Genomic DNA, 144,179 nt, shown 5'->3' with positions numbered 1-144,179 from the left:
TTATACCTGTGTTCTCTGTTTGTCTGTTGCCAGTTCATTTTGTTTCATAAAGCCTACCAGCGTTTCCCCCCTTGCTCCTGTATCTCTCAAGTTCCTGTTTTCTAGTTTTCCCGGTTTGACCATTCTGCCTGCCCTGACCCTGAGACTGCCTGCCGTTCTGTACCTTTTGGACTCTGATCTGGATTACTGACCTCTGCCTGTCCTTGAGCTGTTGTTTGCCTGCCCCATGTTTTTGTAATAAACTTTTGTTACTTCTACACTGTTTGCATATGGGTCTTCTCCTGAAACGTGATGGTACGAACTGGCCATGACTGACCCAGCAGACTCGGACCAGCTCCGCAACGCCATCTCCTCCCAAGGAGCCCCCATTGGAAAGCACGAGGAGTTGCTTCGTGGTCTCATGGAAGGTTTCCAGAACTTGGCCAAACGCCATGACCGAGCATTTAACACATTGCTGGAGCAATACCGCAGGTTGTCTGTTAGGCAGCCTACCACAATGGTAACCTCCCAGCCCCTCAGTAACCCGGCTGTTAGCAGCGCGGCCTCCCCGGCCACCCCGGTTTCCCGAGAACCCCGCTTACCTCCCCCGGAACTCTTCGCTGGAGAGTCGGGAACCTGTCGGGCATTTCTCGCTCAGTGTTCACTCATCATCGAGCTGCAGCCCTCCTCCTTCCCCTCGGACCACTCTAAGATAGCATACCTCATCACGCTGATGTCTGGGAGGGCTCTCACCTGGGCTACGGCAGTGTTGGAACAACAGTCGGCCGTATGCTTCAGTCTGGAGGAGTTCATGCAGGAGTTAAAAAAGGTTTTCGATGCTCCATTGTCCAGGAGAGAGGCTGCCCAGAAGTTACTCCAGCTTCGGCAAGAATCCCCCAGTGTGGCAGACTATACAGTGGATTTACGCACGTTGGCAGCTGAGTGTGTTTGGAACCCAAAAGCGCTGATCGACACATTCCTGCACGGAGTATCGGAGGAGGTAAAGGACGAGCTTGCAGCCCAGGAACTACCGAAAGATCTCAACTCGCTCATCGCCTTGACCATTCAGATCGATGTGTGACTACAGGAATGTAGGAAGGAGAGGAAGTCCGATTTCACCTCGCCTCCGAGGCATCCCCGACGGCTCTGTTGCCGAGAGAACCTGAGGCTACTCGAGTTCCCCCGAGAGTCTCCGAAGTCTGCCGATCCACCTTTTCCCGAGCCGATGCAACTAGACAGAGCTAGGCTGTCTCCAGCCGAATGGCAATACAGGCTTTACACAAAGAGTTGCCTGTATTGCGGGAATACTGGTTATTTTTTGTCCTCCTGTCCACTTAAAGACCAGGCTCACCGGTAGGAGCGAGTACTCTGGTGGGCCATACGGATAACTTTTCCTCTCCCCTTACTCGCACCCCTTTTCATGCCATCTTGCTGTGGTGGAACCAGTCAATCTCTCCAGGTACTCATCAACTCTGGGGCCAATGAGAGCTTTATGGCCGATACCCTGGCATCCGAGCTGGGCATCCCCACTCAGCTGCTCTCCATTCCCATGGACGTTAGAGCGCTGGACGGGCGCTCTATAGGCCGGGTCACCCACAATACCACCCCCATCAACCTACGAGTATCAGGGAACCACAACGAGACGATCCAATTCCTGCTAATTAAGTCTCCTCAGGTTCCCGTGGTATTGGGTTTCTCTTGGCTTCAGCGACACAACACCTTTATTGACTGATCTACTGGTTCCATCATAGGGCTGGAGCCCGTTCTGCCACGCTCATTGCCTGAAGTCAGCGCAGCCTGCACCGGGATGTCTTCCTGGGGGCTCGGAAGTTGCCTCGGACCTCTCCACCATTCCCGCGGAGTACCAGGACCTCCGGGAGGTGTTCAAAATCAACTTTCTTCCAGGCACCACTCCGCCCCGGGGACGACTGCACTATCTGTAGGGTCCGGAGACCAATGCTATGGAGACCTACATTGAGGACTCCCTAGCTGGCGGGTTCATCCGTCCTTCTGCATCCCCGCCTGCGCAGGGTTCTTCTTTGTGGAGAAGAATGCCAAAACCCTGCGCCCGTGCACTGACTACCGGGGCCTCAACGACATCACGGTGAAGAACCGCTACCCGCTACCACTCATCTCCTCGGCCTTCGAGACGCTCCAGGGGGCCAACGTGTTCTCCAAGCTGGACCTACGGAATGCCTACCACCTGGTGTGGATACGGGAGGGGGACGAGTGGAAGACTGCCTTCAACACGGCCAGCGGTCACTACGAGTATCTGGTCATGCCATTTGGCCTTACCAATGCTCCAGCTGTGTTCCAGGCCCTGGTTAATGATGTTCTCTGCGACTTGTTGAACCGGTTCGTCTTCGTCTACCTCAACGACATCCTCGTCTTCTCCCTTTGCTCCACATCCGATTGGTCCTCCAACGCCTCCTGGAGAACCAGCTTTTTGTGAAAGCGGAGAAATGTGAATTCCATCGCTCCACCATCACCTTCTTGGGCTACATCATTGCAGCAGGGAGTGTACAGATGGATCCACCAGGTGGTAGGCATTCCGTAGGCCCAGATATTTGTCCGCCGCTGCTGTCGTCGTACCTGGAGGAGAGCCCGATCGGCTCTTCTCAAGACCACTTCCAGGTATCGACAAGCGGACCATCACCGGACTCCAGCTCCCTAGTATCATCTCGGACAGAAGGTATGGCTGTCCACCCAAGATCTGCCCCTCCGGGTGGAGTCCCGCAAACTTTCCCCTCCGGTTTATCGGCCCTTTCCCCATCTTCAAGATCATTAGCCCCTCTGCTGTTCGTCTTCTGTTGCCCCATACCCTCCGTATACATCCCACTTTTCATGTGTCTAGGATCAAACCCATGTCTCACATCCCTTTTCCCCTTGCTCCTGTATCTCTCAAGTTCCTGTTTTCTAGTTTTCCCAGTTTTGACCATTCTGCCTTACCTGACCCTGAGCCTGCCTGCCGTTCCGTACCTTGTCACACCACCCTGGATTATTGACCATTCTGCCTGCCCTGACCCTGAGACTGCCTGCCGTTCTGTACCTTTTGGACTCTGATCTGGATTACTGACCTCTGCCTGCCCTTGACCTGTTGTTTGCCTGCCCCTGTTTTTGTAATAAACTTTTGTTACTTCGACACTGTCTGCATCTGGGTCTTCTCCTGAAATGTGATAGCTACAAGCTTGGCACACCTGTATTTGGGGAGTTTCTCCCATTCTTCTCTGCAGGTCCTCTCAAGCTCTGTCAGGTTGGATGAAGAGTGTTGCTGCACAGCTATTTTTAGGTCTCTCCAGAGATGTTCGATCGGGTTCAAGTCCGGAACAATCAAGGATATTCAGAGACTTGTCCCGAAGCCACTCCTGCATTGTCTTAGCTGAGTGCTTAGGGTTGTTGTCCTGTTAGAAGGTGAACCTTCGCCCCAGTCTGAGGTCCTGAGTGCTCTGGAGCAGGTTTTCATCAAGGGTCTCTCTGTACTTTGCTCTGTTCATCTTTCCCTTGATCCTGACTAGTCTCCCAGTCCCTGCCACTGAAAAACACCCCCATAGCATGATGCTGCCACCACCATGCTTCAGCGTAGGGATGGTGCCACGTTTCCTCCAGACGTGACGCTTGGCATTCAGGTCAAATAGTTTAATCTTGATTTAATCAGACCAGAGAATCTTGTTTCTCATGGTCTGAGAGTCTTTAGGTGCCTTTTGGCAAACTCCAAGCGGGCTGTCATGTGCCTTTTACTGAGGAGTGGCTTCCATCTGGCCACTCTACCATAAAGGCCTGATTGTTGGAGTGCTGCAGAGATCGTTGTCCTTCTGGAAGGTTATCCCACCTCCACAGAGGAACTCTAGAGCTCTGTCAAAGTGACCATCGGGTTCTTGGTCACCTCCCTGACTAAGGCCGTTCTCCCCCGATTGCACAGTTTGGCCAGGCGGCCAGCTCTAGGAAGAGTCTTTGTGATTCCAAACGTCTGCCATTTAAGAATGATGGAGTCCACTGTGTTCTTGGGGACCTTCAATGCTGCAGATTCTTTTGCTACCCTTCCCCAGATCTGTGCCTCGACACAATCCTGTCTCAGAGCTCTACGAACAATTCCTTCGACCTCATGGCTTTGCTTTTCCTCTGACATGCACTGTAAACTGTGGGACCTTATATACTGTAGATACAGTTGAAGTCGGAAGTTTACATGCACTTAGGTTGGAGTCAACAAAACTCGTTTTCCAACCACTCCACAAATGTCTTGTTAACAAACTATAGTTTTGGCAAGTCGGTTAGGACATCTACATTGTGCATGACACAAGTAATTTTTCCAACAATTATTTACAGACAGATTATTTCACTTATAATTCATTGTATCACAATTCCAGTGGGTCAGACATTTACATACACTAAGTTGACTGTGCCTTTAAACAGCTTGGAAAATTCCAGAAAATGATGTCATGGCTTTAGAAGCTTCTGATAGGCTAATTGACATAATTTGAGTCAATTGGAGGTGTACCTGTTGATGTATTTCAAGGCCTACCTTCAAACTCAGTGCCTCTTTGCTTGACATCATGGGAAAATCAAAAGAAATCAGCCAAGACCTCAGATAAAAAATTGTAGACCTCCACAAGTCTGGTTCATCCTTTGGAGCAATTTCCAAATGCCTGAAGGTACCACGTTCATCTGTACAAACAATAGTACGCAAGTATAAACACCATGGGACCACGCAGCTGTCATACCGCTCAGGAAGGAGACGCGTTCTGTCTCCTAGAGATTAACGTACTTTGTTGCGAAAAGTGCAAATCAATCCCAGATCAACAGAAAAGGACCTTGTGAAGATGCTGGAGGAAACAGGTACAAAAGTATCTATATCCACAGTAAAACGAGTCCTATATCGACATAACCTGAAAGGTCGCTCAGCAAGGAAGAAGCCACTGCTCCAAAACCGCCATAAAAAAGCCAGACTACGGTTTGCAACTGCACATGGGGACAAAGATCGTACTTTTTGGAGAAATGTCCTCTGGTCTGATGAAACAAAAATATAACTGTTTGGCCATAATGACCATCGTAATGTTTGGAGGAGAAAGGGGGTAGCTTGCAAGCCAAAGAACACCATCCCAACCGTGAAGCACGGGGGTGGCAGCATCATGCTGTGGGGGATGCTTTGCTGGAGGGATTGGTGCACTTCACAAAATAGATGGCATCATGAGGAAGGAAAATGATGTGGATATATTGAAGCAACATCTCAAGACATCAGTCAGGAAGTTAAAGCTTGGTCGCAAATGGGTCTTCCAAATGGACATGACCCCAAGCACAATTCCAAAGTTGTGGCAAAATGGCTTAAGGACAACAAAGTCAAGGTATTGGAGTGGCCATCACAAAGCCCTGACCTCAATCCTATAGAAAGTTTGTGGGCAGAACTGAAGAAACGTGTGAGAGCAAGGAGGCCTACAAACCTGACTCAGTTACACCAGCTCTGTCAGGAGGAATGGGCCAAAATCCACCCAACTTATTGTGGTAAGCTTGTGGAAGGCTACCCAAAACGTTTGACCCAAGTTAAACAATTTAAAGGCAATGTTACCAAATACTAATTGAGTGTATGTAAACTTCTGACCCACTGGGAATGTGATGTAAGAAATAAAAGCTGAAATAAATCATTCTCTCTACTATTATTCTGACATTTCACATTCTTAAAATATCACTGGTTGCTGGTTGCTGCGGAAAAAGGAGGTCAAAAGGGGGGTGAGTGTAACCGGTGTGAAATGGCTAGCTAGTTAGCGGTGCGCATTAGTAGCGTTTCAATCGGTGACGTCACTCGCTCTGAGACCTTGAAGTAGTTGTTTCCCTTGCTCTAAAAGGGCCACGGATTTTGTGGCGCGACGGGTAACGGTGCTTCGAGGGTGACTGTTGTCGATGTGTGCAGAGGGTCCCTGGTTCAAGCCCAGGTAGGGGCGAGGAGATGGACGGAAGCAACACTGTTACATATGTAAACTTCCGACTTCAACTGTAGGTGTGTGCCTTTCCAAATCATGTCCAATCAATTGAATATTCCACAGGTGGACTCCAATCAAGTTGTAGAAACATCTCAAGGATGATCAATGGAAACAGGGCGCACATGAGCTCAATTTCGAGTCTCATAGCAAATGGTCTGAATACTTATGTAAACAAGGTCTTTCTGTTTTTAGTTTTGAATACATTTACAAACATTTATAAAAACCTGTTTTCGCTTTGTCATTATGGGGTATTGTGTGTAGATTGCTGAGGATTTTTATTTATGTAATCCATTTTAGAATAAGACTGTAACGTAACAAAATGTGGAAAACATCAAGGGGTCTGAATACTTTCCGAAGGCACTGTATATTTTGGCAGAAGCACTTCCTTGATTAATAGCTAAGTTGTGATGTATCATGTGTGTTTTGTTTCACACTATATTGCTACATTATGGAACCTCTATGCATTAGGAATGAGTTATGATTCCTGAACGGGAAATGCGTTCATTGATTTTTACAATTGTCATGGTTTACTGGCCAAAGAAAATAGCATGTTCTCCAGCATTTCTCTTTATGAGACATAATTGTGGTAATAGCATTGTTATATAAGGCATTTTATCACAGGATATTTCATGCTTATTGTATTTTCCTTTCATGTGAATGGGAGAACCAGTAATAGAGGACTGGAAAAAGTGGAGCCTATCCTTTAACATTCAACCATCCTTATAGTGCACTGTGGTTACACTATAGATCACCACTGATAGCACATGTATTGATACTTGATTTCACAGTCCATGATATATCTATCACGGTACCATATGAATAGTAGGTTGTCCATTTGGATATTAGATTACATCCGGTTGACTCAATGTTGTCAGCTCAGGGTTTGTTCTTTATGGCTCATTGAAAAGATAAACAACCAAGAGCAGTAATTGCATCAGCATCACAGTATGGGGAACTGCAGCTCATCCTCTTCTAAATAACTAGGTCATTGAGTAATACTGTCTGCGTGAGATGGTGCATTTATTTTGGTGGGGAAATGATATACCCCTAAAGCAATACATTCTGAAGAGATAGACAGAGTGGGGTTTTCAGAAGAAGGTAGTGTGTTGCATCACTTGTTTTTTCTGAAGCATTTCAAAAGTGATATATTTTCATCACATCCTTAACAAGTCCATTTGGTGAAAACACACCACTGGTGGGAAAATTTTTATATTTTCTTCATGCGGATTCTAGAATATTCACATGAAAATCTGTCACTAATTGAATGGAAACCAAGCTACTGTTCTGTAAATGAGTCATAAAACTCATCACTATTGGCTAAGAATGATGAGGAAGTTAATTTCATTGTTCAGGAGAGTAGGGAACATTGGATACATGATATATCATGATGATTAAGGAGGTATATAGTGGCATGCACTACTGAAACTAGGTTCATAGTTCAGCACCAGTAAGGAATGAAGTGAGAGAAACAACAACTGGATGATTTTACTTTTTTTGAATAAACTGTAAGTTACAGTGTTGTTAGGTTGACTGTTGTAATTCAATTTACTGTTCAATTTAGTTTTGGTAGCAAAACAAGACTTGTTTTTAACTCACCATATAGAGGTCCAAGGCTGCTTCATGAAACGTATGATGTTTTTCTAATTGCGTATATTTGAGCAAATACTAGAACCGATATGTCCATGAGGATCACTGTCTCAGGCTAAGTATCTCTGAGTCTAATTGCTGTATTCTATAGTGTCATTCTAACTGACATCTATACCTTTATGATCTTCTTACTACAGAAGATATCCCCAAACAACACTAAGATGGCCTGTACAACAGAATAATGATTATATTATCATGATGTTAATGATTTATCAGGAAGCTGTAGAATATTGTTCTTTGTGTATTGACCTTCATCTTTATCCTTCATAGGGTATTGCGAATGTTTGGTGATCAGTCCATGCCTCAGTCTGTGGGAACTCTGGACATTGCCATAAGTCTGTGCTGGAGCCAGTGTCCACCACTGTGCCAGCTGTTTTGTCTATCCTCTCTGAAGCACCCGAGACCCTGGATCAGAGCCCCTGTGCCAGAGCAACTCTCCCAGAGCAGCCTAAGCCCTACACCTCTTACCCCAGACAGACCTGTGCCTCTGAAGGAGACTGGTGAGGATGAAGTCAAGGCTAAGAGGAAGCATGTGGTTTTCGTGGACTCAAAAGGGTTGTCCCTAACATCAGTCAACATCTTCTCTGAGATGGAGGATGTACCCACAGCCATCACGCCCAGAGAGTCACGGGGACATGACAGAGGGGGGTTCTAACTGCACCGTCAGCAATTTTGGTGAAGAGAGCAGGCTGCAAATGGGCTTCCCACAGCCTTTTGCAGGCTTCCTGTGTTTCCGTTCCAGACTAAAGGAGGGCATGGTTCTCCTGGAGAACTGCAGTGTGACTGCACTGGCCCTACACGGAACAGTCCATGTAAAGAACCTGAGCTTCTAGAAGGCTGTGTGCATCCGAATCACCTTTGACTCTTGGCACAGCCACCAAGACGTGCCCTGTGCTTTCCTGAAGGAGCGCTATGGTGTACCTGACACAGATATCTTTGACATCACCCTGCCCAAGCTCCGAGATGAAAATATAGAATTCTGTGTGTCTTATCTACCTGATAGGTACAGCACCCCATTCTGGGACAATAACAATGGACAGAATTACAGCATATTTGTCTCTGACAAGCCTGAGGCACCCTGGGGCATAATCTGGACAATAGAAAGACTGCACTAGGCTACTCTGAACCTCACCGTAATATTTCTGTTTAGACCCTGAGGTGAACTTTAATATGTTAAAATGTGAAAAAGACCTGGCTACTGCACTACATCTTATCAGCTTATTAAATAAACTATTTCTGTTTGAATTATGGGGATTTTCAAATTTTTCACAGCGTGCGCTGTTTGCTCTGTAAATTGTTTTCTGGAATAAAAGTAATTTGAATAGAATAGTCATTAGAACTTGTAGATAGCTCTGTGGTTATTCCGTTTTAAACATAATCACTGCAAACTTTTATATTTGCAATATTTCCAAAATGGCTGGAGGGAAAGCCTGAGATTTTCTAGTCTTCTATACTTCTGTGTCAGTGTGCAGTGCAATTCCTGTCATGCGTGCTGTAGGTGGGTGTAGGTGGAATCAAACGCAGGACACCGAAGTATAGTCCAACAGACTTTAGTAATCTCCAAGAAGGAAAATAAGCCAACTCTTGCCCGAAGGCGAAAATACGCACGAAGGCGAAACAAAACGAAAGCGCACAAAACAGGTGCGTAATACTCCAACGCAGTGGAGGGAAGCTCAACCGAGCGAAATACAAAATGAAGCCCTACACACGACAGACCAAAATCAATAACACACAACACTATACAAACACAACGAGAAACTTATAGGACACTAATTACGCTAAACGAGAACAGGTGTGACAACAAACAGACAAAAGCAAACGAACATGAAACATACAACGGTGGCAGCTAGTATTCCGGAGACAACGAACGCCGAAGCCTGCCCGAACAAGGGAGAGAGGCAGCCTCGGCCGAAACCGTGACAGTACCCCCCCCTTGACGCGCGGCTCCAGACGTGCGCCGACTCCGGCCTCGGGGACGACCCGGAGGACGCGGAGCAGGGTACGTCGGGTGCCCACGATGGAACTCCGTCAGGAGAGACGGGTCCAAAATGTCTCTCCTCGGCACCCAGCACCGCTCCTCCGGACCGTACCCCTCCCACTCCACTAGATACTGGAGACCCCCCATCCGACGTCTCGAATCCAAGATGGACCTCACGGAGTACGCCGGTGCCCCCTCGATGTCCAATGGGGGCGGAGGAGTCTCCCTGATCTCACTTTCTTGGAGTGGGCCAGCTACCACCGGCCTGAGAAGGGACACATGGAACGAGGGGTTAATACTTTTATATTCAACAGGTAGTTGTAATTTATAACACACCTCGTTCAACCTTCCCAGGACTTTAAATGGCCCTACAAACCGCCGACCCAGTTTCCGACAGGGCAGGCGGAGGGGCAGGTTTCTGGTAGAGCGCCAGACTCGATCACCAGGTGCGTACACCGGTCCCTCACTGCGGTGGAGATCGGCGCTCGCCTTATGTCGTCGGAGGGCCCGCTGCAGGTGGACGTGTGCAGCGTTCCAGGTCTCCTCCGAGCGCCGCGCCCACTCATCCACCGCAGGAGCCTCGATCTGGCTCTGCTGCCAAGGTGCCAGAACCGGCTGGTAACCTAACACACATTGGAAAGGGGTTAGGTTAGTGGAGGAATGGCGTAGGGAATTCTGGGCCATTTCGGCCCAGGGAACGTACCTTGCCCACTCCTCCGGCCGGTCCTGGCAGTATGTTCTAAGAAACCTACCCACATCCTGGTTCACACGTTCCACCTGCCCATTACTCTCCGGGTGGTAACCCGAGGTGAGGCTCACCGAGACCCCCAACCGCTCCATAAAGGCCCTCCAGACTCTGGAGGTAAATTGGGGACCTCGATCAGACACAATATCCTCGGGTACCCCGTAGTGCCGGAACACATGGGTGAATAGGGCTTCGGCAGTTTGCAGGGCGGTAGGAAGGCCCGGCATGGGGAGCAAACGACAGGCCTTAGAAAACCGGTCCACAACGACCAGTATAGTGGTATTCCCCTGTGAAGGAGGAAGGTCAGTAAGGAAATCCACCGAGAGGTGGGACCATGGTCGTTGTGGAACGGGCAGGGGCAGTAACTTACCCCTAGGCAGATGTCTAGGCGCCTTACACTGGGCGCACACCGAGCAGGAGGAAACATAAACCCTCACATCCCTTGCCAACGTGGGCCACCAGTACTTGGCACTAAGACAGTGCACTGTCCGGCCGATACCCGGGTGTCCAGAGGAGGGTGACGTGTGAGCCCAATAGATCAATCGATCCCGAACCTCGAGCGGAACGTACTTCCGACCCTCCGGGCACTGTGGTGGACTAGGGTCGGTGCGCAACGCCCGCTCGAGCTCAGCATCGACCTCCCACACTACCGGTGCCACCAGACACGACTCCGGCAGTATGGGAGTGGGCTCCACGGACCTCTCCTCCGTGTCATACCGCCGAGACAGCGCATCTGCCTTACCGTTCTGTGACCCAGGGATGTACGTGATCTTAAATGTAAACCGGGTCAAAAACATATTCCATCTAGCCTGCCGAGGGTTTAGCCTCCTCGCTGCCCGGATGTACTCCAGGTTACGGTGGTCCGTCAAAATGAGGAAAGGGTGTTGAGCCCCCTCAAGCCAGTGCCTCCACACCTTTAGGGCCTGTACCACGGCTAACAGCTCCCTGTCCCCTACGTCATAGTTTCGCTCCGCCGGACTGAGCTTCTTGGAATAGAAGGCACAGGGGCGGAGTTTAGGTGGCGCGCCTGACCGTTGTGAAAGCACGGCTCCAATACCGGCCTCAGACGCGTCCACCTCTACCTGAAATGGTAAAGAGGGATCCGGATGCGCCAGCACTGGAGCCGAGGTAAACAGGTCCTTCAGCCTCCCAAATGCCCTGTCCGCCTCGGCAGACCACTGCAGACGCACCGGGCCCCCCTTCAAGAGAGACGTGATGGGAGCTGCCACCTGTCCAAAACCCCGGATAAACCTCCGGTAGTAATTCGCAAACCCCAAAAACTGCTGCACCTCCTTCACAGTGGTTGGTGTTTGCCAATTACGCACGGCTGACACCCGGTCTACCTCCATCCTCACCCCTGACGCAGACAACTGATACCCCAAAAAGGAGACCGACTCCTGGAAAAACAGACACTTCTCTGCCTTAACATACAGGTCGTGCTCCACCAGCCTCCGCAACACTCTGCGCACCAGGGCCACATGCTCGACACGGGTAGGCGAGTACACGAGAATGTCATCTATGTACACCACGACCCCCTGCCCCTGCATGTCCCTGAAGATCTCATCCACGAATGATTGGAAAACTGACGGAGCGTTCATCAACCCGTATGGCATGACAAGATACTCGTAATGGCCCGAGGTGGTACTAAAGGCTGTCTTCCATTCATCGCCCTCCCTGATGCGCACCAAGTTGTACGCGCTCCTGAGATCTAATTTAGTGAAGAAACGCGCCCCATGCAAGGACTCAGTCATGGTCGCAATCAGCGGGAGTGGATAACTGTACTTCACCGTGATCTGATTGAGACCACGGTAATCGATGCACGGGCGTAAACCCCCATCCTTCCTCTTCACAAAAAAGAAACTCGAGGACGCAGGGGAAGTGGAAGGCCGTATGTATCCTTGTCTCAGAGATTCGTCTATGTAAGTTTCCATAGCTTTCTTCTCCTCCTGAGACAGAGGATACACATGGCTCCGTGGGAGCGCAGCTCCTGCCTGGTGGTCTATCGCACAATCTCCCTGCCTATGGGGCGGCAACCGCGTCGCCCTCGACTTGCTAAACGCGATGGCCAAATCCCCATACTCAGGGGGAACGTGCAATGCGGGCACCTGGTTTGGACTCTCCACCGAGGTAGCCCCTACGGAAACGCCCAAACATCGACCCACACACTGGGCAGACCACTCCATCAGAGCCCTCTCCTGCCACGAAATAAATGGGTTATGGGTACTCAACCAGGGCATGCCCAGCACCACCGGATACGCAGGAGAGTCAATCAGAAATAGCTGAATCATCTCCTGATGACCCCCCTGCGCACACATCCTAAGTGGCGCAGTGACCTCCCTGATCAAGCCCGCACCCAACGGACGGCTATCTAGGGCATGAACGGGGAAAGGGACATCAACAGGAAGAAGGGGAATCCCTAAGGCTAAACAAAACTTCTTAAAAACAAAATTCCCAGCCGCGCCTGAATCTACCAGCGCCTTATGCTGGGAATGAGGTGCTACCTGTGGAAAACTCACAGGTATACAAAAATGTGCAACAGAGAGCTCTGGGTGAGTGGGACGCCTACTCACCTGGAAGGAATCCCCAGTGCGGGACCTGTCGTCCTCTCCCCTAGGAGGCCATCCCCAGCACCTAGCCGCGGTGTGTCCTCCCCGACCACAGTTGGTGCAGGGGATGGACCCCCTAGTAAGCCGACCCCTCCTCTCTCTAGCGCCAGCACCCCCGAGCTCCATGGGACACGGCTCGGAGGCGCTGGAGGGTGAAATGGACGGACCCCCCTCGGGACGTCCGCGGGTAGCTAGTAGGTTATCCAGCCTGATGGACATGTCGACCAACTGGTCGAACGAGAGGCTGGTGTCCCTACAAGCCAGCTCCCGACGGACGTCCTCTCGTAGACTACATCTGTAGTGATCGACGAGAGCCCGATCATTCCACCCTGCATCTGCCGCTAGAGTACGGAATTCGAGGGCGAACTCTTGGGCACTCCTCCTCCCCTGCCGGAGGAAGACCAGACGCTCCCCCGCCGCTTTCCCCTCCGGGGGATGGTCAAACACCGCCCTGAAGCGGCGGGAGAACTCGTCGTACGTGATGGTGTCCGCGTCGATCCTCCTCCACTCCGCGTTGGCCCATTCCAATGCCTTCCCGGAAAGGCAGGAGATCAGGGCGGACACGCTCTCATGTCCCGAGGGCGCCGGGTGCACGGTGGCCAGGTACAGTTCCACCTGGAGAAGGAATCCCTGACACCCGGCCGCGGTTCCATCGTAGGCCCTCGGGAGCGAGAGTCGGACTCCTCGGGATTCCGGTGCGGGAATGGGCGGACTGGCCGATGGTGCTGGCAGGGAGGGTGGTGGTGGAGGCGTTCCCCAGCCTCGGATGGTGGTGATCACCTCCTGCAGTGCGGTCCCCATCTGCAGGATCTGGTCCCGTTGTTCCCGAACCTGGTCCTCCAGCGTCGTCTGGGCTGCTGCGGCTCCTGCTGATTCCATTTCGGGTGTGTTATTCTGTCACGCGTGCTGTAGGTGGGTGTAGGTGGAATCAAACGCAGGACACCGAAGTATAGTCCAACAGACTTTAGTAATCTCCAAGAAGGAAAATAAGCCAACTCTTGCCCGAAGGCGAAAATACGCACGAAGGCGAAACAAAACGAAAGCGCACAAAACAGGTGCGTAATACTCCAACGCAGTGGAGGGAAGCTCAACCGAGCGAAATACAAAATGAAGCCCTACACACGACAGACCAAAATCAATAACACACAACACTATACAAACACAACGAGAAACTTATAGGACACTAATTACGCTAAACGAGAACAGGTGTGACAACAAACAGACAAAAGCAAACGAACATGAAACATACAACGGTGGCAGCTAGTATTCCGGAGACAACGAACGCCGAAGCCTGCCCGAACAAGGGAGAGAGGCAGCCTCGGCCGAAACCGTGACAATTCCTCTCTGACCAAAACAGTGAGTGTTGAGTAACTGCCAGGTTTTCACCAAGAACTAGCGGGGAGATCTTAGGAAGGTGTTTTTAATGTTTTTTGTACACTCATGCTACACACAGCACAACTGCTGCTAAGACTTATGATTGCTAAATACTTCACAATTTAAACACTTTCCCCCCTTCCCCAAAACACTTGTAAATATTGGACTATAAATTGTGCGTTCCTGTATTATATTTAAGCTCAAATGTTTATTCTATTCTACTGAGCCATTTACTTTATGTTCTTATTCTTATATTTTATTCTTTCTTATTGTTGTTGCATTGTCGAGAAGGAACCAGCAAGTAAGCATTTTGTTGGATGGTGTATGCTGTGTGTACCTACGACTAATAAAACTTGAAACTTGCGTCATGGAATACTTAAGTGGACCAATTTGATCCCTCAAAGGAGATAGTGAGCTAATCTTATCCCAGTATTGTACTCTCTAGTGCCTACATGACTAAATGCCTGGTATCAGACGCTATATGGATCAGGTATTGTTCCTGTGGTATTATCCTTCCATGGATCTCAACAGCCAGAGAGATCATATCATTACTTATCGACTAAAAGACAAAAGGAATGATGGCAGAGGCAAGCTGTGACTGGACATCCTGCCCACTCAGAATGGGTCCATGTGTACATGATTCACAGTTATTGTGTCACTCTGAAAATGGTTTAGCAATGTCTGATCACAGTAATCATGACACATCTGTTGTGGGCATTGGTTTGGGGCATTCTCTTTTTGACCAAATGACATCCTACAATCAATTCAAATCTTTATTATTCACTTATCATATGCATTGACTAAATAACAATGTTTGAACGTTTTCAAATAGAAATTCAATTGACAGTGTGTTTCGAAGTACAAGAAATCTTGGAATCATCTAAGACCAACAGGTACTGTAAGGAGAAAACGGAACTATATATCATACGTAATGTTATTTGACAAATACAGTGTTACACAATGTGTACATCACCGCTTCCTCCAGCAATGGAGGAGCTCAAACATATGGTCCTCTGCATCACACTGTAAGCCCATCATCTATAGTGCCTTTCTTTCAGTCCACGTGTCCTAAAGACACGTGATGATTGATGATACATGGAGATTTGGAATACTAGTAGCGAAGGAGAGGGGTGGGGCAGCCAGCATGCACATACCCCAAGAGATGGTCTATCCCAGTTGTGTTACTTTACCTTACACTACTAGATAGATTAAATCGCTCTGCCCATTCTCTACATCTGCAGCTATGACGACACACATCCTCACTGTTCTCTAAACCCTATGTCAGTCCAGTCCGTTCTCTCAGCGGCCCACACTGATGTTGCACACTTTGCAGCTTGGGTCCTTCTTGGCGTTGGCCGTGGTCTGACTCATCTGGTGGTGGCCACTGATCTTCACCACACTGCCCTGCTCCAGATGCATTGGCTCTGTGTACAGCACCTCCAGGATGACATCACTGGCATGGCAGAACAAGGGCTCTTCCCCTTGACTCTGGGGGGGAATGTATGTCAGGAAGGGGTTGGCAGTCAGGTCCAGCAGGGGGAGACTGCTACGGCAGAAGTTATCCCCCTCTGAGCCAGCAGGGGCCAGCACCAACACCACATAATGATAGGCTGTGTACATACAGTAGAAGTCAGCAAAGTAAAGATTAGTGTTGGGATTCAGCAGGTTCCCGGCCGGGATCTGGAAACGCAGGGGGCCGTAGGGGGAGTCGTTTGGAGGAAGACCTGTGTCAAACTCAGTGTTGCAGCTGAGGAAGACTCCCTGCAGTTTGCTGTTGATAGGAGAGCCATGGCTTCCACTATTGTCTTTCATGGCTGGGCGCATCAGACCCCCACACTCAGTTCTAAGAGAAGAGGAGAAACATTTGTTAGTTTTGTTATTGAACTTCACAGCACATCCCTATATACCTGTGTGTATTTACAGAGAATCGTGTGGCACTGACCTGACATATTGAAAGTACTCAGGGTGCTGGTTGCGATAGAATACAAAGAACTTTAGCAATCTTCCAGCAGAACCCTTCGCTTTGCCAAGGAGCTGTTTGAGGTGGTCCATGGCATAATCTGTGTCATACAACAACTGTCAGTTACGATGTTTCTTTTTTAAGGCATATTCAATTGAATCCATTCTCTAGAGCGGGTCATACTGTGTGTGTGTATATATACAGTACCAGTCAAAAGTTTGGACACACCTACTCATTCAAGGGTTTTTCTTTATTCTTACTATTTTCTACATTGTAGAATAATAGTGAAGACATCAAAACTATGAAATAACACATATGGAATCATGTAGTAACCAAAAAAGTGTTAAACAAATCAAAATATATTTTATATTTGAGATTCTTCAAAGTAGCCACCCTTTGCCTTGATGACAGCTTTGCACACTCTTGGCATTCTCTCAACCAGCTTCATGAGGTAGTCACCTGGAATAATTTCAATTAACAGGTGTGCCTTGATAAAAGTTAATTTGTGGAATTTCTTTCCTTCTTAATGCGTTTGAGCCAATCAGTTGTGTTGTGACAAGGTAGGGGTGATATACAAAAGATAGCCTGATTTGGTAAAATACCAAGTCCATATTATGGCCAGAACAGCTCAAATCAGCAAAGAGAAATGACACTCCATCATTACTTTAAGACATTAAGGTCAGTCAATACGGGAAATTTGCAGTCACAAAAACCACACGCTATGATGAAACTGGCTCTCATGAGGACCGCCACAGGAAAGGAAGACCCAGAGTTATCTCTGCTGCAGAGGATAAGTTCATTAGAGTTACCAGCCTCAGAAATTGCAGCCCAAGTAAATGCTTCACAGAGTTCAAGTAACAGACACATCTCAAGATCAACTGTTCAGAGGTGACTACGTGAATCAGGCCTTCATGGTCGAATTGCTTCAAAGAAACCACTGCTAAAGGACACCAATAAGAAGAAGAGACTTGCTTGGGCCAAGAAACACGAGCAACGGACATTAGATCAGTGGAAATCTGTCCTTTGGTCTGATGAGTCCAAATTTTAGATTTTTGGTTCCAACCGCCGTGTCTTTGTGAGACGCAGAGTAGGTAAACGGATGATCTCCACATGTGTTGTTCCCACCATGAAGCATGGAGGAGGAGGTGTGATGGTGTGGGGGTGCTTTGCTGGTGACACTGTCATTGATTTATTTAGAATTCAAGGCACACTTAACCAGCATGGCTACCACAGCATTCTGCAGCGATACGCCATCCCATCTGGTTTGCGCTTAGTGGGACTATCATTTGTTTTTCAACAGGACAATGACCCAACACACCTCCAGGCTGTGTAAGGGCTATTTTATCAAGAAGGAGAGTGATGGAGTGCTGCATCAGATGACCTGGCCTCCACAATCACCTGACCTCAACCCAATTGAGATGGTTTGGGGTGAGTTGGACCGCAGAGTGAAGGAAAAGCAGCCAACAAGTGCTCAGTATATGTGGGAACTACTTCACGACTGTTGGAAAAGCATTCCAGGTGAAGCTGGTTGAGAGAATGCCAAGAGTGTGCAAAGCTGTCATGAAGACAAAGGGTGGCTACTTTGAAGAATCTCAAATATAAAATATATTTTGATTTGTTTTAACACTTTTTTGGTTACTACATGATTTCATAGGTGTTATTTCATAGTTTTGATGTCTTCACTATTATTCTACAATGTAGAAAATAGTAAAAATTAAGAAAAACCCTTGAATGAGTAGGTTTGTCCAAACTTTTGACTGGTACTGTATATACACTGCTCAAAAATATAAAGGGAACACTAAAATAACACATCCTAGATCTGAATGAATGAAATAATCTTATTAAATACTTTTTTCTTTACATAGTTGAATGTGCTGACAACAAAATCACACAAAAATTATCAATGGAAATCTAATTTATCAACCCATGGAGGTCTGGATTTGGAGTCACCCTCAAAATTAAAGTGGAAAACCACACTACAGGCTGATCCAACTTTGATATAATGTCCTTAAAACAAGTCAAAATGAGGCTCAGTAGTGTGTGTGGCCTCCACGTGCCTGTATGACCTCCCTACAACGCCTGGGCATGCTCCTGATGAGGTGGCGGATGGTCTCCTGAGGGATCTCCTCCCAGACCTGGACTAAAGCATCCGCCAACTCCTGGACAGTCTGTGGTGCAACGTGGCGTTGGTGGATGGAGCGAGACATGATGTCCCAGATGTGCTCAATTGGATTCAGGTCTGGGGAAGGGGTGGGCCAGTCCATAGCATCAATGCCTTCCTCTTGCAGGAACTGCTGACACACTCCAGCCACATGAGGTCTAGCATTGTCTTGCATTAGGAGGAACCCAGGGCCAACCACACCAGCATATGGTCTCACAAGGGGTCTGAGGATCTCATCTCGGTACCTAATGGCAGTCAGGCTACCTCTGGCGAGCACATGGAGCGCTGTGCGGCCCCCCAAAGAAATGCCACCCCACACCATGACTGACCCACCGCCAAACCGGTCATGCTGGAGGATGTTGCAGGCAGCAGAAGGTTCTCCACGGCATCTTCAGACTATGTCACGTCTGTCACATGTGCTCAGTGTGAACCTGTTTTCATCTGTGAAGAGCACAGGGCGCCAGTGGCGGATTTTCCAATCTTGGTGTTCTCTGGCAAATGCCAAACGTCCTGCACGGTGCTGGTCTGTAAGCACAACCCCCACCTGTGGACGTCGGGCCCTCATACCACCCTCATGGAGTCTGTTTCTGACCGTTTGAGCAGACACATGCACATTTGTGGCCTGCTGGAGGTCATTTTGCAGGGCTCTGGCAGTGCTCCTCCTGCTCCTCCTTGCACAAAGGCGGAGGTAGCAGTCCTGCTGCTGGGTTGTTCCTCCTACGGCCTCCTCCACGTCTCCTGATGTACTGGCCTGTCTCCTGGTAGCGCCTCCATGCTCTGGACACTACGCTGACAGACACTACGCTGACAGACACAGCAAACCTTCTTGCCACAGCTCACATTGATGTGCCATCCTGGATGAGCTGCACTACCTGAGCCACTTGTGTGGGTTGTAGACTCCCTCATGCTACCACTAGAGTGAAAGCACCGCCAGCATTCAAAAGTGACCAAAACATCAGCCAGGAAGCATAGGAACTGAGAAGTGGTCTGTTGTCACCACCTGCAAAACCAGTCCTTTATTGGGGGGTGTCTTGCTAATTGCCTATAATTTCCACCTGTTGTCTATTCCATTTGCACAACAGCATGTGAAATTTATTGTCAATCAGTGTTGCTTCCTAAGTGGACAGTTTGATTTCACAGAAGTGTGATTGACTTGGAGTTACATTGTGTTGTTTAAGTGTTCCCTTTATTTTTTTGAGCAGTGTATATGGAACTCAGTCGGGGTCTCAACTTACTATTGAGAGTAAGACTAGTAGAATACACCATATGCAATTTCTAAATTTGGTTGTGCATCAGCAGTTTTTCTCTTGTTATGTCAGGCACTGATAGTCACTCAATTAGCCATGTCAGCTAACAATTTTTAGATTGGTAGTTAGTCTAGCCAGCTATCTAAACTTGTAGTAATAATGGCCAAATACCGACCAGTCACTCAGGGCCTGTGCCCATGGGCCCTGACCTCCAGGGGGCCCCCATTGATTTTGTTAGTCATTCTCACTCGGATCATATTTTTCTTTGTTTCACCCTTATTTTACCAGGTAAGTTGACTGAGAACACTTTCCCATTTACAGCAACGACTTGGGGAATAGTTACAGGGCAGAGGAGGGGAGATGAATGAGCCAATTGGAAGCTGGGGATGATTAGGTGGCCATGATTGTATGAGGGCCATATTGGGAATTTAGCCAGGACACCGAGGTTAACACCCCTAGTCTTACGATAAGTACCATGGGATCATTATTGACCACAGAGAGTCAGGACACCCATTTAAAGTCCCATCCAAAGATGGCACCCTACACAGGGCATTGCCGTGGGGCATTGGAATATTATTTTTTTGACCAGAGAAAAGAGTGCCTCCTACTGGCCCTCGAACACCACTTCCAGCAGCATCTGGTCTCCGATCCAGGACCAACCCTGCTTAGCTTCAGAAGCAATCCATCAGTGGGATGTAGGGTGGTATGCTGCTGGATAAACATGGCAAAAGTCATTACAAAATGTGTAGAATTGCAGGAAATTTGCTTTAAAAGAGCAAAAGGTTATCTCCACCCCATGGTAAAAATGGGTAGAATTGCAGGAAATTAGCTGTAAAACTGCAAAAGTTCCCTCCCGTCCCATGGCAAAATGTTTTTTTCTCTTCATCGTCAAGGTGGGGGGCCCCCCAACCAATGCTCGCTTAGGGCCCCTTAAAGGCTAGAGCCGGCCCTGTGTACTTCTATAGAAATAATAATAGATGTATTTTATATAATGCTTTTCATGCCAAGTACAATCTCAAAGCCACTTTAAAAACTAAAAAACTCAACTTAAACATACCCCCTGTGCAGAACTCGACCACCCTGCTCCATTCAGACACCAGGTACTCTCCGTCTACCTGTCTTACTGCTGTCTGCACAGCAACACAGTACTCTGTCCGCGGGCTCAGGAACCAATGGCCTCTCACTGCCATAGGTAAAGGCACCGCCTTCGCCACCAGTTTGGTGGGCACATCCTGATGGTTGAAACATGGATACATGTTAATTCAAGAGACTCATTAGATGAATTACTAGAATACAGCAATTAATTGCTAAAAAGGCAATTTTCGGTAAGATCAAAATGTTTATTATGTAATCAGACTCATGAATTGTACATTTCTGCAACATATTCTGGTACAAACTGGTCTAGCTAAGCTGCTGTATATCCAACCAAATGACTGGCTTTGTTTTGGCCAGGGCCTCTAAGACGCAACAAGCTCAGAACTAATTGCAACAAGCTCAGAGGGGCCACATATCCATGGCAACCACCCTGGTGCAAATTTGTTTGTGTCACTTTGATTCCCGAGCGATAGAAACACGCTTTCAATCAAGTACAACTCTGCACAGCTCTGTACAACAGAAGTCAGGAGCTTTTGTAAAGGCTGAGGGGAGAATAAGAAGAAAGTGTATTCAGCACAGAACAATTCCAGGACACTAACTGATCAGAAATGAAGAAAAATGAATACCTTGCATTGCTGACTCAAATGTGTTAAATAGGGAAAGGACTTTTGAGATATAAATTACATTAATAGAGAACCGTACCAAATTAGGTAATCCAGTATCTAAAATGTGGATAGATTAGATGTAGAGGTAAGTAAGCTTCAGAAGCACCCATTGGGGATGACTGAGCATGACATCTTTCATTTCAATCATTAAAATTCTCCCTCTGTCACAAGATAAGAGATAACCTCAAATAATAGTCCTAGGTCCTTCCAACAGTGAGGCGTGAATCTGCTGTAGTGTATAATTTCTGTCTGTTAGGAAGGATCCCATTGTAAATAACGGTCACTTCATTTTCTATTTCAATCATTCTTGTATTTCAAATAATGATTGCAATTAGCTAAGCCTATATTTTTTGACCCCCAACATGATGTTGAGAAAATAAAATGAAGAAATGATGGGTAGTATACAATAAATCAGTTCAGTGATTGGTGTGGAATAAAATCACAGTTCATAGTGAAGAAAACAAAGCTGCAGTTTTCAGGCTTTGTCAGTTTTTAGCCATTGAAGAGGAAAGAAATGTGCCAATGAGTTGCTTGCCCGAAGCTGTTTTGCAGCACACAATTCTCACGCTCTTGCACTGGAAGTGACTGAAACGGCACTACCACTGGTCTCTGGGTTGTAACTGCTGCAGTGCAGTGTCAGATACACTTACCACCAGGTTTTGATCTACTAAACAACACAGTATCTATAGAACTATAGCTCTGCATAGACACTGTCTCATGCAAGGCCATCTCGGGTTATATCAAAACATATCACATCACATGTTGCAGTGAAATGTCTATTATTGGAAAACAGGATGGAATGAAGTGCAAAACATGGATCTAGACAGTGGGAGTCATAGTCATTGAGTCAAGGGGGAAGGATGGGGGGGGCCTGGGGAGGTTTTATGAGGGAGAAAAGTCAGACAGACCCTGTGCTTGAAGCGGTTGGGATCCCCGCCCTCCTTGCGGCTCAGGTCTATGAAGAAGTGTGTGGTCTTGGCAGTATCCTCAGGGGTCATGTCCCAGGCGATGCGGAAGGAGTCGCAGGTCACCTCACAGATCTGGATATTATGGGGAGTGGAAAGGGCCGTCTCCATGGTTGTTAGCTGCTGAACGAGAAGAAAAAGGAGATCAGATGGGATCAGATTGTAACATTGTAATAAAGACTTCTAGGTACAGGACTGAGAACATTTTATAGAATAAAATAACCTCCAGTGAAATAGTTACGTTGCAATATTTTCCCATGTCCAATCTCAATTCCTTCCTTGCAAGCTATTTTTGATAATTCTAAATCCATTGTGACTTTAAGTACTAATCAATTAAACAAGATTGGATGTATTGACTGTTGGATTAGTTACACTTTCTCAACTCCCTGCTCATGCATGGGAGAGTGTAGAGGGCTGGGACAAATACTCTGCTATAACACCAAGATGGGAAAAGATTAGACAACAATGACACTGCCATCTACGGTTAATGCCTCAGACCAAATTCAATTAACCTTTAGTCAGGGGACCTGTCTGTGGGCACAACTCTTCTCCACTTCCTTATTTGCTGCCCTTCTCTCTCCTCCCACCCTCACTCTCTCTCACCCTCCACTGGCTTTTCCTTCATCATAACAAACAACCCTATACCGTATTTTACGCCCACAGCCACTTGACTGGTCTCTGCAGGTTCCCCTTATTTCATAATCCACCAACAGCAGTCGCCTGGCAACCCGGCAGCATTGGCTACCATGTTCAAGCCTCTAGCTTCACATCACCTAATTTACCTCATCTGCAAATCTAAGGAAAGGGTCCTACAGTCAGAGCTTAAAGGTCCAATGCAGCCGTTTTTTAATATCAATATCAAATTCTTTCTGGGTAACAATTAAGTGGTCAAAATGGTCAAAAAGAAGAAGAAAAATTGCTTCTTAGCTAAGATCAATTTCTTAAGCAAGAATTTGGCAAGGACTGTCTGGGAGTGGTCTGGGGAGGGGGGAACGGAAAACTAGCTGTTATTGGCAGAGAGGTTTGGAACTCTCTTTCTTATAGGTCTATTAACTAATTTACCTCCTGGTGATGTCGCCAGGCAGGCCAAAACTCCATCCCACCAAAGCAGGCCAAAACTCCATCCCACAAAAACAGGCTGAAATTTCAGCCAGTCTTTTTAAACAGCTCTTACACTAATAGGGTATTATCATCATTTGGCATTCAGGCCAAAGAGTTCCATCAGACCAGAGAATCTTGTTTCTCATGGTCTGAGAGTCCTTTAGGTGCCTTTTGGCAAACTCCAAGCGGGTTGTCGTGCCTTTTACTGAGGAGTGGCTTCCGTCTGGCCACTCTACCATAAAGGCCTGATTGGTGGAGTGCTGCAGAGATGGTTGTCTTTCTCGAAGGTTCTCCCATCTCCACAGAGGAACTCTGGAGCTCTGTCAGAGTGACCATCGGGTTCTTGGTGACCTCCCTGACCAAGGCCCTTCTCCCCCGATTGCTCAGTTTGGCCGGGCAGCCAACTCTAGGAAGAGTCTTGGTAGTTCCAAACTTCTTCCATTTAAGAATGTTTCAGACAGATGTTTCACCTAGTCGGCTCAGGGATTAGAACCAGCGACCTTTCGGTTACTGGCACAACGCTCTTAACCACTAAGCTACCTGCCGCCCCCTTGGTGACCTTCAATGCTGCAGACATTTTTTGGTACCCTTCCCCAGATCTGTGCCTCGACACAATCCTGTCTCGGAGCTCTACGGACAATTCCTTCGACCTCATGGCTTGTTTTTTGCTCGGACATGCACTGTCAACTGTGGGACCTTATATAGACAGGTGTGTGCCTTTCCAAATCATGTCCAATCAATTGAATTTACCACAGGTGGACTCCAATCAAGTTGTAGAAACATATCAAGGATGATCAATGGAAACAGGATGCACCTGAGCTCAATTTGGAGTCTCATACCAAAGGGTCTGAATACTTATGTAAATAAGGTATTTTTGTTTTTAATTTTTAATAAAGGTGAAAACATTTCTAAAAACCAATTTTCGCTCTGTCATTATGGGGTATTGTGTGTAGGTATGGCCTCCCGAGTGGCGCAGTGGTCTAAGGCACTGCATCGCAGTGCTAGCTGTGCCACTAGCTGTGCTCCCATGGGGCGGCGCACAATTGGCCCAGCGTCGTCCAGGGTAGGGGAGGGAATGGCCGGCAGGGATGTAGCTCAGTTGGTAGAGCATGGTGTTTGCAACGCCAGGGTTGTGGGTTCGATTCCCACGGGGGGCCAGTATGAAACAATAAAATTATGTATGCCCTCACTAACTATAAGTCGCTCTGGATAAGAGAGTCTGCTAAATGACACAAAAAAACAAAAATATATATAACTTGAATTTTTTTTTTTAAGGTTGATAATGACATTTTTTTATTTAATCCATTTAAGAATAAGGCTGTAACGTAACAAAATGTGGAAAAAGGCAAGGGGTCTGAATACTTTCCTAATGTACTGTATAAAACACGAAAATCACGTTTTTGACTGCGCTGGGCCTTTAACAGAACTTCTAAGTAAAATTGAATTTAACTTTCCTTAAATTGGACGTCATCTTTGATTTAATTTATTTCCAATGGTGCTCAGAGCACTATGAAAGCTGAGTAAGCAGAACGAGTGCAGCTCAGGGGATATGGCATCTGAAGTGTTGGAAGAAATAGAAAAACAGAGAATTGACAGCATAAGGTTATCTATGGTCATATTTATTTATTGGGCCATTACAGCCAGAGGATCCAGGCTGGTGCACATATCCTTGAAGACTGGAGTGTGTGTAATCTGTGGGTCAGCCTATTGTGTTTGATTAGCTGTCACATTCCCTCTCCTGAATTGATGATGCCATTGATGTGCCTTCCAGGGTAAAAACAATTATCTTCCTCTCCGGTCCTGGCTGTTGTGTGTATGAAAGACAGGCAGGGAAGGTATCAACTTGTCTACTCCACTCTACTGGCTTCTCTTCAGTTGCATGTTTTCACCCTCTCAGTAATTCCTGAGAGGAATGATCATTATATAATTATAGAAATGTTAATGTCTCCTCGCCAGGAGAGGTAGTAATCACTGTATGGAATCCTTGACCTGGGGAAAGGTTATTGGGTTTCATGTATGTTCCCGAGTGGTCTTTGATCTAGCCTTTGATGTTATTACGTTCTATGCGGACCTAGCAGTTGGATTAAATATGAATCATCGAAATGAGAAGTTGTTCGGCTCATCTTTATATCCATGCCTTACACTTAGAATATAATGTATCTTTTTTTTTTTATATCTCTGTCATCCTTCTTTACCTTCCATGCCCTATTTTTCTCCCATCTCATAATGCCAATAGCTTTGTACAACACAACATATGGCCCATTTCCTTGATTATAAGAACAAACACACATAACATGTGCTGTAACAGTAAGATGCCCAGCATTATGCTGCTAGCAATAAACAGTAATAGTACAGACAGTATCTATGTTATATTGTGTGCTATTTGTTTATTAGTGAGAGTGGATGTTACAGTGAGTGGATGGTGGAGAGACTGAGTGTGTGGTTTACAGTATGTGAGGTTGGCTGTGTCACACATGGGTGAACATACTGCCTGGTACTGTAGTGCATCTGCTTACCTAGGGCTGTGGCAGTCATTACATTTTGTCAGCCGGTTATTGTCATGCAAATGGCTGCTGGTGTCATGGTAATTACCTGTTAATTAACATAAACACCTATAGCATCTCCAGGCCTCCATGCATACAAGCCACATACAAGCCTCTGATGTGCGCTTTTGGAACATGTACATTTTAAAAAGTAGAATAAATCAATTGAATACACACCATCACATTAAATGTATTTCAGAAGAACAGAATATGAGTTGGCCTACTGTAGCCTATGTTATCTGGCAATGCGCCATGCCATAGGCTGTAGGCTTGTTCATTTAGCAGACAAGATATGATTATAAGTCCTGTACCATTATTTTACTGTATATTATATGATTTTATAGTAAGAAGAATATAGTTGAACTTAGCTGAATAAAATAGAAAGGATATTTTCCCCATTATGGAGCGAGTGCTTATATGAAGCCGCTAGGTTGAGCATAAACCTGTTAATTTGAAACAGGTCCTATAAACTAGATTTAGAGTTATTTGGCAACTTTAGTTGTGAATGATACAAACCATAGAATGCTTTAGAAATCAAAAGATATATTGGCTGCATGATGCGACTAGGCTATTGCTGATTTGAGAAAGTCGCAAAAAAAGCTTGTGCTCTGTTACTTGCCTCAGGGTGCACATGCTGTTCTCTGATCAAGTGATGATATTTTCACCCATCAGACTATTGTCAATTTAATCTTGTCTTTACTAATATGTAAAATTAGTTTAGATTTAGAATGGCCCATTATCAAATGGGCCAGAACAGGGGCAAGAGGAAAAAGACATGTCATCCATATGCACTTGAATAGCGAATGGAGGCCTCTTTCCCGCTGGTTCATTTCACTCATGTCAGGTAAGCTACTCCAGTTATTTCGCTGCGCGACGGGTGATATTCCTTCTAAACTCTGTATGCCATCGGCTCTCCAACCATGTTCCTGCAGCTACCCAGTGCTTAATTTGGGATACCAAGTGAAATCATATTGGGAACATCAATAGTAACATGTTTTCACAATGAAACATATTTCATTAAACTGTTGACAGCCCCTCGCACTGCGTGCTGGAGAAAGGAATGAAGGAGAGAGGGGAGGAGATGGAAACGCACAGTGGTGAGATATTCTGTAGCTAAAGGTCAGCCTATTAATTATGAAAATATAAAAAATGCCCTATTACTAGGCTATTCAAAATCAAATACAAATTCACTATAATTGTAGGCTCTCTCTGAATTTGTTTAATTTAAGCTAGACCAATTGTGTACCAAATATATCTTAAATAAGTATTTTTTTCTGCCATGTATAATATGCTGTAGGCTATGTATTGTATAAAGGCAGAATCATTAATTTTAAATCTGGGGGGGTTTTGGGCTTGGGCTCATATTTATGGCCTACACATTTGCATAAGCTCTAATATGCACATGGTTGTTTTGAATTAATCATCACGTTAGAAAGCACTGTCCATTTAGTTGTGTTAGGCTTTGAAACAACATCCACAACTACTATGTTTTCCACTCAGTTTCAACCTGTTTTAAAATTGATCAATCACAGTGAGGATGAGTTTTAAAAGCACATACTGTTTTGATAATAATTGGTGTGATTTTCGATTGCATTTGCATTGATGTCAGAGTTGTTAATGGGACAATAGGGCCCTGAGTACCAGGCCATTAGTGACCTGACTATCATAGCCTATGTATTATATAATTAATGGTTGGGTACTACTAACACATGTACAGAGTTAATAAGAGATTACCATGACTCATGACTGCCGGTGTGGCGGTAATATGGTCACCGCAACAGCCCTATGTGTACCAGAGGAAGCTGGTTGGAGGAGCTATAGGAGGACGGACTCATTGTAATGGCTGGAATGGAATACATGTAACGGAGTCAAACGTGATTTCCATATGTTTGATGTGTTTGATACCGTACCTTTTATTCCATTCCCGTATTTACAATGTGCCTGTCCTCCTATAGCTCCTCTGACCTGCCCCCTCTACTGCGTACTGTATGTGGTCTGGAGAGGAGTTGTGTACTGGTCCACCTCATGATGGACATGCTGCAGCGCGGCAGCTCATTAAAGCCACAGAGCTGTGAAATGTGTGAGCTAGCTCGTTCACAGCAGGGATGGGGGAGCTGACTGTGGCTCCACACACATTCCCTCCCTGGGTCTCCTGTGTTACCCAGCTGCTGCCTGCCTGTCTACTCCGCTCCCTCTCTTCACACACACAGAATTTAGGGCAAGAGGAGATTCTCATAGGGAAACCATCAAAGCCTCCTCATTTCCAGTCGTGCTTGCTCCACTTTCTGACTGAATATGTCTGAACACAGTTCAAATGCAAGTCCCCCACATCATTTAAATAGTCCTCCCTATGCTCTTAATTATATATCAGTGTGCTAAATAGAGAGAGAGAATTCATGCCACTGTCTACTCCCTATCTAATTGCCCATAATCAGCTAATTAGATCTGTAAGAAAACACACTATTGAGCTATGGGCTAAAGCAATTGAATATAAATATTTCTAATCTTGCCTCTGATCTTTGATAGTAACACATTTTACAGTTTGACTCATATATTTGTTTGTTATGTAAATCTGTGATGTGTTCACAGTGGGAACCGTGAAGGGCATATTACTAATTCTTATTCTCCAGTGATCTAGAACTCTGATACATACATTATCACGGTGCTGTGACAGTGTGGTGATGAATGCTGCTGCATACACCAATAACGAATAGTGTACACACAGAAAGCAGCTCCTGTAGCTCAGTTGGTAGAGCATGGCACTTGCAATGCCAGTGTTGTGGGTTCGATTCCCACGGGGGGCCAGTATGAAAAATGTATGCACTCACTAACTGTAAGTCGCTCTGGATAAGAGCGTCTGCTAAATGACTAAAATCTAGTCTAATCAAAGGCTGCATTTACACAGGCAGCCCAATTCTGATCTTTTTTTCACTAATTGGTCTTTTGACCAATCAGATCAGCGCTGAAAAAGAGCTGCTGTGAAAAGATCTGATGTGATTGGTGAAAAGACCAATTAGTGGAAAAAATATCAGAATTGGCCTGCCTTTGATATCTTTCTACTAGAGTAGTGGGTATCAGGTGCATATATAAGACAAGTTAAAAGTCATGGGATGCGTCCTATAAGGGGGAGGGTCATACATATGTGACAGTCAGTTGACTGAGGTTGAGGAAGTGAAGCGATAGAGAGGCAAGTTTAGCATGCCTTCAAAACAATAAAATTGTATTGGTCACATACACGTGTTTACCAGATGTTATTGCGGGTGTAGCGAAATGCTTGTGTTTCTAGCTCCGACAGTGCAGTAATATCTAACAAGTAATATCTAACAATTTCACAACATATACCCAATACACACAAATCTAAGTAAAGCAATGGAATTAAGAATATATAAATACATGGACAAGCAATGTCAGAGTGGCATAGACTAAGATACAGTAGAATAGTATATAATACAGTATATACATATGAGATGAGTAATGCAAGACATGTAAACATTATTAAAGTGACTAGTGTTCCATTTATTAAAGTGGCCAGTGATTTCTAATCTATGTATATAGGCAGCAGCCTCTAATGTGCTGGTGAAGGCTATTTAACAGTCTGATGGCATTGAGATAGAAGCTGTTTTTCAGTCTCTCGGTCCAAGCTTTGATGCACCTGTACTGACCTCGCCTTCTGGATGATTGTCACGATCGTCAGGGAGAGACCAATGCGCAGCGTTGCAGGTGAACATATCTATATTTATTTAATGATCACACGATCAAAACAACAAACGAAAACGTGACGTCTACGGTTTAAACACAAACCAACACGAACAAGAAACCACAAACACAAAGTGAAAGACAGACAGTTAAATATGGCTCCCAATCAGAGACAACCAGCTGACACTCGTTGCCTCTGATTGGGAGTCACTCAGGCCAACATAGATAGACAACGACTAGAACCTAAACAAAATAAACACCCTGGCTCAACATACGAGAGTCCCCAGAGCCAGGGCGTGACAGTACCCCCCCCCAAAGGCGCGGACTCCGACCGCGCCAACCAACCACAACAGGGGAGGGACCGGGTGGGCACTCCGCCTCGGCGGCGGATCCGGCTCCGGACATGACCCAGGCACGGGTTGTGCTGGACTGACGACGCGCACCCCTGGCTTGGTGCGTGGAGGAGGAACGGGCCTTACCAGGCTGACGACGCACACCGTAGGCTTGGTGCGTGGAGCAGGGACAGGCCGGACTGGGCTGACGAAGCACACCACTGACTTGGTGCGGGGAGCAGGAACGGGCCGAGCCGGGCTGACGAAGCGCACCCCTGACTTGGTGCGGGAAGCAGGAATGGGCCTTACCAGGCTGACGACGCACACCGTAGGCTTAGTACGTTGAGCAGGGACAGGCCGGACCGGGCTGACGAAGCGCACCCCTGACTTGGTGCGGGGAGCAGGAATGGGCCGGACCGGGCTGACGAAGCGCACCCCTGACTTGGTGCGGGGAGCAGGAATGGGCCGGACCGGGCTGACGACGCGCACCACTGACTTGGTGCGGGGAGCAGGAATGGGCCGGACCGGGCTGACGACGCGCACCACTGACTTGGTGCGGGGAGCAGGAACGGGCCGCGCCGGGCTGACGAAACGCACCACTGACTTGGTGGGAGTGGCAGGAACAGGCCGGACCGTACTGGGAACACACACCACTGGCCCTACGTGGGGATCAGGAACAGGCCGGACCGGACTGGCAACACACGCCAGTACCTCTCGCCGTGCCTCTACAACCTCCTTCCCCCTGGTGACCAGTGACTCCCGTAACCTGGCGGCCTCCTCTGCCAACCCGCTGGACCGCTCTATCGCGGCCTCCTGCTGCCCCGACGTCGTGAGCCCCCCCCTAAAAATTTTCTGGGGGTCTCTCCTCCCCGTGGGCCAGGCCTCCATCGTTCTCGCCCAACTCTCGCTCCTCTGTCTCCAACTCCCGCCATTCAGCTCCTCAATGGGCTTGACCCAGTCGAAGCTCTTCCTCAACTGGTCCCAAGTCCACCCTCTCTGCTCCTCACTAGGCTTGACCCAGTCGAGGTTGCCACGGAGATCTGCTAGCGATGGCTCCTGGACACGCTGCTTGGTCTGGTTTTGGTGGTTTCTTCTGTCACGATCGTCAGGGAGAGACCAATGCGCAGCGTTGAAGGTGAACATATCTATATTTATTTAATGATCACACGATCAAAACAACAAACGAAAACGTGACGTCTACGGTTTAAACACAAACCAACACGAACAAGAAACCACAAACACAAAGTGAAAGACAGACAGTTAAATATGGCTCCCAATCAGAGACAACCAGCTGACACTCGTTGCCTCTGATTGGGAGTCACTCAGGCCAACATAGATAGACAACGACTAGAACCTAAACAAAATAAACACCCTGGCTCAACATACGAGAGTCCCCAGAGCCAGGGCGTGACAATGATAGTGGGGTGAACAGGCAGTGGCTCGGGTGGTTGTTGTCCTTGATTATCTTTTTGGCCTTCCTGTGACATCGGGTGCTGTAGGTGTACTGGAGGGCTGGTAGTTTGCTCCCGGTGATGTGTTGGGCAGACCGCACCACCCTCTGGAGAGCCCTGCGGTTGTGGGCGGTGTGGTTGCCGTACCAGGCGGTGATACAGCCCGACAGGATGCTCTCAATTGTGCATCTGTAAAAGTTTGTGAGGGTTTTAGATGCCAAGCCAAATTTCTTCAGCCTCCTGATGTTGAAGAGGCGCTGTTGCGCCTTCTTCACCACACTGTCTGTGTGGGTGGACCATTTCAGTTTGTCAGTGATGTGTACGCCGAGGAACTTGAAGCTTTCCACCTTCTCCACTGCGGTCCCGTCGATATGGATAAGGGGGTGCTCCCTCTGCTGTTTCCTGAAGTCCACGATCATCTCCTTTGTTTTGTTGATGTTGAGTGAGAGGTTATTTTCCTGGCACCACACTCCCAGAGCCCTCACCTCCTCCTTGTAGGCTGTCTCGTCATTGTTGGTAATCAAGCCTACTACTGTTGTGTCATCTGCAAACTTGATGATTGAGTTGGAGGCGTGCTTGGCCACGCAGTCATGGGTGAACAGGGAGTACAGGAGGGGGCTGAGCACGCACCCTTGTGGGGCCCCAGTGTTGAGGATCAGCGAAGTGGAGGTGTTGTTTCCTACCTTCACCACCTGGGGGCGGCCTTTCAGGAAGTCCAGGACCCAGTTGCACAGGGCGGGGCTCAGACCCAGGGCCTCGAGCTTAATGATGAGCTTGGAGGGTACTATGCAGTGTGCAGTGTGATGGCGATTGCATCGTCTGTGGATCTATTGGGGCGGTAAGCAAATTGAAGTGGGTCTAGGAGCCTTCTGCTCCGGATCAGGTCATGGTAGAGGGGCTGTATGATCTCAAATTAATTGTATCCTCTGTCTACACCATGTGGTCTACTCTACACTGAATCACTGTGTGGCAATCATTGTGTGGTAATTGTGGTAATCATTATGCTATCAACAAAAAGGATCCTATTTACACAATGGTGCTTGTAATCTCTCAAAGCTTGTTTGTGATTGTGACATATTTCAGCCAGGTTATTAATAACACTGTCAGTCATAGACAGATCTCTACTCATGGGCTGATGATAATCACTGCATTGGGGCAAATTCTAAATGCCTGTACCACAGCTGAGACTCTAAATAGTTTATTACAAGATCATTGACGTGACATTATAATGCACTAACAGCAAAAACACTGACTATATCCAAGATCTGCCTGATAGCATAATATGAGCATTCTTTCTACCTCAATAATAAGACATTTAAACAAGCATTCTAACACTAAGCACACTAACATTATCAGTGGATCAATGTATCTACAGTACATAGTGTCAAACAGTAACTGGAGAATCCCCTGGTAATAAGCATGGAAAAAAGAGCGTGCAATTTCCAGCATTTAAACAAACAAACTGTAATCCTGTTTACTGTGGCTCAACAATAGGTGTTGTTTACCTTCTGAACACTTGATGCATTAAGAGACTGACCTGAAGAGAATTCAGAGGGAAATATAGCCTTACCTCCGTGCGGTGGGTGAGTGTCTATGCAAAAGATGCAATTGGTCCTTAACCAGAGAAGATGATTGCAGAAATCTATTCTATCGTACCCCTTTATTTTCTTCTGCAGTCGTTGATAGATTCCCCCAGGAAAACCGACTAGGAAGTAAAATGAACACTCTCTCCTTTTCTCTTACTCTCACTTGATCTTCCTCTACTCTCCCTCTCTTTCTCTCTCTCTCCCTCTCTCTCATTCTCTCTCTCTACCACACACGCTCCCTCCCTCTCTCTCTTTGTCTCTCCTCCTCTAGCTTGGTTCTGAGAAGGATGTTTACTGGACTGCTGTACAGCTACATCGCCTAAAGTGGAACAACTGCTGATGCTGAGAACACAAACAAGAGATTTGCAACTGAGGTGCATGAGCAATTGTGATAAGCCATTCACCGACATCAGCACCAACTTGCTGACAAATGGCAACGCAATTACACATCACTGACGAGCATTCCTCTAATGGGACAGGGACAGCAGCTTTACGTAGCTGACAGTAGCTGACAGAGAAATCATCCGACATCCTACTACACGGACTCATACTGTATATCAGATGATGCCAGGAGGGGATGGTGGGGGTGCTGAGGATGCATGTAGTCCAGTGCTTAAGCTCGTAGTTACACCAAATGCTACACCATATGGGCATCCACCCTTGGCAATCCATGGGACAGCAAGAGACTGCTACTGATGTGTAGACAGCCTTAGGTGAGGTGATTCAGTGCATGTTGTACATTCATAAAAGCTGTTCATCCTCTCTAGGGCATTGGTGACTAAAATCTCTTGTTTGCTGGATCATTGTCTTTATTTAAAGATACATTCTCTGTGATTTCCCAGGACTGGACTGTGTGAGTTATCACCTAGCACCAGGGCTCTTTTATAGGGCTGGCCAGCCACAGCTCACTGATTCCATCAAAATGCAATCATTCATCATTAGACATTCCAGCCATGCAAGGGCAAGATGGAGATTTTTCAATAAAGTCATTTTCATGCAAATTTTTTCATTGAGAAATACTGTACCAAACATCTTAGTTAGATGTACAATTGTGCGACTATGATCTCCTCGGCAAAAACGTCAAAATGAATGACACATTTCTTAAGTCATCTTAATTAGATTAATTCTGACTATTTTGAGGAAGTGTATACTGGCTATGGCGTCTCAAAATGGACAAACTGTAGGCCTAATATTGAGCTTTTTTCTCGTTTTCCAAGCAAAGGTCTTAAGGGAGTATGCGAGCACACTCGTTCGGTTCGCCTAGCCGACTTCGGCTTGCCACCAGCCGAACTGAAGCATGCTGCAAATGTTGCAGGCTTGTTAGGCTATTATTATGTTTTCATGCAATTCCTGAAGAATATAAAAATAATACATCCAATAACAAACAAATTGTTAATTTATAAATAGTATGTTGATCTATGGCTTTGTAAATGTACATATGTTTTCTGTATTCAAATAGGCTTACCAAACTCAAATCCTGCAGAGCTCTCTGTTGTTCACATGTGTATACCTGTAAGATTTCCACAGGTGGCACCTCATTCCCAGCATAAGGCGCTAGTCGATTCAGGCGCAGCTGGGAATTTTGTTGATCGTAAATGTTGTTTAAGGTTAGGGATTCCCCTCCTGCCTGTTGATGCTCCCTTCCCTGTCCATGCCCTAGATAGCCGGCCGCTGGGATCGGGGTTGATTAGAGAAGTCACAGCACCACTTAAGATGAATACGCAGGGGGGTCATGAGGAGACCATTCAGTAATATCTGATCGACTCTCCTGCGTATCCCGTGGTGCTGGGGCTTCCCTGGTTAATCGCCCATGATCCTACCATTTCGTGGCAACAGAGGGCTCTCATGGAGTGGTCTGCCCAGTGTGTAGGGAGATGTCTAGGTGTTTCCGTGGGGGCAACCTCGGTGGAGAGTCCGAACCAAGTGCCCGCAATGCACATTCCCCCTGAGTATGAGGATTTAGCACTCGTGTTCAGCAAAACAAGGGCGACACGGTTGCCACCTCATAGACAGGGGGATTGTGCGATAGACTTCCAAACAGGAGCAGCACTCCCGCGGAGCCATGTGTATCCTCTGTCTCAAGAGGAGACAGCGGCTATGGAGACTTACATAGCCGAGTCCTTGAGACAGGGATACATACGGACCTCCACTTCCCCGGTGTCCTCGAGTTTCTTCTTTGTGAAGAAGAAGGATGGGGGTTTGCGCCCGTGTATTGATTACCGTAGTCTCAATCAGATCACGGTTAAATACAGTTATCCTCTTCCTCTGATTGCGAGTATGACTGAATCATTACGCGGAGCGCGGTTCTTCACAAAGTTGGATCTCAGGAGCGCGTACAACCTGGTGCACATTAGGGAGGGAGATGAATGGAAAACAGCATTTAGCACCACCTCGGGTCATTACGAGTATCTCGTCATACCATACGGGTTAATGAATGCTCCTTCAGTCTTCCAATCCTTTGTGGACGAGATCTTCCGGGACATGCATGGGCAGGGTGTTGTGGTGTACATCGACGACATCCTAATGTACTCTTCTACACGAGCCGAGCATGTAGCCCTGGTGCGCCGAGTGTTGGGGAGGCTGTTGGAGCATGACTTGTATGTCAAGGCAGAGAAATGTTTGTTTTTCCAAGGAGTCCATCTCCTTTTTGGGTTATCTGTTGTCCGCGTCAGGGGTGAAGATTGAGGTTGACCGTGTGTCTGCCATGCGTAATTGGCAAACTCCAACCACTGTTAAAGAGGTGCAGCAGTTTTTGGGTTTTGCTAATTACTACCGGAGGTTTATCCAGGGCTTTGGACAGGTGGCAGCTCCCATTACGTCCCTGCTGAAGGGGGGTCCGGTGCATTTGCAGTGGTCAGCTGAAGCGGATAGGGCATTTGTTAAACTGAAGAACCTGTTCACTTCGGCTCCGGTGCTGGCGCATCCGGACCCCGCTTTACCATTCCAAGTAGAGGTGGACGCGTCAGAGGCCGGTATTGGGGCAGTACTGTCGCAACGGTCCGGCACGCCACCTAAACTCCGCCCCTGTGCGTTCTATTCTAAGAAGCTCAGCCCGGCGGAGCGAAATTATGACGTAGGGGACAGGGAGCTGTTAGCCGTGGTTCAGGCCCTAAAGGTGTGGAGGCATTGGCTTGAGGGGGCTCAACACACTTTCCTCATTCTGACTGACCACCGTAACCTGGAGTACATCCGGGCAGCTAGGAGATTAAACCCTCGTCAGGCTAGGTGGAATATGTTTCTAACCCGGTTCATTTTTAAAATAACGTACATCCCAGGGTCCCAGAACGGTAAGGCAGACGCCCTGTCCCGGCGGTATGACACAGAGGAGAGGTCCATTGAGCCCACTCCCATACTGCCGGAGTCTTGTCTGGTGGCTCCGGTGGTGTGGGAGGTTGATGCGGAGATCGAGCGGGCGTTACGTACCGACCCTACTCCCCCAGAGTGTCCTGTGGGGCGGACGTACGTTCCGCTCGAGGTTTGTGATCGGCTTATTTATTGGGCTCATACGTCACCCTCCTCTGGACATCCAGGTATTGGCCGGACAGTGCACTGCCTTAGCGTGAAATACTGGTGGCCAACGTTAGCTAGGGATGTGAGGGTTTATGTCTCCTCCTGCTCGGTGTGCGCCCAGTGTAAGGCGTCTAGACACCTGCCCAGGGGGAAGTTACATCCCCTGCCCGTTCCATAACGACCATGGTCTCACCTCTCGGTGGACTTTGTGACCGACCTTCCCCCCTCCCAGGGGAATACCACCATTTTGGTCGTTGTGGATCGGTTTTCTAAGGCCTGTCGTCTCCTCCCAATGCCGGGTCTCCCTACTGCCCTACAGACCGCTGAGGCACTATTTACCCACGTCTTCCGGCACTACGGGGTTCCCGAGTTTATAGTGTCTGACCGAGGTCCCCAGTTCACCTCCAGAGTCTGGAGGGCGTTCATGGAACGCTTGGGGGTCTCAGTGAGCCTTACCTCGGGTCACCACCCAGAGAGCAATGGGCAGGTAGAACGAGTTAACCAGGATGTGGGTAGGTTTCTGAGGTCCTATTGCCAGGGCCGGCCGGAGGAGTGGTCAAGGTATATCCCCTGGGCAGAGATGTTACAGAACTCTCTCCGCCACTCCTCCACCAATCTAACCCCTTTCCAGTGTGTGTTAGGGTATCAGCCGGTTCTGACACCATGGCACCAGAGCCAGATCGAGGCTCCTGCGGTGGATGAGTGGGTTCGGCGCTCGGAGGAGACGTGGAACGCTGCACACGTCCATCTGCAGCGGGCCATCCGTCGACAGAAGGCGAGCGCCGATCTCCACCGCAGTGAGGGCCCGGTGTACGCACCGGGAGATCGAGTCTGGCTCTCGACTCGAAACCTGCCCCTCCGCCTGCCCTGCCGGAAGCTGGGTCGGCGGTTTGTGGGGCCTTTTAAAGTCCTGAGGAGATTGAACGAGGTGTGTTACAGGTTACAACTGCCTATTGATTATAAGAATATTAACCCCTCGTTCCATGTGTCTCTTCTCAGGCCGGTGGTAGCTGGTCCACTCCAGGAAGGTGAGATAGGAGAGACCCACCCGCCCCCACTGGACATCGAGGGAGCTCCGGCGTACACGGTCCATACCATCTTGGATTCGAGACGTCGGATGGGGGGTCTCCAGTATCTCGTGGAGTGGTAGGGGTACGGCCCGGAGGAACGGTGCTGGGTGCCTAGGAGGGATATCCTAGATCCATCCCTCCTGACTGAGTTCCACCGTGGTCATCCCACGCGCCCTGCTCCGCGTCCTCCTGGTCGTCCCCGAGGCCAGGGTCGGCGCACGGCTGGAGCCGCGCGTCAAGGGGGGGGGGTACTGTCACGGATTCTGCAGAGGCTGCTCCTCCTCCTTGCTCGGGCAGGCTTCGGCGTTCGTCGTCCCCGGAGTACTAGCTACCACCGTTGGATGTTTCGATGTTTGTTTGGTTTGGTCTGTCTGTTGCACCTGTGTCCGTTTGTGTCTAATTATGTGTCCTATAAGTTTTCTGCTTTGTGTATGTGAGTTTGTGTGTTGTTGTCCGCCTGTCCGTTGATGTCAGAGTTTTGTGCTCATTTAGTTAGTGTTTTACGCACTGCTTGCGTAATCGCTCGCCTCCAGTGTTTGAGGCCCGTTTATTTTTGTATTGTATATTTGACTAGTAAAGTCTGTTTGACTGAGCTTCTGTGTCCTGCGCCTGACTCTGACACCGCATCCACATCAGCCACATTGACAGAACAACACACCGCTCATGGAGTCAGCAGGAGCAGCGGCGGCACCCAAGTCGCTGGAGGATCGGATCAGCGAGCAAGACGCCATGATCCGGCAACTCGGGTCCGCCATGAATGAGGTGACGAACACTCTGCGCCGATTGGTAACTAGAGAGGTGCCCACACCTCCGCCCACCTTACCATCACCATCGGCCAGTCCTCCCATCCCAGCACCGGAACCCAGTGGAATTCGGCTCTCGCTCCCGAGGGCGTATGATGGCACCGCAGCCGGGTGTCAGGGGTTCCTCCTGCAGGTGGAACTCTACCTGGCCACCATACACCCGGCGCCCTCGGGATACGAGAGCGTCTCCGCCCTCATCTCCTGTCTCTCCGGCAAGGCGTTGGAGTGGGCCAACGCCGAATGGAGGGGAATAGACGCCGCCACCATCACCTACGCGGAGTTCTCCCGCCGCTTCAGAGCAGTTTTCGACCATCCACCTGAGGGGAAAGCGGCGGGGGAGCGTCTGTTCCACCTCCGACAGGGGAAGAGGAGCGCACAGGAGTTCGCCCTGGAGTTCCGGACTCTAGCGGCGGATGCAGGGTGGAATGAGAGGGCCCTCATCGACCACTATCGGTGTTTATTTTTGTATTGTATATTTGACTAGTAAAGTCTGTTTGACTGAGCTTCTGTGTCCTGCGCCTGACTCCGACACTGCATCCACATCAGCCACATTGACATAAAGCTATCAATGCTACTGAGGTTTGAGAAGGTTTTGCCTGAAAAAGTACAGATAGGATTCCATGTCAATGTCCAATAATTTGTCCCAATCCCCTTTGCTGTGTTTTAAATGCCAAAGAATGGGACATGTAGCTGCTCAGTGTAAAGGAAAGAAAAGATGTGCCAACCCACTGGGCACAGAGGTCAATTCAACTACTAGTTTTGATTTACATTTGGTGGATGCCAGGTGCAGAGAGAGGCTAGAGAGTCCCAGAGATATAGAATCAATCATGATGTCTCATATGCAGAGGCTGTAAAACAGATTGGTGGAACTACTAGTTGGACTGATGGGGCTACCATGGCTGCTCTCGTAGTAACTGGACCTAGAACTGGTGCTTCTACTAATCCTGACATGATTTTGAGGCCTGTTCAGAAATCTTGCTCCCATAAATGTGCTGTGTCAAAGGACACTGATTGTATATAAAATTGACTTCATATCTTTCACCGGAAAGGTTATCAACACAACCCGGATTGTGGAAAGAAGAAATGCCAGGTTGAAGATTATTGTAGATACGGCAACAGAGTTATTAGGGTAACAGATGTCATGGTCGACATTATTTTTGAAATGCTGAAAAATCCTAAGGATGGATTGTCTCAGCATGATAGAGATAACGTTTGAAGAGGTTGGATGGGGTTGGGGGGAGGTTGGGAGGGGAGGGGGAGGGTTTGTTAGAAGTTATTGAGGATTTATTTGTTTATTTATACTGAAAAAATATATAAACACAACATGTAAAGTGTTGGTCCCATGTTTAATGAGCTGAAATAAAAGATCCTAGATATTTTCTGTACGCACAAAAAGCTTATTTCTCTCAAAATGTTTTTACATCCCTGCATTTCTCCTTTGCCAAGATTATCCATCCACCAGACAGGTGTGACATATCAAGAAGCTGATTAAACAGCATGATCATTACACACGTGCACCTTGTGCTGGGGACAATACAAGGCCACTCTAAAATGTGCAGTTTTGTCACACAACACAATACCACAGATGTCTCAAGTTTTGAGGGAGCGTGCAATTGGCGTGCTGACTGCAGGAATGTCCACCAGAGCTGTTGCCAGAGAATTGGATGTTCATTTATCTAACATATGCCACCTCTATTGTCATTTTAGAGGATTTGGCAGTACATCCAACCGGCCTCACAACCGCAGAACTTCACATCAGGCTTCTTCACCTGTGGGATCTTCTGAGACCAGCCACCTGGAAAGCTAATGAAACTGTAGGTTTGCACAACCAAATATTTTCTGCACAAACTGTCAGAAACTGTCTCAGGGAAGCTCATCTGCGTGCTCGTTGTCCTCACCAGGGTCTTGACCTGACTGCAGTTCGGCTTCGTAACCGACTTCAGTGGGCAAATGCTCACCTTTGATGGCCACTGGCACGCTGGAGAAGTGTGCGCTTCATGGATGAATTCCTGTTTGAACTGTACCAGGCAGATGGCAGACTTTGTGTATGGCATGGTGTGGGCGAGCATTTGCTGATGTCAACGTTGTGAAAAGAGTGCCCCATGGTGACTGTGGGGTTATGGTATCGCAGGCATAAGCTACAGACAATGAACACAATTACATTTTATCGATGGCAATTTGAATGCACAGAGATACTGTGACGAGATCCTGAGGCCCATTGTCGTGCCATTCATCCTCCGCCATCACCTCATGTTTCAGCATGGTAATGCACAGCCCCATGTTGCAAGGATCTGTACACAAATCCTGGAAGCTGAAAATGTCCCAATTCTTCCATGGCCTGCATACTCACCAGTCATGTCACCCATTGAGCATGTTTGGGATGTGCTGGATTGACATGTATGACAGCGTGTTCCAGTTCCCGCCAATATCCAGCAACTTTGCATAACCATTTTATTTACTTTTTTATTTCACCTTTATTTAACCAGGTAAGCCAGTTGAGAACAAGTTCTCATTTACAACTGCGACCTGGCCAAGATAAAGCAAAGCAGTGCGATAAAAAAAAAATAACAACACAGAGTTACATATGGGATAAACAAAACATAAAGTCAAAAATACAACAGAAAATATATATACAGTGTGTGCAAATGTAGCAAGTTATGAAGGGGAGTGGGACAACATTCCACAGGCCACAATCAACATTGTGATCAACTCTATGCAAAGGACATGTGTAGCGCTGCATGAGGCAAATGGTGGTCACACCAGATACTGACTGGTTTTCCGATTCAGGTCCTTACCTTTTTTTAAGGTATCCATGACCAACAGTTGCATATCTGTATTCCCAGTCATGTGAAATCCATAGATTAGGACCTAATGAATTTATTTCAATTTAATGATTTCCTTATATGAACTATAACTTGTTGCATGTTGCGTATATACTTTTGTTCAGTGTATTTTCTTAGTAGTACAGAATTAGGCAACCCATGATTGATCGCACAATCCAGCATAGGTGGCGGCATGCACCTTAAACGGTTGTTTGCGAACCGCCATTATACCATAGAAAAAGAAGAAATCCTGCGCATGTTTGATCCGCAAAAACACAAGAAGCAACGTCACGTCTAGCTGTCATGGCGCTGTACAGCAGTCAATGCTGACTTTTTGAGTAGACCACTGGCTGAAGAAATCGACACGGTTTTACTTATAGAAGGGGTACAGTACATTTAAACGCAATAATCTTGGTTTGGTGAATATCTATAGAAGCAATCAGGTAATTGTAATAAGACAACAATATCTAAACGCAGTGTCAGAGTCATTGCTAACTAGCTAAGCTAGCTAGCGAGCTAATGTAACCAGCATGCATTGTTGCAATGTGTTGACAACTTCTTGATTCTCAGTTGCGGTAGCTATAACGTTGTCTAGCTACCAATAGCATAGCTCTGTAAAACATGAAGAATGTGGTATCATAGACAAACATAAAGCTATGTGCATTCCATCCAATGATTTATACATACACTACATGACTGATAGGGGGCGCTGTGTTGAATCCACTGTGCCTCCATTACATTTTACATTTTAGTAATTTAGCAGATGCTCTTATCCAGAGCGACTTATAGTTAGTGAGTGCATAATTATTTTATTTTTTCATACCCCCGGTGGGAATCGAACCCACAACCCTGGCGTTGCAAACGCCATGCTCTACCAACTGAGCTACATCCCTGCCGGCCATTCCCTCCCCTACCCTGGGCCAATTGTGCGCCGCCCCATGGGTCTCCTGGTCGCGGCCGGCTACGACAGAGCCTGGATTCGAACCAGGATCTCTAGTGGCACAGCTAGCACTGCGATGCAGTGCCTTAGACCACTGTGCCACTCCATCTTGGCACTCCCCCAACAGGTTTTGGCACATTTATTCTATTGCGGACACCATAATGTACATGTGTCAAACTAATTCCACAGTGGGCCGAGTGTCTGCATGTTTTCGCTCCACCCTTGTACTTGATTGATGAATTAAGGTCACTAATTAGAACTCCCCTTACCAGGTTTTCTAGGTCTTAATTGAAAGGAAAAAACTACCTGCAGACACTCTGTACAAATCATTCATTTTACAAATTCTCATGACAATGCATCATGCAAATTAGTTAGAGAACCCAAGGGGGACCCACTACACGGGGACCCCTCAGGGGTCTGTGCTTAGTCCCCTCCTGCACTCCCTGTTCACCACGACTGCGTGGCCACGCACGACTCCAACACCATCATCAAGTTTGTTGACGACAAGACGGTGGTAGACCTGATCACCGACGGCGATGAAACCGCCTACAGGGAGAATGTCAGAGACTTAGCAGTGTTGTACCAGGACAACCACCTCTCCCTCATCGTCAGTAAGACCAAGGAGCTGATCGTGGACTATAGGGGTAGAGCACTCCCCCAACCACATCGACAGGGCTGTTGTGGAGCGGGTCGAGAACTGTATCACTGCATGGTATGGCAAATGCACTGCCTTCGACCGCAAAGAGATACAGAGGGTGGTGCGGACAGCCCAGTACATCACTGGGGCCGAGCTCCCTGCCATCCAGGACCTCTATATCAGGTGGTGTCAGAGGAATGCCCAAACAATTGCCAAAGACTCTAGTCACCCAAGCCATAGACTGTTCACTCTGCTACTGTCCGGCAAATGGTACCGGAGCATCGGCTCTCGGACCAACAGTCTATGAGACAGCTTCTACCCCCAAGCCATAAGACCGCTAAATAGTCAAACTGCTAAATAGTCAATTAATGGTACCCAAACTATCTGCACTGACCCTATGCACACTCACTAGACTATATATATATATATATATATATATATATATACTCACTCACACACACAACCCACACAAATTCACATTTCACACACTATATACGCATACCGACACAACACAAACGCATACACATTACGCACACACTTTTACTCATCATTAGCTGCTGCTACTCTGTTCTTTATTTTACTCTTATTATCTATCCTGATGCCTAGTCACTTTACCCTGCCTTCATGTACATATCTACCTCAAATACCTTGTACCTCTGCACATTGATTTGGTACTGGTACTCCCTGTATATAGCTCCATTCTTTTGTATTTTATTTTATTCCTTTTGTGTTACTATTTTTATTATTATTTTAAAACTCTGCATCGTCGGGAAGGGCTCGTAAACAAGCATTTCACAATTGTCTACACCAGTTGTATACGGCGCATATGACAAATAAGATTTGATTTGAAGGCCACCGGGTCCCCCTCTTGGGTTCTCAGCTGAAGGTATGGACCACAGCTGGCTCCATTTGAACTAAAATCCCGACACTCTGTTTTAACGTTTAGAAACATTATTAATCCTCGCATGCGATACGGTTTTGGAAACCTTTGGAACTTAAATCAAATGTTTATTGGTCAAATACACAGTTTAGCAGATGTTATAGCGGGTGCAGCGAAATGCTTATGTTACTAGCTCCTAACAATGCAGTAAAATGTCAAACAGGTACACAAATAATAAATACACATTTTGTAGGCAATTTGGACCTTATGGCTGTGGAATCTAGTGGAAACTCGCGCTAAGAGCATTATTTTTATACCTCAATGGCTAAAAGAGAATCTGGCACGAGCAAATTACCAGTGAGAATTCACAATCTGTGAGCTTTATCATGCTGTGACTTCAATCACAAGCGTAAAAAAGCGAATCATTTGATTGTGAGCCATAGCCGCGGGAAGTAGTTTGGGGGTTGGGTTGTTGCGATTTATTAATTTATTATTTTATGCCCGCACTACAGGCGGCTATATCGGTCCACTAATACAGGACTAGTAAAGGTCCAGTGCACTACTTTTGTAAAAATGTATTCGTATTTCTTTTTTTATTCTGATTTTTCAGGGGGTGCTGCAGCACCCTCAGCACTCCTACTTCCCGCGGCTATGTTGTGAGCTATTTCACGCTGTGAACATTTTTACTTGACACCGGGCAGTGTCGCATCAGGGCATTTGCCTCAGGCAGCATATAGATATGTGGAATGACACAATGGAATTGGAGTCATGATAAGGACTACATGCAAATATACTGTAGGTGTTCTTGTGAAGACTTATTGAATGAAGCGTTGTGGATAGTTATCCGTTTAGCTTTCCTATAAAATTCTCTCCCTAATTGCTTTGTCAAGGATGGCGGAGCCAGGCTCAAGCGACCCTGGTGGCCCCTCTAGCACTCCGGCAACGCCCGGAGGGAGTGGAAGGGGGTTGGTGATGGGACGCCGGCTTCCAGCTACCCTCTCCACCGGCCGCTTCCCTTCCATGCGCGCCAAAGACCTCACCTTAGGAGGGGTGAAGAAGGTAGGCTCAGTGAATTGTATGGTGTTTTTAATGATCTATCACCAGCGCTTGTGCATTTGTTTAACTAAGTCCATCTTGACTCCCATGTTTTATATTTCAGAAAACCTTCACCCCTAACATTATTGGCCGAAAAGCTAAAGAAGAGTAAGTTGTTGTTCTTTCTGTGACGATATGTGATTACATGATTCTGAAATGTTTTCCAGCACATACTAAAGGACCATATGTTGACAGCGGAGTTTTACTTTCTTCTACTATAGGCAGAAGGTTGAGGCTGGGCAAAGGAGGGAAAGGAGAGAGAATGATCTGGGTCGTGAGCGAGGTGGTAGAGGTGGTCGGGGCCGAGGACGTCCAGAAGTCATCCAGTCCCACTCCATCTTTGAGCAAGGGCCTGCAGAGATGATGAAGAAAAGAGGTAGGATCGGAGTCATTCATTCAACTGGAATTCCATAACATTTTGTTTTATGGTATCATTACCATATTGGTGTATCATTACGTTTTTGTGGTCCTCTGTAGCTCAGCTGGTAGAGCACGGCGCTTGTAACGCCAGGGTAGTGGGTTCGATCCCCGGGACCACCCATACACTAAAATGTATGCACGCATGACTGTAAGTCGCTTTGGATAAAAGCGTCTGCTAAATGGCTTATTATTATTATTATTAATATTATTATTATTAACCCCTACGTTTCTTCCTGTGCTCTATCCAGGCGGCTATGAAGGTGAGAGAGATGCACCAAGTGTGGGTCCCTCACCCATTATCAACATCAAGAAGGAGAAGAGGGAGACTGAGGAAGAGACCAAAGAAATTTTGCGCAATCTGGAACGAGACAATGTGAGTACTCCATGTACCTATGTCTCATACTGTCGGCCTGTACATGAATTGTCTATTTCCTTGTCCACTTATGAGTAATTTGCAACTAATTTCCACCAGTTCCTGGATGACCCTCACCTAAGGAGTGATGTAAGGAGCTGTCCTGTTCAGCTGCCCCTGGCTGTGTCAGGGTGGGGATTCAAGGAGGAAAGTGATGTCACTGATATAGCCTCCAAATCAGACAAGACTGAGGAGGACAGTGAGAACATGGAGGGAACAAATGCATTCAAAGGTAACTATAATCACAGCTCTTACATCGTCAACATTCATTTTTTTTTTTTTTTTTAGTCATTTAGCAGACGCTCTTATCCAGAGCGACTTACAGTTTAGTGAATACATATATATATATTTTTTATTTTTATACTGGCCCCCCGTGGGAATCGAACCCACAACCCTGGCGTTGCAAACACAACCTTTGGCTGCTCATAGTTGGTTAAAATTGTATGATGCACAACAGATGATGACATCAGTGTCTATGGATGATGTTACCGGAAACACTTATCAACTTCTATCTTTTTTACTACAAAACATAGAAATCTGACACACTATATAAATTCATGTCAGTTCAAATTAAACAAAATGGCAAAGCAATGGACTCTAACTGTCTAGGCCATTTGTCTCCCTCCCTCTCTCTTCAGTGAAGCAGGAGCCAGAAGATGCTCCAGAGGTTAAGAAGATGGAACCCACTTTCAGACCTCCTCCACTCCCTGAGCCTGAAGTTTTACCTGAGCTGCTGGAGACCTGGAGTCAGAGCAAAGAGGAGGAGCTGTTCTTCATCCAGCTCCCTGACTCTCTACCAGGGCAGCCGCCCACCCAAGAGGTCAGGCCAGTGAAGACAGAGATGCAGTCAGAGGATGGACAGTCCATGCTATTGAAAACTGAATCTCAAGTAGGTATTCAGGTGTATGAAATATGTGGTTCAGACAGTAAGGCTACTGTGTACACTATATACGATCAGTTTGTTTGTGTGTCTGTCCTCTGTGGAATAGGAGGAGGAGCAGGAAGAAAACAGTTGCCATCTGAGGGACCTGCAGGAGGGTCTGGTGGGACGACTGTTGGTTCGGAAGTCTGGTCGAGTGCAGCTCATACTGGGGCATGTCACACTAGATGTGGCTCTGGGAACCTCATGCGCTTTCCTCCAGGTCAGAGAAAACACAACCTTTGGCTGCTCATAGTTGGTTAAAATTGTATGATGCACAACAGATGATGACATCAGTGTCTATGGATGATGTTACCGGAAACACTTATCAACTTCTATCTTTTTTACTACAAAACATAGAAATCTGACACACTATATATACAAAAGTATGTGGACACCCCTTCAAATTAGTAGATTCTGCTATTTCAGCCACACCCATGCAATCTCCATAGACAAACATTGGCAGTAGAATGGCCTTACTGAAGAGCTCAGTGACTTTCAACGTGGCACCGTCATAGGATGCCACCTTTCCAACAAGTCAGTTCGTCAAATTTCTGCCCTGCTAGTGTAAGTGCTGTTAGTGTGAAGTGGAAATGTCTAGGAGCAGCAACGGCTCAGCCGCGAAGTGGTAGGCAACACAAGCTCACAGAACGGGACCGCCGAGTGCTGAAGCGCGTAGCTCATAAAAAACATCTGTCCTCAGTTGCAACACTCACTACCGAGTTCCAAACTGCCTCTGGAAGCAACGTCACCACAATAACTGTTCTTCGGGAGCTTCATGAAATGGGTTTCCATGGCCGAGCAGCCACACACAAGTCTAACATCACAATGCCAAGTGTCGGCTGGAGTGGTGTAAAGCTTGCTGCCATTGGACTCTGGAGCAGTAGAAATGCATTCTCTGGAGTGATGAATCACGCTTCACCATCTGGCAGTCCGACGGACGAATCTGGGTTTGGCGAATGCCAGGAGAACGCTACCTGCCCTAATGCATAGAGCAACTGTAAAGTTTGATGGAGGAGGAATAATGGTTTGGGGTTGTTTTTCATGGTTCGGGCTAGGCCCCTTAGTTCCAGTGAAGGGAAATCTTAACGCTACAGCATACAATGACATTCTAGATGATTCTGTGCTTCCAACGTTGTGGCAACAGTGTGGGGAAGGCCCTTTCCTGTTTCAGCATGACAATGCCCCCGTGCACAAAGCGAGGTCCATACAGAAATGGTTTGTCGAGATCGGTGTGGAAGAACTTGACTGGCCTGCACAGAGCCCTGACCTCAATCCATCGAACACCTTTGGGATGAATTGGAACACCGACTGCGAGCCAGGCCTAATTGCCCAACATCAGTGCCCGACCTCACTAATGCTCTTGTGGCTGAATGGAAGCAAGTCTCCGCAGCAATGTTCTAACATCCAGTGGAAAGCCTTGCCAGAAGAGTGAAGGCTGTTATAGCAGCAAAGGGGGGACCAACCTCATATTAATGCCCATGATTTTGGAATGAGATGTCCACATACTTTTGGTCATGTAGTGTATGTTGGTGATGAATTTGATGTTAGAAAAAGAGTGGAATTTCCCTTTAAATCTTCACTTATCTGTAGTTGTATGTAAACATACAGTTGTAGCCAATTAAATTGGCACCTTTTGCACTTTTCTTAAATAAGTTGAAATTGGAAAAACACTTTTGGTCATCACACCTTCTTATTGGATCTTCAACATTGAGGAGACAATTTAATTTTTTAAAACTTATGTAATGGACAAAATTATTGCCACCCCGGAGCTAGTACTTGGTTTGCATATCCTTTGGCCAAAGTAACTGCAGAAATACGCTTATAGTAGCCATCGGTAAACTTGCTTCACCTTTCTACTGACAATTTGGCCCACTTTTCAGCAGCAAACTGCTCAACATAGGTTTTGGATGTGATTCAGATCAGGAATCATTGCTGGCTACTCCAGAACAGTCCAGCATCTCTTCTTAACAATTCCTGGGTGCTTTTTGATGTGTGTTTCGGGTCATTGCCATGCTGGAAGACCCACAACCTTCAATGGCGACCCAGTTTTTAGACACTGGGTTGAACATTGGACCACAAAACACCTGATACTCTGCTGATTCCCTGATGCCTTTTTTTTCAAATTCAACTTATTTTACACAAAATTGGGAATTATTTAAGCGAAGTGCAAGGGTGCCAATATAATTGCCCCACCCCACCCCCTTAGGAGCTGGTGTCAGTTGGAACAGGAGAGGGCCGGACTGGTGACTTGTCAGTGCTGGGACACATCAAACACAAATTGGTTTGCTCGCCAGACTTCGAAGCCCTGCTGGAGAACAGAGTATGATGAACCAGGACTGGACGAACAGGACAAATATAAGCACCCACTATTAGACCAGGGTTTCTACAGGACAGTGGGGACCACATCCAGAAAAACACACAGACATGCAGTGCTGTATAAGGACAGTAGTACCACAAGCAGACATTGCACCTAAATCCTATACATGTTTTTTCAGGTGTCCATTGTTGTACATTGGCCCTGGATAGTTTCAGGATGTGTAATAGAAAGTATTGTTACACAGATTTCCTACCACTAGTTTGTCAGAAAAGATGGCCTGTTTACAGAACATTGTATTTATTTTTCTCTGCTGAAAGTAATGGGGGAAGATTCCCTTGTTTGAGATGTTTAAAAAAGGTGTGCTAAATGACTCCAATAAAGGGAAGGTACAGTATTCTCTCATTAAAAATGATTAGCCTACATGAATGTGCCAAATTCCAAATGTCTTATGTAGTGGTAAAAAATATAGGTGGGTAAACTCTGATTGCCGGTTGCGGTGTAAAAATGTACGTTCCCTATACTTTCAGTTAATTTTTCTGCAAAAGGTGGGTAAACTGTCAGTCAAAAAAGGTGGGTAAACTGCATTTACTTGCGTTTACCCTCCACTACGCCATCAGGTCTAAGCTTGGGAGGGGTAAGTGGATAAGTAATATTGCCCCTGTGGTATCTTGTAAACACATACCTAAATTATTGGACGTAAGATGAATAAAAAGAACAAAAGTTCCTGTATGCTTTATGTATTGCTATACTTATATTAGCACTGAAGCTCTTAGGTCTAGGTCACTTGTTATTCTTCAAACATTTCCAGTGTGATCCATATCTTTTAAACTTTACATGATGCGAGATGAGGATGTATCTGGGTCTAGCGTGGATTGCATTTACCTAACTAAATCAGATGTATGATTGCCCTCATTGGGCCTACTGTGATGTATTTTATATAAATGTATTTTGTGGTCAGCATTAAGTAATGCGCCAGTGTTTCCACGTCCCACCACCAGATGTCAGTTTAGAGACGAAGGGAGGATGTTTTTGTTCTTGCTGAAAAACGAGACCGCAAAACCGACGAGATTCTCGCAGGAACATCTGATGCGCACCATCATCGTTCATCACATAGCATCTATGCGGCTGTCGGTTGGCCACGGGTGGAGACAACAATGTGAGGTGAGTACATTAATGTAGCCATCTAACCACGTTTCAGGAAATTGTATCTCAACATCGTCTTCCAGGATAGAACGCTAACGTAGTACTAAAACATCGACTGCTTGATACTGGTTGTTCTTGATTGAGTACAGCGTCAATAGTTACCACAGCCACAAAGTCCTAATCATGTCTAAACCCCGCCTGTTTCTACAATTTATCTTCTTAAAATCTGATTTTAAACCTAACCTTAACCACACTGCTAACCTTATGCCTAACATTAAATTAAGACCAAAAAGCAATGTTTTGTTTATGAATTTGTACCATATCGCTAGCCAATTTTGAATGTGTGGCTGTGGTAACTAGTGACAACCTGAGGACTGCTGGTTAGAAGAGCATTTTAGCTAACCATAACCCTTTTCTTAACCTAATTCTCCTAAACTGCTATGTTACTACTAAGCTGCTGTGTAAGTTATAACCTGCCAAGAAAGTCACTTTTTGTCGTAGCTGTATTCCACCTAGTCAGTACAGTAACGCGTTATACTAGCCTAGCTAGTTTGTCCTAGAAATAGGCGGCTAAACTCAACTCCACAATTTAAGAATAGCCCGCAATTAATGTGTAATTGCGGACTATTCTTTGGCTGCTGACATCCAGTCCGCCCACACTGGTTGCCGCTCAACCCCATGGTAAATCCTGGAGTTGGGTTTAATTGGCTAGCCCTAAAAGTGTGATTATGGATTGGATGCATGAATCGTGACACATTATTAGCTAGCATCCGTGTAAATTCTAGCTTCCTGGTCTGCTAGAGATAATGTGTTAAATTATTGTAACAGTCAGAAAATGTACGTACATAATGTTCTTGATTCTCATACTGTGCAATAGCAAGCCCTTCACAAAAATGTAATCAGCAAGCCAGCTACATAGTTAACTAGTCGGCTTCCGTTGCTATAATAACAGGTAGTGAGTCGTGACTGGCGCGATGAGTGATAGTTAGTGGAAATAGTAGCGTATTTTATATAGTGTACATTGAATAGTGGCGTTAGTAATTGCAAGAACTTGTAACTAGCTACAAAGAACTAGCTAACGTTACGAAGAACACACTTGGCTGGCCTGACCATCCTAACATTTGAGTCATAATCCGAAGGAGAGAGACGCCACACTAGCATCCAGGTCGTGTCCATCATGCGCAGTTAAAATTAACCTACGTTATTTGCGTAAAGCTTCATATTGGTTGATTCTGATACATCCCAAGTGGGGGACACATTTCTACAACGAGTTAGCAAGTCGGAAAGATTTTCCTAGTTCCGACTAGCACGTAGGCCTAACCTTGTGTTTTTGTTTACATCTGTTTCAGGTACATGTGATAGTCAACTAAACAGTGGCAACTTTTGGATCCTTTCAATGCACAATATTCTCAAGCCCTTTCACGGTCCATAAAAAAACGTGTGTTCGGGTGTAGTGGAGGATGGAATTATAATTTTGTGTCGAGTTCAACAAAAAAAAAATCATAGTAGACCAACGCCCAACAATATGTTTGAATGATAAGAAGCTATAGAAAACAACTGAACTGAAAGACGGGAAGGCCCAGTTGCTATAACATATTTATAAAGCTGGGAGACACAGCAGCAAGATGCTGTCCGCTGCAGACATGGATTCACTGGCCAGTGTGAGGAGGAGTCTGGTCCGTCAGACATCTTAATGAAGGCACTGTTCTGGCTGAGAACTGAGACTGGGGTCCTAAAAGGCTGACAAGTGCGGCACTGTCCTCTCCTGCTGTTGGGTAGCCTTTATATTCTGTGTAGTAGGATCCCCCCATTGCCCCCTAAAGCCTCAAGATGGGCCCGTTCTTAGACTTCAACCCCTTTGATAACCTGCTGTGCATTCTCTTGGGCATCTCCTTCACGGTGTGGTTCACCCTACTGCTCGTCTTCATCATCGTGCCTGCCATCTTTGGAGTGTCCTTTGGCATTCGACGGCTCTACATGAAAACCCTACTGAAGATCTTTGAGGTGAGTGGAAACCACTTGACTGTTTGCAAGGGTTCACAGATGTTAACAGTTTGGTCAGAGGACATCACATCAGACATTTGCACATGTATGATTAATATGAATGATCAATAATAGATGGTAGGCATATATGTCACATAACATTTATGACTGATGTAGGCTTGAGTGGAGTGCATTGATTATACTCACTGTGTGCAGTGATGTGGCAGTTCCTTGCTTGACAGTGCACTTGACCCAAACTGGGACTTAGCAATGGGAATTCATTTTAGTGTAGGTCATGCGCACCTCCCCACCTTCAATCCCTCACCTTCTACATCAACGCTCTATTGTGTGAGTTCAGTTCAGGTCCGTATTTACAATGTGCTTCATTTGCTTCCCATGAGGTCACGACAAACACTTTTGTTGTCAAAGAGAGGCCTAGGCAGGACATGTAATATAAGATGGCTATAATGGATGTGTAATAGCAATAGCACACAAGCATAAAGTTAGCATCACTCTAATCAATGACTCAACAATGTAATGCATGTCAATATAGTGGGTCAGTGCCAAGAGAGTCATTAAAAACTTTGCTGGCTGGCCACTATAAGCCAATTGTTATAGTGGCACTCTTCACAACTCTGGCTTCACAGTGACCTTTTATCACTAGTACCCAGACAGTAGTTCATTCAGTGGTTGTTGGGCGGTGATGATGGCCAGGGGCCCTGCCTCCCCCTCATTATGTAACTATGGAGAGACTAGAGAGAACGGTACAGACCTGGGTACTAAAAGTCTTCATCTGGCTACATGTTTAAGGTATGAACATGACTTTGTGGGATCTGTGCTTCTGATCATAATTTATCAACATTCTCATTCTTGTTTAGCCTACTGATGGGTTCAAAAGTGTCTCTCAATATGATTAATCTAAAGTTTCAGTGGTTGATGGGAGTTAGCCTAGCTGTCTGTTCCTCTCACTAGTGTGATGAAACCAGAGAAGGTTATCTCCCTCTGTCTTCCTCTGGTTTGTTAAGTGCTGACAGTAAGCCTGTGAGCAGTTTCCACCAAACCCCTTTGAGAGAGAGTTCTAGTGGCAGAAATAAATGGGCCGGAGGGAGATGGCCGGGGCTGGAGATATGAGAGGTTTCTCAGCTCGCAGTAGTGCCAAGTCTAGTCTACCAACATTTTAATGAGAAAAGTAGGCTAAAGGGTAAAAATTACAGGTTTTTGGAAACTAGGTGATTGATAGTATGACAGAATATTTCCCCTCTTGGTTTGTGCAAGTACAGACCTTGGTATTGCTTGGATGAGTCAAGTCTCCAAAGCGGAAATCACATCCTTTGCTGCTGGTAACTTAAGTCACGAATGTAACCCCATAACCCGGATATGTGTGAGCTGGGCTATGGGAATTGTCTTTCTATCTAGGTTATGAACCTGAACTTTCTCTTCATGGTTAGTACACCAGATCTCATGCAGAGAAGGTCAGTCTCACAAGGAATACCTGGCTGGCTTTTATACCAGACTGATGACAATGCACTTTCTGTTCAACAATATTGCATCAACTGCAGGGTTAGGGGATGGGAAGGAGAGAATGAACAAGGGGGGACCCTGTAACTCCTACTCAGTCTAGGCTATGAGTGTAGAGGTATCACACACCAGCTCTTTTTTGGATAGTATTATGTAATCCTGTGCTACCACACCCCTCTGTCCTGAGCCATGTGCTGGCCTTGATTTGCCCTGTTCCAGTTCAGACTCAACAGGATTGCTCTGCTCGTCATCTACTAGCCTAAACCAAAGCAAACACATTTGTGTCCCTATAAGCTGCACTTTAGTCTTATGATTCACATGTCATGGTATTGTCATGTCGGTAAGGATATTGTTGTGGCCAACCAAATGCAAAATCTCCCCTCGGTGAGCAGTGTTATCCTTTCAAAAGGTGGGATGGTCAATTTCAGTTTCTAAAGAGAACTGTGTCCGTCGCCCTGTAGTGTTGTTGACATTGGCCTGGCACCGCTTAGTAGCAAATATGCTTTACCTCTTACTCTGTTGTGGTGGTCCTGTCCACAAGTGGTCAGTCTTGTAAATGTCCAGTTTTCCTGTCCTGTCAGAAGAATGTTGTTTCAGTTGATCAGGTAAACCTCAACTGCTGCCAAGGCCTGTTGCCCAGTAAAGCCTTTTAGAATGTGAGCACATTCTTTGCATTTTTGTTAGCCAGGTGCCCTGAGCTACTTCCATTAGCCAGCCATTTGGATCACATAACTGTATTGGAGTGTCATAGATGTGTAAGATGGATGCTTGAGCAGATTAGAATGTTCTGGCAGCAGAATTCTGCTGCTCTTCGCTCTGTTTTCTGTCTGTGTGAACATCAGGATCCTATAAAGATGTGATGTGTTGTGTGAACTTGCACCCAGCTCAGTGCCTGAGGTTGGAGTGAAAGTTTGAGAACAGCGGATCCCCTCCCACTTCCTCCTCTCCTCCCTGCTCTGCCTGTTGTTGCTAAGGCATGGGCAACACTGTCCTTTTCCAGCCTCTTACTGTAGTGTTTGTCTAGGTGTGCAAATACAGATACAGTATGAACATCTGCATTTAGCTTAGGTGAGCATGTTATTTTAGGCCTACATAAAATGGACAATTACAATGTGAATGCATGTTTTTATATAAAATCGAATAATTCTAATTATTTCCATGGCAAGACTCTCCTCACAATCACTATCTGCCCTGGAATAGTAACATCAGACTAATAGCAAAATACCTTATCAACATAGTAGCATTAACTGCTTTATGTTATATTGTTTCAGTCTCGTGAAATATAGGCCTATTGAAAATGGCTTGTTGATATCATGTCTGCAATTTACTGCACGTCTTTATGAACTCAAGTGTTGTAGATAAAAGATAATGGACATATCAATCTGTCATTTTATTATCTAATCTGTCAAACTGCCACATAATTCCCGTAATAAAGCATGAAGCTGTTTTGGTCATTTTAAGTGGACAAAAAAATGTGTTGGTCTATTTAGAATTAGATTTTTGTCTGAATGAGGTTGAGGCAGAAAATGTGTTTCTCTACGAAATGAAGGGCTAACACCTACAGGGTTTTTTTCTGGATCAAAAAGGGGCTTAGGTGGTGGGCGTGGCAGGGGGCGAGGAAATTGGCGCGGTGTAGAGAAATTTTTTCATTTTTGGCGGTGTCGAAATGTGTTCATTTTTAAGCATATTTCCTGCAATTCAAAAAATTCCTCCATGGAGCTGAGACATTTTAGCAATTTTAAAGCTAATTTCCTGCAATTCAAGGCATTTTTGCATCGGCTAATGCTGTGTTCTTTTGCTCAAACATAACAAAATCAATACTGCTAAATTCATTGTTTTTGGAATTTTCAATTCTCCCTGACTGTAGCTGTTATTTTGGTGATTGTTAGTTGTCAAATTATATTATAAAAAAATATATAGGTCCATGTATCTATTCTACATACTTTATATCTGGGTTTAGTCGTTTCAGTTTACACTGAAAGCATTTTTCCATCCTGAAAATTAATAAATACAAATATTATATATATATATTTTTATTACAGTTTGGATTTAGTCAACCCGAAAAAACACTTAGGTGGCCCGCCCAAGGATTTAAATGACAGAAAAATCCCTGACCTGTCTACTTTTCTTTTCTTGTAGTGGGCCACGCATAGGATTGAAAGAGGAGCCAAGGACAACAACCATCTCTTGTACAAGCCCTACTCTAATGGTGAGTGATAGGCTGTGTGTTCTGTGTTGTTGAGGAGTTTGTCTGGTTGGTAGGTGTTAACCATTTTCCATGTCTCCCTGGGGCATTGCAGCCATCATTGCCAAGGAGCCCACCTCCCTGGAGGAGGAGATCAATGAGATCCGGCGCCGCGGCAGTAACCGGGACCTGGACTCCGCTACTGAGTTTGAGATGTCTGACATCTTCTACTTCTGCCGGCGAGGAGTGGAGAGCATCATGGACGATGAGGTGACCAAGAGGTTCTCTGCTGAGGAGCTGGAGTCATGGAACCTGCTGACCCGTAGCAACTATAACTTCCAGCACATCAGCCTGAGGCTGACGGTCCTGTGGGGGCTGGGGGTGGTGATGCGCTACGGCTTCCTGCTGCCTCTCAGGTAAGACAGTGTCAAGGTTAGGTCAAGGGATCAGATGGGGCGCTGGTTGGTTCAATAATAGCACTCTGTTTTCTGACATGTGGAAACAAATATGTTTGACAGGCTGACATCAAACACTTCTCCATGTTTCTTCCTGAGAACATATAAACAAACAACATTTGTCCATAGGCAGTGCTCTAACTAATAAAAGTAAGGAACACAACATAGAACTTTATTTTTTTAATCGATTGAGATATACAGTAACCTATATTGTAGGGTGTTCATCCATAAAATGATTAATTCAAGGTTTACACATATGTCCATTCAATAGATGTATGCGTCAGAAAATCAATAGTCCAAACACCATGTCTCTACCATACAGTGCATTCGGAAAGTATTGAGACCCCTTTACTTTTTCCACATTTTGATACGTTACAGCCTTATTCTAAAATGGATTAAATTGTTTTTTTCCCGAGTGGCGCAGCGGTCTAAGGCACTGCATCTCAGTGCTAGAGGCGTCACTACAGACCCTGGTTTGATTCCAGGCTGTATCACAATCCGGCTGTGATTGGGAGACCCATAGGGCGGCGCACAATTGGCCCAGCGTCGTCCGGGTTTGACCGGGGTAGGCCGTCATTGTAAATAAGAATTAGTTCTTAACTGACTTGCCTAGTTAAATAAAGGAGAAATATAAATAAAAAATCAATCTGAACACAATACCCCATAATGACAAAGCGAAAACAAGTTTTTCGAAATTGTAGGAAATGTATTAAAAATTTAAAATGTCGAGGCACTTTTTGCAGCATTGAAGGTCCCCAAGAACACAGTGGCCTCATCATTCTTAAATGGGAGACGTTTGGAACCACCAAGACTCTTCCTAGAGCTGGCCGCCTGGCCAAACTGAGCAAACGGGGGAGAAGGACCTTGGTCAGGGAGGTGACCAAGAACCTGATGGTCACTGACAGAGCTCCAGAGTTGCTCTGTGGAGATGGGAGAACCTTCCAGAAGGACAACCATCTCTGCAGCACTCCACTAATCAGGCCTTTTATGGTAGAGTGGCCAGACGGAAGCCACTCCTCAGTAAAAGGCACATGACAGCCCACTTGGAGTTTGCCAAAAGGCACTTAAAGGACTCTCAGACCATGAGAAACAAGATTCTCTGGTCTGATGAAACCAAGATTGAACTCTTTGGCCTGAATGCCAAGCTTCACGTCTGGAGGAAACCTGGCACTATCCCTACGGTGAAGCATGGTGGTGGCAGCATCATTCTGTAGGGATGTTTTTCTGCGGCAGGGACTGGGAGACTAGTCAGGATCAAGGGAAAGATGAACGGAGCAAAGTACAGAGAGATCCTTGATGAAAACCTGCTCCAGAGCTCTCAGGACCTCAGACTGGGGCAAAGGTTCACCTTCCAACAGTACAACGACCCTAAGTACACAGCCAAGACAACGCAGGGGTGGCTTCGGTACAAGTCTCTGAATGTCCTTGAGTGGCCCGCCAGAGCCTGGACTTGAACCTGATCGAACATCGCTGGAGAGACCTGAAAATAGCTGTGCAGCGATGCTCCCCATCCAACCTGACATGGCTTGAGAGGATCCGCAGAGAAGAATGGGAGAAACTCCTCAAATACAGGTGTGACAAGCTTGTAGTATCATGCCCAAGAAGACTCGAGGCTGTAATCGCTGCCAAAGGTGATTCAACAAAGTACTGAATAAAGGGTCTGAATACTTATGTAAATGTGATATTTCAGTCCTGTTTTTGCTTTGTCATTATGGGGTATTGTGTGTAGATTGAGAATGTATTTATTTTTTAATCCATTTTAGAATAAGGCTGTAACGTAACAATGTGGGAAAATGTAAGGGGTCTGAATACTTTCCGAATGCACTGTATATGGTTCAACAGTTAGACTATTTACTCTGAGAATTTAGCACTAAGTTAACTCTGAGGCGCCTCTCCGTGACAACTGCACTAACTTTAAACGTCATCAGAGCACCTCCCAAAGCAAATATGGAAGAGATACAACCAAGAGCGATGCGGTCTTAACTAGCAATGGTCACAGCAATTTAACGTTCTTATTTCATCAACACTGTCAAGTACAAGTATATTAAGGTTACAATATTTTAGAGAACAATCTAATGATTCATTCTGTGATTTATAAAGACAGGGCAAAGAACTAAGTTTTGAGATTAATTTCATAGCATCCTCTTGAATTGCCCCTTTTTTCTCTACATTCTAGAGCAGTGAGTGAACGTATACACTACCGTTCAAAAGTTTGGGGCACTTAGAAAATTCCCTGTTTTCGAAAGAAAAGCAATTTTTTTGTCCATTTTAAAATAACATCAAATTAATCAATTTGTTATTTTAATGGACAAAACTTTTGAACGGTAGTGTAGGCCTATATTTATTCTAGCTACTTCTGAAGCACATGTTCCCTAGAAACGAATATGTAACACTGTAAATACATTTGTTTATTATAAAAAGCTAAAATGATGATGCAAATACTCAGAATATTGGGTTTCTACATTATTTTCCTATTGAGATGCATTACATAGAAAATTGTACACTGTCGTCATTTCACAATCCAAGTTTGTACCGACAGGTAACCTATTGAATAATATTGGCTCAAAGAAAATATTATATTTATATTACCCTCAAACACCAAATTGGGCCCTAATTTCAAATTAGGCCATCATTGTGAATGGTAATTCTTCACGTTTTACGGGTGAAATTTCCAAGCTGCATCTGCATGCCAACCATTTGATCTCAATCAGTTTCATGGGAATATGCATTTAGATCTTCTTGAATGATGTACAGTAAGTAACCAGATGTTGTTAACAGCTACTGCCTACCTGTATTTTGTTTCAATCAAAACACATAGGCTACTTAGCCTAGTGGCGAGTGTGCTGTTGAGTTATGGCCGTATGAGAAGAAAAACATGACTATTCAGCACAATCATCCTAAAATCTCATAAGAAATTAAGTGGTGTTTTTGGTCTAACAGTAACGTTATGCTGTTATATTCGGTATGTTTAGGCCTATGTAGAATACGAATTAGTCATTAAGTGATCTTGCGAGAAATTGATTCAGCTTTGATCTAAACATTATTAAACAAGCACCATTCTGAGAATCGGAGTGTCGCATTCCGCCGTGCTTCTGCAACACCACCTATCTTTTTAAACAGTTTGGGCTAGAAACTAGCCGTTTTCACTGTAGTAACGGTAAAACTATGATGCTAACAAATACATTTTTTATCTAGGGCACTCGGAAACAATGGTAGAGAGAAGCCTAATCATTACAACAATTATTATCTGGGTGATTTTATTTTCTAGGCACACTGGTGCTCCCAAAATAACATTCCAGGTCGCACAGGAAAATATTTAGGAGCATATGTGACCAAAATGGTGGCACTTTAGAGCCATGGCCATAGGATACAATTCCTACTTAATGAGGTGAACTTGGAATTACACTTAGTGTACAAAACATTAAGGACACCTGCTCTTTCCGTGACAGACTGACCAGCTATGATTCCTTATTGATGTCACTTGTTAAATCCACTTCAGTGTAGATGAAGGGAAGGAGAACGGTTAAAGAAGGATTTTTAAGCCTTAAGACGTGGATTGTGTGTGTGTGCCATTCAGAGGGTGAATGGGCAAGACAAAAGATTTAAGTGCCTTTTGAACGGGGCATGATAGTAGGTGCCAGGCGCACCGGTTTGTGTCAAGAACTGCAATGCTGCTGGGTTTTTCACACTCAACAGTGTGTATCAATAATGGTCCACCACCCAAAGGACATCCAGCCAACTTGACACAACTGTGGGAAGCATTGTAGTCAACATGGGCCAGCATCCCTGTGGAATGCTTTCGAAGCCTTACTTTATTGTCCCCATGGGGAAATGTTGTTGCAGTATCATGTACACGTTTAAATACAGTAGAAAACAAATTGACAATACAACATAAGTTACATACCAATAAAGAGACTTGCTGGCCTTACTGGGTCTATAGGAACATTAGCTGTTTGAGGGATATCACACCTGTCACAAATTATTGTCTAGTTCTGTTTTTCCTGCCGGGGGGTGCCCTATACCTGCACCCGGAGGGGAGTAGTTCCAAGTCCGGGTACAGGGGGTGGCTTGGGTCTAAAATGATTATGTGAGCCTTGCTGAGGGCCCTGACCTTAAAGATCTCATCCAAGCCTGTCTGTTTGACTCCAAGTACCTCGCTTGCTGTGGTGATAATCCTTCTGAGCATGTTTTTCTGGCTGACAGTGGCATTGCCAAACCAACAAACAGTACAAAAAGTTAAAATATTCTCAATTAAAGATTTGTAAAACAGTCAGTATAGTACAGTCAACATTTTGTAGATCGGGTCTATACATTTACTCCACTGAAGCTCATTGTCCAAGAGGACACCCAGATTATTTGTATTCCTCTACAATCTCGATGTTCTGACCTCTGATAGATGTTGCAGAGGTAGATGTTGTTCGCTTCCTGAAGTCTATGCGCGTCTCTTCGGTCTTGTTCGTATTGAGGACCAAGTGTGATTCATCACACCACTCTACAAAGTCATTTAGGACCGGGCCATGGTGTTCCTCGTCATCATGCAACAGGCTGATCAAGGAAGTGTCATCAGCAAACTTAACTAAGTGTCTGTCAGGATGGGAACTAGTACAACTATTAGTGTACAAGATGTACAGGAGTGGGTACAAAACACATCCCTGTGGGGAGCCTATGTCGGTGATGCGTATGTCTGACACGTGGGGACCCACCTTGACCCGCTGTGACCTCTGGCTCAGGAAGTCCAACAGCCACAAAACCAGGATTTGATGCCCCAATGAGTTGAGGCTGTTCTGAGGGCAAAGGGGGAGGGGGGGTGGTGTTCTTAATGTTTTATACACTCTGTGTATATTGTATCATTATGGCCGGCACTCTGTTCAGATGTGCTAAGTACTCTCGGCCCGGCAAATACAACCGGTGTTCATGATGCTTTTTGCTTCATCATGATAATGTAGCAAGTGATACTTTGCTTCTTGAAAGACGTTTACGTGACGCCAAGAATGCATTGTATATTGTCAACAAACATGGCGCCACACATAGCTGGCAAATAGCTTAGCATTAGCTCATTATAATCAGTACAACCTTCAAAAAAAGTATTTTACACACATCAGGTGTCCATTACAATCCATGCAATAATCTGAATTTGTCACCAGTACTTGAAAAAGTGAATAAAACTGTAAATACATTATGCTCCATACATATGATACAGTAGAAACATGATATACAGAAAATTAGGCACTTACTTTGATAGGAACGCACACATGTCCAAAGTTATTATTTGTAAGGGAAACAACAATGCGAGCGCCAGCCAGAAAATGTTCCAGTTCGTGCAAGACTGAGCAAATGTCTGCATACTTGATGTGCGGAAAAAATGGGGAATGGCTCTCCTCGAAGAGGGAAGTCCAGCTCAGTAAAGCCTCAAACATAAGTTGTCCGCAACACTGAAATGGGCTACTTCTATGTGAATTAATGAGGCGGAACACACCTCAATTCAAACTGTTCGAAAACTTGTTAGAAAATAATTTGAAATTGATAAGTTGAAACAGCCTATAGATAATTAGCAGGCAGCGCGTGTTAACTGTCCTGTTGCGTAACAATCACATTTTGGAACAGTGAGTGCATTCTGACATCACGTGCATAAAACAACTCACGCTGCGGCGACCGTTAAAGATATTTGGAACTCACGTGTGAAAAGGTTAAACCCACCAAGCAGTGAACTAGTAGAACCACTTTAGGTCAGTGTTGTGAGTCTGTTAGCCTCGCTCACCTCCTGACCTACACACTCACCTTTCCTCACGTGAGGTGGAGCTAACGAGCTCTGCTAAATCTAAATCTGCACCTCCTTCTCCAGCTTTGTGTGTAGTGCGGATTCATCTGGATTAGACCTGCTGCCTGTTTGCCTGCCAGCCAGCTTTAACCCACATGGCCTTATGGTCCCAGGGAAAGTGGAGACAGACCTTGTGTACTATAACATGGCTCTTATTAATGAAAGTTTCAGTTAGGTAACCACGACGTCATTGCGCATCCAGAGTGTAATCCGTGTCCACTTGACAGCTAGCATTAGTGAGAGTGAAAGCACTGCCACAACTGTCTGTTAAAGACACCTTGAATATGTCATATGTTCTGTATATGTTATGTGATATGCACATGATAAGCTCAAACACAGAAGTCCTATGATTAGAATGGGCTGTCCTGAGCTGTGTTTGACTGGAGCTCTGTGTGTTCTCTGACAGGGTAACTCTTGCCTTCACCGGTGTGGGTCTTCTTGTCGTTCTCACCTCCATCATCGGGTTTCTTCCAAATGGGAGGTAAGAATTTCTCATCATTGTAACACTTTCCTTATACCTGAGTAGTAACATAGTAATTACGGTAGTAACAACATTGTAGGTATTGAGACTCAGACCCTGTTTTCTGTGTTCTTCCTGAAGGATGAAGAACTTCCTCAGTGAGCAGGTGCATCTGATGTGTTACCGGATCTGTGTCAGAGCGCTCACTGCCATCATCACCTACCACGACAGGTAAGCAACAGCACTAGACACACACATTATTATTGCAAAACACATAGAAAGCATGTTGATGCCATTATTAGAATGGTATGCACTATATACCACTGTTGACAGATGAACACTGCTGGACTGTGTACTAGAGCAGACCTCAATGAATCAGTTTAAATTCTAGAGCAGTGAGGTAGTGTACGTGGTGGTTATGTAATAATAAAAGTAGTAATAAATACACAATGAGTAACGGCTATATACACAGGGTACCAGTACCAAGTCGATGTGCAGGGGTACGAAGTAATTGAGGTAGATATTCCTAGTTACATATAACTAGGAATAAAGTGACAGATAATAAACCGTAGCAGCAGCGTATGTGATGAAATAGAGTTAGTGCAAAAAGGGTCAATGCAGGTAGTCCGGGTAGCTATTTGGTTAACTATTTAACTAACAATTTCGCGGTTTTATGGCTTGGGGGTAGAAGCTGTTCAGGGTCCTATTGGTTCCAGACTTGGTGCATCGGTACCACTTGCTGTGCGGTAGCAGAGAGGTCTATGACTTGGGTGGCTGGAGTCTTTGACAATTTTTAGGGCCTTCTTCTGACACTGCCTGATATAGAGGTCCTGGATGGCAGGGAGCTTGGCCCTGGATGGCAGGGAGCTTGGCCCTAGTGATTTACTGGGCTGTACGCACTACCCTCAAGCAGTTGCCATACCAAGCGGTGATGCAGCCAGTCAAGATGCTCTCTGGTACAGCTGTATAACTTTTTGAGGATCTAAGGGCCCATGCCAAACCTTTTCAGCCTCCACGACTGTGTTTGTGTGTGTGTCTGGACCATGATAGATCCTTAGTGATGTAGACGTGGTCCTCTGTAGCTCAGCTGGTAGAGCACGGCACTTGTAACGCCAAGGCAGTGGGTTCGATCCCCGGGACCAGCCATAAACACAAAAAATAAATGTATGCACGCATGACTGTAAGTCGCTTTGGATAAAAGCGTCTGCTAAATGGCATATTATATTGTAGACACCGAGGAACTTGAAGCTCTCGACTCGTCCACTATAACCCCTGTCAATGTGAATGAGTGTGTGCTCGGCCCTCCAGTAGCTGTAGTCCACGATCAGCTCCTTTGTCTTGCTGACGTTGAGGGAGAGGTCGTTGTTCTGGCAGCACACTGCCAGATCTCTGACCTCCTCCCTATAGGCTGTCTCATTGTCGTCGGTGATCAGGCCTGTGTTGTCGGTGAAGTTAATGATGGTGTTGGAGTCGTGCGCGGCCACACAGTCGTGGGTGAACAGGGAGTGCAGGAGGGGAGTAGGCACATACCCCTGAGGGTCCAGCGTGGGGGATGCGTTGTTGCCTACCCTGACCACCACGGGGCGGCATGTCAGGAAGTCCAGGATCCAGTTGCAGAGGGAGCTGTTTAGTCCAAGGGTCCTTAGCTTAGTGATGAGCATGGAGGGCACTCTGGTGTTGAATGCTGAGCTGTAGTCAATGAACAGTGTTCTCACATAGGTGGCAAAGGGCAGTATGGAGTGCAGTAGGGATTGCGTCATCTGGGGATTTGTTGGGGTGGTAATTGAATTGGAGTGGGTCCAGGGTGGCTGGGATGTTGATGTGAGCCATGACCAGCCTTTCAAAGCATTTCATGGCTACAGATGTGAGTGCTATGGGGCGATAGTCATTTAGACAGGTTATCTTGGCGTTCTTGGGCACATGGACTATGGTTGTCTGCTTGAAACATGTAGGTATTATAGACTAGGTCAGGGAGAGGTTGAAAATGTAATTGAAGACACTTGCCAAGCTGGTCAGCGCATGCTCTGAGTAGGCATCCTGGTAATCTGTCTGGCCTTGCAGCCTTGTGAATGTTAACCCGTTGAAAGGTCTTACTCACATCGGCTACGGAGAGCGTGATCACACAGTCGTGCTCTCATGCATGGTTCAGTGTTGCTTGCCTCGAAGCGAGAATAGAAGACATTTAGCTCTTCTGGTAGGCTTGCGTCACTGGGCAGTTTGCGGCTGGGTTTCCTTTTGTAATCTGTGATAGTTTGCAAATCAGAGCCAGTGTAGTAGAATTCGATCGTAGTCCTGTATTGATGCTTTCCCTGTTTGGTGGTTCCAACAAGGCCATCACATTCCATCTAGGTCTGGGGTAGAGTACCCTGAGAAGAACCCAGCACAAACTGCTGCCCCGGACTTTACGAGGCTAGGTGTCACTAAAGGCACTAGCGGCATAGAAACATCATCAGCAAACCCATCATCGTTCAAGCATTAAAACCCCCCTAGAGTCGATGTCCGTGCCCCGTGGAAATCGAATTAGCATAATTAAATAAATCCCCATAAAAATCTGTCAATTTAAGCGAGATATATCTTTTTTGCATTGGATGCGTCTCAATCCACCATATCCGCCGATGTCTCACTTCCGCAGTGAAAGGTGACAGAGAGAGTGGTGTTTGTCAGTCCATGAGACATCCCGAAAATTGGTCTTCTCACAAAATCGTATGTAGCGTCCGAACAGTTTGGCCTACAAACTATTGAGACTTTCACGAACACGATGGTGTTCTCCGTTTTGCTCTACGACCCCCACAAGAGTCTTGGGACTCGTCTGAAGTCGGTACAGCGAATCTGCCAACTTCTGTCTGTAGCGTCTGAACAGTTTGGGCTACACACATTTGACCCCTCTGTGGAAAGGGGAGACTAACGAACACGTACAAATCGGTTGTTATGCTCTAGGCCTCACAAGTTGAAAAAATTAATGAAAGTACAGTGCATTCGGAAAGTATTTTGTTATGGTAGTCTTATTCTAAAATGGATTAAATTGTTTTTTTCCCCCCTTGTCAATCTACACACAATACCCCATAATAACAAATTAGACATTTTTGCAAAAAAAAAACTGATTTTACATAAGTATTAAGACCCTTTACTTAGTACTTTGTTGAAGCACCTTTGGCAGCGATTACAGCCTTGAGCACATCTGTATTTGGGGAGTTTATCCCATTCTTCTCTGCAGATCCTCTCAAGCTCTGTCAGGTTGGATGGGCAGCGTCGCGGCACAGCTATTTTCAGGTCTCTCCAGAGATGTTCGATCGGGTTCATGTCCGGGCTCTGTCTGGGCCACTCAAGGACGTCTCGAAGCCACTCCTGCGTTGTCTTGGCTGTGTGATTAGGGTCGTTGTCCTGTTGGAAGGTGAACCTTTGCCCCAGTCTGAGGTCCTGAGTGCTCTGGAGCAGGTTTTCATCAAGGATCTCTCTGTACTTTTCTCCGTTCATCTTTCCCTCGATCCTGACTAGTCCACCAGTCCCTGCCACTGAAAAACATGATGCTGCCGCCACCATGCTTCACTATAGGGATGGTGCCAGGTTTCCTCCAGACGTGACGCTTGGCATTCAAGCCAAAGAGTTCAATCTTGGTTTCATCAGACCAGAGAATCTTGTTTCTCATGGTCTGAGAGTCCTGTAGGTGCCTTTTGGCACACTCCAAGCGGGCTGTCATGTGCCTTTTACTGAGGAGTGGCTTCCGTCTGGCCACTTTACCATAAAGGCCTGATAAGTGGAGTGCTGCAGAGATGGTTGTCCTTCTGGAAGGTTCTCCCATCTCCACAGAGGAACTCTGGAGCTCTGTCAGAGTGACCATCGGATTCTTGGTCACCTCCCTGACCAAGGCCCTTCTCCCCCGATTGCTCAGTTTGGCCGGGCGACCAGCTCTAGGAAGAGTCTTGGTGGTTCCAAACTTCTTCCATTTAAGAATGATGGAGGCCACTGTGTTCTTGGACTTTTAATGCTGAAAAAATGTTTTGGTACCCTTCCCCAGATCTGTGCCTCGACACAATCCTGTCTCGGAGCTCTACGGACAATTCCTTTGACCTCATGGCTTGGTTTTTTCTCTGACATGCACTGTCAACTGTCGGACCTTATATAGACAGGTGTGTGCCTTTCCAAATCATGTCCAATCAATTGAATTTACCGAAGGTGGACTCCATTCAAGATGTAGAAACATCTCAAGGATGATCAATGGAAACAGGATGCACCTGAGCTCAATTTCGAGTCTCATAGCAAAGGGACTAATACTTATGTAAATAAGGTATTTTATTTTTGTCAATTTGCAAAAAAAAAAAAAAAAACTGTTTTCACTTTGTCATTGTGTGTAGATTGAGGGGAAAACATATTTAATCAATTTTAGAATAAGGCTGTAATGAAACAAAATGTGGAAAAAGGTGTCTGAAAATATATATATACTTTTCTTCTTCTGCTCTTTCTTATATCTTTCAGATATACTTCAGAACAAACTTCCTTTTAGATTTATGTTGTTCCATGTTGTAAATCTGTTATTCACTGCGTTTGTATGGGCTAATAGCAGTAAGGCCAAAAATACATTTTAGTCATTTAGCAGACGCTCTTATCCAGAGCGACTTAGCGAGTGCATACATTTTCATCAAGTACTTTTTTTAAATATATGTTTTGATACTTCAAGGGGTCTTAAAATTCAAAATCAAATAGCTAAATGATCCTTGGTATTACCTTCTTAAAACAATTCCATATAACTTAGTAGAGCACCCCCCAGCTCAGACAGGGCTAAGACTCTTATGGGTTTAACACCCACAGTGTTATAGCCTGTGCTCTGGGGGAACTGTTTGTCAAGTGGACATTCCCTTTGACATGATGCAGGCAGTTTGCCGACAGTTCAAATGTCCTCCGATGATTTGATTTGATGCTCAGTTTTTATGGTGTGAGGCAATGCTAGACAGTGCCCAAAGCCCTGGCTTGACGTGTTGATTTTAATACGTGCTGGAGAGCACCACTGTCTACAAAACCACAAGTCACATTTTTGTTTGACAAAGCCCTTACTAGCCAACGCTGATTCAAATGAGTCAAGTTAAAGAAGAAAATGGGGGGAAATGCTGCAAAAGAGAGATGTCTCAAGCAGATTAATAAATAGTCCTTCTCATCCCCAACTCTAGGTCAGATGGGGAACTTGTCATATGAACGTGTCAATATAGCCTACCCTTTGTTTTGCAGTAAAAAAATGAAATAACATGAGCTGTCAGGGAGTGTATTTAAACAATATGCCTACTCATTCAAATAAATAATTACGTCCAAGACCACGAGGGTTAGATTAATCTCTGTCCATGAAATTGGCCCTAAGTGCAAATGTTTTGAAAGATAAATACATAGGTATGAAAATAACTGATCATAACAACATGTTTCTAACAGGCCAAACTGTCTAGGAATGTGGTGAATTCAGTATGGGTTATGTCCCCTGAGGGAATCTACATATAGCGCTGGGCCTGTTACAGCATGTTCCTCTGCCTAGTCTGGGTCGGGCAAAATAATACTGAAGTGGTGTAAGAGGGGCTCTCTTTTGGTAACACGACAACATGTTCAGCAACATTTATCTCCTGAATGTAGGCTCCTACTCCAGTCCAACATGCTCAGGGGGTCAGGCTTTGATTGCTAACATCATTAGCCTCCAACCACATTCATGTTAATTAGGAAGGGGTGTGGGAAAGGGAGCATGGCTTCTCCCTAACCCATTTTCCATCATCACTGGGTTGTTAGGATCTAGCTTACACTGGAATGGTAGTTTCCTGAAAATCACTTGTTTCCTGATAGTCATCCTGCTCTCTCTCTCTCCATCCTCCCAGTGAAAACAAGCCCAAGAATGGAGGGATCTGTGTGGCCAACCACACCTCACCCATCGACGTCATCATCCTGGCCAGTGATGGCTGCTATGCAATGGTAAGGCCCAAGACCCATGATGAATGGCACAGCAGTCAGACATAAGGCTACCTACCACAGCACTGAATGACTGCTGTCAATCATTGAGTTAGTGTCAAATTTAGAACGTTACTGGTTTTCTACTACCATTTAAAAAATATATTTTAGAAGCAAGCATGCACATTTTCTTACAGAGAATTTACCAAAGAATATATAATTAAAATTGTATTTTAGAGAGGCATGTGTGTGAGATTGTTGACCTGTATCATCAGATGTTTGTTAAACCACACCTGTGTGTGTGTGTGTGTGTGTGTGTGTGTGTGTGTGTGTGTGTGTGTTCCAGGTTGGGCAAATCCATGGTGGTTTGATGGGTGTGATCCAGAAGTCTATGGTGAAAGCCTGCCCACACATTTGGTTTGAACGCTCTGAAGTCAAAGATCGACATCTAGTGGCCAAAAGGTAGTAATGCACATCAGCACTTATACTGCTTTTTAGTTTGAAGTCACTCCGCTGTAGTCTGGCAGGTACCAAACTCAAAGTCCTCCTGACCAGAGTTTCGGAAGCTGCTTGATGTTGTCAGCACGATGCGTCAATAATAAAGGGGGCTGTGCATTTACTGGTTGGTTCTCCTCTGTCTTTCCCACTCAAAAAACTAAGTCTCAATCCCCTAGTGTAAAAAAAAAAAAACGTTTGAGAGAATCAATCAAAGCTCGCTCTATTTCTAAGCAAATATATATACAAACATTTTTAAAATCCTGTGCAGCCCTGTGGGGCACAGCTCTCCCTCGCTGTGTACCACGTTAGTCATGTCAGCCAGGCTAACTCAGCTGTACCTTTTCATATGTTATTTCTCTAAAATGTTGTGCACAAATCTGTTTACATCCCTGTTAGTGAGCATTTATTATTTGCCAATATATACCACACCTGTCAGGTAGATGGATAATCAAGAAGCTGACAAAACAGCATGATCATTGCACAGGTAGGGACAATAAAAGGCCACTCTAAAATGTGCAGTTTTGTCACACAACACAATGCCACATATCTCAAGTTTTGAGGGAGCGTGCAATTGGCATGCTGACTGCAGTAATGTCCACCAGAGCTGTTGCCAGAGAATTAAAAGCTAATTTCTCTACCATAAGCCGCCCTCAACGTCGTTTAAGATAATTTGGCAGTACGTCCAACCGGCCTCACAACCAGACCATGTATAACCACGCCAGTCCAGGACCTCCACATTTAGCTTCTTCACCTGCGGGTTCGTCTGAGACCAGCCACCCGGACAGCTGATGAAACTGAGGAGTATTTATGTCTGTAATTAAAGCCCTTTTGTGGGGAAAAACTCATTCTGATTGGCTGGGCCTGGCTCCGACATGTGAAATCCATAGATTAGGGCCTAGTGAATTTATTTCAATTGACTGATTTCCTTATATCAGGGGTGTCAAACGTCCGGACCGCGGGCCGGATCAGGCCCGCAAACGGGTTTAATCCGGCCCGCGAGATGATAAAAATATATATATATATATATATATATATATATATATATATATATATATTATAATAATTTTGTAAAGTATAAAAATGCGCTGCAATTTTTCAATAAAAAAAACTGCTGTTCCAATTGCGTCCACTGGATGGCGCAATCGCAATTGTGTTAAGCAAGCAAACTGTTTATACCGGGGCAGAGCAAGTAGGTCAAGCATGTGCAGCCAATGAGCTACTTTGTTTTGCCCGCAATATTTATTACAGCTTCTACTTTTAACATTATGTGCTTTGGCACCCTCATTGCCCCAATATGTCTCTGTCAAAAAAGAGAAAAGTGGACGCAGAGTGTTCCAAGAAAAATGGTCATCCTATTTTTTCACGGAATTGAATGGGAAAGCTGTATGTTTGGTGTGTTCAGAGCATGTTGCAGTGCTGAAAGAATATAACCTTCGTCGCCACTATGTGAGTCTTCATGCCAACAAATATGACAACTTTCAAGGACAGCGGAGATGAGAGAAGGTGAATGAACTGTTGGCGGGTCTGAAGAAACAGCAGTCTGTGTTTACTCACAGCCGAGACATCAGTGACGCTGCAGTGAAAGCTAGCTACCTCATTGCTAATGAAATCGCAGTGGCTTCAAAACCATTTAGTGAGGGTGAATTTGTAAAAACATGCATGATGAAGGCAGCGGAGATTGTGTGCCCTGAAAAGCGGCAGGCTTTTGCAAATATCAGCCTGACAAGAAACACAGTTGCAGACAGGATTTCCGATCTTTCAGTGGATTTGGACAGCCAGTTGAAGCAAAAAGTAAAGTCATTTATTGCGTTTTCGGTTGCAATTGATGAAAGCAAGGACATTACAGATGTTGCACAACTGGCCATTTTCATCCGCGGAGTTGATGACACATTGACCGTCACCGAGGAGTTCGTGGAGTTGGTGCCGATGACAGATACAACGACAGCAGCTGATATTTTTACCGCACTCGTCGGCGCGCTGGACAGGGTCGGAGTGGACTGGTCCCGCGCTGTCAGCCTGGCTACAGATGGTGCGCCCTCAATGATCGGGAAAAAAGCAGGCGTTGTGACAAAGTTCAGAGAGAAAGTGCAATCTGCAAATGGAGGACGTGATTTTTTGACTTTTCACTGTATTTTGCACCAGGAGGCTTTGTGTTGCAAGTCATTAAAGATGGATAACGTCATGAAGGTGGTCATCCAAACTGTTAATTTAATCCGATCCAGAAGCCTGAATCACCGTCAGTTTGACAGCCTTCTCAGAGAGAAAGACCACATCTATGGCCTGCCATACCACACTGAGGTAAGATGGTTAAGCCGAGGTGCTGTGCTGAGGCGTTTCTTTGATTTACGAGAAGAAATTGAACAGTTCATGGAAGAAAAGGGCAAACCAGTGTTAGAATTTCATTCCGCAGAATGGATGCAGGACCTTGCATTTATGGTGGATGTTACAGAGCACCTGAATAACTTGAACAAACAGCTGCAAGGGCGCAACAAAGTTGTCACGCAGTATTATGACAGCATACGTTCTTTCAAGTTGAAGCTGTCATTGTGGGAGACGCAACTTGCCGGTGGTGATGCAGCTCACTTCCCCTGTCTGAAAAATGTGTGCGCGACCCAACATGTGGCAGACATGAAGCGGTTCAAAGATAAAATAACGGGACTGTTACGGGAGTTTGAGCAACGCTTTCAGATTTATGTTTATATGTTTTTATGTTGATGTGCTATTGTTTTTAATTATTTTATTTGTATATTTAACCTATTCTTGACTCTGTGGTTCTTGCACTTGTTTGGGGAACAGGATTTCATTATTTTTATCTACATTTCTGCCTGAGAAATGACACCCTGATATAGTTCTGTGATATACTTCTGTGAATCACTGAGGCATTGTGTGTGTGTGTGTGTGTGTTCTTTGTCCTCAGAACTTTCAAATAACTTGAGGTGTTTTATGATTAATAGTGATGTTGTGCTTTTGGACACTGTCCTCAGGCTCCAGCTTTATGTTTATATGTTTTTATGTTGATATGCTATTGTTTTTAATTGATTTTATTTTATTTGTATATTTAACCTATTCTTGACTCTGTGGTTCTTGCACTTGTTTGGGGAACAGGATTTCATTATTTTTATCTACATTTCTGCCTGAGAAATGACACCCTGATATAGTTCTGTGATCTGTGAAACAGTTCTGTTAATCACTGAGGCATTGTGTGTTTGTGTGTTCTTTTTCTTTAGAATTTTCAAATAAACTTGACGTGTTTTATGATTAATAGTGATGTTGTGCTTGTACTATTTTGGACACACTGTCCTCAGGCTCCAGCTTTATGTTGTATGTTGATCGTATTAAAACAAAGAAAACAATCTGAAGTTGTTGTTTTTAAGTTATATATACCATGATTTTTCCGGTCCGGCCCACTTGGGAATAGATTTTCCTCCATGTGGCCCCTGAGCTAAAATGAGTTTGACACCCCTGCCTTATATGAACTGTAACTCAGTAAAATCGTTAATTGTTGAATGTTGCGTTTTATATTTTTGTTCAGTATAAATGGATAATTGACAAAAATCCATTGAAGGTTTACTGTGACCAACATGTTTTGATTTAACACAAGACTATTTGGGGTTTGTGTATTGGTAAAGACTAGTCACGCTGTATTTAATCAATATACTGTAAACTAGAGCTGGGACGATAAATAAACAATTATCGACACCGAGCAAACCGACCACTTATCAAAGACATTTTACTGATAATGTTAAGTAGCCTATACTAGAGAAATGTGAAGTTTGAAATAAGTGCTAATTTGGGCAATTGCTTACGGGACTATTGATATCTACAACATTCAAAGTAGTAGTAGCATTTACAAGTATACAAAAGTAACTGGTGCACATTAATGTTAGACTTATTGTTCTATTTATTTATCATGAGAATTAAGTCACTTTATTGTGATATAGATTTTTGTCCATATAGCCCAGTTCTACTGTACACTTACAAAATCTCTTGTTGCAGATTGAGTGATCATGTAGAAGACAAAACTAAACTTCCTATTCTCATTTTCCCCGAAGGTGAGTCGTTTTTGGTTTTGTGTTTCCTTAGTTACTGCTTTGAACACAACTACAGTAGTGTTGATTTCTGCATTTCTACTGTGGAAATGTGATTATAAGTTACCCTTTTAATATAATTTCCTTTCCCCATTTGTAAACACTGACTTTTCCCCATAGGCACCTGCATCAACAACACTTCAGTAATGATGTTTAAAAAGGGCAGCTTTGAGATTGGCTCCACAGTCTACCCTGTGGCCATCAAGGTGAGTGTGTGTGTGTTGCGAGTGCTTGCTTGAGTGTGGTGTTTTTACCGGTCTCACAGTATTAATCAGATGTCCCCGTCCCTCCGGCCCCAACAGTACGACCCCCGCTTTGGAGATGCCTTCTGGAACAGCAGCCAGTTTGGGATGGTCAACTACCTGCTGAGGATGATGAGCAGCTGGGCCATTGTGTGCAGTGTGTGGTACCTGCCACCCATGAGCAGAGAGGTTAGTCTGGGCAAAACCTCACCGTTTTCTTTTAAAATCCATCTTCTCTGAAATATCACTAAAAGGCTTGAGGATTGCTGTGACATTGATTCAACACCCTAAGCTCAGTGGCATTTTTGACTGGCCATTGTGCATTGTTTAATGATGGCAGGCACATGATATTTGATTAGCATACTCTAGCCCCAGGAAAATGTATACTGTCAATATTTAAGAGGGTGTAGTCATGCTAACCTCCCTCAAGTTAGCTGTTTCATCTATCATTTCAATACACCAGTGGGCCATATTGAATGGATGCATATGATGCACCCCTTCCTTTGACCTCAGCCTGGCATGATTTACCTAGGATATCCTCAAGCCACCCAGAGTTTGCATTTGGTGATGCAAATAAATCCTGCTTTGAATGGGTTTTCAAATCCGCATTCACCTCCATGAACATTTTAAGGTTGAGATGGCCTCTCAGCTTCCACCCCTGATTTAAGGAAATGTGATTCAAATCAGTCTTTTGAGAGGCTAGCATGGCTGCCTCCTTTAGACGTGGCTTATGCACTTGTTGGTTTGTCTCATGTTAGGTTGCACAACCAGAGCTTGACAAAGCAATTTGTACCAGGATTGTGGATGAGCACTCAGTGTGTGACTTGGTATAATGTTTTTAGTATTTTGAGCCGGGTGTGGATGTGAACTTGGTCAGACCTCGCTCATGAATAACAGGAAAGGGTCGAGTACTACCACCCACTCCTAAAACAACATGTTCAGAGGCAGGGGTTGGCCAGCTTTGGGGCTCTGGCCATTGACCGAGCGACCGTCCCATTTTGATGTAGAAAGCAGGGGGAAGGAAGGTTGGGAAATGTCTTTCACTAACTGTCAGAGTTGAAGGAACTTGGGCTGGGATCCATCTGGTCCTCAGAGGTGTCCTTCCTTTTGAATACATTTTCCACTTGCTGCTTGAAGGGAAACTAGTACTTGGAGCAGGCTTTTGGAGCAGCCATCTCCTCCAGTCTTTGTAACCTGGAGATCATAGTCACACAGCATCACACAGAATCAGAACACTATATTTAGAGATTATTCTCTGTCCTCTTGATGCATGGCCCATGAAGTGCAATGTGCTTGATTTAATATCCCAGTTTGTCAAAATGTACTTGATACTACGCTACAATATGCCAATTTTGCATATTAGTGGCTGTAGCTATTAAATAGGATAGGTCCTTCATACAATATGTGCACTGAGACCCTTTCCAGGACATGTCTGATGCTCAGGTGGCCCAGTCTCCTTTGTGTGTCAACCAGGTCTTCATCTTTGTCTTCCTTTCTGAACAGGAAGGAGAGGATGCAGTCCAGTTTGCCAGTCGGGTCAAAGCAGCTATCGCCAGGCAAGGAGGGCTGGTGGACTTGCTATGGTGAGTAACCCATAGCAAACGTCTCAGAGAACATATGTACACATGGGTTATAGGCTTATAATATCAGGTCTGTGTCATTGTTAAACCCAGCTCAGTTTTGCTCGGCTGTATGCCCATGTGAGCATCAGAGTACTGTGTAATGGATTTGTGAATTATGATGTTGCTTTGTAGGGATGGTGGTTTAAAGCGAGGGAAGGTAAAAGATACGTTCAAAGAGGAGCAACAAAAGTTATACAGCAAAATGCTAGTGGGAACCCAAGAGGACCGCAGTCGTTCTTGAAGACAAACGCAGGGAGTTTGAGATGATCAGAGACCCACTTGCGGACAACAGAATGAACAGTCTTCTGCACCCTAACAGATTTTTTGACCTGGAATACTCCAACCCTCATGTCAGGAATACTTCACTTGGCTTCCTCGGTCAGTGCCTCAGCTTGGCATATTAAGTTGTCATTGCTGTTACAGCCCATTATGGGCCCTGTCTCTGTCCTCTGTTTCTAATGATTTGAAAATGGACTGGCCTCTACTGCACCAGCCAGCGTGTCATGATGCTGTGCACTAAGATAGTTTTCTCACCATCAGGGAAGCTAAAACACTGTCTTTTAAGTGACTAATATATTTATGTTCTTCATTGAGTTAATGTATATGGTTTGTTCTTATCCTGTCTCTTTTTTATGTTTTATTATTGTTAATACTATTATGACAGTTATTATCATAATTGTTCTTTAAGTTACAAGTGATCTGCCAGGGGACGTAGCAGTGCACATGGAGAAGTACTGGAGAGTTTGTACTGAAGGGAAAATCTGTGACCGTGTTGGGAGATGCATGGCTGGCTTGTACCCGACACGGCCGAGATGGCAAGGTGCCACATGAATGTTTCTAATACTTTTTTGTATTGTTTTTTTTTTCTCAGTGAAAGCCTTTTGTTTTAAGCATTGTATTCACATGTGTAAAATATAGGAGTTATGTTAAAGTGGAGCTTGGGTTTTGTTTTCTTTGTTTCTCTTGTCTCCATGAAATGTGGAAGACTGTTCACATTATGATGTGGAGAATATACATTTTGTGACTGATGGGGTTGTTGAAATGTAGTAGATACTCCACCGTCGTCCCATCTAAACTAGCCTACGTAATCTAAACACTTTCTTCTGCCTCCCGTCCTTACCTACCGTGTAGCTAATTTCTGAGCTGTGTAATGACTGAGGCCTCTGCCACCGACACCTCACGATAGCTGTGGTTTAAGCAGCATTGTGTGCTTTTAATTAGTTTACTTACAAATGTTTTGTTATAATATGGTTATAACGTCATATACTGGGCCACGGATGTGAAAAATATGCCTTGTTCCCTAGCTGCTAAATCTATTAATACTTCCATGAAGGCTTCTCATCTGTGGGAATCCTCTTGCCAAATTCACTCCAGAAAATGACCTCTGTTAGTTGCTAAAAAAACATGACAGCTATCTTCCCATAGCTTGGCAGCTTCTTCGAGTGGGCCTTAAGGAGAGGGAGTGCAGCTGCAGAGTTAGACTTATGCCCTGATAGGCTGCAGTGCAAGCCTAGTGGAAATCCCTGGCCCTCGCCTTCCTCAAACTCCTGTTTGGTTCTTTCATCCCAGTACTGTTCTAGGGGTATAAACGTTCTGATCAAATGTGTCCAATGTTGACCAATAAAAATCCCCAAGTTTAATTGATGTAAAATGAGCTACTGAGAGCACTGTCGATGCGAGCATATGCCATTCTCTTTTGTTCTCATTAGTGTACAAGAAAATACACTTGGCTAGGCTTGTTGAAAAGAGTGGCCTTTGACCTCAGGAACCCCTAAGAAGAAGGATTCCATCAGAATTCAAAGCATGAAGCAGGCATTCAGGTAAGGAAGGTTGCCAGCAGTGGGCCTGCTGGCTGGCTGTGGGTGTGTTGACTACATTTTACCCTGTATCAGGTTCCTTTCAATATTTTGTTGGCTGCCTGACTGCTATTGTTTGGCGTGTTATTGATGCTTCACAGTAGCCATTGAAGTATTCCTGTTTCTGAATGTCATCCAAAAAACTAAGTGTTGCTATAATAATGGTTAATGGGGTTGAATAAATAATTTCTATGTGGGGATCATTTCAAGTTCCTATAAGGGATACATTAACCAACTATTAACACTAAAATAATAAATAGTTTAAGACTGCGGTGGTCCAGGGTGGTTTTTTTATTTTAAAAAGTGGTGAATATATGACTATCGCTAGCAACAACAGAATACAATTTTTTTATTAAATACCTACAGTAGAAAAGAGGAGAATAAAACTGCTGGTAAACTTTCTTGACATGGACATACAGTACCAGTAAAAAAGTTGGACACCTACTCATTCAAGGGTTTTTCTTTATTTTTACTATTTTCTACATTGTAGAATAATAGTGAAGACAAAACTATGAAATCATGTAGTAACCCAAAAAATGGTTAAACAAATCAAAATATATTTTGTGTAATTTCTTTCCTTAATGTGTTTGAGCCAATCAGTTGTTGTGACAAGGTAGGGTTGGCATACAGAAGATAGCCCTATTTGATCAAGTACCAAGTCCATATTATGGCAAGAACAGCTCAGATAAGCAAAGAGAAACGAGTCCATCATTACTTTAAGACATGAAGGTCAGTCAATACGGAACATTTAAAGAACTTTGAACATTTCTTCAAGTGCAGTTGCAAAAACCATCAAGCGCTATGATGAAACTGGCTCTCATTAGGACCCAGAGTTACCTCTGCTGCAGAGGATAAGTTACCAGCCTCAGAAATTGCAGCCCAAATAAATGCTTCACAGAGTTCAAGTAACAGACACATCTCAACATCAACTGTTCAGAGGAGACTGCGTGAATCAGGCCTTCATGGTCGAATTGCTGCAACAAAACCATTACTAAAGGACACCAATAATAAGAGACTTGCTTGGGTCAAGAAACATGATTCCATATGTGTATTTCATAGTTTTGTCTTCACTATTATTCTACGATGTAGAAAATAGTAAATATAAAGAAAGTAGTGTCCAAACTTTTGATGGGTACTACATTTTTGCCAACTCATGACTAAACTTTGTTTAAACAACTGCTCTTAGTGAAAATGTGTTTGGAGTTACCTTTCTAGCTCAAAGAGTACCGGTACCGAGTCAATGTGCAGGGGTACGTAGAAGCTGTTCAGGATCCTTTTGGTCCCAGACTTGGTGCTCCGGTACCGCTTGCCGTGCGGTAGCAGAGAGAACAAGATGCTCTCAATAACTTTTTGAGGATCGGAGGGCCCATGCCAAATCTTTTTGGCCTCCTGAGGGGGAAGAGGCGTTGTCGTGCCCTCTTCACGGTTGAGTTGGTATGTTTGGACCATGATAGGTCCTTAGTGATGTGGACAACCAGGAACTTGAAGCTCTCGACCCGCTCCACTATAGCCCTGTTGATGTGAATGGGGGCATGCTCGGTCCTCCGTTTCCTGTAGTCGACAATCAGCTGAAGCATTCGATACCGCAATAGAAATGTAAACGTAATTTCCGATTGAGACGAGATATGCAGCATTTACCATCTCTGCTAAAGCAGGAACATTGCCTTTTCAATTTCAATCATGATGTAAAGCTTAACTTCCGCGGTGCGGATTGAATAGAGCCCCTAGGTGTAATAATATAATTACATATACGATACCTACACTGAACAAAAATATGAACACAACATGCAACAATTTCAAAGATTTTACTGTGTTACAGTTCATATAAGGAAATCAGTCAATTCAAATAATGCATTAGGCCCTAATCTATGGATTTCACATAACTGGGAATACGGATATGCATCTGTTGGTCACAGATACCTTAAAAAAAGGTAGGGGAATGGATCAGAAAACCAGTCAGTATCTGGTGTGACCACCATTTGCCTCATGCAGCGTGACACATCTCCTTCGCATAGAGTTGATCAGGCTGTTGATTGTGGCCTGTGGAATGTTGTCCCACTCCTCTTCAATGGCTGTGTGAAGTTGCTGGATATTGGCGGGAACTGGAACACGCTGTCGTACATGTTGATCCATAGCATCCTAAACATGCTCAATGGGTGACATGTCGGGTGGGTATGCAGGCCATGGAAGAACTGGGACATTTTCAGTTTCCAGGAATTGTGAACAGATTCTTGCGACATGGGTCCGTGCATTATCATGCTGAAACATGAGGTGATGGCGGCAGATGAATGGCACGACAATGGGCCTCAGAATCTCGTCATGGTATCTCTGTGCATTCAAATTGCCATAGATAAAATGCAATTGTGTTTGTTGTCTGTAGCTTATGCTTGCCCATACCATAACCCCACCGCCACCATGGGAGATTGTTTACAACATTTACATCAGCAAACTGCTCGCCCACACAACGCCATACTTGCTGTCTGCCATCTGCCCGGTACTGTTGAAACCGTGATTTATCTGTGACGAACACACTTCTCCAGCGTGCCAGTGGCCATCGAAGGTGAGCATTTGCCCACTGAAGTCGGTTACGACGCTGCACTTAAGTCAGGTCAAGACCCTGGTGAGGACGACGAGCACGCAGGTGAGCTTCCCTGAGACGGTTTCTGACAGTTTGTGCAGAAATTCTTCGGTTGTGCAAACCCAGTTTCATCAGCTGTCCGTGTGGCTGATCCCGCGGGTGAAGAAGCCGGATGTAAAGGTCCTGGGCTGGCGTGGTTACATGTGGTTGTGAGGCCAGTTGGACGTACTGCAAAATTCTCTAAAACAATGTTGGAGGCAGCTTATGGTAGAGAAATTAAACATTCAATTCTCTAGCAATAGCTCTGGTGGACATTCCTGCAGTCAGCATGCCAATTGCACGCTCCCTCAAAACTTGAGACATCTGTGGCATTGTGTTGTGTGACAAAACTGCACATTTTAGAGTGGCCTTTTATTGTCCCCAACACAAGGTGCACCTGTGTAATGATCATGCTGTTTTAATCAGCTTCTTGCTATGCCACACCTGTCAGGTGGATGTATTCTCTTGGCAAAGGAGAAATGCTCACTAACAAATTTGTGGGCAAAATTTGAGAGAAATAAGCTTTTTGTGCATATGGAACATTTCTGGGATCTTTTATTTCAGCTCATGAAACATGGGACCAACACCTTACATGTTGCGTTCAGTGTATTAATGTTATATGTCTGTGGGCCTAGTAAAGAATTCATTCATTAACCTTTAACATGTATTACTTTTTAAATGTGGCATAAAGACAACCAGTCATGTTTTCATCTGATTGTCAATCACTCAAAAAGGTGTTCCTATAGGCTACCTGCGCACGTTAGTCCACTCACAAAATTATTCCAGCTTCAAAACGGTGCACCCGCAATTTGATTAATGACATTCTGGGCTTTTCATTAGGCCTACACTTGTAGCCCGAATTGATGCGTCCACTGATATCTGCGCGTGTCTAGGTCTTGGCCACTCATCTCCGCCTTGGCAAAATGTAAGTGTTCTCGTCGAACCACAACATAATTTGGAGTTTATATTTTACCACCTGGTTTCAAGTCAATCTGATAATTTGTCATGTGGCTGACATGCGGTAAATGTTAAGTAATGGGGTAATACCGGTACGGCGTACCCCCACTATTTATTTTGCTGGGATACCATACCGGACCGCCTTACTTTCACCCCGGTTGTCGGTGATCAGGCCTACTACCGTTGTGTCTTCGATTTAAGGTGTTCAAGTTGTGCGCAGCTACGCAGTCGTGGGTGAACAGGGAATACAGGAGGGGACTAAGCACGCACCCCTGAGGGGCCCCCGTGTTGAGGGTCAGTGTGGCAGATGTGTTGTTGCCTACCCTCACCACCCGTCAGGAAGTCCAGGATCCAGATGCAGAGAGGACCTTGAGAGGTGTTCAGTCCCAGGGTCCTTAGCTTAGTGATGAGCTTGGAGGAGACTGGTGTTGAACGCTGAGCTGTAGTCAATTAACAGCATTCTCACGTAGGTGTTCCTTTTGTCCATGTGGGAAAGGGCAGTGGAGTGCAATAGCGATATCTGTGGATTTGTTGGGGCGATTATGTGAATTAGAGTGAGTCCAACTTTTTTTCTAGCTTTCAAATAGGCACATTCTTATCTTCGCCTCTCCTGCAACTCTTCCCCTGGTCCTTAGTGTACAAGATAAATAGTGCACTGTTTTCTGTCAATATACCTGGTAAAATAATGGTTAATAAACAACTCTAAAGGGGGCCCTATAAAATCTGTGATCCCCCCCCCCCCAAATTGTTGTATATTTTCCCACATTACGTTTTCGCAGTTTTATTTATTTATTTTTACTCTCACAATTACAATTGCCCAAAGAGAAAGAATGAAATTGGATGTTCTGAGTACATGTCAACGCTTAAATCACTTTTTTTTTGTCTGGAAGAAATTTGTAATTATGGAGTGCAATTCCCCTATAATTGTGCATCTGGCCCTTTAATTGCGGATCTAGCGAGTGAGCAATGTGCCTTCTAATGTGCAGGTCTAATGATTGTTCTGTACTGCTGCTGCTAATTTCCTGACAAAGTTTGCAAATAACAAATACTAGAAACAAATGATATACTTCTGCCAGGTAAGCCTACTTTGCAGTTAACATTTAATTGAGAAGGTTTTGGGGAAAGTATTTATGTCAACCGACAAGATGGTTATCACATCAACTGGCTGCACACGGAGTGATAGACAAACGCATGCACCACACAGACAGACAGGGGCGATACTGCTTACCTTGGTGTTCTTGGGCACAGGGACTATGGTGGTCTGCTTGAAACATGTACACAACCTGGTAATCCATGGAGAGCGTGCTCACACTGTCGTCCGGAACCACTGGTGCTCTCATGCATGGTTCAGTGTTGCTAGCCTCCAATCGAGCATAGAAGGCATTTAGCCTCGTCACTGGGCAGCTCTCGCGGCTGGGGTTCCCTTTGTAGTCTGTGATAGTTTGCAAGCCCTGCCACATCCGACGAGCATCAGAGCCGGTGTAGTAGGTTTCGATCTTAGTTCTGTATTGATGATTTGCCTGTTTGATGGTTCGTCGGAGGGCGTAGCGGGGTGTCTTAAAAGTGTCCAGATTAGTGTCCCAATAGGCTATGTTAGAGTTGACACTTTCTTTTCCAATCATAATTTGGAAGGTCAAAATAATGATTACTTCTCCTTGCCATTATCAGTCATCTAATGAAAAGATAAGACATATGGAGAAAAATGTTTTTGCTAACATACAATGGTTTGCCTGGGAGGGGTCCCTGTTCTATATCGATTCATTATCTGACCATGCACTCAGGGACATGTTGTCCAGCCAGGACTCCTTTCAGCCAGGGTAAATTATTGCCAGTGATTGTACTGAGACCCCATCCAGTACCCAGCCTGCATCCCAACAGTGAGGAACTGCCTCCGTAGCCTTTCAGGGGAATTTCCCTTTTAGGTGGCTTTGTTTCCACTGCTGATGGACAGGGCAACATTATGTTCTGCCTCTATGTGCTGCAATGGCTTCAAATGGATCCATTGACCAGGATGGATAAAGCACGCAATACACAGAGAAGGAGCAAGAGGAAGCAGTGTGAAAACCTCAAAGGTTGGTTGGGTAAACCATGCCATGGTTTATCAACTCGCTGCAAGCACTATGGAGAGGCTGTTTTGGGCCTCTGCCCCCTTTCTGTGCTTTACTCTGAACTATTTTTACTCTTTCTGTGCAGTTTCAGACTGAGGCAAGTTCAAAACAAATAATGGTTGCAACCCCCCTTGGAAGCAGAGTACATGTTTAGGAACTGTAAAAGCTACTTTTTGTAGAATGTACTGCATTTAATAAAGAGAGTGCTTCTGCTGAGCGCTTCACCTAATCCTTGAATTATCTGGCCTATTCACCACAAGGTTAAAAATTATTTATCCGACCTCTGCCCCCATAGGCCTATCCCATTTCCATACGCTTCCTTAGGTCTGACCGGATTGTTCAACAGCTCACCATAATAAGTGGGATGTCGTTTGTCCTGTTATCAAGTAAACCTAATAGAGTAGGCTGTGAGGTCTATGAAAAGCTGAGGTAGGGGCAGGATTCTGCTCTTTCACAATATCAGTGTATCACTCAAAGAATTTGGCTGTTTTAGTGCAGAACTGTCAATGTAGTGTCTGCTCAAAGATCATAGCATAGTGTAAAACATAATGGATCATATTCAGTCAAAACCCTTTACGAACTTCATATTTCTGACTTGTCAGGCATGGTGGCAGAAAGTGGTGGGCACACATCCAAATGGATGGTGAGATGGGATCAATCCAATTAAATCACACCACTCTGCTCTTTTGTTTTCATCATTGCAATTAGTCAACCAGTTATGTTTTACAACAACAGTGTCAAGGTTTGATGGATTATTTAATCAGAAAACTGTGTCTGGTCTTTCATCTTCATCTTCTGTTCTTTGAACATTTTGCCTAGATTCAGCAGATGGTAAACTGTTGCCAGCCCACTGACAATAACAGATTGAACATGATCCACAATCTCTATAAATGAATAGGCTACATGTATTTTAATGTCGCTTAATTGTTTGTTTATTTGTGAAGTAGCTTAATATCTGGTATTTGATAGGCCCAACCATTCATAATAATTTCCCCCAGTCTCAGACAGACATGTGTGGGCTATATGTTATAATGTAGTAACCTAGTAGGCTACTAGCCATAGACTGTATAAATGCTACTACTAGCCTACTGTATTTTAGTGTTGGATGATTTGAGGTCTGGATGTGGTTTTAGTAAAACTTGACTAAGAGAAAAGGTAGGGCTTTCCGCGTTTGTTCTCTAGCTCTCTATTGACAGGTTGGTTGTTTAGCAACAAAACCAACGCCAAAGATTTGTATAACTAACCCAAGATAGACCACAGCCTGTTGTTTCCAATGGGAGCAAATAAATCATAGTGGGCAGAACAAGCAAGGAGGTGGGCAGAGCCAAGCACGATCTAGCGAGAGCCTATTGCGGCGTTCTAGCATGTATTTGCATATTTATGTTAGGGAACGCCTGCTCTGAAGTGCGAATGTGCAATAACTCAATTCGGCCTTGCACTCCTAAACAACGCAATTTTTAGAAACTTTGGCATGGGGTAAAGTCTACAAAACTTAGTCCACTCTGTTCTTAACAGATTCTAGTTTTGGAAACAGAAACTGTATTGAGATCAAATGTTTAATCGATGAGGAAATATGCATCTCACTCCATCTTCTCCCACTGCCAGCCCCTGAGCTTCCTCTCACCACTATATTTGGTAATGAGTGGAAACGCCAACCGGATTTGTCACAGGGGCTGGAGGGAGGACATCAGAGGGTACCATCAGACCAACAACTCCTTGAATGGCCTATTGCCCTACTACTCCATGAAGTTTGCACTTGTGTCTAAAAAAACACTTTTGCTCAAAACACATTGTTTTACCCTAGTGTGTGTACATTACTGTATTTACACCTGGGATATTGTTTTTCAACATTAAAAGTTCAAAAATTGTTGGAATGTGTCTTTAATAACTGGGTGCCGTGGGCGGAGTTCCGATATTCATGACACAACATTGACAACAACTGCTTGATCTGGTCGCGCCGGGCAGAAGGAACTGTTCTGGCGCAGGCAGCAGATGCAGGTTCCAGGTATAAATCCAATTACCATGAAGAGAGATATAAATTCTGTCCCGCCATTTCTAAGCAGACATGCGAGATAACTCCTGCTCAAGGACAGAATCAAGACGGCAGACGACTCCCGCCATTAACCAAAAGCGGGCAAGTTAAAACAGCAGAAACAAATGATCCAGATGAATTGTACGACCGACTTCTTCAGCGACATATACAATACACCACCGTACCAGTAAGCGGTTTGTAAAACACGCACAGGATTTTACCATCGCGTCTAACCGAGTTGTTCCCGCAGACTATTTCTGGAATTCGATCGTTATCATGGAAATGTACACTGACGTCCTACTTGTCACCGCAAATGTTGGATCATTATTCGACAATGTAAGTATTAAACACACAAATGTTTACTTATCTATATACTGCTTTAACCCACTTTGAATGGCGATTATCCAATTTTCCAGTGGAACAGCGAGATTTCTATGTAAGCCGTTAGATCTGCCAGAGAACACCAGAACTGTACAAGACCACATTCTACTGCCTGTAACATAGTAACAACATTCCATAGATTCGAATTGAGACAAATTCAACTCCCACAAGCTGTCATCGGGCATGCAATCCAATCCGCTATTTAACTTGAATTATAGGCCTTATAAAATGAGTTATTTTTCAACATCAGGCTTCCTTAGACTATTCATTTTCATCATGCAAACCATGATTTCTGTAGCCTAAATGGTTTATTTTCAATCGATATGTGGATCATAACTTTGAAGTCACTTCACGCGTTGTAGCTGCGTCTTGGACACTGTTATTGCGGCTTCTGACGACATAATTGTTTTGTTGTTTACTTCGATCGGCCTATACAACTGCAAGTCCTCTGTCTAGTTATCCTCACCCCGTATTTATCGTGAGTTTTTGCAGCATGATTATTGAGGTGCGTGAGTGTTCTCACATCAGATCCACCGAGAGAACCATCAAGCAACAACGGGTCCAAGACAGTTTAAATCAAACAGGAAATTGATGGCGTGCAACAACGACACATTTAAAGGAGAAGTTCACTTGTTTTTTTTTTACTTGACGTTATAGACTCACCCTGAAAGTAGTCTATGGGCCAGGAGAAACTGTAATCCATGGTTCCGTTTTTGATAGGGGAAAATTTAGATTTCCGCCTAAATAGACATACACAAACGTAACTATTTTTCATGGCCATAAATAATAACTGGTAATGTTGCATAGTTTTAGAAAGGTCTACTCTGGAACTCACCTTTCTGGTAAAAATAGTTATACATTACATTGATGAGGTGTACTCACTTTTGAGGACACAAGCTCAAGTACATAGTACAAATATTATGAAAATATAAAAAAGTATATTATTTTTTCCCCTATTCAACAAAAGTGGGGCAATAGGGCTTGAAATGACTGAAATGCTTTCTAAATACAGTAACAATCAAATTATAAACGACTTACTATAAGATTTCACCTTTCTTATAACTGTAAAATATGATCATAAAGTACAATATTGGCACCAAAACAGAGAATTTTCTCCTAAACGTCCACTGAGCGCTGCAGACACCATTGAAATGTTTGCAGGCTTGTTACAACTGGACAATTCCATGGTAACAGAATTGGGCTGAGACTTTTTCACTTAAAATGTATGCCGAACAAAAACCATTAATTTCAAAGTTTAACAAACGATACAACTCTATGCACAATAACTACTTTTAACAATTTACACTGAACATTTTACAAAACACATTTACTGAAAGAAATGTGCAGATGCAAAGTTTGGTAACAGAATTTCGGTAAAATCTCCCTTAGTTTGTTATGTGACCACATTTTCGAAAAATCTGCTCCGAATTAACATTCAAATATGTCTGCAGAAAGTATGGAGTGCCAGCTATGACATGATACCTTGAGTTTGAAAAAAATATATTGTGGTTATTGAACTACAGTAAGTGAAGTGGATTTACACCCGGTAACATAATTTTCTTCATGGGTCCCTGATCTGTACTACACAGAAATACATAATGATGGATATGAAAGTCGTTCTCTTCATGGTGATGTATCCTAAATAGGAACACAAAGGTAGAAATATGCAGTATCCTCCTTTGCATATTTGGGTATTATTCTACACACTGGCTGTTATTTTAATGAGCTCTGCCACCAAACGACCAAATTTGGTTGGTCCGAACCGGACCAAATCTGAACCAATCAAAGACGTCTACAGTACCAGTCAAAAGTTTGGACACACCTACTCATTCAAGGGTTTTTCTTTATTTTTTACTATTTTCTACATTATAGAGTAATAGTGAAGACATCAAAACTATGAAATAACACATATGGAATCATGTAGTAAGCAAAAAAGTGTTAAACAAATCAAAATATATTTTATATTTGAGATTCTTCAAAGTAGCCACCCTTTGCCTTGATGACAGCTTTGCATACTTGGCATTCTCTCAACCAGCTTCAACTGGAATGCTTTTCCAACAGTCTTGAAGGAGTTCCCAAATATGCTGGGCACTTGTTGCTTCTTTTCGGTCCAACTCATCCCAAACCATCTCAATTGGGTTGAGGTAGGGTGATTTGTGGAGGCCAGGTCATCTGATACAGCACTCCAACACTCTCCTTCTTGGTGAAATAGCCTTTACACAGTCTGGAGGTGTGTTGGGTCATTGTCCCGTTGAAAAACAAATGATAGTCCCACTAAGCTCAAACCAGATGGGATGGCGTATCGCTGCAGAATGCTTTGGTAGCCATGCTGGTTAAGTGTGCCTTGAATTCTAAATAAATCACAGACAGTGTCACCAGCAAAGCATCCCTAAATCATCACACCTCCTCCTCCATGCTTCACGGTGGGAACCACACATGCGGAGATCATCCGTTCACCTACTCTGCGTCTCACAAAGACACGGCAGTTGGAATCAAAAATCACACATTTGGACTCATCAGACCAAAGGACATATTTCCACCGGTCTAATGTCCATTGCTTGGGTTTCTTGGCCCAAGCAAGTCTCTTCTTCCTTTTGGTGTCCTTTAGTAGTGGTTTCTTTGCAGCAATTCGACCATGAAGGCCTGATTCACGCAGTCTCCTCTGAACAGTTGATGTTGAGATGTGTCTGTTACTTGAACTCTGTGAAGCATTTATTTGGGTTGCAATCTGAGGTGCAGTTAATTGCCGATTTCTGAGGCTGGTAACTCTAATGAACTTATCCTCTGCAGTAGAGGTAACTCTGGGTCTTCCTGACTCAAACACATTAAGAAGGAAATAAATTCTTCAAATTAACTTTTACAAGGCACACCTGTTAATTGAAATGCATTCCAGGTGACTACCTCATGCTCAAGCTGGTTGAGAGAATGCCAAGAGTGTGCAAAGCTGTCATGAAGGCAAAGGGTGGCAACTTTGAAGAATCTCAAATAGAAAATATATTTTGATTTGTTTAACACTTTTTTGGTTACTACGTGATTCCATATGTGTTATTTCATAGTTTTGATGTCTTCACTATTATTCTACAATGTAGAAAATAGTAAAAATAAAGAAAAACCGTGGAATTAGTAGGTGTCTCTCAACTTTTGACTGGTGCTGTATGTTTCACAAGTTTGGACATCAAAGTACAGCACAGTAGAGCTCAGTAGAGTACAATAGAGTACATTACAGCACAGAACAGTAGAATACAGTATAGTTCAAATCATTTGTCATATGCTTTGGAAACAACGGGTGTAGACTAAAAGGGAAATGCTTACTTACGGGCCCTTCCCAACAATGCATAGAGAAAAATTGACAAATAATAACAGAAGGAATAAATACACAATGAGTAACGATAACTTTGCTATATACACATTGTACCAGTACCAAGTACAGTAGTGTATAGTTGAGTATAGTCAAGTACATTCTAGTTTACTCAACTCTAGTGTGCTCTACTGTGTATTGTACTGAACTCTACTTCACTCTATTCTACTCTACATGACTGTGCTGAACTATACTCTACTTTCCTTTACTGCACTGTACTCTACTGTTCTCTATTGTACTGTAATGTACTGTACAGAACTAAACCTACTTTTCTTGAATGTACTGTACTCTTTTGTGCTCTACTGAACTGGACCTAATCTGAAACAATCATGGACGTTTATGTTTGGGACAAATGAAGGCCTGTCCAGACGTCAATTCCCACTGTAGCCAATTCAATTGCAGAAATTCCGTTACAGATTTTTCGGGAAATTCTGTTACTGATTTGGTAGCAGAATTTTGAGTTTTAATCACTTAATAATTCATAAACAAAATAATATTACATCCGCTGTGGGAGTGGAGAGCAGACGGATGGGGCTTTCTGGAACGGGACCCTACAAAGTTCAAAGAGCACTTTGTACACCAAAATGTCAGTCAGAGCAGAACCGCTCAAAGTCCCCCATATAGGGGACTTAGCATCTAAGATTAAACAGCCATTACAAAGTTCAGCTAACTTTAGACACCGCTAGCTAAAAATCTATGCGTTGATGGGGGCATGTGAGCATGTTTTTTATTTTTATTATGGCCAAATCACCTTTTAAAGGCAAATTGCAGTCAAAAACGTGGTTTTCCTGTGTTTTATGCAGTGGGGAGAACAAGTATTTGATACACTGCCGATTTTGCAGGTTTTCCTACTTACAAAGCATGTAGAGGTCTGTAATTTTTATCATAGGTACACTTCAACTGTGAGAGACGGAATCTAAAACAAAAATCCAGAAAATCACATTGTATGATTTTTAAGTAATTAATTAGCATTTTATTGCATGACATAAGTATTGGATCACCTACCAACCAGTAAGAATTCCGTCTCTCACAGACCTGTTAGTTTTTCTTTAAGAAGCCCTCCTGTTCTCCACTCATTACCTGTATTAACTGCACCTGTTTGAACTTGTTACCTGTATAAAAGACACCTGTCCACACACTCAATCAAACAGACTCCAACCTCTCCACAATGGCCAAAGCTGTGTAAGGACATCAGGGATAAAATTGTAGACCTGCACAAGGCTGGTATGGGCTACAGGACAATAGACAAGCAGCTTGGTGAGAAGGCAACAACTGTTGGCGCAATTATTAGAAAATGGAAGAAGTTCAAGATGACGGTCAATCACCCTCGGTCTGGGGCTCCATGCAAGATCTCACCTCGTAGGGCATCAATGATCATGAGGAAGGTGAGGGATCAGCCCAGAACTACACGGCAGGACCTGGTCAATGACCTGAAGAGAGCTGGGACCACAGTCTCAAAGAAAACCATTAGTAACACACTACGCCGTCATGGATTACAATCCTGCAGCGCACGCAAGGTCCCCCTGCTCAAGCCAGCGCATGTCCAGGCCCGTCTGAAGTTTGCAATGACCATCTGGATGATCCAGAGGAGGAATGGGAGAAGGTCATGTGGTCTTATGAGACAAAAATTGAGCTTTTTGGTCTAAACTCCACTCGCCGTGTTTGGAGGAAGAAGAAGGATGAGTACAACCCCAAGAACACCATCCCAACCGTGAAGCATGGAGGTGCAAACATCATTCTTTGGGGATGCTTTTCTGCAAAGGGGACAGGACGACTGCACCGTATTGAGGGGAGGATGGATGGGGCCATGTATCGCGAGATCTTGGCCAACAACCTCCTTCCCTCAGTAAGACCATTGAAGATGGGTCGTGGCTGGGTCTTCCAGCATGACAACGACCCGAAACACACAGCTGTAAGAAGCATCTCAAGGTCCTGGAGTGGCCTAGCCAGTCTCCAGACCTGAACCCAATAGAAAATCTTTGGAGGGAGCTGAAAGTTCGTATTGCCCAGCGACAGCCCTGAAACCTGAAGGATCTGGAGAAGGTCTGTATGGAGGAGTGGGCCAAAATCCCTGCTGCAGTGTGTGCAAACCTGTTCAAGACCTACAGGAAACGTATGATCTCTGTAATTGCAAACAAAGGTTTCTGTACCAAATATTAAGTTCTGCTTTTCTGATGTATCAAATACTTATGTCATGCAATAAAATGCAAATTAATTACTTAAAAATCATATAATGTGATTTTCTGTGGTTAGATTCCGTCTCTCACAGTTGAAGTGTACCTATGATAGAAATTACAGACCTGTCACGATCGCCTAAGAAGTATGACCAAAGCGCAGCGTTGGGAGTGAACATCTTGACTTTAATAATTCAACACGAGAATACAAAACAAACCACGATCGTGAAGTCCTCAGTGACAACTACTGAACAATGAACAAAAACCCACAACCCCAAGGTGAACAATGACAGTTTAAATATGGCTCCCAATCAGAGATAACGAGCCGACAGCTGACACTCGTTACCACTGATTGGGAGTCACTCAACCAAACACAGAAACAACCAATAACCACCCAACCAACCCAAACACAACAATACTTAACACACTCTGGCTAAAATACCAAGTCCCGGAACCAGAGCGTGACAGTACCCCCCCCTAAAGGCGCGGACTGCGACCGCGCCTCAAAAACCCAAATAGGGGAGGGCTGGGTGGGTGTTGCTCCTCGGAGGCGGCTCCGGCTCCGGGCTTGACCACCACCCTACATAACTCCCCCCGTAATGGCCCCGGTCCAATCCAACCCAGCTGGCTGGATCCAAACTGATGACGCGCACCCCTAGCTTGGCGCGTGAGACAGGAACGGACCGGACCTGGCCGACGATACGCACCCTCGGCTTGGTGCGTGGAGCCGGAACGGACCTCCTCAGGTTGACGACTCGCCTCCCTGGCTTGGTGCGAGTAGCAGGAATAGGCTGAACCAGGTTGACGACTCGCCCCCTTAGCCTGGTGCGAGTGGCAGGAACAGTCCGGGTTGGGCCGGCGACGCACACCGTAGTCTTGGTGCGTAGAGCAGAGACAGGCCGGGCTGGGCTGGCGACGCACCCCCTAGGCTTGGTGCGTAGAGCAGGGACAGGCCGGGCTGGGCTGGCGAAACGCACCACAGACTTGGTGCGGGGCGCAGGAACAGGCCGGGCTGGGCTGGCGACGCACCCCGTAGGCTTGGTGCGTAGAGCAGGGACAGGCCGGGCTGGGCTGGCGAAACGCACCACAGACTTGGTGCGGGGCGCAGGAACAGGCCGGGCTGGGCTGGCGACGCACCCCGTAGGCTTGGTGCGTTGAGCAGGGACAGGCCGGGCTGGGCTGGCGACGCGCACCGTAGGTTCAATGCGAGGAACAGGAACAGACAGAACCGCACTGGGGACACACACCCCTGGCCCTACACGGGGATCAGGAACGGGCCGGACCGGACTGGTAACACACCCCAGTACCTCTCGCCGTGCCCCCACACTTTCCTTCCCCTTCGTAACCAGTGGCCCCCTTAAACTGGCGGCCATATCTGCCAACCTCTTGCACTCCTCCGGGCCGTACACCTTCTGCCCCGACGTCGTGAGCCCCCCCCTAAAAATTTTCTGGGGGTCTCTCCTCCCCGTGGACCAGGCATCTATCTTCCTCGCCAGACTCTCCAGACTCTCCATCCTCTGCTCCCAAGTCCAACCTCTCTCCTCCTCACGCGGCTTGACCCAGTCGAAGTGGATATCCGCTAGAGTTGCTTCTGGCGTTGGCTCCTGGACACGCTGCTTGGTCTCGTTGTGGTGGGTTTTTCTGTCACGATCGCCTAAGAAGTATGACCAAAGCGCAGCGTTGGGAGTGAACATCTTGACTTTAATAATTCAACACGAGAATACAAAACAAACCACGATCGTGAAGTCCTCAGTGACAACTACTGAACAATGAACAAAAACCCACAACCCCAAGGTGAACAATGACAGTTTAAATATGGCTCCCAATCAGAGATAACGAGCCGACAGCTGACACTCGTTACCACTGATTGGGAGTCACTCAACCAAACACAGAAACAACCAATAACCACCCAACCAACCCAAACACAACAATACTTAACACACTCTGGCTAAAATACCAAGTCCCGGAACCAGAGCGTGACAAGACCTCTACATGCTTTGTAAGTAGGAAAACCTGCAAAATCGCAGTATATCAAATACTTGTTCTCCCCACTGTATATATTTCCACACTGAGGTTGGAATAATACTGTGAAATTGTGAAAGTGATGATAATGCCATTTTAGTGTAAGAGCTGTTTGAAAAGACTGCCAGCCTGTTTTGGTGGGATAGAGTTTTGGCCTGCCTGGTAACATTACCAGGCGGTAAATTAGTTAATAGACCAATAAGAAATAGAGTTCCAAACCTCTCTGCCAATAACAGCTAGTGTTCAGTTTTCCCCTCCCCACTTAGACCACTACCAGACAGTCCTAGCTAAATTCTTGCTTGAGAAATTGCTATTTGGTATTTTTGTTTATTTTTGACCTTTTTAATGAAAAGCATTCACAGGAGGGTACTTCATTGTTACCCAGAAATAATTTGATATTGAGATTTAAAAAAGAAAAGTCTGCATTGGACCTTTTTAAGTAACATCAATACAAATATGTAGTTGATTTGGACATTACAACAACATGACATTTAGCAGATGCTTTTATCCAAAGCAACTTTCTTTTACTTTTTCGTATGGGTGGTCCCTGGTATCGAACCCACTCTCCTGGGTTCCACTATCCCATATTCCCCTATCCATGCTCTACCAACTGAGCTACAGAGGACAATGTATTTGGGAGAAAACATTTTTACATGCTCACATGCCCCATCACTTCCACTGATTTTTAGCTAGCGGTGGCTAAAGTTAGCTGAACTTTGTAATGGCTGTTTAAAGAACTGAACCTAGGATTGCCTTTACTCCTGGCCCATAGACTATTTTCAGGCTGAGGAACCATCTACCATCAAGTTGTAAAATAGTGAACTACTCCTTTTAAGTTATTGCAGTGAAAGGGCAGTGCACAACTTTATATCAGTCACCAAGCTCCCTCTGCCTTAGCTACTGCAGAAGCCAGTGATTTGATATAATTTGTAGCCTAGTCTACAGTGTTGGCAATTAGATGTGTATGCCTATAGCATATTATTTCAATAATGTGTGCCTAACACCTATTATTACTGTGTAACAACATATCAATACAATGCTGGTACCAGAGTAGGCCTACGGTGTTACTACATAAGTATTTACACATGTATAGACTGAAATGTCATAGACTATGATCATGGCAAGCATGGAATTGCCCAGACTTGGGTGTCACTTGAATAAATTTTACTGCATAATAGCAACTCACATTATGCACACTGTGCAGTAGCATAAAGCAATTACCTCTTTGCCCTAGACAATATTTATTGTGAATTTACGCCATGACAAACACTGTGAGGCTAAAATGTTTGCACAAAATAAACAAGTCATCTTATTTTCTTTGAACTAATTCTCATTTTCCACTAAATCTGACCAAATATTTCAAGAGGCTAGTGTTGGGAACACTAATGGCCAGTGGGGGCCATGCTGAATCTGATGTTGGGTTATGATCTAGAGCTAGGCTACTATGCTGGAAGATTTTATTCAAAATACTCTGCTTGTAGGCACCAGGAACCCTTGTTGTCACTCTTACCTGTAATATATACATTTACCTTTACTTATCTTTATGATCTTAAGCATCTCAGATACCTTCCCAGCTGGCACACTGATAGTGATAGGCTACCGGAAACACCACTGCCACAGCCTTATTAGTCACATGGTGTGTATTGTGATTTGAGATTATGGAGACGGTTGCCTTGATGATATGATATGTTGTATGTGTGGTAATAACAGGAAGAAATCAATATCATATGAGTAGAGAGTGATTCCTCATGAAACCCAGACAAAAAAAGGCTGATTTTGGGGATTTTCACAAAATGTAGTCAATAGAATAGTCCTATTGAGGAAGGATTGTTGACACATACATTTGTAACTAAAAGCATAATTGAGAAATAATTGATCAAAGTTGGCATATTTATGACATTTTGGCCTTCCACGGGCTCATTGGCTCATTTATTAGCACTGGTCAGAAAATGTTGCCAGCATGTTATGTAGCTTAACAAGTGGATTATTTTGCTCTTCACTCCAGTTGCTTAGTAGCCTCGGCCTACTCCTGGCCAAAACCCTGTGACTTGTCTTAATCAATCAATGTGAATTTGTTTCACTGAATCTCCGTCTGTATATTTGGTCAATTCTATGGCAGGGCAAATAAGTGGAGGTAGTATAGCTCATCTATTCGTTTGCTCATCTATCACTGATCAGAAACATTTAGCATGCAATAATGTAGCCTAAATCAAGTGTAGGCCTATTATTTTGCTCGATTGTTTATAGGAAACTCCAAAAGCCTGCGGAGGTTGTGAAATATGAACACGAGACAATGTTTTTGAAAATATAGATTGCTATTATTTTCTATCAGTATCTTGATGAATGTACTCTCAATGTAAGACCCTACACCTGCTCCCTAACAAAGCAGAGTGAGGGTAAGAAAGTGATGAAATGTGGATCCAAAAAGCATGGGCTTGCCTTGGGCTCTGTTTTCAAAATATTACTTTTTTATATGACAGTGGTTGCCATGATGCAAGTTGTGTGGTAAAAATATTATTTGTATTTTATTCTGTTATATTTCATTATATTCTTAACCTACTATAAAATATGTGTATTGACTGTGATCAGGGTAGCCTAAGTGTGTCTTGTCTGTTTAATTCATAAAATAACTATTGATTCCATGTGCATGCTGCAGCCATATATTCTGCACAGACCAGTAACATAATTAAACTCAAAATATGCCATTCTATTCTTTTGAAAATTACATTTTCTTAGTCTTATAATGTTTCTTAGGACCTGCCTAAATAAATTAATGGATTACTTTTTGATGGTGTATATTCTCAATGGATTTATTAAAATAGACGCACACCTATTTGCCATATTTTCAATTTAAGCCTACTAGAATGTGTGTGCCCCCAAGCAAAAGTCATTCCGCTACCTAAGAATAGTAAAGCCCCCTTTGCTGGCCCAAATAGCTGACCAATTAGCCTGTTACCAACCCTTAGTAAACTATTGGGAAAAATTGTGTTTGACCAGAAACAATGCTATTTTACAGTAAACTAATTGACAACAAACTTTCAGCATGCTTATAGAGAAGGACATTAAACAAGCACTTACACAAATGACTGATGATTGGCTGAGAGAAATTGATGATAAAAAGATTGGGGGGGCTGTTTTAGGCTTCAGTGCGGCTTTTGACATTATCGATCATAGTCTGCTGCTGGATAAACATATGTGTTATGGCATTACTCCACCTGCTATATTGTGGATACAGAGTTACCTGTCTAACAGAAAACAGAGGGTGTTCTTTAGTGGAAGCCTCTCCAACATAATCCAGGTAGAATCAGGAATTCCCCAGGGCAGCTGTCTAGGCCCATTACTTTTTTCAATCTTTACTAATGACATGCCACTGGCTTTGAGTAAAGCCAGAGTGTCTATGTATGCGGATGACTCAACACTATACATGTCAGCTACTACAGCAACTGAAATGACTGCAACAATTAACAAAGAGTTGCAGTTAGTTGCAGAGTGGGTGGCAAGGAATAAGTTAGTCCTAAATGTTTCAAAAACTAAAAGCATTGTATTTGGGACAAATCATTCACTGAACCCTAAACCTCAACTAAATCGTGTAATAAATAATGTGGAAATTTAGCAAGTTGAAGTGACTAAACTGCTTGGAGTAACCCTGGATTGTAAACTGTCATGGTCAAAACATATTGAACAGTAGCTAACATGGGGAGAAGTATGTTCATAATAAAGCCCTACTCTACCTTCTTAACAGCACTATCAACAAGGCAGGTCCTACAGGCCCTAGTTTTGTCACACCTGGACTACTGTTCAGTCGTGTGGTCAGGTGCCACAAAAAAGGACTTAGGACAATTGCAATTGGCTCAGAACAGGGCAGCACAGCTGGCCCTTGGGTGTACACAGAGAGCTAATATTAATAATATGCATGTCAATCTCTCCTGGCTCAAAGTGGAGGAGAGATTGACTTCATCACTACTTGTATTTATGAGAGGTATTGACATGTTGAATGCACCGAGCTGTCTGTTTGAACTACTGGCACACAGCTCGGTCACCCATGCATACCCCACAAGACATGCCACCAGAGGTCTCTTCACAGTCCCCAAGTCCAGAACAGACTATGGGAGGTGCATAGTACTACATAGAGCCATGACTACATGGAACTCTATTCCACATCAAGTAACTGATGCAAGTAGTAAAATTAGATTTAAAAAACAGATACAAAAACACCTTATGGAACAGCGGGAACTGTGAAGCAACACAAACATAGGTGCAGACAATGCATACACACACACACGATAACATACGCACTATACACACGTACACATGGATTTTGTACTGTAGATATGTGGTAGTGGTGGAGTTGGGGCCTGAGGGCACACTGTGTTGTGTAATCTGTGAATGTATTGTAATGTTTTTAAAATTGTATGAACTGCCTTAATTTTGCTGGACCCCAGGAAGAGGCAGCAGCTAATGGGGATCCATAATAAATACAAATACAAATACACCACTACTACCACTCGTCCCCGGCATGCTCACTGGAGGTATAAAAGGCATATGCAGGCAGGAATGTGGTAAAAATGGGCCTGTTTGTAAGGGGGTCGTATAAACATTGTCCAATTTGTTTTACAAGCGAAATACCGTAAATCTTATGTGAAAGCAGTATCATATTACAGAGCAAGTGGTAAAGCTTCATATGACACCAATGTTTGCTTTGTAACATCAACAGATGAAACACTATGGAGGCTTAAAGGAGGGCTGGGTAAGACCAAAATGTCATAAATATGCCAGTGTAGCTCAGATGGTAGAGCATGGCGCTTGCAACGCCAGGGTTGTGGGTTTCGACTCCCACTGGGGGCCAGTATGACAATGTATGCACTCACTAACTGTAAGTCACTCTGGATAAGAGCGTCTGCTAAATGACTAAAATGTAAATGTAAATGTCTTTCCACTTCAAAAAGCACAAGAAAGAGGATTTCGACACCCACCATCTCAGATTGTTCTGAAATCGTTTCTGTTGTTAGAAACAGATAAAATAAGCATTCCTGCAACATTATTTTGTTGAAATATAATTTGATCTCTGAGAAATTAAGCTAATTGATTGCATCCAAATTCATATAATATTCAGATAATATAGTACCTGACATAGTACCTGTACCAAACTTTTCTAACAATGAGTTAGACATGAGGAATCCAAAGGAAAGGTCAAAAGCCACCCATGGACCCCCCACGCCAATCCCACCCCAACAACGAGTATATAGTATCAGTTATCTGTGTCTGACAAGTAGTATGGAGCTGCGGCTCGGAGTATTGTTGCATGTAATGTATTCCCAGTGAATTTGGTGATGGTTTTTTTCCCCCCTGTTCAGAGAAATGAGTCATTCAAGTTGTTAGGTTTATGTCCCATCCTACATCCTGATATTACCCGTTTCTGACCACTAGATTGTGCTGTTCCTGCTATTAGGTTAAAAAGTTTGAAGATCCCCCCAATTTTAAAGGGATAGTTCACCCAAATTACAAAATAACATTGGTTGCCTTACCCTGTAAGCAGTCTATTGACAAAGTATGACCACAACCCATGCTTTGGTTTTGTTGGCCACTGTTTCAAATGCTAACTTTTTAGCATTTGTGGCACAAATCCAATGTAAGTCAATGGTACCTATATAAGAATTTTCACGTGTCATGTTCAAATCATCCTAAAGTATCAAAAAATAGATTGTGTAACTCAATGTTACTTATAGATTATTTGGATATGAAGCGGCAAAATTATATAGTTACCATTGACTTGAATTGGATTTGTGCCACAAATGCTAAAAAGTGAGCATTTGAAACAGTGGCCAGGTAAACAAAACCAAAGCATGGGTTGCTGTCATACCTTTTCCATAGATTGGAAACGAATAGGTCATTTAGTAATTTGGGTTAACTATCCCTTTAACATTGAAGGGGGGGGGGGCAGATTCTTAAAACAATACATCTAGTGGAAAGAACCTGGTAATATCAGGATGTAGGATGGGACAGAAACCTAACAACTTCAATAACTAATTTATCTGAACTGGTGGAAGAAAAAAAACATCACAAAATTCTCAGAGAATACATTACATAGGATGAATAAACAATACGCAGAGCCGCAGCTCCATACTTCTTGTCAGGCATAGAGAACTAATACTATATACTTGTTGTTGGGTTGGGTTTGGTGTGGTGGGTCCGTGGGTGACCATTTCTTTGGATTCCTCATGTCCTACTCATTTTTAGATTTTTTTGGGGTCCAAATCGGATGTTAGGTACTTTATTTATTGAATATTATGTGAATCCTATGAATTAAAATTGCCAATTTGGGTGCAATCAATTAGCTTAATTTCTCAGAGAGCAAATTATATTTGAACAAAATAATGTTGCAGGAATTCTAATCTTATCTGTTTCTAACTACAGAAACAATTTCATAAAAATCTGAGATGGTGGGTATCATGGCTTGCTGAAATGACATGAAACGACCCACCAACTTTTATAAATTATTTAGCAATTATGCTTTAAGATGCACATGTCAAATATATGTCAACAATCCTTCCTCAAAAGACTATTCTTTGGATTACATTATATGAAAATCCCCCAAATCTTGGTGTTTTTTTTGTCTGGGTTTTGTGAGGAATCACTCTAGACCTACTTTAGGTGGTTGCGCTCTGATGGAAAAACTCCAGTTCGTTAGTCTTTAGTTTTGGGCTGTGATGTCTGGGAAATCGGGGCTTGGCTGTCATTGTGACTGAGGGGGAGGGGGGAATTTACACTCATGGAAATTTGGCTCAGGACCATGTTTCCGGTTGCCCTATATGGCACTGTTGAAAACATGTTAGATCCCATTGTGGGTTCAAGGTATCTGTAAACAGATGATTGTCTTCCCAGGGGGGGTTCTTTATTCTTATAAGGTCCCTTAATATGGAAACAAACACTTCCAAACATTTGGAAAAGGTCATGCTTTCAGCTTGACTGGCCTCGCTTTTAAGGGCCTTTAGTCACTTTTTAGGGTGTCTGTTCACATGAGAAGGAAAAAAGTGTGATGGGTCTGCACTGCAAATCAAGATTTGTTAACGTGTACTTCTAGATCAAATCAATGAACATGAAAGTCACCAGGCCATGAAATGAAAGGACCTTTTGTTGTTGAGGAGAACAGTGTAAATCACCTCTAGGTTTAGAATAATTTTTATGTAGGCCTACTTTTCCTTAGAGGGCATGATGGAACAGAGATTGATGGTTGTACAGGACATGGATGATGGGTCAGTCTCAATTCCAGGTTTTTGCTATTAAACATGCCTGGTGTTGTTGCCTCTGTCAGCAAACATATCCTGTTGGCACAGTATACAGTTAAGGTCATAGCAATGGAAATAATATAATTACCCTGGTCAGAAAAACCCTTTGTTACTTCGAAAGGACCAGATCAAGATCAGAGGGATTTACTAGAGTGCCTTGGATCCTATTGTTTGTCATTTCACATGATCTTTGGGTGGGTTTGCTTTGGATGTCAGGATTTTGTATTGTTACATTGTTAACAGTTTGCTGTGTCTGTATCAAATGCTCTACCCTAAGAAACTGAAGAGAATGGAAATACAGCACTGTAATGAAATGTTGTTTCAGACACCAAGCCTTCAATAAAAAGCTTTGCGAATACAATTACGTCTTAGCATCTGTTTTAGACCTAATCATTATGTTTTTATGGATGAGGCTTGCTGGACAAAGATAATACTGTCCCATGAAGCATGAGGACACATGCAGTTGGGCTTCTTCAGTCAGACACCTGTAGTATGGATGAGCAGCCCTCCCGTCAGGTCTCATAGCCTGGGCAGCAGCAGTCATTCAGCCATGAAAATGCCCTATGCAAAGCCACTGCTGTGCTGCTACTACTCTGGCAGATTGGCCTGGATCAGGCTGGCCCTGGAGAAGACGGCACAGTCTGTATTCGGGTCTGGCATTGGGGGAAACACCAAAACACACACAGTACTCTGGATACTCAGTTGCTCACAGGGGTTTCCTGGAAATGTTTCATTGAAGAACAGTCATTAAACAAAATGGAAGGACAAATTGCTAGTTTAATCTCAGATTAACATTGTGTATTGCATTGGTAAAGTGTTCAACATATAATCTTACCTGTTCGGTCAATCATGGTGCGTGTCTGCATAAACCTTACTGTATTTCCCACCGAAACGTTTGACAAAACTGTATCGTGTTTTGTTTATCCACCTGGCTGCATGTTTTTTATCCTCCACTGTCAAGTACTAATACATTATTAAACATGCACTTTGGTCAGTGGAGAGGAAAGGTGTCTGGTCGGGTTGATTGGTACACTTGGGTTGACATGATAACACCCAGGATCTCATTTAAACCATTATGTTTATGCCCTTTGTGTTGTATCTCTCAACTGTTCAGTTATTATTTTTGACTCTAGGCTAAGTGGTAGAAACCATGTGCGAATTAAAAATGTTTCTTTTTTTCAACCAACAGGTGGGAGAGATTGAGAGTGGCTGGATGCGAGAATTATTGGGGGTGAGTTTGGGATCCCTCTCAGGTGTCCACTATAGTATGGATCCTCAACTAAATGGATCCTTACTGTTACTACATAGGTCAGCTTTTTTACTGTTGAAATGCAAACACCTTAAGCCACCCACTCATTCTGTGACTGAACCATGAACACTCCTGGATGGTGGACTTTGACCAGATATGGGCATTATAAACTGTCCTTGCTACTCAAGCTTTTCAATATCAGTCATTATATACTGGCTCCATTCCCAAAGAGGTGAAGAAGACACGTTCTACTATTTAGCCAACACATTATGCATAGTAAAAGTCCAAAGTTGTAAAATAAATCTTAAGAAATAACAGTTACTTATCAGAATTCAGTAGCTTGCCCCACACTTACCACCATTATGGCACATGATTGTGGTAGATTAACGGCCTGCCTGATGTCTCTGTTTTTTCACAGACTGTCCAGAGTCACAAACCACGCTTCATCGCCCTGCATTTCCAGGAGGTTGGAGGAAAGGACTACATGGTCAACATGGGCCATGTAGAGAAGTTCTTCTGGTAAGATATCACTGACATCACTGTGCCAAACTCTATGGTTCACGTTCCAAAGTATTCATAAATGCCACCCAGACTCCTTATAGTTTTATGACTATTTTATCTGAGAAACAGCATAACTCTCATGATTTCTCTGGCAGGTGATGTGAAAGAAGGGATTTTATCTGAAAAATTGGTCATAAAATCTGTGTGAAAGACTATATGATGTTATCATAACCTCAGACATCTACTGTCCACACCTCCCACCAGACGACCAAGTCCCTAAAAAGTAATGACACTGTGATATTGTATGCAGCAGTGTTCAGCCTATTCTTCTCTCCTCCTCTGGTCTTCAGGAACATTGAGTCCAGTGAGGAGATGAGGGACTTTGACAGGGTCTGCACCTATGTGGACAACCACTTCAAGAACGTGGACAGCTTCACTGTGAGTTATACAGGGCTGCACTGATCAACTGACTTAAGTTGAATTGAGAGACTCTATAACCACCATGCTTGGTCTAGGGTTACACCAACTCAGTTGTTTGACATGAACATCGATATAGTAATGCCCAACAGTGGAGCTTGATGGACATGAGGCCTAGGTAAAGCAATGGCATGTTGTGGAAATCCTTACAAGAGTTTCCTTTGGTGTCTTTGTCTTTAGGGATCAGACACACTAATCACATTTGCTGGCCGAGAGTACTTAGCACCACTGAACGTAATTTGCGAACTGGGTTTGCACGGATTTTACATGTAGAATCGCGTGAAAAATGAGGCTGTCAGACGTCTACAGCCGGTGGTCCCTAAAACACAGCGCGGTGAACCATCAGTAGATAAATGCTAGATCCACATTCGGTGCAATGTGTGCAAGCCTTTAGAAGAGCTAGTATCTCCTACTACAGTATAATTATTGTTCAGACAGCAGTGTATCTCTGTGACCACAAGGTGGGGCCCTGCTCCATACTACAGCTCCCTTGTAAATGCCCTGTTTATTTTTAGACTGAGAAACAGAGGGAATATTGCATTTAGAATATCAATATACATTTTCTGCTTGCCAAAGCAAAATGCTATCTTCAGGACATCCATTCTGTAAAGGTCGTACTTAAATAATTATACATTTATTTTCAAGCATACCTGATACACTCACCTTGTTGAACATGATATGAGTATTTTAAACATGATCATAGGGTGAGGCTTTACATTATCGTTTCATTACATAGACAGGGTAGCCATATTTTTTTACAAAAAGCATTCAATTTAAATATATAAGTATCTGCTTTTCTCAATAGTATAATCCGAGGACCAAGCTTCAACAACATGAAAGCAGTGAATGGTGGTGGACCCCAACCCACTGGACAGCTCAGGTTTATCATTAATGTAGGGTCTCACAGTTTATTTGACCGTTGGAACTAGGGTGATATTATACTGAACAAAAATATAAATGCAACATGTAGTGTTGGTCCCATGTTTCATGAGCTAAAATAAAAGATCCCAGGGAATTTTCCATACACACAAAAAGCTTAATTTCACAAATTTGTTTACATCCCTGTTAGTGAGTATTTCTCCTTTGCCAAGATAATCCATCCACCTGACAGGTGGGGCATATCAAGAAGCTGATTAAACAGCATGATCATTACACAGGTGCACCTTGTGCTGGGGATAATAAAAGGCCACTCTAAACTGTGCTGTTTTGTCACACAACACAATGCCACAGATGTCTCAAGTTTTGAGGGGTGTGCAATTGGCATGCTGCCTGCAGGAATGTCCACCAGAGCTGTTGCCAAATAATTAAATGTTAATTTCTCTACCATACGTCGTTTTAGAGAATTTGGCAGTAAGTCCAACCGGCCTCACAACCACAGACCACGTGTAGCCATGCCAGCCCAGGACCTCCACAGCCCAGGACCTCCACATCAGGCTTTTTCACCTGCGGGATGTTCTGAGAAGAGCCACCCAGACAGCTGATGAAACTGTGGGTTTGCACAACCTAATAATTTTTGCGCAAACCATCAGAAACCGTCTCAGGGAAGCTCATCTGCGAGCGTGTATGGCGCATGTGGGCGAGCGGTTTGCTGATGTCAACGTTGTGAACAGAGTGCCCCATGGTGGCGGGTGGGGTTATGGTATGGGCAGGCATAAACTACGGACAACTAACACAATTACATTTTGCATGTCACCCATTGAGCATGTTTGGGATGCTCTGGATCGACATGTACTACAGCGTGTTCCAGTTCCTGCCAATATCCAGCAACTTTGCACAGCCACTGAAGAGGAGAGGGACAACATTCCACAGGCCACAATCAACAGCCTGGTCAACTCTATGCGAAGGAGATGTGTCGCGCTGCTTGAGGTAAATGGTGGTCATACCAAATGATGACTGGTTTTCTGATCTACGTCCCTACCTTTTTTGTTAAGGTATCTGTGACCCCAGTCATGTGAAATCCATAGATTAGGGCCTAATGAATTTATTTAAATTGACTGATTTTCTTATCTGAACTGTAACTCAGTAAAATCTTTGAAATTGTTGCTTGTTACCTTTATATTTTTGTTCAGTATAGTTTGAGCTAAGGTTGCAAAATTCCTGGAACTTTCAATAAATTCCCTGGTTTTCCCAAAATCCCGGTTGGAGGTTTCCCTGGTTTTGACCTCCGTGTGTAGGCAGGACTTTGGGTTACATGCTGAGCTTGTATATTTGACCTTTGAAAGGAACAGAAATACCAACACACTTAACTGTTGTATCCTTTTGTATAGTTAATTGAAACGTGACAGTATGCGGGTGGGAATTTTTCTCAAAGTTATAGTATGATGAAGTGTATATTTTGAAAGTTATAAAGTGTGAGTACACACAGAGGCCATGTGTTTAAAGGGTGGTTTATACACTTGGTCTTGGCTCTCCCCTGGTCTTATCCTAATTTATCTTCTGGCCCACCACCTCTCTCTAAATGTAACTACAGTATATGACTGTGTGTCTGTTCAGCACTAAACTGTCATTAAAGAGCTGCAGGAGGCTGTCTGTCTCAATCTCCACAGCTGTCATACTGCTAGCTGTCACGCCCTGGCTCTGGGACTCTGTTATGTTGAGCCAGGGTGTGTGGTTTCTATGTGTTTTGTGTGCTAGGGTTATTATCTAGTTATTTTGTTTCTATGTTGGCCGGTGTGGTTCTCAATCAGAGGCAACGTGTATCAGCTGTTGCTTGTTGTCTCTGATTGGGAACCATACTTAGGCAGCCGTTTGGGCATTGTCATTGTGGGATCTTGTTCCGTATTGGTTTTGTGTAGTGTAACCAAGGACGTCACGTGATCGTTTGTTGTTTTGTTCGTGTGGTGACTCAAATAAATAAAGTATGTTCACATTCCACGCTGCGCATTGGTCCACTTCCTCCGACGATCGTGACAGAAGATCCCACCATAACTGGACCAAGCAGCGTGTCCAGGAGCCAACGCCAGAGGTGACTCTGAAGGATATCAACCTCGACTGGGTCAAGCCGCGGGAGGAGGAGAGAGGCTGGACTTTGGAGCAGAGGAGCGAGAGTCTGGCGAGAGCCATGGAGGCCTGGCCCACGGGGAGGAGAGACACCCATAACATTTTTAGGGGGGGGGCTCACGCCGTGGACGACGGGGCAACAGGAGGCCGGGATAGAGTGGTTCAGCGGGTTGACAAAGGAGGCCGCCAGGTTACGGGAGTCACTGGTCACCAGGGGGAAGGAGAATGTAGAGGCACGGCGAGAGGTACTGGGGTGTGTTGCCAGTCCGGTCCGGCCCGTTCCTGATCCCCGCGTAGGGCCAGTGGTGTGTGTCCCCAGTACGGTCCGGCTTGTTCCTGTCCCTCGCACCGAGCCTGTGGTGCGCGTCGCCAGCCCGGTCCGGCATGTTCCTGCCCCTCGCACCAAGCCTGTGGTGCGCGTCGTCAGCCCGGTCCGGCCTGTTCCTGCTCCCCGCACCAAGCCAGTGGTGCGCTTCGTCAGCCCGGTTCGGTCCGTCCCTGCTCCCCGCACCAAGCCAATGGTGCGCGTCGTCAGCCCGGTCCGGCCCGTCCCTGCTCCCCGCACCAAACCAGTGGTGCGCTTCGTCAGCCCGGTTCGGCCCGTCCCTGCTCCCCGCACCAAGCCAGTGGTGCGCTTCGTCAGCCCGGTTCGGCCCGTCCCTGCTCCCCACACCAAGCCAATGGTGCGCGTCGTCAGCCCGGTCCGGCCTGTTCCTGCTCCCCGCACCAAACCAGTGGTGCGCTTCGTCAGCCCGGTTCGGCCCGTCCCTGCTCCCCGCACCAAGCCAATGGTGCGCGTCGTCAGCCCGGTCCGGCCCGTCCCTGCTCCCCGCACCAAGCCTGTGGTGCGCGTCGTCAGTCCGGCACAGCCCGTGCCTGTTCCACCGGTGCCTGGTCCGGCACCGGTCAGCTGCTCCACTCCGGAGCTAGAGCAATCCGCTCCACCAGTGTTCAGTCCAGCTCCGGCCAGCAGGGCCAGACCGGACCAGGGGCGCTTTGGGGGGTAAGAGAGGGAGTGGGGGTCATGCCCGGAGCCGGAACCGCCTCCGAGGAGGAATGCCCACCCGGCCCTTCCCTGTTCGGTTTATGTTTGGCGCGGTCGCAGTCCGCGCCTTTGGGGGGGGGGGGGTACTGTCACGCCCTGGCTCTGGGACTCTGTTATGTTGAGCCAGGGTGTGTGGTTTCTATGTGTTTTGTGTGCTAGGGTTATTATCTAGTTATTTTGTTTCTATGTTGGCCGGTGTGGTTCTCAATCAGAGGCAACGTGTATCAGCTGTTGCTTGTTGTCTCTGATTGGGAACCATACTTAGGCAGCCGTTTGGGCATTGTCATTTGTGGGATCTTGTTCCGTATTGGTTTTGTGTAGTGTAACCAAGGACGTCACGTGATCGTTTGTTGTTTTGTTCGTGTGGTGACTCAAATAAATGAAGTATGTTCACATTCCACGCTGCGCATTGGTCCACTTCCTCCGACGATCGTGACACTAGCTCTGAGACCAACTCCATCTTCACCCTCCTTTCCAAAAGCCTCTGTACCTGTAATAAGGACTGTTTGCCAGCGTTTCTAATTCTGAGCCACATTCTAAACATCATAGTAGAGCCTGGTTCCGAATGGGTTGTTGCATAATTCCAGTCCTGGGAGGGTCCTTCCCCTTTCACGTGCAGAGTGGCACAGTATTAACCCTAACCCTACCCAGGTGAGACCCCAACACTGGAGCCCTGACAGTGGGGGTCAATGGATCTGTCCACACTCAGAGGTGTGTGAAGTGGAGGGGAAAGTCAATGGCCAGGTGTGGGCAGACAGGCCAAAGTCAATAAACTAAACTCTAGATTAAAACTATTGATCCCAGCCCATTTGTAAACAATAAATAAGGGCTGAGGGGAGTGGCGGACAGCTGGGACTATGTTTTCCCTGTGCTGGGGTGTCTGCGCCCCTCCTCCCCTGCCCTAAGAGGGCTGCATCCCCCAATGCCTCGTTCTCATTTTGCCTGTGCCACCCACATTGATTTTCAATTTGTTTCTCCTCGGCTGTGGATCATCAGCTCCCTGGCCAGGAAAGGCTGATGGATGGATGGGAGGGGGGGGGGGGGGGTCTCTGTGTTCAGAAGGGCTGTGAGGAGGGGGGCAGGCATGCATGCATTCCCTGTACAAATGGTGTTTTGATAAAAAAAAATCACTTGTAAGTCGATAGTTTTTTATTAAACTGTGCACAAACCTGATTGATGAAGATAGGTGGTTGGCAGAGTATGTGGAGGAGAACCTTTTTGTGTGTGTATGTGTGTGACATTAAGGTTTGAAAAGGCACAGCAGACTTTAACAGTCATAAAACAGTTTTATGGTTTTAAGAATATCAACAACAAAAATATCCAATGCTATTGATACTTTCACTATATATACAGTACATTATACAATGTTCCTTAGCTGGTAAACACTCTTAAAACTGCCACCATGTTTTCTTCTCTACTGAGCTAATGCTCATCGCGAAATAAAACTTGATGTGATTTAATAACTGCTATAACTGAGGGATTCAGTTTAATTAGTCGATGTTTGAACGAACTTGCGAGACCCTCCATTTAGTCCGTACCCCCTCTCCCTCCGCTAACCCCCCTTCCTCCCCCAACATAACATGGACAGGTCTGTCCCTAATCGCTGGTCACCCGGGCTAGTTGGAGAAGGGACAGCTCCATCCCATTAAATGAGGATTGCTCTGGCAGTGAAGATGAATGGTCTCTTCAGGGAGAGATCTCTCTTGCCAGGCAGAGGGAGGGTGTAGAGCGGGTCGTCATGCCCGAGACCCTCTGGGTGCCGCCAGATTTTTCTTCGTCCCCGAGTCGCAGCCAGCGCGGAGGCAGACAGCAGCAGTACTGCTTAATACCTTTTTTAATTGTTTTAATTTTCTTTATTGATCTCAGGGTTTGATTAATCAGATCAGTGAAGCAGTCAAAATTGTCAGGCCATGTCAGGGATGATTGGGTGCTAAAGTGTGTATATATGTGTGTGTACTGTGTACATGTTATTGCAGTAAGACTGTGTTTCTGTGTAGAAAACTGAGTTGAGCATAATATAATTGCTTGAAAAAGGGAGAATTGAGGGCTGGGTGTGTGTGTGACAGTGTGTGTGACAGTGTGTGCGTGTGACAGTGTGCATGTGACAGTGTGTGTGTGTGACAGTGTGTGTGGAAGGAGACTAGAACTACTGAAGATTGGGATGGTTAATGATGATAATGACGTAAATACTATGGAATCAGATCATGTTGGATTACACTCCCTGCTGACCCGGACATTAAGTTGTTTCTTTATCTTTATTCTTTAAGTTATTATGACTGTATTTTACCAGTGAAGTCTGACCAGCATGCTCTAGCTGCATGTCTCGAGCATGTTGAAGTAAATAAAGCTGTTTCGCAAGAAATTATGACATTGAAACTTGAAACTTGGCATGGATTCAAACTATAAGTGAAAACTGTGCAAGGTATTTCTTGAAGGTTGCAATATTGGAAAATCAGACGTACTATATTCACTACCTCAAAAAAATCAGACTACCTGTACTGTACTAGCTAATGTACATCATCAAATTGCAAACTTAAATCAAACTCTATACTATCATCAATGCAGCAAACTGCCATTGTCAGCAATTGTTTTAACGGAGCTTGAATTGTATTCTTTGTCCTTACAGGCCCTGGGAAGCATGTACTTCATCCATAAGTCATTGAAAAACATCTACCAATATGATTTTAATGGTAAGGACATTACAATCATATCTGTATGACATCATTATTCACTTTGAATAACAAAAGATGAATGACATTTTGTTATCACCTTATGATGAATCACTTCCATTCAGGCCCTGCACATGGCGATAATTTCAGAACATCTGCATCAGTCCTGGTGTGCAAACTTGGCCCTTTGTAATATATCATGATTATAATATAATTAGAGTTTGGCACAAAAGAGTTTAGGAGGAAGTAAGAGCAATTTTGTATGTCAGTCTGGCGATTCCTCGCTGTATTTTTATACAACGTGTCTGATCATCTTTTGAATGCCGCCGGGTGATGGCCACCTCTTTTGGCCCAGACATATCAGGGAATCTGAATTGAAAGTGAGATGTGTTATTTTCTTGTTGCATAGTCCAGTCACGAAAAAGCTCTTCAGAAAAGGCTTATGGAAGAGCCATAAACATCCCAGGCCTGCCATGTTCTGTGTCGCCAGTCAGATCAGTGCACAGCGACCAAACACTGCCTAATGGCCTGATTATAGGTTCTCTGATCACATATGATGCTGTTATGAGCTGGACATCACTTTACTGATTTGTGTTTGCATGTTTTCTCACTCTTTTACCCTTCCACACCTCTCTCCCTCTCACAGTTAAGGATTTTAAAGCAGTGTCTGGACAGAACAAGTATGTAGGCTCTCTGGATGAGGTAACCACAGTGGAGAAAGAAAAATTCCTGAAGAATTTCTGGCCCGATGTAAGTGTGTGGGCTGGGAGGTGTTGGGACAAATGGGTCTATAGGGGCTGAAGGGGGAGTCTGCCCAATCTGACAGGGATATGAGACAAATTGTATTGAATTATCAATAATTACCAGAATGGCCCTCCAATGAGTTAGTTAAATGGTGCTATTTGTTGAACATTTCACATACAAACATTCATAGGTATAGCTTCTGTTGTGTGATATGTTTTGCAGTTCAAATGGTCTAGGAAGGGCTTTATGAGGACCCGGTGGATCATTCACAACCAGTACGTGCTCTACTCTACTCTACATTACTCTACTCTACTGTCTACTATCACAGCTCATCAATAGACAGGGACCCACAGAGAGTGAGGCTGCTCAAACAGTCACAGCCAACTGTCAGCCCATTGCTCATTGCTACTGCAGTGTTTGAAGCTGAAGCTCAGCAAACACCATCGGTTTCCTCTGCACAATAGTTACTATTTGCCCTCCTGTGTCACTACCACTCGGTCTTAGACAAAAGGAGTTCATGGGCAGAGTGCTACAAGGTCACCCTGTAAGTAAACACAGCCTGCCTGTTGGATGCACATTAATTGTGTTGAGGTGGCAGCAGCAGAAAAGGAGTGAATGCTTGGCACAGGAGACAAATGTGTCTGTTTGTGGACTAGCATTACCCCGAGTGCACTCACTAATAAGTAAGCTCTTCGTAACTACCACTGAACAGTTCACACACATACACACGTCTAGATTTGATAGAAGGCAAGAACAAATATCTTCCCAATTGTTTTCATAGATCCGCCTGCCACTTCTCACTTTGTGTGTGTGTGTGTGTGTGTGTGTGCTCTCGGCAGGGGTCTGGACCTAGTCAACGTACACCTCTTCCATGATGCCTCCAACCTCATTGCCTGTAACGCCAGTCCCTCCATTTACTCAGACAACCGCCAAAAGGCCCTCAGATATGTCATCAACAGGTAAGCCTGTCCATTCTCAGCTTTGGAGAACAATCAAGTGCAACTACTTGAGAGATATAAGGCTTTTGCAATGAGACAACTTCGATTAATACAGCTGTCATTTCCTTCCAGGATATCAGACAGCAGCTACACCCCACTCCCTTTCTTCTTGTTTGGGGATTTCAACTTCCGCCTGGACACCCTTAGCCTGGTCCAGGTATTACATGGCCCACTTCCTTAAGAATTTAATGAGAATCAGAAATCAGGAAACTTTACTAATGGTCAGCTGACTATTGAGTTTTTGTTGACCTAACTGTGTGTGTGTTCCAGAACTTGTCCACTTCAGCAGAGGTGCAGACAGTGAAGAAGGACAGCAGTAATGAGGTGGAAAAAATTATCTGTGAGGAAAAGGACAATGACCACAATGTGAGTCTCCCCATCCATCCACCTCTTCCATCCTACTGTCTCCCTGTTGTTATTCAGATTCAGACGTTTACTGTATCCCCTCTTCCTTCATCTCAAGGTTCTTCTCCATATTGAGACCAAGATATTTGCCTACCTGCACCAAGCAGTGTTCACAGAGGACAACGGCAGAGCGGTGAGAACATTATCTACTGTATACATCAACCCCACCCATATTAATCTCATGGTCTACCGCTCGCTGCCTTGACAGCAATCATTTATGCCTTGGCGCCGATAAAGGCAGCCCCCCCCCCCGAGGTGTTTCGGTTGAATGCATTCAGTTGTGCAACTGACTAGGTATCCCCCTTCCCTTTCTCTTCCCTACCAGTTCTAATCAGAAAACAACCACAGAAGATACTTCATTAAAGGGGGGCTGAACTTCCTGATTTGGCCCCATTTTTCGGGTTGGTCATTAAGAAATGCAGCGGCCATGACTGAAGCCAAACGAGAGTTGTCTTGTGGCGGTTGTATAATGTGGGTGTCTTGTGTGTGTGTGTGTGTGTTCGCACATGGCAAGCGTTTGTACATTCACTCTGCCAAAACAGTACACAGTTAGTCACTCACCCTTTTAGATAACTTGAAACAGTCTAACCAGGTCTTGTCTTGAAGTCGCCTAGGCTAGCTAATGCTAGCCAACTTCTTTCTCCAATTAGCTTCAGCTGGCTGGTGTGCAACCGTGGCAAAGTTGGTTTGACATTGGGTAGCCTATCTCTAGGGCTAGTTGGGAACCATCAATAAATTACACAATGTTACACAGTATTCATGTTGCACATCTTCTAGTTGTCTCATCAAATGCTTTCAATATTTGTATATTAATTTTAGTTGGTGTGAGGTTTTTAAGTCATTGACCTAAAAAAAATATTGTCCAATGTACTGTACATTGTGTAATTTACTGATGGTCCCTAACTAGCCCGATATGGATATCGAATGTCAAACCAAATTGACAATGGGCATTACGATTGGGTCGGGTGCAGCTGCTGTGGGCATGTGGGCATGAATGAAATAAACCCAACCTAAGGAAAACTGTTACGGTACACTTCATGCTGAGGAGTATTTCTGTCTGTAGTAAAGCCATTTTGTGGGGAAAACTAATTCTGTTTGGCTGGGCCTGGCCCACCAGTGGGCACCCCTGCCCAGTCATGTGAAATCCATAGCTTCTTGTTCCGTAATGGGGAATTCGAGGTGACATTTAATATTCACATTATGCCTGATGAATTTAGATCAATTTACTGATTTCCTTATATGAACTGTAACTCAGTAAAATTGTTGAAATTGTTGCATGTTGCGTTTATATTTTTGTTCCGTAATGGTGAATTCGAGGTGAAATTTAATATTCACATTATGCCTGATGAATTTAGATCAATTGACTGATTTCCTTATATGAACTGTAACTCAGTAAAATTGTTGAAATTGTTGCATGTTGCGTTTATATTTTTGTTCCGTAATGGTGAATTCGAGGTGAAATTTTATATTCACATAATGCAGATCTTTATGGTTTGCAGATGCCATGTTTTCAGACCTCCAGTAATTGTTAATCCTTCTATATCCCTCAGATTTTGAAGTATGACAAGGAGATCGCAGCCTTTCAAGATGTCATTACAGAGGAAAACATCCTGTTTCCACCCAGGTAAGCCTCATCCCTGGCAGCCCAGTCACTATTACGATCACTGTTACTATGCCTGAGGAGTGTTACTGCTGACTCTAACTGCCATGCTGTGTGTCTGTCTGTCAGTTACCCATACAGTGAGGACTACACTAAACCCACCCAGTACATGAACACTCGCTGCCCCTCCTGGTGTGACCGCATTCTCATGTCTCACACTGCCCAAGACATCATCCACAGGGTGAGTCACTTGGCAACACTCCGCCATCCACACTTCATGGATTCATTTATGTATTTAACATAGAGGCATGTTCTACAGGCCTATTAAACAGCTGTGTGTTTCATTTCAGAGAGATGAGGGAGAGAGCAGTGTGGTTTATAACACAATGGGCCCTAATGTCTGCATGGGAGACCACAAGGTAACGTTTGTTTATATAATGTAACATGTCTGGTCTTGAAAATGGCCCTTGATAAACAGGAGGAAACTTATGTACCATTGTGTATTCCTCCTTTTTCCCCAGCCTGTTTTCTTGTCCTTTGCACTGAAGACGAATGGCCATTGACAAGGATCCCTCTCTATGGTAAGAGTATATGTGCTAGTGAGTGTGTAGTAGATGTTCTGTAGGTGTACAGGACCATATCCAGGGGGTCACTCTGAAAGAGCGATCACAGGCCATAATCTTTTCCAGCTCCTGGGCCTTATTCCCCAGAGAGCCATAGGCCAGGCTGGCCCAGTGGAGTGCTGTGGGGATGAACTAAGATGAAGTGCCTCTGTGGACAAACTGTCTCCTTTGTGCATAATGTAGCTTAATGTCATTTCTGTTGATCTATGTCTATAGAATGTTCTCTACTGTCACTGTGTGTAGCTACATCAAGCCCAATGTGGGACCTCTGTTAATTCATTACCAGACAGATCGCCGGCCAGAGAGACATGCATCATGCAGGGCAGTGTATTGGCATTTTTATGGCCGTGATTTTGTTTTGCTGCCATTTATATGACTTTTTCATAGGATGGTTCTCTACTTTATGAGGATTCCTCTTCAGGAGGCTCGAACGGTGATGAAAGCCATTTCAGAAAGGAAACACCATTATGTTTAACCATTTATTAAAGAATGAATAATGCAAGTTTTGGCGATATGGGCTCTGCTAAATCAGGGTAGCTCACAGCCCAAGCAAAGCATCAATATATCATATGACATGCAAGCAGTGAGCGCGGTAAACTATACCAATCCCCCAGCAGGAAAACAGAACCTAACAGGAGGAGGCTGGGGTGGTGGTGGGAGCAAACGCATACTAACAGTAGCAGCAAGCGGCATTAAGATGTTTGAGCAGAACCGGTCAGCTTAAATGGACCGCCAAATAAGATAAGCGGGATTGTAACAAGCATCTAGTTGGTGCAATCTCAGCTGACACAGGTTCCCTTTCTGAACTGGCTTCGCTTTATGCATCGGAAGGACTTAGGGCTGTCAATTAGCTTTTCAATGAGAGGGACAGCATTCCAAAGCAAATACAGTGGCTTGCGAAAGTATTCACCCCCCTTGGCATTTTTTAAAATGTTTTGCCTTACAACCTGGAATTAAAATGGATTTTTGGGGGTTTGTATCATTTGATTTACACAACATGCCTACCACTTTGAAGATGCAAAAAAAATAATGTGTGAAACAAACAAGAAATAAGACAAATAATCAGAAAACTTGAGCGTGCATAACTATTCACCCCCCCCAAAGTCAATACTTTGTAGAGCCACCTTTTGCAGCAATTACTGCTGCAAGTCTCTTGGGGTATGTCTCTATAAGCTTGGCACATCTAGCCACTGGGATTTTTGCCCATTCTTCAAGGCAAAACTGCTCCAGCTCCTTCAAGTTGGATGGGTTCCGCTGGTGTACAGCAATCTTTAAGTTATACCACAGATTCTCAATTGGATTGAGGTCTGGGCTTTGACTAGGCCATTCCAAGACATTTAAATGTTTCCCCTTAAACCACTCGAGTGTTGCTTTAGCAGAATGCTTAGGGTCATTGTCCTGCTGGAAGGTGAACCTGCGTCCCAGTCTCAAATATCTGGAAGACTGAAACAGGTTTCCCTCAAGAATTTCCCTGTATTTAGCGCCATCCATCATTCCTTCAATTCTGACCAGTTTCCCAGTCCCTGCCGATGAAAAACATCCCCACAGCATGATGCTGCCACCACCATGCTTCACTGTGGGGATGGTGTTCTTGGGGTGATGAGAGGTGTTGGGTTTGTGCCAGACATAGCGTTTTCCTTGATGGCCAAAAAGCTCTATTTTAGTCTCATCTGACCAGAGTACCTTCTTTCATATGTTTGGGGAGTCTCCCACATGCCTTTTGGCAAACACCAAACGTGTTTGCTTATTTTTTTCTTTAAGCAATGGCTTTTTTCTGGCCACTCTTCCGTAAAGCCCAGCTCTGTGGAGTATATGGCTTAAAGTGGTCCTATGGACAGATACTCCAATCTCCGCTGTGGAGCTTTGCAGCTCCTTCAGGGTTATCTTTGGTCTCTTTGTTGCCTCTCTGATTAATGCCCTCCTTGCCTGGTCCGTGAGTTTTGGTGGGCGGCCCTCTCTTGGCAGGTTTGTTGTGGGGCCATATACTTTCCATTTTTTTATAATGGATTTAATGGTGCTCCGTGGGATGTTCAAAGTTTCTGATATTTTTTTATAACCCAACCCTGATCTGTACTTCTCCACAACTTTGTCCCTGACCTATTTGGAGAGCTCCTTGGTCGTCATGGTGCCGCTTGCTTAGTGGTGTTGCAGACTCTGGGGCCTTTCAGAACATGTGTATATATACTGAGATCATGTGACAGATCATGTGACACTTAGATTGCACACAGGTGGACTTTATTTAACAAATTATGTGACTTCTGAAGGTAATTGGTTGCACCAGATCTTATTTAGGGGCTTCATAGCAAAGGGGGTGAATACATATGCACGCACCACTTTTCCGTTATTATTATTATTATTTTTACTATTTTTCATTTCACTTCACCAATTTGGACTATTTTGTGTATGTCCATTACATTAAATCCAAATAAAAATCCATTTAAATTACAGGTTGTAATGCAACAAAATAGGAAAAACGCCAAGGGGGATGAATAATTTTGCAAGGCACTGTAGTATGTTATTCTCTGGTCTGCCATGCCTGTCCTGGTTCCATCGATGAATCCAGTAGGATTTCACTCAATTTAGACTTTTATGTTAAAAAAATTTATAACTCCTTTACCAATCCTATATCATTCATTTACACATTGAAAGAACAGATTATTTATATAAATCATGTTTTCCTTGTAGATGGTGAAGAGAGTATAAACTTTTCTCCCTTTAGGTAAGCCACTGGTCCCACTGGCCATCACCATCACACTCCCACTCCACTATCCGTATCAGAGGATAAACAGAACAGCTCCTAGCCAGTCACGGGACCCAGCCTCTCCCTGATGTGCATGCAGTCAGTCAATATCCACCCAACCAGGTCTCTCACGTTCTCTTCTCCTCTCACTCCAAGTTATTGATTGCCATGGCTTGGGTGACATCACCACAGATTTGATCATCAGCCTTATGGATTTTTTGGACGGACAATTTACTCTGTCATGTACTGGGCCATATATCTTAAGTCGTCTGACGCCAAAACATACACAGATACGCAGGGGTATTTTCTGGGAGTCCTACCTTCAGTGATGGACCATTGGAACCAGAGTATGTGTGGCAGATTGCTAGATAGAATATGACCAACGTAAAGACAATATGTGACTGTGGGACTGCTGATGTTCAGGCCATGGTCTTGTCATGGAGGGCACAAGTGGGATTAAGGAGACGTGAGGACACACACACTGGCATCTTGCCAAGTAAATACCCTAACTTCAGTTGATCAAATGGTTTTCAAGTGTCAAAGGTTTACGATTAAGTATTGACCTTCCCTGAATGGAATATGCATGCATGCTTTTCCGTTGTCTTTTATTTTACCTATTTATTTTCTAACTGTTTTAACTGTTTATTATCAATATAAGTTTGCTAAAAGCAAATATTCAGAAACACAATAAACAAAAGCTGCTACAGTATTTCAATGCACCGTCAGCATGTTTGGCCAGCTTGCGTCCCTCGTCAGAATAGAGCAGTAGCATAATACACATTTCTCTGTGCAATCTCATGTTGTGTTTTCTTTTGTTAAAAAAACATACATTTCACCAGTACATACAGTGCCTTCAGAAAGTATTTATACCCCTTGACGTATTCCACCTTTTGTTGTGTTACAGCCTAATTCCAAAAATTGATTAAATAAAATAATATCTCACCCATCTACACACAATACCCCATGATGACAAAGTGAAACATGCTTTTATACATTTTAGCAAATTGATTGAAAATGACAGAAAGATCTAATTTACATAAGTATTCACACCCCTAAGTCAATACTTTGTAGAAGCGATTACAGCTGAGTCTTTCTGGTTAAGTCTCTAAGAGCTTTGCACACCTGGATTGTACAATATTTGCCCATTATACTTCTTAAAATTCTTCAAGCTTTGCCCCAAACATAACGCTTTGTATTCAGACAAAGTTAATTTCTTTGCCACGTGTTTTGCAGTTTTACTTAAGTGCCTTGTTGCAAACAGGATGCATGTTTTGGAATATTTTTTTATTCTGTACAGGCTTCCTTCTTTTCACACTGTCATTTAGGTTAGTATTATGGAGTGACTATAATGTTGTTGATCCATCCTCATTTTTCTCAAATCACAACCATTAAACTCTGTAACTGTTTTAAAGTCACCATTGGCCTCATGATGAAATCCCTGAGCAGTTTCCTTCCTCTCCTGCAACTGAGTTAGGAAGGACGCCTGTATCTTTTTAGTGACTGTGTATTAATACATCATCAAAAGCCTAATTAATAACTTCACCATACTCAAAGGGATATTCATCAGCATCTGCTTTTTATTTATTTTTATTTAGTCTTGCCATAACAAATGGGTTGAATACTTATTGACTTAAGACATTTCAGCTTTACATTTTTTATTCATTTAAAAAAAGATCTTCAAACAAAATTCCACTTTGACATGACATTATGTGGTATTGTGTGTACATCAGTGACACAAAATCTAAATGTAATCTATTTTTAATTCAGGCTCTAACAACAAAATGTGGAAAAAGTAAAGGGGTGTGAATACTTTCTGAAGGCACTGTACGTACATACTATCCCAGCTCATCCCTCGAACAGTCTACTTAAAGAAAATGCTTCATTTGCCCCCTAATGCCACGCTGAGGGCTTTTTTCCTAACCTCCTCCCGTCGCTATGGTGTGGTTATAACTCAGCTTAAATCAATAAAATAATGTAAAAGACCAGTGGGGCCAGATTCAGGCTCGGAGCCCATCCGGTCAGTATGAAATATGGAAATGCCCTCCCTTCCCATCGGACCTCTACCTTGGATTCTCTCAGACTCTAAAGTATAACATCTACATGCTGCTGAATACTGATTATCACTGAGCTCTGCCTGCCTGCTACTCCACTCTGCTGGGTATACTCTCTGGTGGGTTGTACATTGACATATTATGGGGTGTGCCCATGTAATGGACAAACCAATTATGGTTCAACTGTAAGGTTAGTCCCTACTCTACCGGACACCAGAGCAGACATGGGTGGCTAATGTCTATTGCAGCTTCTGTGAATACTCAATGAATTGGAACAATTGAAAATGTTTGACATCAGACAAGACGCCAAGCTTGGCAGATCAGTCACTGATATGATTTGATTTTGCTGCTCCCTTAAGTCAGGACACCATGATAGCTGGCAGTTATGTAGTCTGTTTTCATTTCTGATGTGTATTGACTGTGGTAGGCAGCTACGTTGTTACCATGAAGTGCTTTATTCCACAAACTATGGGCTAGTCCTTTGAAGTAGCTCCTCAGAATTGAGGAGTATGCTAATAGAGATTCCTCTTGTTCAGGGGAACTGACTGAATGTTATTCTGTTTTTAATTATGCATTTTAACATTCTGTCATAAAGAGCACATGTTCAACCTAATAAAAAACAAGTTTTCCCATCTCAAGAGGTTAAATAAAAAAATGACTATAGAAAGTGCCTATTAGTAACAGGATTGACGATTTAATCTTAAATCAGCCACAAATCCCCTTGTGACAGGAGTGGCAATTGAATGCAGGCTTCACCCAAAAAAATTGTATTGTTAAAAAATTTCTAGCCTGTCTGTATGGGTAACAAGGTTGACGTGTTGTTCTCGACCCACTCAGTTCTCCACCACAAAACACCAGAAAATGGCCAAAAAGAGTAGAACCAGCACACCTGCTCTTACACTATGTGATGTTCAATGTTTCTTTTGGAAAAAATATTTTTTTAAAGGAATAGTTGAACCATATTAAATGAAGAGTTCAGCTCACGTACCAGGGTTGACCTTAAAATGAGGGACAGACGTAAATTAATCACTAATCACATGAAATAAATAATTATCTTCAGAAATGACTTTGTCAAAGCAACAAAATAACTAGGGCTTTACAATGATGGTGAAAACTTTGAGAAATGTTTGGGTTAAGTGGGGTACATGGAGGGACATTTAGAGTCTTTATTACATTTAAGTCATTTAGTAGACGCGATTATCCATATAAAAAATCTGATTTATTGAATTATCCGTGTGGTCTGTATTAAAGGACACTTAATTTAATATAACAGGCTTTTAAAATTCAATATTGGTGCATAATTTATTCTTAAAATATCAAAGGGACGCAAAAGGCACTCATTTCGTAGAACGATCCATCTATTGTTTTACAAGGCATCATCTGCTGGACTGTTTCAGTTACTGTGATCAGTTTAACTTCTGCCAAAACAACTATAACTTGTTTACCATACCATTCTTTTAAATGAATGTGTCTAGAATGGATGTCTGATACCACAGCCACACACAAAACACATGCAAGCACGCACATGCACACCCAGGCACATGCTCACACACACATACACACGCAAAGTTCACAACATTTTAAGCTTGAAGCCACCGTATTATTTTGGTTGCAGTTATTTTATTGATTATATCTATTTTTTATGTTTTATGTTGATTTGTGCTGTAGCAACCTCTTCTGATCTTTGTTCATTGTCCATCCTCTGTATTTTGTATGAAATGGTTGGCTGGTTTGCATAATTTTGTTTTATTATGGACTAATTCAAAGAAGTTTAAAATATAATCATGGTTTTCATATTCTTTAATAGTTATATGTGTTATTCAGAGTGCACTTAAATGATCAATGCATATTAATGACTTTTTTATTTTACTGTTATACTCCCTATGTTTTGAGGTTGAAAGTGCATCATTTGTAATCAATCTTCCTCTGTAGTATGTGTTGACTGACTTACACTCAATTTGCTGTGAAGTAATTGTAGACTGATATGACCAGGATTCATTAGTTCAAATGTATAGGTAATCCTTTTAATCTGGACCCTCTCAAATTTCCTTACATTTGTTTACAATTAATAATTGATGTGTCTGCGTGGAAAGTGCAAGGCCCACCTGTCAATAATATATTTGTAGTAGTTGATTCATGGTATGGTCAACATATTCTAATAATGCCCTCCAGGAAATGCTGTTGGTTTGGAGTTCAACATGAGGCCAGTAGTATTGTTCGATGGAGTGGACTAATGTTGTTTGTCATTTCTGGTCGAACACAAACAAACACTACATTCTTGTGATGCTTCCAGTTTTGTAAATAAATGTTGACCACTGCAATTACATTACCGTATAACTCTCCCTTAATGAGATTCTACCTTGTAAAATCAATGTCAATGTTATTGCTACCAACTTGTTTCTTCTCAGTTGGCATTCTAGTTGCAATTTATCTCAGAGTTGTGCAAGTGTTTTTCTTTTGGAAGGTAACTCTGATCACTATTGGGCTTTCTCTTTCAGTCACACCAGTGCTCTGCATAACACTAACATTGCCATGTGATTTCAAATAAAGCTAATTATGTATGGTTTCACTACAATGTTTATTGACACCACCGGATGCAGCTCAATTGTAACATACCATAGACGACATACCACACCTTTTAATGTAGGCCTAATTTATGAAACGAGAATGCCTGGAATCTCCAATGCTTGTGGTGGAGTGTCCTTAAACAGTTCCCATCAACTGGGTTAAGATGGGTTGTACTTGTTGTCAGGGAGGAACACACACAGATCACTGCAAGTTGTTTTGGAGAGGTCATGCTGAAATAGGTAAACTTTTATTTTATTTGACACATGCTAAATGTCTAACTTTCACTTTGAAAATTATAGCCATGTTATTTATTCACATTCTATGGTTTGAGAATTCAGCCCAGTCTGAGACATGCCTCTTTGGTTGGAGAGAGAAAAAGTGAGCCTGCATATTGATAGGACTTTGTGTGAAATAGATGGGATATTAAACGTGCCCTCTCAAGGTGGAATGGGCTGGCTATTTCGGACAGTCAGAACTGGCCAAGTTGTTTCGATCGATACCCTTTTAAGGCTCAAGTAAGAAAAAGCCAACTGAAAGTGTGAGTTGCTCTGCATCCGATCCTTACCATTATTGCATTTTGGAAGACAAATGTTGATCCAATACCGTTGCCTTAGATTTATCAAGGGCTAGGCAAAATAATCAGCAGAAAAAGTACAGTTGCAGTGAGCAACAAAAACAATGGAAATGGCCTGTCCTGGCCTAGATGCTGAATGATTTTAGTAAAGGAGATCACATGAATATGCATGTCTCATTTATGAAGAACTTATGCAGTTTCACAGAACTGGGATATTCTCAGAAATCAGTTTTTTCATTTTCACTTTCATATGAAGCTGCACCAGAACGGCCTAAGGTGTTCTGAGAGTTTCCTAGATTCAGTGATACAGCACAGGTTTCGTTTCCCAACCATACCAAGACTGATATCAATGTTGCTCTTCAGCTATTCTCATAGCTGCGTTTCCCAGCCTTTACCACTGCCTTTTCTCTCCTGTTTTATAGAACTTTTAGTAGTAGAAATGTATCTGGTACAGTATATTCATCTGGGAATATTCTCAAAGTTTGTAGTCTGTATCGTGCTGCTGTTAACATATCCTCTCTATCTGGTGATGTAGACAGTGCTTGAACTGAAGAGCGACCTCACTCTTGACGTTAACATCTTGTTAGTCTCAGAAATCCCAGACCTGGAACATTGTTCACATTGTGGGAGGCAACCCGTCTGCCTAGGGAGACTAGTATCTTGTTGATGTTTTACTATCAACAATAGCATAATTGTTTCAACAGTAATCAAGCACAATGCAGGTTTTTCCCTGGTGCTGGGCACACCCTCACATACTCCCTTAGCATCTGTCCTAATGGCAAACAGCACTGAGCTGCAGGGGCCAGGGGTGAGAGATATTCAATTAGTGAATGAAATAGAATAGTAGCATTGATTTTGTGATGGCGTGGATAGGTCGGATGGCTTTGTCTTCTACACAGAACAGTTCAGCCAGTCCAATCCCAGCACCCTGGTAACTACATAGATCACATTGGGATTGGCCTTTGACCCCTCACTTCTACTCAATGATTGTGCCTTTCCTACCGCCCATCTGTCTTAGCTGTCACTTGTAATGTATCAACAACTCTATTGCTGATATAGACTTCAATGCCTGTTTAGATTTCAGACACAACACAGTATAAGTTGTTTGTTTGGGGATTGTTGTCTTTTATATGAAAACAATTACTGAAAAACCAAGGCATGACAAAATCATTGCACCATTGTATTCAATAAATAATTCACAATAATTTATTGTACAATTAGAAAGGGAATCATTAATTTACATTATCCTTATGCAACTTCATTTGGATGCGCAGAAACCCTCAAATGTCATGAAAGCTTGCATGTCTGCATGACATTAGCAACACATTAGTCGAAATAAAAGGTCAAGACTTATCTTGATATGTGTGCCCTCAACGCCAGTGTTAAATAAAACAGCATTGCCAGGCTCTCAATTAAATTAATCAAAGTTAATAATATAAATATTCTGTGTTCATAGTACAGCAGTTGACTGTGAAACAAGTTCAAATGGACATTGAATGTTAAGAGTACAACAAGCAAATTAATTTGATGAACTAAAATAAAAAGTCCTTGACCTGACGGTTTTATTCTATTCAAATCAAACAGGTACTGTCAACTGCATTATCCATGGTTTACATATCATCTATTCAGCTTTGGTCTGCTATAGTGTGTATGTACACATGATAAACTATTTCCTTTCACGTTTAATGCAACCATCAAAATTCCCCGATAGTGTAGCTGAGGATAATAGATCATGATGGGTTTCCTACATAACAGTTAACCATTTGCCTCATTGAAACTCATTGATGAGTTCTATTTTCAATTTAAAGTGTTTCACCCATCATTTCATGGTAACATCTTCCCTCTGTTTCCATTATGGTTACAAATACTGTACGTCAAGGCATCACTTCATGTGAACCATTACCCTTTTTTCTCCTTAAACTTACTGTATTATAAATGTGACATTTTTTTAACATGCTTGAATATTTAGTTGTTGGTCTGTACTACAAAATTTGTTTAACCCTACCTCTTGCTACAACATGCACATCTGATGTGTGCGTGTGTGTCTGTGCCTGTGTGTGCGTGGGAGCTTTTGTGTGTATGTGTCAGACATGGTGTGGTCCAAGGCGGAGTACAGAGAAAGCCCGGCGGTGTTTCCGCAGCAGCAGTCGTATCTTCTCGTCGTCTGACTCGGGATCCAGAGGCTTGTTGTACTCCTCATCCTCCACCTCGTTCTCCGAGGCCTCCCCTCCCTGCTCGCCCTGCGTGGCTTGGGTGGAGCTGGGCTCTGAGGCACTCTTCTTCCTCCACTTGGTGCGGCGGTTCTGGAACCAGACCTGATGAAATAATTTATTTACTTAGTGGGATTAACCATCTTACATTCAATTATACAATACTGTAATCCTTTTTACTAAATGAATTCAGATGAAGTGTATAGTCAGTGCATGCTTGTAGATCTGTCTATATGGGGACTTTTGTTTTACCTTGACTTGTGACTCTGTCATGCCCAGGGAGTAGGCCAGTCTAGCTCTCTCTGGCCCGGCCAAGTACTTGGTCCGCTCAAAGGTTTTCTCCAGGGCAAATATTTGATGTCCACTGAATGTAGGTCTGGTGTGCTTCTTCCTGCCTGAAATATCCTCTAGATGCCCAATGTCTGGAAATAAAGTATGCATTACAGTTATTTTCAATTTAAGTCACTTGGAGACTGCATACAAATAGTGAGGTAAATAATGATGACAAGGTCAATTACATAGAAATTTTTTACATATCTGTAAAATATTGGTAGTAGTTAGTCAAATTCTCTTATATTGGAGGAATCAAAATGAATAAACAAATATTACATTTGAGGACATAGATACAACCAATTGTCTTGTATTTTTAGTGGGTTTGTATTACAAAGATGATCCAATATAATATTAGATACAATACATTTCTCAATATTTCATTTTTCACATCTTAAAATGTTTTATGTGACCTATGCAGCATTATCCTTGTAATCAGATTCAAAATATTTGAATGTATGTTAAGTGAATGAGTCAGCCAAATTCTATGTACACTCTATCTTTACTGAAAGACTGAATGGTTAGTGATAACCAGTATTTAAACAATGACACATAAAATGACATTATAGATTACAATAGACTGCAGTACACTCTATTCAATAATATATTTACACCTTTAACTAACAGAACCTTGATTTAAAAACTTTTATGAGAAATTAAGTTATTCAAATGTTTTAAGATATTTGTTTTTTAATTAAACAGAGTAGTTACAGAGTAATTTACACAAAATATATTAATTTGTTTGAGCTTTGAGAAAAACATGAAAAACAGTCAGTTGGTGTGTGAGTCGTGTGATGTTCAGGTGACTATAGTACGGAGTTACTCACTGTTATTGCACTGCTGCCTCCCTCCTCTCCACTCGTACCCGCTCTCTACCCAGCAGCTGCCACTGCGACCCTTCATGGCGCACTCAGCGCCAGGCTTGGTGAAGCCGCCCAGCGAGGGATTGTAGTCTGCACGGTTGTAGTAGACCCCCGGGGTGGCCACGGTGCCAAAACCCCCCATGGTGGGGTATCCAGACAGCAGGGTGGTAGTGCCCGTAGCGCCCATCATGGAACGGCTGAGGATGTCACTGATGCCGTGGGGTGTGCCTGCTGCCTGCAGCTGGCTGTTCAGGCTTGGGTTAAGCTTGTAGAAGGAGTTGGGCACTGAATACTGACACACAGGTGCCTTTAAGTCCGAGGAGAACTGGTTCAGGCTGTTGTTGAACAGGAAAGACCCCGGTATGTTGGAATCCATGAGAAGTACCTCCACTTCCAGATTTCACCAACTCACCTAACAAGGTACAGTCATGAAAAGACCCAGTGCGGCCCACAAAGGTTCACGTTCACCTCTCTCACCAAGACTGGATGAATACGGATTCGTTGATTGTGTTCTTATTTCTTAATCCAGTCTGTTGATGTTCAAATGATGAACAATGATGCTGATGCCAATGTCCCCTATCTGAGGACTAGATTACTCCAGGTCACTGGTATCTGCAGTGGTGTCTCTCTAGCTGGCTATGACAGCAGAGGGCAGGTGCCAGCATAAAACCTCTTCACTGTCTTCCTTCACCTGCTTTGTGCCATTGTACTGAAGGTGACAGTTCCAAAATCAACATCCGGTGTTGTGCCACCTAAGAAACAGTGTTCACAGTTGCTCCTTAAGACAAATATCTCCTCCCTGCTCTCTCCTCGGGGGTAATAAATAAGCAGTATCTTGAATTGGAGTGGCACCTTGATAAAGAAAGGACACATTAGAATGCTGCCTTGGATTGGTCGGGGTCCCGCAGCTCTTGTGTTTCTATTGGCTTCCGGGTCAAAGCCAAGCCTTCTATTGGAAGGCAGCAGATTAATAGCGTTTTGAACAGGTGGAGTGGGAACAAGTTTATTTTTGATGACCTGCCATGGCTGGCCTTCTGTGGTGCTGAGGCAGAAGCAGCTTCAACACACAGGTTTATACTTCTTCTGTTTTAGTCCATAGTATGCCGTATCAAGGCTAATATGGGAAAGACTGATATTGTGATGGATCAGCTTTATCGTATAACAATAGCTCTGTATCATCTTTACCTTTTTTTGTAAGATATTGTGAACAGTGGTTATTATAAAACGTCTTGGTGCACAATGGAATCATTGGACCATGTGTCCATTTTATGCATAATCTTTAATGGTGATATGTATCTATTCATACTCATTTGATCAATAGATAAAAATCAATTTGTTTGTCATTCGTCTATATGGAATGTATTTAATGCTCTATGGAAATATAAATATAAACAGTGAATTGATTAAAAAAAGTATAATAATTTATAAAAATATCGATTATTTAAATTCAACTGTGCATATACATTAAAATCCTTACTGCATGTAGAAGGGTATATTTATTACAGAAAGTAACAAACTAATTATTATTATTATTAATATTATTTTCATCATTAACTGATGTATTTGTAATATGCACACATATAGCTCTGATTTATGTAGCTGTCTATATAGGCACATTTAGCAGAAGTCAAATTCATGACACATTCAAAACACTGTTTGCTCTTGCCAGGACAGATGGAAAAGCAAGGGGATAACGCCAAGAGCGTTGCATATTCTTGTGTAATTCTGACGTTTAGAGTTGTCCTGGGGCAATTTAGTGGGAGGGAAGATCTAACATGTGACATGTAGATCACTTTTTTGGTTATGCTTACTCTTTACTGGTTCCTCTTTCTCTTTACTTCCAAAAAATGTGATTTTATAATGTATTGTAAATTATTTGTATCCTGTCACATGATGCTGAACCTGCTGATTCCACAATCTCTAAAGATACAATATGTAACTTTTTGGGTGACCCGACCAAATTCACATAGACCTGTTCCATGTAAGCTATTTCTATGCTTCCCGTTCTTAAATTTGTTTTTTTTTGTCTTTTACTTTCGGTTTTGTACACCAGCTTCAAACACAATCTTTTGGGTTATGGAAAATAAATTTCACAGCGGTTTAGATGGTACAATGATTCTCTACACAATGACTGCTTGTTCTGTCACATAAACTGAAACTAGGCGAACTATTAGAATTTTAGCAACTAGGAATTGGAGGAGCGATTTCTGCATATTGCATCCCTCTAACAGAGGGCAACCAAATGCAAAACATTTTTTATACCAAGTTACTGTATTCACTGCTTCTCATATGGTATATTTCAATTAACACAATATGAGCAGTGGGTTTGACCAGCAGTTCGGTTAAATTTTAAGTAGTCTGTTTATAACCACGAAAGGTTGACATGACTGGATCAACTTGCCTTGTTTTGAATGGCATTAGAAAAAACAACCTGAAAATAGGCTTCAGGAGTTACCATTACACATTTTCAGGACAATTTCAAAAACAATGTTTAAAATGGGTTACAGTTGAGCGGTAAGTGATGCCATTAACCTACTTTGCAATCAACTACAAATGTAATCTGTTTCATCAACATTGTTTAAGTAATTCCATCAAAACGATATTGAGGTAAGCATTTTGTCATTTAGAGAAAGTTCTAGATATTATCCAAATGAAGTTAGATCCATTATTTGTTTGTATGTATGGAAGCCTTAAGATAAATCATCCACTTGTTTAGAGAGAAACATTTTCATTGTTTTTGAGTAAAGTAGTAATATGTTAGGTTAGTATGTTGGGGGCATCGTGCCCCTTTATGGCTGATAATTTGTTTCTAGCTGTAATTTAGGCACTGGCTAGCCCAGTTAGCTCACTAGCAACATCACTAGCAGAAAGTCTGAGGTGAAATAAATGCTAGCCAGCTAGTTAGCATAGCTAGCTAAACCCCAGTTAGCAGGGTTAGGATTAGGGTTAGGGGTCAGAGTTAGAATAGGTGCCAGGGTTAGGATTAAAATAGGGGTTATGGTTAGAATAGGGGTTAGGGTTAAAATATGGGTTAGGGTCAGAATAGGAGTTAGGGTTAGATTAGGGGTCAATTCTCCACCATTCTTAAGATACTTTTACATGTTTTATTTTCAGATGAGAGTTTACAAGAAAATATATGATTGTGGTGGCTATGGCGAAGATGCGCTTCATTGTGCCCTGAATGCAATTGAAATTGGGCAGGGGATTAAGGCAGCTGCCCGTGCTTTTAATGTGCCACCCAAAACCCTGAGGCGCCACTGAGACCAGCAGGCCAAAACCCCTGGCCACAGCCATTTGGGTGGGTTTACCAGTCTTCACTGGCTCTTTCGAATGTGACCTGGTGAGTCATATCCCAAAAATGGAAAGAGCCCTTTTCGGACTTACATCATGGGATGTCCGAAAACTTGCCTTTGACCTGGCGGAGAGGATGGAAATCATAAACACATTCAGTAAAGAAAGGCGGTTGGTTATATTCCAATAAATTAGTTTTTAAAAAATTATAAATATTACAAACTATTGAAAACCATTTGCTCTTGAATTGCATCTTACCCCATGTTACCCCTAAGGCATTTGTGAAAATTCTATAGCAATATAGAGTGGGAAAACGGCCGTGTGTTTGGACAATTAATGGACACTGCAGTAAATAAAACCTAATAAAAACGTCGGTCTTGTCCTGGACCGGTGTCTATGCAGACCAGTGCGCCATAGCCAATCAGATCAACAGTAGGCCTATAATATATTATGCTAATAAACCATTTGCCACATGGGCCTGCCATCATTCACTTTGAACTGGACTGTGTGTTTACAGGCAGTAGCAACAGCGCGACTTTAGATCATTAGAACGCATTCGCCAAAAGCCACGAAATACACGTGAATGGATATCTGCAAATATGTAAATGCCACAAGAGTCCTCTTACAATTGGGAACTTCACAGTCCTTCCTATTGATCAAACAACCATTAAAAGGTAGGCTCTCTCTCTCTCAGTTGCTTATGCACATCAACAACTAATGCTTGCCAGAGCAAGATGAGCTAAAATCTAACGAGGGAACAGTAGATAAACCCTCTAACTTTTTCAGCTAATTGGCCGTCAAAATTCCAATGAGAAACGATGGGGAATATTAGCCTGTTCGTCTTTCTGCAGCTTGCCTGCCAATGTATGCGTGTCCCAACCCACATTTTCACAACAGAATGGGTACTTGCCTGCCAAATACATTTGATTGACAACTAAGAGATATGCTAACTGTGGGTAACAGTTATTCAAGGCAAGCGTAGCTAGCCAGGTCCGTAGTTTTCCGGCTAAATTGGGCTACTTTGAAAACGATGTCGCAGGTGAAAATGTATTGGTCGCTGTTTTTTGGACAACTTTCTAAGATGCACCGCGGCTATGGGGCCAATTTCACTCTGTTTTGAATAAAAAATAATAATAATCGTAAACATGAAAAATAAAGTTGAACATGTAAACATGGATGTTGAAATCAAAAACCAAACAATTGAAAGCAAAATGTATAGAATTGTAAGAAAGAAATTGACATCAAAAGCAAAACCCCAAAACATGCAAGCAAATAATTTTAAAGCGAGAGCAAAACTCTATGACAAATGATTTTAAAAATTTTTTTAAACGAATGCTAAAATATTTTCTGTTAAACTTTCCCAACAACCAATCCTATTGAATCCATTTTGCCTACGCTCTTGCCTGCATTTACTACCTTTTGGTTACGCTACTCATATCTTAGCTTTCGATGTCTGTTTTTTTGCTTTCACTGCCAGTATTTTCGATTGCGAGGTTTGTCATTTTCTTTCTCGTGAAGGGCGGGGTTTAGAGGGAGGCATAGACAATGAGTCTCCATTGGTCCACTAGTTTTGGAGTGACGGTTCATCTTAACCCAATCAATGAACATGATAGACAGGATTTTTTTCTATTGGCTTCTTAACAAGACGGTGTGACGTCAACACTACGCCCCAAATTTGGTGTCAGTCTAGGTAGCCAAATGGAATGAATCGCATGCATGTAACGTTACAGCTAGCCACTGCCAACCGTAGGTATGTTTGCCCAGTGTGAGTGAGAGTGTGTGTGTGTGAGAGAGAGAGAGAGATAAAACAGTGACAACGCTAAATAGCTATTCCCATAACAATACCTGAGGCCTAGACCCAATCTTGCCTGATACCAGCTGGTTGGTTGACATAATTTCAAATTTCAAATTTTCAAATGTCCTCACAGGCAATGGGGAGACACATTATTGAGAAGCTCCTGTACAGATTGCAGCAGGCCATGCAACGCCTTCCTCTGGATCTTGATTACTTACAGTTTGTCTGCACCATTGAGATTATATTTATCAGCTCACTAGCAAATCAGGTAGACTTGCCTCAAGAGGTAGTGCAGGGTCTCTCCAACCTGTATAGTCTAGTCAATGCTGAAATGGAAGAAAGATGTGCCTCATCAATTGTTGTTGATGAGTTGGAAGGCGAAATGGGATGTCCTAAACTGATTGTGTCAGAACAGCACCTTCGACAGATGATTGAAATGGATCTGCCTGTACCTTGCATCGCCAAACTGCTTGGCATCTCAACACAAACTGACCAATGCAGAATGCAGGAATACGGTATCGTGGTGAGGGGAACATACAGCCATACAGACGAGGAGCTGGACAATCTGGTGGCCACAATCAAGACAAGTTCACCACAATTGGGATGGTGAGAGAACGTCTGAAAGCACTGGGTCATCGAGTCCAGTGGACGCGAGTGTGGGACTCAGTGCATCGTGTAGATGCTGCAGGAATACAGGAAAGAATGGCACGACTTGGATGTGTTGTCAGAAGAACATACTCTGTTCGGGGTCCTCTTTCCCTCATATATGTGGACACCAACCAGTTCGGGGGTACACATTTAGTCATACAACTCATAGCCCATACAATGCTGCCTCTGTTATATTTTACCGCAAGATGGCTGATTTGGCAAATATACAAAACTGCTGTCCAAAACGGTCTTTCAACAGATATGGCTTTGTAATATTTGGTGGCATAGATGGCTTCTCAAGAAAGGTAACCGATTGATCTCCCATGGTATTTGAAGTTCGTAATGTTTGTCTGACTCAATGTGGATAATCCAATGCTTTCTATTCAAAATGGGTTTGAATTATACAACAGCCCAGCTGTTTTTGTATACATCTGTTAATATTTATTTTATTATTCAATCAGTTTCATAATGATATCCTACAGCTCATGTACCTCGGTTCAGCAACCAACAACAAAGCCTCAACTGCCCTTGGTTTCTTCCTGGAGTCTGTAGATAAGCATAGCTTTCCATTAAGGTAACGGCATCATTCCCTCAGTAGTGCTGTGCGAAATCAGGCATTTGTTTATATATGGACACCGTTGGTTGCTTTGTATATGGTCTCGAATCAGACCAAATGCCAGGTCTGCCTGAGGCCTTGTCTATCAAGACAAATATATATTTATGTTGACCAAGTTTCATACACCACATAGAGGAGAGTGATTGAATTACACCTTGAATTATGATGAACAGTTGTCTTGATTATAATCCTAGTGTCTGTCTGTATGTCAACATCTAGGGTAAGAGCAGACCAAGGCGTGGAAAATGTGAACATCGCAAGATGCATGTTTCATGTTCGTGGTTGTGGCAGGTGTGGGGATCTATTTTCTTATAATTAGATGTGATGCCTAGCTTAGAAAGAATACATTAATGATTAAACATAATAGGTTTGTGCTGTACTGATATAGATTGTTTAACATAACAAGCTGTGATTAATGTGAGGAACCGTTAGGGGGTAGGCTGAGACAGACTTGTGACTCACACACACACACACACACTGCCTCTTTGTTAAACCGCTCAAGGACATGTGTTCTGCTACAATGAAGAAGAACAAACTATGTCTGAGGTTGCTGACTCGAGACAAGTTGTAAAGATAACAACTAATGCCCGGCAACAGTGAAGCGCCAAGGGTCCGGGACCAGCCTGTGCGCCACTGTCACGGTTTCGGCCGAGACTGCTCCTCCTCCTGGTTCGGGCAGGCTTCGGCGTCCGCCGTCCCCGGAGTACTAGCTGCCACCGTTGAATGTTTCGTGGTGTGATTGCTTTGGTCTGTCTTGTACACCTGTGTCTGTTTGTGTTCTGATTACGTGTCCTATAAGTTCCCTGTTTTGTATTGGTTAGATTGTGTGTTGTTGTCTGCCTGTATTTCGGAGCTGCGTGTTGACGCTCTGTTTGTTTGTTTAGTGTTTACGCATGGTTTACGTATTCACTCGCCTCTGTGTGTTTCGAGGCCGTCTATTGTATTTTTGCACTTTTGACTAGTAAAGTCTGTTGGACGAAGCCTCTGTGTCCTGCGCCTGACTCCTCCACCACATCCACATCGGTTCATCTGACAGAACAACACACCAACCATGGAGTCAGCAGGAGCAGCTGCGACACCCAAGTTGCTGGAGGAACGGATCAGCTATCAGGACACCATGATCCGGCAACTTGGGTCCGCCATGGACGAGGTGTCCAACACTCTGCGCCGGTTGGTTACTGGGGAGGTGCCCACGTCTTCTTACACCATCCCATCACCAACGGCCAGTCCTCCTCCCTCCTCTCTCAGCACCGGAACCCAGGGGCATTCGGCTCTCGCTCCAGAGGGCATATGACGGTTCTGCAGCCGGGTGTCAGGGGTTCCTCCTGCAGGTGGAACTTTACCTGGCTACCCTACACCCAGCGCCCTCGGGATACGAGAGCGTCTCCGCCCTCATCTCCTGTCTATCCGGCAAGGCGTTGGAGTGGGCCAACGCCGAATGGAGGGGAATAGACGCCGCTACCATCACCTACGCGGCGTTCTCCCGCCGCTTCAGGGCTGTCTTCGATCACCCACCTGAGGGAAAGGCGGCGGGGGAGCGTCTGTTCCACCTCCGACAGGGGAAGAGGAGCGCACAGGAGTTCGCCCTGGAGTTCCGGACTCTAGCGGCGGATGCGGGGTGGAATGAGAGGGCCCTCATCGACCATTACCGGTGTAGCCTACGAGAGGACGTTCGTCGTGAGCTGGCCTGCAGGGACACCAACCTATCCTTCGACCAGTTGGTGGACATCTCCATCCGTCTCGACACCCTGCTGGCTACCCGCGGACGTCCCGAGTGGGGGTCGTCCATTCCACCCTCCAGCACCTCCGAGCCGATTCCCATGGAGCTCGGGGGTGCTGGCGCTAGAGAGAGAAGGAGAGAGAACCCGAGGGGGGCCATCCCCTGCACCAACTGTGGCCGTGGAGGACACACCGCGGCCAGGTGCTGGGGAGGGTCTCCTGGGAGAGGGGACAACAGGTCACGCACTGGGGAGTCATTTCAGGTGAGTAGGCGCCCCACTTACCCAGAGCTCTCTGTTGGTCACATGAGTATTCCTGTGAGATTTCCACAGGTGGCACCTCATTCCCAGCATAAGGCGCTAGTAGATTCAGGCGCAGCTGGGAATTTTATTGATCGTGCATTTTGTTATAGGTTAGGAATTCCCCTTCTGCCGGTAGAAGCCCCCTTTCCTGTCCACGCCCTAGACAGCCGGCCGTTGGGGTCGGGGCTGATCAGAGAGGTCACAGCACCACTTAAGATGACGACGCAGGGGGGTCATGAGGAGATCATTCAGTTTTATCTGATTGACTCTCCTGCGTACCCCGTGGTGCTGGGGCTTCCCTGGTTAAGCGCCCATGATCCTACCATTGCGTGGCAACAGAGGGCTCTTATGGAGTGGTCTGCCCAGTGTGTAGGGAAATGTCTAGGTGTTTCCTTAGGGGCGACCTCGGTAGAGAGTCCGAACCAAGTGCCCGCAATGCGCATTCCCCCTGAGTGTGAGGAATTAGCACTTGTGTTCAGCAAAACAAGGGCAACACGGCTACCACCTCATAGACAGGGGGACTGTGCGATAAATCTCCAAACAGGAGCGGCACTTCCGCGGAGCCGTGTGTATCCCCTGTCTCAAGAGGAGACTACGGCTATGGAGACTTACATAGCCGAGTCCTTGGCACAGGGATACATACGGTCCTCCACTTCCCCGGTTTCCTCGAGTTTCTTCTTTGTGAAGAAGAAGGACGGGGGTTTGCGCCCGTGTATTGATTACCGTAGTCTCAATCAGATCACGGTTAAGTACAGTTACCCTCTTCCACTGATTGCGACTATGACAGAATCATTACGCGGAGCGCAGTTCTTCACAAAGTTGGATCTCAGGAGCGCGTACAATCTGGTGCGCATTAGGGAGGGGGATGAATGGAAAACGGCATTTAGCACCACCTCGGGTCATTACGAGTATCTCGTCATGCCATACGGGTTAATGAATGCTCCTTCAGTCTTCCAATCCTTTGTTGATGAGATTTTCCGGGACATGCATGGGCAGGGTGTGGTAGTGTACATCGACGACATCCTAGTGTACTCTTCTACACGAGCCGAGCATGTAGCCCTGGTGCGCCGTGTGTTGAGAAGACTGTTGGAGCATGACTTGTATGTCAAGGCAGAGAAATGCCTGTTCTTCCAGGAGTCCGTCTCCTTTTTGGGTTATCGATTGTCCGCGTCTGGTGTGGAGATAGAGGTAGGCCGTGTGTCGGCCGTGCGTAATTGGCAAACTCCAACCACTGTAAAAGAGGTGCAGCAGTTCTTGGGTTTTGCTAATTACTATCGGAGGTTTATCCGGGGCTTTGGACAGGTTGCAGCTCCCATTACGTCCCTGCTAAAGGGGGGTCCGGTTCGTTTGCAGTGGTCAGCTGAGGCGGACAGGGCATTTGTCAAACTGAAGAACCTGTTCACCTCGGCCCCGGTGCTGGTGCATCCGGGTCCCTCTTTACCATTCCAAGTAGAGGTAGACGCGTCCGAGACCGGTATTGGGGCAGTCCTGTCACAACGGTCCGGCACGCCACCTAAGCTCCGCCCCTGTGCGTTCTACTCCAAGAAGCTCAGCTCGGCGGAGCGCAATTATGACGTTGGGGACAGGGAGCTGTTAGCTGTAGTCCAGGCCCTAAAGGTGTGGAGGCATTGGCTTGAGGGGGCTCAACACCCTTTCCTCATTCTGACGGATCACCGTAACCTGGAGTACATCCGGGCAGCTAGGAGATTGAACCCTCGTCAGGCTAGGTGGAACATGTTCCTGACCCGGTTTGTTTTTAAGATCACATACATCCCAGGGTCCCAGAACGGTAAGGCAGACGCCCTGTCCCGGCGGTATGACACAGAGGAGAGGGCCATTGAGCCTACTTCCATACTGCCGGAGTCTTGTCTGGTGGCTCCGGTGGTATGGGAGGTCGATACGGAAATCGAGCGGGCACTGCGTACCGACCCTACTCCCCCCGAGTGTCCTGTGGGGCGGACGTACGTTCCGCTCGAGGTTCGTGATCGTCTTATTTATTGGGCTCATACATCACCCTCCTCTGGACATCCAGGTATTGGCCGGACAGTGCACTGCCTTAGCGTGAAATACTGGTGGCCAACATTAGCTAAGGATGTGAGGGTTTATGTCTCCTCCTGCTCGGTGTGCGCCCAGTGTAAGGCGCCTAGACATTTGCCCAGGGGTAAGTTACATCCCCTGCCCGTTCCACAACGACCATGGTCCCACCTCTCGGTGGATTTTGTAACCGACCTACCCCCTTCCCAGGGGAATACCACCATTTTGGTCGTTGTGGATCGGTTCTCCAAGGCCTGTCATCTCCTCCCAATGCCGGGTCTCCCTACTGCCCTACAGACCGCCGAGGCCCTATTTACCCACGTGTTCCGGCACTATGGGGTCCCCGAGGATATTGTGTCTGACCGAGGTCCCCAGTTCACCTCCAGAGTCTGGGGGGCGTTCATGGAACGCTTGGGGGTCTCGGTGAGCCTTACCTCGGGGTACCACCCAGAGAGCAATGGGCAGGTTGAACGAGTCAACCAGGATGTGGGTAGGTTTCTGAGGTCCTATTGCCGGGACCGGCCGGAGGAGTGGTCTAGGTATATCCCCTGGGCAGAGATGGCCCAGAACTCTCTCCGCCACTCCTCCACCAATTTAACACCTTTCCAGTGTGTTTTAGGGTATCAGCCGGTCCTGGCACCGTGGCACGAGAGCCAGATCGAGGCCCCTGTGGTGGACGAGTGGATTCGGCGCTCGGAGGAGACGTGGGACGCTGCCCATGTCCATCTGCAGCGGGCCATCCGTCAACAAAAGGCGAGCGCCGATCGCCACCGCAGTGAGGGACCGGTGTACGCACCGGGAGATCGAGTCTGGCTCTCGACTCGAAACCTGCCCCTCCGCCTGCCCTGCCGGAAGCTGGGTCGGCGGTTTGTGGGGCCCTTTAAAGTCCTGAGAAGATTGAACGAGGTGTGTTACAGGTTACAACTGCCTATTGAGTACAAGAATATTAACCCCTCGTTCCATGTGTCTCTTCTCAGGCCGGTGGTAGCTGGCCCACTCCAAGAAGATGAGATAGGAGAGACCCCTCCGCCCCCTTTGGAAATCGAGGGGGCCCCGGCGTACAGGGTCCGGACCATCTTGGACTCGAGGCGCCGGATGAGTGGTCTCCAGTATCTCGTGGAGTGGGAGGGGTACGGTCCGGAGGAACGGTGCTGGGTGCCTAGGAGGGACATCCTAGATCCATCCCTCCTGACTGAGTTCCACCGTGGGCATCCCACGCGCCCGGGTCCGCGTCCTCCTGGCCGTCCCCGAGGCCAGGGTCGGCGCACGGCTGGAGCCGCGCGTCAAGGGGGGGGGGGGGGGGTTCTGTCACGGTTTCGGCCGAGACTGCTCCTCCTCCTGGTTCGGGCAGGCTTCGGCGTCCGCCGTCCCCGGAGTACTAGCTGCCACCGTTGAATGTTTCGTGGTGTGATTGCTTTGGTCTGTCTTGTACACCTGTGTCTGTTTGTGTTCTGATTATGTGTCCTATAAGTTCCCTGTTTTGTATTGGTTAGATTGTGTTAGACTAGTAAAGTCTGTTGGACGAAGCCTCTGTGTCCTGCGCCTGACTCCTCCACCACATCCACATCGGTTCATCTGACAGCCATCGATAGGTTGGGTAAGTTTAAACCACACCCAGCCTCTACTCTGACAGGCCCAGCCTGGAGCGGGAACTATCTCTGTCAGAGTATTAAAGAAGAACCTTGGGTTGAAAAAGTTAGTTCTCTGACTGCTCTGCGTGGTGTTTCAGTGAGCCCGTATATACGAACATCATATTTACCATTCAAGTGTTTGCATTAATTAAAATACTAGTATATTTTAGAAGACGTGTATTGACCTCTTTTTGTTCCTTTACCAGATTTGAATTGACGCAACTTGACACAGGGGAAGCTTTATCTCTGGTAAAAGTGTTCACAATCAACAGTAATTTCCACCACTATTTGTGTGTGTGCTGAATACATAGATTATGACCACATATTATTGAAATTTGACCGGTACCATACTTTCTAGAGTATAGTTAGGCAGGTGGCTTACACCTAAATTATATTCCCTGCACTGAGTAGAGAAGACAAGCTGTGCTGTTTCATGCATAACTGGTATTTAAATGCTTTGCAAAGGAGTGCCTTCTAGACCACGTTTCCATTCACAGATTTTAGGCAAGTAAAGTCATACCGTATAAAAAATAATAATGACAGCTGTGATGGAAACAGGAAGTTTTGGTACAATTTGATAAATGCCGACAGATAATTTGTTTCCATTCACAGATAAATGCCGACAGACCACGTTTCCATTCACAGATTTTAGGCAAGTAAAGTCATACCGTATAAAAAATAATAATGACAGCTGTGATGGAAACAGGAAGTTTTGGTACAATTTGATAAATGCCGACAGATAATTTGTTTGTTGGACATGGTGCAATCTTTTTGCCAGTAAAATTGTGCGAAAAATGGCGGTGGAAACGCCTTTATGTCCAAATATTGATATAATAACCATCATATCGAAGTAAACTTAGTCACGCGATGATACAGTATGTTGTGTGGTCCTCCCAGTATGCCTCGGGAAACCATGCAGTTTTTTAGGTTACAGATTAAATAAATGATGAACTTCACAGGGTGGTGAAAGTGCACAGTGATCTTGATGCTCCTTTCCAATAGATATTTAGGGTCTTATTCTGATGACATGATGATCGATACTTGGCTGCCATTTGACAAATACAAATATTATCATTCTTATCCATAATAATCTCATCATGTAGACTAGCCAATCCGCACAGCCTACAGTGCGTGAAGCTGTTGTATCTGCAAGCTGTTAGCAACTCCTCAGTAAGGAAAGTAGCTATTGGCTGTCCTAAAAGTCGCTAGAAGTCGCTAAATGACGTCATCACCTAATTTGCATAATCTGCAATGTGCACGTAATTGTGATGGACGCTGTAGGAGTGAGGAATAATGTCGTGGGACAGACAAAAAGTGAGTAAAAACACCCTACATTTACATCCCGCCCTGAATGTTGTTAAGTTGCGTCAATTCAAATCTGGTATAGGAACAAAAAGAGGTCAATACACGTCTTCTAAAATAGACTAGTATTTTAATTAATGCAAACTACTTCAATGGTAAATATGATATTCGTATATACGGGTCCACTGAAATACCATGCAGGGCACTCAGAGAACTGAGCCATTTGTTATAGGTTCTTCTTTAAATACTCTGACAGAGATAGTTCCCGCTCCCTGCTGGCCAATCAGAGTAGAGACTGAGCGTGGTTTAGACTTACTCAGCCTATCGTTGGCGCACAGGCTGGTCCCAGCCCCTTGGCGCTTCACTGTTGCCAGGTGTTTAGTTGTTTTGCAACTTCAGACATAGTCTGTTCCTCTCCACTGTAGCAGAACACATGGTTCTTGAGCGCGGTTTAACAAAGAGGCAGTGTGTATGTGTCTGTGAGAATCACAAGTCTGTCTCACCCTACTCCCTAACATTCCTCACATGAATCACAGCTTGTTATGTTAAACAATTTATATCAGTACAGCACAAACCTATTATGTTTAATCATTAATGCATTCTTTCTAAGCTAGGCATCACATCTAGTTATAAGAAAATAGAACCCCACAATCCCCCTTTTCACACCCACTGGGTGTGAACCCAAAATAGGACATTTCAGGGAAATTCAGGAATCCCCCTATTGACACCCTCTAGGGTGTCACTCATTAAAATACAATACAAACAAAAATAATCACACTTTTATTAATAGGCAATAATGATAATAAAAAATAAAAACCCTCAGTCCTTCCATCCACACCCACTTGTACTAGGTTGGCTACCAGCCACCCAGGAACTTCAAACCTTCACATAAGGAAAGACAAACATTCACAATGGTTAACTTGAATAATAAAGCATAAAACACAGGATTAATAGAACACAAAACACAAGATTAATAAAACATAAAACACAAAGATTGGCCCCCTTTAGACACCCTCTAGGGTGTCACTCCACCACCTCACCAATAGCAAACCAAGGGTCATCCTTTGTCAACCCCATCTCAGTGTCTGCATCTCCTTCTTGAGCCCCTAGGAGGGGCATCATACCAGCCGTATGCACGACATCTGTAACATACTTTCTCAGACAAGGAATTACACAGGCAGTACAGCACATTAATATTAGAAACACAACTACTAGGGTCAGAAATCCAGTAACCACAATAACAGAGTACCCACCAAACCAATCACCCAACCAGGAGAACAGTCCGTTTCCCTCCATTCCAGCCATGCTCTTCATTCCAGCTGATAGTTTATCTAAACCAACTAGGGCTCCAGAGACACTCCCGTCTGGACCGGCACCGTTAGGGATAAACGTACAACAATGGCTTACCATTCTATAGACACCACCCCTTTCTGCCTGATCTAGAGCCAACCTCTTTTTACTAAGTCATAAGAGTGAGATGGCGGATAATTGTTCAAAAGATCCCTTCCGTTGTATCCCTAGTCCAGCCAATAAATCGTTGTTGGTCGTAATAGATATAATTCATCCAATTCACAATTTTGTTTATTGTCACCCACCAAAAGAACGTGGTAGTAAACCCTTCCCCTAATTGTTTCATAGCTCGGTATCCATCCGATACCCCCCTTTGTATCCCAATCGCATCCATCTAAATAGGGCTATTCTCCTTCTTGTTAAAACTCCTCCTACATCTGTTTAATCCTTGGTTCCTGGTGACTAATTCTAACTAGTTGAATCAGTAGAACCAGGGCGCATGTATCTAGCCACCCCTTTGGAATTCTCTGCCTTACACTGCCTTTACTGGCACACGCCCACCACACATCGGTTACAGGGGCTGTAAGGTTCAGAATTCTCTCCTGTGCTTCCGAACTTAAGTCTCCAATTGATAATTGGTGATGTCTTTGTTTCTCTTTACCCCCCATCTGGATGTTCAGTCCCCCCCGGTCTCATATCCCCATCCCCAAGTGTATTTAAACACTTGAGTCTAGGAACAATCCGCTGTGGGGTCCAAACATGAATATAATGGGATTTTATAATCCCAATTTGCTTATTGACATGTACCCCACCCATTGGCTACGTCCCTAACCCGTATTTTGAATCTGACAGTCTGCCCTTCTCTGACTCCTATTTTGTAGGCCACTCGTCCTTGACGGTCAGTATGTCAGGTCGCTTCTCTTCTCTTTTACTTCTTAACAATGGTAAGGGCATAGCATAATTGGTGGTGGATCTTGACATATCAAGACCATTGCAGAGACTATGATGCAACTCAAGTTATCCATATTCCCAAAAACCGCCAACCCTCTCCTGTCCTCAGTCTTTCTGCATGGTACTACCCCATACTCACACCTCTATAAACACCCCACAGTGATGAAAGGTCGGGGTAGGGGATCTTCGTTAACAGAGTTTACCCCCAGACCCTATTGGTTTCAGTTCTTCTCTTTAACTCTGTGTGTGTTCAACGGTGTTGGCATGTGGGCCTACCTTTTTGCAGTGGGTAACGTTGACCCAAGTGGCTCTTTCAGCTATTCTAATGGCAAAGGCAGTGACCAATATAACCTGATAGGGCCCTTCCCAACAGGCCTGCTTCCAGTTTTTCTTCTTTAGGGACTGGATGCTCACCAGTCACCTGGTTAGATAGAGTGCGTCACCTTCTCCTTTAGTTCACCTGTGGGGCACAAAACCTCTGACATACGGGTGTGGTTAATAAACTATCTTCACACATGTTCAGCTCTCAATTTCTATTTCTGACTTTTTTTTCTTTTTTCTAGACTGTATCTAATTTTAGTTTAAAATATAAGTTTGTTTATTTAACAAATCTAGAACCCACCACAGGCTGGCGCTATTCCCCCAGCACAACAGCCAAAGCCACTTGCATCCCCTGGTCCCCGTAACGAAAATAAATTATCATTCTAGAATTCACTAACTATTTGCATACACCACTGGCGTCAAGCAACCTATCGAATAAATTAATAACAATTAGAATTTATCAAAGCACTGCCTTTCAGTCAAGTATCTAGACCTCTACTTGAAATCCTACAGTTCAATCTAACTCGCTTGACTGTCTCTATTTTTTTCTTCTTTTTTTTTCTAACCAGAGCCATAAATTACTCTCCTTTGTCCTCAACTCAATTTTCACAGCTCTATCGCCATTTCAGTTCGCTATTCAATTTCTTTAACTGTTCTCTATGATTAGGCCCTAATTAATAAAACAAATACTTGCTATCGTTGATAAGCATACATTTAATGATATTCCTATCATTTGAACTATCTCTCACCCCTCCCCTTGCTCCTTCCTACACAACGGGGAAGGCGCAAGGGGACCTTGTAACATATTTTCATAGACCTTTCTAGAATACTTCTACTTAAGCTATCTAATTCAACCTTTCACATTTCTCAATCCACATAGTAATCTAGGTGTATAGCCCCAATGCGAAAGCTTTACTCACTGTCCCTACCTGTGTTCGAACCAGGGACCCTCTCCATACATTGCCAGTCACCCCACACATTCCGCGATGCTTTCAAAGTAAATACTTCCAGTTCATAGAGCAAGTGACGTCACCAAATGAAAACTGCACTAGCTTTCACCTCATTCAGCAACACAAAGTAATGCTCTCTCTCCCTTCACCCATTCCCTATTGAATAAGTGAGTCTTTCTATTTAACCCCAACCATGCTACAAATCTTCCATTCAACATCAACAAACCAAATACTCAGTAGTATCCGGTCACCACCCACACCAGCCGTTGAATTCACTCATACACACAGACTTCACCGAAATGCCACCGAAATGCCCAACAAAACATAATAGTTCAATGGAGCCCCCTATTGGCTCTCCACTGTTTATACATTACTTCCATACCCACATTAGTTATGGTCCCGATTACCCATTAAACCTTATCACATGATCAAACAACGGCACAACCTTAAACTCATATGGGGCGGCAGGCAGCTTAGTGACCAAGAGCGCCGCGCCAGCAACCGAGAGGTCGCCGGTTCCAATCCCCGAGCCGACCAGGCGAAAAATCTGCCGATGTGCCCTCGAGCAAGGCACCCAACCCGAATTGCTCCTGCAAGTCGATCTGGACAAGAGCGTCTGCTAAATGACCAAAAATGCAAATGTAAATATTCTCTACTTTATATTTCAATGATGAACCAAATTATTTCAGTCTAATTATTTAACCAGTATTTTGCAGGGTCAAACTTAAACCGTTAAATTAAATAATAAACCAAATAGCTTCAACTTAATTATTTAAAACCAGTAGTATGCTATGTCAAACATCAAACGTTACAGTTCAATTATATCAGTTCAGACGTTTCAGTTTAGTCATACTAGTTATTCATTATTTTACCTTTATGTTCCCAATTGTTATTAACGGGTTGTACGGTTTAAGCAACCACAAACCCAACAGTTATACACAAATTATACAGTTTGGACAGCCACAGACGTCTTTAATTCCTAATTAGTTTTCTATCAAGGTATACAGGTTTATTAATTTTAATAACCCGCATTCACTCTTTTATTTCGTCTGCAAACACTCTTTTATTACACTGGGATCATTCGCACTCTCATGCATACAACACCCTATACTTTAAAGTGCTCCTTCGATCTGGGCGGTACCCCCAAGTACAGCTCCCTGCCGAAGCGCAACACTATAGTGTACTTTAAAGTGCTCCTACGATCCTAGCCGTACTAGTTACGGACCTTGCCATAGCGCAACACTATCTAAAATTGTAAGTGTCCCTCTGATCCTAGCCGTATCTAGCCTTCTGATACATGTCAATAGCGCAACACTTTTAACCAATAATTCCCTACGCCTCCAGTTCTCACCACTTGTGATCCTAGCCTGGAGTCGACTAAAATGTAAGTGTCCCTATGATCCTAGCCGTATCTAGCCTTCTGATACGTGTCAATAGCGCAACACTTTTAACCAATAATTCCCTACGCCTCCAGTTCTCACCACTTGTGATCCTAGCCTGGAGTCGACTAAAATTTAAGTGTCCCTATGATCCTAACCGTATCTAGCCTTCTGATAAGTGTCCATAGCGCAACACTTTTAACCAATAATTCCCTACATCCCACAGTTCCCACCCCTGGTGGTCCTAGCCTGGGGATTCCAGTATTTTCCCCGATCCTAGCAGTACCTAGCCCTCTGGTACGTGCCTGTGGAACAATACTCTATGGTACTGTTAAGTTGCGACAATTCAAATCTGGAATTTGGGACAAAAGAGGTCATTACACAGTATCCAAGTTAGTCTAATATTTATTAATGCAAATGCTTAAATGGTAAGTATGAGGGTTCGTATACGGGCTCAGTGTAATACCACGCAGGGCAGACAGAGAACTGATCCATTGTTACAGGCTCTTCTTTAAATACCCTGACAGTGATAGTTCCCGCTCCTTGCTGGGCCTATCAGGGTAGAGACTGAGCGTGGTTTAGACTTACTCAGCCAATCGTTGGCGCACAGGCTGGTCCCAGCCCCTTGGCGCTCCACCGTTGCACACTGTTGCCAGGCATAAGTTGTTATCATCACACCCTGTCTCGAGTCAGCACCCATAGACACTGTTCCCCTGTACTCTTTGAACCTACGTCCTTGGACGGTTCACAGATCACAAAGAGGCAGTGTTCGTGTATGTGAGACAAGTTCTTATCTCCCCCTACTCCCTAAAACAGCTCCTCACATTAATCACAGCTTGTTAGGTTAAACAATTTATATCCGTACAGTACAAACCTTTTATGTTTAATCATTAATGCATTCTTTCTAAGCTAGTCATCACATCCAGTTATATGAAAATAGATCCCCACAATCCCCCTTTTCACACCCACTGGGTGTGAACCCAAAATAAGAAAACCCAAAATAACAAATTTCAGGGAAATTTAGGATTCCCCCTATTGTCACCCTCTAGGGTGTCACTCATTAAAATACAATACAAACAAAAAGAATCACACTTTTATTAATAGGCAATAATGATAATAAAAAATAAAAACCCTCAGTCCTTCCATCCACACCCACTTGTACTAGGTTGGCTACCAGCCACCCAGGAACTTCAAACCTTCACATAAGGAAATACAAACATTCACAATGGTTAACTGGATTAATAAAGCATAAAACACAGGATTAATAGAACACAAAACACAAGATTAATAAAACATAAAACACAAACAGGGAAGTACATTTTTTGCCCCCTATTGACACCCTCTAGGGTGTCCCTCCACCACCTCACCAATAGCAAACCAAGGGTCATCCTCAGTCAACTTCATCACAGTGTCTGCATCTCCTTCTTGAGCCACTAGGAGGGGCATCATACCAGCCGTATGCACAACACATCAAGAGCAAGAACACAACGATTAGGGTCAGAAATCCAGTAACCACCATAGTTGAGTACTTACCAAACCAGTCATTCAACCAGGAGAACAGCTCACCACTCTCCACTCCACCCATGCTCTTCATCTCTGCAGATAACTTATCCAGGCCAACAAGGGCTTTAGTGATGCTCCCGTCAGGGCTAG

The 144,179-nt window shown here is 44.3% G+C and overlaps 5 protein-coding genes across 6 annotated transcripts; 3 read left to right on the top strand and 2 right to left on the bottom strand.

Annotated features, from left to right (window-relative positions):
- Nucleotides 1–15,062: 15,062 nt before the first annotated feature.
- Nucleotides 15,063–22,511, bottom strand: LOC311144191 (phytanoyl-CoA hydroxylase-interacting protein-like). Its single transcript, XM_084180198.1, has 4 exons — nt 22,338–22,511; nt 20,727–20,901; nt 16,244–16,361; nt 15,063–16,144 (listed from the first exon to the last, which is right to left on the bottom strand). Exons 1-4 carry the CDS (start codon nt 22,503–22,505, stop codon nt 15,601–15,603), a joined length of 1,005 nt encoding a protein of 334 aa, XP_084036324.1. The 5' UTR covers nt 22,506–22,511; the 3' UTR covers nt 15,063–15,600.
- Nucleotides 22,512–41,562: 19,051 nt separating this feature from the next.
- On the top strand, nt 41,563–49,666 carry LOC311144318 (DNA-directed RNA polymerase III subunit RPC4-like). Of its 2 annotated transcripts, none has more exons than XM_084180351.1 (9): nt 41,563–41,693; nt 44,656–44,824; nt 44,925–44,968; nt 45,082–45,236; nt 45,529–45,653; nt 45,753–45,924; nt 46,331–46,581; nt 46,682–46,834; nt 48,821–49,666. In XM_084180351.1, the coding sequence occupies exons 2-9, from the start codon at nt 44,657–44,659 to the stop codon at nt 48,938–48,940; spliced, it is 1,188 nt and encodes a 395-aa protein (XP_084036477.1). In that variant the 5' UTR covers nt 41,563–41,693; nt 44,656; the 3' UTR covers nt 48,941–49,666. The 2 variants fall into 2 exon arrangements, with proteins under 2 accessions (XP_084036477.1, XP_084036478.1); XM_084180352.1 differs by having other exon boundaries at nt 41,599–41,751.
- Nucleotides 49,667–50,014: 348 nt separating this feature from the next.
- LOC311144754 (glycerol-3-phosphate acyltransferase 4-like) lies at nt 50,015–76,502 on the top strand. Its single transcript, XM_084180854.1, has 13 exons — nt 50,015–50,092; nt 51,424–52,078; nt 55,715–55,784; nt 55,876–56,176; nt 62,440–62,514; nt 62,635–62,724; nt 68,340–68,433; nt 68,756–68,871; nt 72,904–72,959; nt 73,116–73,201; nt 73,298–73,426; nt 74,741–74,820; nt 74,992–76,502. The coding sequence occupies exons 2-13, from the start codon at nt 51,905–51,907 to the stop codon at nt 75,098–75,100; spliced, it is 1,380 nt and encodes a 459-aa protein (XP_084036980.1). The 5' UTR covers nt 50,015–50,092; nt 51,424–51,904; the 3' UTR covers nt 75,101–76,502.
- Nucleotides 76,503–84,351: 7,849 nt separating this feature from the next.
- LOC311144550 (inositol polyphosphate-5-phosphatase A-like) lies at nt 84,352–116,614 on the top strand. Its single transcript, XM_084180580.1, has 16 exons — nt 84,352–84,765; nt 100,840–100,881; nt 101,318–101,418; nt 101,751–101,838; nt 108,549–108,612; nt 109,238–109,341; nt 109,558–109,610; nt 110,175–110,294; nt 110,406–110,490; nt 110,604–110,699; nt 110,797–110,871; nt 112,289–112,362; nt 112,468–112,579; nt 112,689–112,757; nt 112,860–112,919; nt 115,681–116,614. Exons 1-15 carry the CDS (start codon nt 84,706–84,708, stop codon nt 112,899–112,901), a joined length of 1,185 nt encoding a protein of 394 aa, XP_084036706.1. The 5' UTR covers nt 84,352–84,705; the 3' UTR covers nt 112,902–112,919; nt 115,681–116,614.
- Nucleotides 116,615–122,703: 6,089 nt separating this feature from the next.
- nkx6.3 (NK6 homeobox 3) lies at nt 122,704–124,673 on the bottom strand (the record flags this gene model as incomplete). Its single annotated transcript, XM_084180802.1, has 3 exons — nt 122,704–123,209; nt 123,357–123,526; nt 124,262–124,673. 3 exons carry the CDS (start codon nt 124,671–124,673, stop codon nt 122,979–122,981), a joined length of 813 nt encoding a protein of 270 aa, XP_084036928.1. The 3' UTR covers nt 122,704–122,978.
- Nucleotides 124,674–144,179: the final 19,506 nt, after the last annotated feature.

This window comes from Coregonus lavaretus (genome assembly GCF_964263955.1).
Source record: "Coregonus lavaretus genome assembly, chromosome: 17".
Taxonomy (NCBI): Eukaryota; Metazoa; Chordata; class Actinopteri; order Salmoniformes; family Salmonidae; genus Coregonus; species Coregonus lavaretus.
The sequence above is the reverse complement of the archived record's forward strand: the minus strand, read 5'-3'. Positions and strand labels throughout refer to the sequence as shown.

Excerpts from the sequence above, each read along its gene's own strand:
- LOC311144191 (XM_084180198.1), bottom strand. The coding sequence starts at position 22,505 with ATGGAGACGGCCCTTTCCACTCCCCATAATATCCAGATCTGTGAGGTG. Across the intron at positions 20,902-22,337 it reads CCAACCGCTTCAAGCACAGG|GATGTGCCCACCAAACTGGT; the intron begins GTCTGTCTGACT and ends TTCAACCATCAG. Across the intron at positions 16,362-20,726 it reads GGTCGAGTTCTGCACAGGGG|ATTATGCCATGGACCACCTC; the intron begins GTATGTTTAAGT and ends TGTATGACACAG.
- LOC311144318 (XM_084180351.1), top strand. The coding sequence starts at position 44,657 with ATGGCGGAGCCAGGCTCAAGCGACCCTGGTGGCCCCTCTAGCACTCCG. Across the intron at positions 45,654-45,752 it reads GCAATCTGGAACGAGACAAT|TTCCTGGATGACCCTCACCT; the intron begins GTGAGTACTCCA and ends AATTTCCACCAG. Across the intron at positions 46,835-48,820 it reads CCTCATGCGCTTTCCTCCAG|GAGCTGGTGTCAGTTGGAAC; the intron begins GTCAGAGAAAAC and ends CCACCCCCTTAG.
- LOC311144754 (XM_084180854.1), top strand. The coding sequence starts at position 51,905 with ATGGGCCCGTTCTTAGACTTCAACCCCTTTGATAACCTGCTGTGCATT. Across the intron at positions 68,434-68,755 it reads GTGATGGCTGCTATGCAATG|GTTGGGCAAATCCATGGTGG; the intron begins GTAAGGCCCAAG and ends TGTGTGTTCCAG. Across the intron at positions 72,960-73,115 it reads TATTCTCATTTTCCCCGAAG|GCACCTGCATCAACAACACT; the intron begins GTGAGTCGTTTT and ends TTTTCCCCATAG.
- LOC311144550 (XM_084180580.1), top strand. The coding sequence starts at position 84,706 with ATGGAAATGTACACTGACGTCCTACTTGTCACCGCAAATGTTGGATCA. Across the intron at positions 108,613-109,237 it reads CTACCAATATGATTTTAATG|TTAAGGATTTTAAAGCAGTG; the intron begins GTAAGGACATTA and ends TCCCTCTCACAG. Across the intron at positions 110,491-110,603 it reads ACACCCTTAGCCTGGTCCAG|AACTTGTCCACTTCAGCAGA; the intron begins GTATTACATGGC and ends TGTGTGTTCCAG.